The sequence below is a fragment of the Struthio camelus genome, chromosome 29, assembly GCF_040807025.1.
Source record: "Struthio camelus isolate bStrCam1 chromosome 29, bStrCam1.hap1, whole genome shotgun sequence".
NCBI lineage: Eukaryota > Metazoa > Chordata > Aves > Struthioniformes > Struthionidae > Struthio > Struthio camelus.
This window is the reverse complement of record NC_090970.1, coordinates 448,372-580,804: the sequence shown is the minus strand read 5'-3', so window position 1 is coordinate 580,804 and position 132,433 is coordinate 448,372. Positions and strand designations below refer to the sequence as shown.

Here is a 132,433-nt window from a genome sequence, read left to right as displayed (position 1 = left end):
GGGCACTTGGGGGCTGGGGGGGAGATGGGGGGCGTTGGGGCCGTGGGGGCAGCGCTCATGGGGCCGGGGGGAGGTCAGGCTGTGGGTCGCGCCGTGGGGCTGGGGGGATGGTGTGGGTCGCGCCGTGGGTCACACCGGGGGGGCCGGGAGTGACAGCATGGGTCATGCTGTGGGGCCGGGGGCCGCGCTGTGGGGCACGCCATGGGGCTGGGGGCCAGGATGTGGGGCTGGGGGTCATGCCGTGGGTCACGCCATGGGGCTCGGGGTCTGGCGGGCACGCCGTGGGTCAGGCCGTGGGGCTGGGGCCGTGCTGTGGGGCTGGGGGTCGCGCCGTGGGTCAGGCTGTGGGGCTGTGGGCCGCGCCGTGGGCCGGGGGCCGTGCCGTGGGTCAGGCTGTGGGGCTGGGGGCCGCGCCATGGGGCTGGGGGCCGCGCCGTGGGTCAGGCTGTGGGGCCGGGGGCCGCGCTGTGGGGCCGTGGGTCACGGGGCCGTGCCGTGGGTCAGGCTGTGGGGCTGGGGGCCGCGCCGTGGGGCTGGGGGCTGCGGGTCACACTGTGGGTCATGCCATGGGGCTGGGAGTGGTGCCGTGGGCTGCGCCGTGGGGCTGGGGGCCATGCTGTGGGGCTGGGGGCCGCGGGTCACGCTGTGGGGCCGGGGCCGTGCCGTGGGTCAGGCTGTGGGGCTGGGGGCCGCGCTGTGGGGCCGCGGGTCGCGCCGTGGGGCCGAGGTTTGTGCGTGGGTCGCGCCGTGGGGCTGGGGGCCGCGCCGTGGGGCCGAGGGTCGCGCCGTGGGTCACGCCGTGGGGCTGGGGGCTGCGCCGTGGGGCTGGGGGTCGCGCCGTGGGGCCGGGAGCTGGGCCGTGGGTTGCGCCGTGGGGCTGGGGGCTGCGCCGTGGGGCTGGGGGCTGCGCCGTGGGGCCGAGGGTCGCGCCGTGGGGCCGGGGGTCGCGCCGTGGGTCGCGCCGTGGGGCCGAGGGCCGCGCCGTGGGGCTGGGGGCTGCGCCGTGGGGCCGAGGGCCGCGCCGTGGGGCCGAGGGCCGCGCCGTGGGGCCGGGGGCCGCGCCGTGGGTCGCGCCGTGGGGCCGAGGGCCGCGCCGTGGGGCCGGGGGCCGCGCCGTGGGTCGCGCCGTGGGGCCGAGGGTCGCGCCGTGGGGCCGGGGGCCGCGCCGTGGGGCTGTGGGTCGCGCCGTGGGGCTGGGGGTCGCGCCGTGGGGCTGGGGGCTGCGCCGTGGGGCCGGGGTCGCGCTGTGGGTCGCGCCGTGGGGCCGAGGGCCGCGCCGTGGGGCCGGGAGCTGGGCCGTGGGGCCGAGGGTCGCGCCGTGGGTCGCGCCGTGGGGCCGAGGGCCGCGCCGTGGGGCTGGGGGCTGGGGGCCGCGCCGTGGGGCCGAGGGTCGCGCCGTGGGTCGCGCCGTGTGGGGGCTGCGCCGTGGGGCCGAGGGTCGCGCCGTGGGGCCGGGGGCCGGGCTGTGGGGCTGTGGGTCACGCCGTGGGCCGTGGGTCGCGCCGTGGGGTCGCACTCACCGCCGGGGGGGGGCTGAGGTCGAGGCGGGGGGGGGGGCCGGGCCCGGTGCAGCCGCCCCAGCGTCTGGGCCGCTTCCTCTGGGCCCCAAAGCGGCCTCTTTTCACCCCAAAACACCCGCCCCCCCGCGCCCCGAACCGGCCTCTTCTCACCCCAAAACACCCGCCCCCCCCCGCGCCCCCAAACCGGCCTCTTTTCACCCCAAAACACCCGCCCCCCCGCGCCCCAAACCGGCCTCTTTTCACCCCAAAACACCCGCCCCCCCGCGCCCCCAAACCGGTCTCTTTTCACCCCAAAACACCCGCCCCCCCGCGCCCCCAAACCGGCCTCTTCTCACCCCAAAACACCCGCCCCCCCGCGCCCCCGAACCGGCCTCTTTTCACCCCAAAACACCCGCCCCCCCGCGCCCCCAAACCGGTCTCTTTTCACCCCAAAACACCCGCCCCCCCGCGCCCCCGAACCGGCCTCTTCTCACCCCAAAACACCCGCCCCCCCGCGCCCCCGAACCGGCCTCTTCTCACCCCAAAACACCCGCCCCCCCCGCGCCCCGAACCGGCCTCTTCTCACCCCAAAACACCCGCCCCCCCGCGCCCCGAACCGGCCTCTTCTCACCCCAAAACACCCGCCCCCCCGCGCCCCGAACCGGCCTCTTCTCACCCCAAAACACCCGCCCCCCCGCGCCCCGAACCGGCCTCTTCTCACCCCAAAACACCCGCCCCCCCGCGCCCCGAACCGGCCTCTTCTCACCCCAAAACACCCGCCCCCCCCGCGCCCCGAACCGGCCTCTTCTCACCCCAAAACACCCGCCCCCCCCGCGCCCCGAACCGGCCTCTTTTCACCCCAAAACACCCGCCCCCCCGCGCCCCGAACCGGCCTCTTCTCACCCCAAAACACCCGCCCCCCCCGCGCCCCGAACCGGCCTCTTCTCACCCCAAAACACCCGCCCCCCCCGCGCCCCCAAACCGGCCTCTTTTCACCCCAAAACACCCGCCCCCCCCCGCGCCCCAAACCGGCCTCTTCTCACCCCAAAACACCCGCCCCCCCGCGCCCCCGAACCGGCCTCTTTTCACCCCAAAACACCCGCCCCCCCCGCGCCCGAACCGGCCTCTTTTCACCCCAAAACACCCGCCCCCCCGCGCCCCCGAACCGGCCTCTTCTCAACCCCAAAACACCCGCCCCCCCCGCCCCAAACCGGCCTCTTTTCACCCCAAAACACCCGCCCCCCCGCGCCCCAAACCGGCCTCTTCTCACCCCAAAACACCCGCCCCCCCGCGCCCCAAACCGGCCTCTTCTCACCCCAAAACACCCGCCCCCCCCGCGCCCCGAACCGGCCTCTTTTCACCCCAAAATTACCCCCTGCCCCCAAACATCCCCAGTGAGCCAAAACCCCCCCGTTTTACCCCAAATATCCCCCCCCAGCAATCCCAGTGCTCCCAGTACCCACCAGGCCCCCCCCCAGCGCTCCCAGCACCCACCAGGCCCCCCCAGTGCTCCCAGTACCCACCAGGTCCCCCCCCAGCGCTCCCAGCACCCACCAGGCCCCCCCAGTGCTCCCAGTACCCACCAGGCCCCCCCCCAGCGCTCCCAGCACCCACCAGGCCCCCCCAGCGCTCCCAGTACCCACCAGGCCCCCCCCCAGCACTCCCAGTACCCACCATGCCGCCCCCCCAGTGCTCCCAGTACCCACCAGGTCCCCCCCCAGCGCTCCCAGCACCCACCAGGCCCCCCCAGCGCTCCCAGCACCCACCAGGCCCCCCCCCAGCGCTCCCAGCACCCACCAGGCCCCCCCAGCGCTCCCAGCACCCACCAGGCCCCCCCCCAGCGCTCCCAGCACCCACCAGGCCCCCCCCAGCGCTCCCAGCACCCACCAGGCCCCCCCCCAGCGCTCCCAGCACCCACCAGGCCCCCCCCAGCGCTCCCAGCACCCACCAGGCCCCCCCCCAGCACTCCCAGCACCCACCAGGCCCCCCCCCAGCGCTCCCAGTACCCACCAGGCCCCCCCCAGCGCTCCCAGTACCCACCAGGCCCCCCCCCAGCACTCCCAGCACCCACCAGGCCCCCCCCAGCGCTCCCAGCACCCACCAGCCCCCCCCAGCACTCCCAGCACCCACCAGGCCCCCCCCCAGCGCTCCCCAGCACCCACCAGCCCCCCCCCAGCACTCCCAGCACCCACCAGGCCCCCCCCAGCGCTCCCAGTACCCACCAGGCCCCCCCCAGCGCTCCCAGTACCCACCAGGCCCCCCCCAGCGCTCCCAGTACCCACCAGGCCGCCCCAGCGCTCCCAGTACCCACCAGGCCCCCCCCAGCGCTCCCAGTACCCACCAGGCCCCCCCCAGCGCTCCCAGCACCCACCAGGCCCCCCCCCAGCGCTCCCAGCACCCACCAGGTCCCCCCAGCGCTCCCAGTACCCACCAGGCCCCCCCCAGCGCTCCCAGTACCCACCAGGCCCCCCCCCAGCACTCCCAGTACCCACCAGGCCCCCCCCCAGCGCTCCCAGCACCCACCAGGCCGCCCCCAGCGCTCCCAGTACCCACCAGGCCCCCCCCCAGCGCTCCCCAGTACCCACCAGGCCCCCCCCAGCGCTCCCAGTACCCACCAGGCCCCCCCAGCGCTCCCAGTACCCACCAGGCCCCCCCCCAGCACTCCCAGTACCCACCATGCCGCCCCCCCAGCGCTCCCAGTACCCACCAGGCCCCCCCCAGCGCTCCCAGCACCCACCAGGCCCCCCCCCAGCGCTCCCAGCACCCACCAGGCCCCCCCCAGCGCTCCCAGCACCCACCAGGCCCCCCCCCAGCGCTCCCAGTACCCACCAGGCCCCCCCCAGCGCTCCCAGTACCCACCAGGCCCCCCCCAGCGCTCCCAGCACCCACCAGGCCCCCCCCCAGCGCTCCCAGCACCCACCAGCCCCCCCCCAGCGCTCCCAGCACCCACCAGGCCCCCCCAGCGCTCCCAGCACCCACCAGGCCCCCCCCAGCGCTCCCAGTACCCACCAGGCCCCCCCCAGCGCTCCCAGTACCCACCAGGCCCCCCCCCAGCGCTCCCAGCACCCACCAGGCCCCCCCCCAGCGCTCCCAGTACCCACCAGGCCCCCCCCCCAGCGCTCCCAGCACCCACCAGGCCCCCCCCCCAGCGCTCCCAGCACCCACCAGGCCCCCCCCCAGCGCTCCCAGCACCCACCAGGCCCCCCCCAGCGCTCCCAGCACCCACCAGGCCCCCCCCCAGCGCTCCCAGCACCCACCAGGCCCCCCCCAGCGCTCCCAGTACCCACCAGGCCGCCCCCAGTGCTCCCAGTACCCACCCCCCTGCCCCCCCAGCAATCCCAGTGCTCCCAGTACCCACCAGGCCCCCCCCCCAGCACTCCCAGCACCCACTAGGCCCCCCCCCAGCACTCCCAGTACCCACCAGGTCCCCCCCAGCACTCCCAGTACCCACCAGGCCCCCCCAGCGCTCCCAGTACCCACCAGGCCGCCCCCAGTGCTCCCAGTACCCACCCCCCTGCCCCCCCAGCAATCCCAGTGCTCCCAGTACCCACCAGGCCCCCCCCCCAGCGCTCCCAGCACCCACCCAGGCCCCCCCCCAGCACTCCCAGTACCCACCAGGCCCCCCCCCAGCGCTCCCAGCACCCACCAGGCCGCCCCCCAGCGCTCCCAGCACCCACCAGGCCCCCCCAGCGCTCCCAGCACCCACCAGGCCCCCCCCAGTGCTCCCAGTACCGACGAGGCAGCGGCACTGGCGGCTGTAGACGCGGACCAGCCCCACCTGCAGCTGGGCGGCCAGGTAGAGGGAGAGCCAGCTGGGCGGCCAGGTAGAGGGAGAGCCGGGGCCGGGGGCTCCGGCGCCGGGGGGGGGCCCCCGCGCCCCACATAGCCCAGCAGCGCCTCGCTGGGGGGGGGGCACGGCCCTATAGCGCCCCCGGGACCCCCCAAACCCCCCCACAGCCCCCCCCAGACCCACAGACCTCCCACGGCCCTAGAGCGCCCCCGGGACCCCCCCGGCCCCTACAGCCCCCCCCCACAGCCCCCCCCAGACCCACAGACCTCCCACGGCCCTAGAGCGCCCCCGGGACCCCCCCGGCCCCCAAAACCCCCCCTACAGCCCCCCCAGACCCACAGACCTCCCACGGCCCTATAGCGCCCTCGGGACCCCCCGGCCCCCAACCCCCCCCACAGCCCCCCCAGACCCACAGACCCTCCCACGGCCCTAGAGCGCCCCCGGGACCCCCCCGGCCCCTACAGCCCCCCACAGCCCCCCCAGACCCACAGACCTCCCACGGCCCTATAGCGCCCTCGGGACCCCCCCGGCCCCCAAAACCCCCCCCACAGCCCCCCCCAGACCCACAGACCTCCCACGGCCCTAGAGCGCCCTCGGGACCCCCCCGGCCCCCAAAACCCCCCCCACAGCCCCCCCCAGACCCACAGACCTCCCACGGCCCTAGAGCGCCCCGGACCCCCCCGGCCCCAAAACCCCCCCCACAGCCCCTCCCCAGACCCACAGACCTCCCACGGCCCTAGAGCGCCCCCGGGACCCCCCCGGCCCCTACAGCCCCCCACAGCCCCCCAGACCACAGACCTCCCACGGCCTAGAGCGCCCCCGGGACCCCCCCGGCCCCCAAAACCCCCCCCACAGCCCCCCCAGACCCACAGACCTCCCACGGCCCTATAGCGCCCCCGGGACCCCCCCGGCCCCCAAACCCCCCCCCACAGCCCCCCCCAGACCCACAGACCTCCCACGGCCCTAGAGCGCCCTCGGGACCCCCCCGGCCCCAAAACCCCCCCCACAGCCCCCCCAGACCCACAGACCTCCCACGGCCCTAGAGCGCCCCCGGGACCCCCCCGGCCCCTACAGCCCCCCCACAGCCCCCCCAGACCCACAGACCTCCCACGGCCCTAGAGCGCCCCCGGGACCCCCCGGCCCCTACAGCCCCCCCACAGCCCCCCCAGACCCACAGACCTCCCACGGCCCTAGAGCACCCTTGGACCCCCCCGGCCCCTACAGCCCCCTACAGCCCCCCCAGACCCACAGACCTCCACGGCCCTATAGCGCCCCCGGGACCCCCCCGGCCCCTACAGCCCCCCACAGCCCCCCCAGACCCACAGACCTCCCACGCCCTAGAGCGCCCCCGGGACCCCCCGGCCCCTACAGCCCCCCCCCACAGCCCCCCCAGACCCACAGACCTCCCACGGCCCTAGAGCGCCCTCGGGACCCCCCCGGCCCCTACAGCCCCCTACAGCCCCCCCAGACCCACAGACCTCCCACGGCCCTAGAGCACCCTTGGGACCCCCCCCGGCCCCTACAGCCCCCCCAGACCCACAGACCTCCCACGGCCCTAGAGCGCCCCCGGGACCCCCCCGGCCCCTACAGCCCCCCCACAGCCCCCCCAGACCCACAGACCTCCCACGGCCCTAGAGCGCCCTCGGGACCCCCCCGGCCCCTACAGCCCCCCCCAGCCCCCCCCAGACCCACAGACCTCCCACGGCCCTAGAGCGCCCCCGGGACCCCCCCGGCCCCTACAGCCCCCCACAGCCCCCCCAGACCCACAGACCTCCCACGGCCCTATAGCGCCCTCGGGACCCCCCGGCCCCAACCCCCCCCACAGCCCCCCCAGACCCACAGACCTCCCACGGCCCTAGAGCGCCCCCGGGACCCCCCCGGCCCCTACAGCCCCCCACAGCCCCCCCAGACCCACAGACCTCCCACGGCCCTATAGCGCCCTCGGGACCCCCCCGGCCCCCAAAACCCCCCCCACAGCCCCCCCAGACCCACAGACCTCCCACGGCCCTAGAGCGCCCTCGGGACCCCCCCGGCCCCCAAAACCCCCCCCACAGCCCCCCCAGACCCACAGACCTCCACGGCCCTAGAGCGCCCCCGGGACCCCCCGGCCCCCAAAACCCCCCCCACAGCCCCCCCAGACCCACAGACCTCCCACGGCCCTAGAGCGCCCCCGGGACCCCCCCGGCCCCTACAGCCCCCCACAGCCCCCCCAGACCCACAGACCTCCCACGGCCCTAGAGCGCCCCCGGGACCCCCCGGCCCCCAAAACCCCCCCCACAGCCCCCCCCAGACCCACAGACCTCCCACGGCCCTATAGCGCCCCCGGGACCCCCCCGGCCCCCCAAACCCCCCCCACAGCCCCCCCCAGACCCACAGACCTCCCACGGCCCTAGAGCGCCCTCGGGACCCCCCCGGCCCCCAAAACCCCCCCCACAGCCCCCCCAGACCCACAGACCTCCCACGGCCCTAGAGCGCCCTCGGGACCCCCGTGACCCCCCCGACCCCTACAGCCCCCTACAGACCCCCCTATTGCCCCCCCTGCAGGGCCCTATAGCCCCCCCCCAGCCCCTATAGCCCACCCCATTGCCCTCCAAGGGCCTTATAGCCCCCAGGCCCTTATAGCCCACCCCACTGCCCCCCCCTGCAGGGCCCTATAGCCCCATAGCCCTATAGCCCACCCAGCACCCTATAGCTCCCCTATAGGGCCCCCACAGCCCTTCCTATTGCCCCTGTGCAGGGCCCTACAGCTCCCCTATAGGGCCCTATAGCTCCCCAGGGCCGTATGGGCCCCTATAGCCCCTCCCAGCCCCCATAGCCCCTCCCAGCCCCTATAGCCCCCCTATAGCCCCCATACCAGGTGCGGGGCACGTCGACGGCCAGGTAGTCGCGGCGCAGGAGCCGGGAGCTGCAGGTGGCCGCCAGCCTGCGGGCGGCACCCAAAACCGCCCGATCTCACCCCAAAACGTGGCCTCGCCCCCGCACCTCCCCCCCCTCCGACCTCTCCCCAAAATGGCTCAGCTTCACCCCAACACCACTCCCCAAACCCCCCCAATTCTCCCCAAAACCTCCCGCCTTCACCCCCCAACACCACTCCCCAAACCCCCCCAATTCTCCCCAAAACCTCCCGCCTTCACCCCCCAACACCACTCCCAAAACCCCCCCAATTCTCCCCAAAACCTCCCGCCTTCACCCCCCACACCACTCCCCAAACCCCCCCAATTCTCCCCAAAACCTCCCGCCTTCACCCCCAACACCACTCCCCAAACCCCCCAATTCTCCCCAAAACCTCCCGCCTTCACCCCCCAACACCACTCCCCAAACCCCCCAATTCTCCCCAAAACCTCCCGCCTTCACCCCCCAACACCACTCCCCAAACCCCCCAATTCTCCCCAAAACCTCCCGCCTTCACCCCCCAACACCACTCCCCAAACCCCCCCAATTCTCCCCAAAACCTCCCGCCTTCACCCCCCAACACCACTCCCAAACCCCCCAATTCTCCCCAAAACCTCCCGCCTTCACCCCCCACACCACTCCCCAAACCCCCCCAATTCTCCCCAAAACCTCCCGCCTTCACCCCCCAACACCACTCCCCAAACCCCCCAATTCTCCCCAAAACCTCCCGCCTTCACCCCCCAACACCACTCCCCAAACCCCCCAATTCTCCCCAAAACCTCCCGCCTTCACCCCCCAACACCACTCCCCAAACCCCCCAATTCTCCCAAAACCTCCCGCCTTCACCCCCCAACACCACTCCCCAAACCCCCCAATTCTCCCCAAAACCTCCCGCCTTCACCCCCCAACACCACTCCCCAAACCCCCCCAATTCTCCCCAAAACCTCCCGCCTTCACCCCCCAACACCACTCCCCAAACCCCCCCAATTCTCCCCAAAACCTCCCGCCTTCACCCCCCAACACCACTCCCCAAACCCCCCCAATTCTCCCCAAAACCTCCCGCCTTCACCCCCCAACACCACTCCCCAAACCCCCCAATTCTCCCCAAAACCTCCCGCCTTCACCCCCCAACACCACTCCCCAAACCCCCCAATTCTCCCCAAAACCTCCCGCCTTCACCCCCCAACACCACTCCCCAAACCCCCCCAATTCTCCCCAAAACCTCCCGCCTTCACCCCCAACACCACTCCCCAAACCCCCCCAATTCTCCCCAAAACCTCCCGCCTTCACCCCCCAACACCACTCCCCAAACCCCCCCAATTCTCCCCAAAACCTCCCACCTTCACCCCCAACACCACTCCCCAAACCCCCCCAATTCTCCCCAAAACCTCCCGCCTTCACCCCCCAACACCACTCCCCAAACCCCCCCAATTCTCCCCAAAACCTCCCGCCTTCACCCCCCAACACCACTCCCAAAACCCCCCCAATTCTCCCCAAAACCTCCCGCCTTCACCCCCCAAAACCCCCCCAAACCGGAGCCTCCAAACACCCCCAAATCCCCCCAAAACAAACCCTACAAAACACCCCCGATTTCCCCCAAACCACCCCAAAACGGTCCCTATAAAACACCCCCAAAACGGACACTAAGAAAAAAAAAAACACCCCAAATCCCCCAAACACCCCCCCGAATCCCCCCGCCCCCCCCAAACTCCCCAAACCGCCCCAAACCGCCCCAAAAGCGCCTACCAGATGGTGCTGAAGCAGCCCGTGTGCCACTGCAGCACCTCGGGGTAGTAAAACATGGTGCGGCTGGCCCGAAACGCCGCTAATTCACCCCAAAACTGAGGGGGGCCCCAAAAAAGACGCCGAAACGGAGCCCTCGAATTGGGCGGAACCGGCCAAACAGCCCTAAAATCCTCCCAAATTTGGGACCCTGGAATTGGGGGAGTTCAAAAATGGAGACCCAAAACCGGGGGGGCTGCAAAGAAAGCCCTAAACCGCCCCAAATTTGGGACTGCAAAAAAAAAAGGAGCGATTCCACAAAGAGCCCCAAAACGCCCCAAATTTCGGGCTGCAAAATAAGGAGCAACTCCGAAAAGTCCCAAAACGCCCCAAATTTGGGACTGCAAAATAAGGAGCGATTCCAAAAACAGCCCCAAAACGCCCCAAATTTGGGAGCCTCAAAAAAGGAGCGATTCCAAAAACAGCCCTAAAACGCCCCAAATTCGGGACTTCAAAAAACCAGAAATTCCTAAAACAGCCCCAAAACGCCCCAAATTTGGGACGCCCGAAAAAAGGAGCGATTCCAAAAACAGCCCCAAAAGACCCCAAATTCGGGACTTCAAAAAAACAGAAATTCCTAAAACAGCCCCAAAACACCCCAAATTCGGGACTTCAAAAAACCAGAAATTCCTAAAACAGCCCCAAAACGCCCCAAATTTGGGACGCCCGAAAAAAGGAGCAATTCCACAAACAGCCCCAAAACACCCCAAATTCGGGCCCCCAAAATACAGGGACCCTCAAAACTCCTAAAATCGCCCCAAAATCGGGATTCCCCCAAATTCAAGGGCCTCAAATCCGCCCCCAAAGCTGGGAGGGGCCCCTCAAACCCCCTATTTTGCCCTAATTAAGCCCCTTATTAATTAGCTAATGGGAAAAACCTACCTGACATAAATACTAACCCGCTCCCTTAAATATATTAAATTAGATAAATACATAAATTAGCTCAAATTACCAATTAAATATATTAATCTACGCTATCAGCTACCAAAAATAACTTGGTATCCGCAATAAAAACAATTAATTAATTAAAACCCTCGACAATTAAACCTGGTGGCCCGTTAACCAGGTAAGTCTCCGGGATGCTAATTATATCTGCACTAATTAATAAATAAATAAATAAATAAATACATGAGACTAATTAAACCGTTTCCGCTGCGAACTAACTACACTCCCTACTAATTAAGCAGAAACACTCTAATTATTAGGCAGAATAAATTAATTTCCTGAACAAACCAACGAGCTCTGCACTAAAACTATTTCAAGTGCTGAAATGCTCATTAACTAAATATATTAAAACTCCTATTAACGAAAACAATTAGCTTTCTTACAAAAATCACAGGGTATAATTAATTAATTTGGCTGCTACTCAACTAAAATATTTAATTACTAACTACAGTATTTAACATTAAGTACATTAACCATAAAACTAATTACAATACATCGACTAAAAGCTTGCAACTACTAAAACTATTCTAATTAATGTAATTAAACTAATTAAAGCTACAATCAGCTAATTAAGACGGGTAAATTAAACGCATCTGTTTAAGAAACGATTAGCTCACACCCTTATTTAATATTTTTGAGAAAAATAATCTATTTATAGGCTAAACCGGCCCAAACTGCCTCGGTTAATAAGAGCTCGCGCTAATTATCCCGCCACCGCGCTAATTAGAAAGGAGCTAACTAAAGCTGGAGCAATTAGCGCCGCCCCCGCCTCTAATTAGTTCACCCCGCCTACGAGTTCAGAGAAAGGGTCCTGAACAGCTTAAGGAAAGGAACGATAATGAGCCAGGGGCGCTAATTAGGGCTAATTAGCGCCGCTAACGAGCCGTGCCGCTAACGAGCCACGCCACCGCCCGCCGCCGCCCTCGCGAAAAGCAGGCGCCTTCCGCGCTCCGCCTTTTATAACCTCGCCCCGTCCCGCCCCCCGCGCCCGCGCCGACCAATAGGAAGCTTTCCCACCTCAGGCGCGCTGGCCAATCAGCGGCTTTGTTTCCCTGCCGCCACGCGGGAGGGCGCGCGCTCGTGCGCGGGGCGGGAAAGCTGCTGCCCGCCCCGGTGACGAGAGAGGAGGGCGGCGGCCAATCACAGCGCGGTCCCCATTCCCGCTGGGAGACCGCTCCCCAATCAGAACGCCGGTACAGCCCACGTGGGGCCACACACCCCCTTCTCCTGCAGCCAATCGGGTGGAGACGACTCTCTTTCCCCCCCCCCACCGCCTCCTCGAGGAGGGTGGGTGGGTGCTCCCGTCACGTGCCCTGGAGACCGCCGCCGGGAGCCAATGGGAGGCCCTCCCGCCTCGCGCCGCGGGCCAATCGGGAGGCGGCGCGGCTTTCCCGCCAATTCTCCTCAGGGGAGGAGGCTCGTGCCGGGCGCAGCGTGAGGGCGAGGCGACACCGCGGCGGGGGGGGGGACATGGGGGGAAATGGGGGGACACAGAGGGGACAAGGGGGTGACAGGGGGGTCAGGGGCACCGAGGGGGTGACAGGGGGGTTAGGGGACATGAGGGGACACAGAGGGGACAAGGGGTGACAGGGGGGTCAGGGGCACCGAGGGGGTGACAGGGGGGTTAGGGGACATGAGGGGACACAGAGGGGACAAGGGGGTGACAGGGGGGTCAGGGGCACCGAGGGGGTGACAGGGGGGTTAGGGGACATGAGGGGACACAGAGGGGACAAGGGTTGACAGGGGGGTCAGGGGCACCGAGGGGGACGGGGGGGTGACAGGGGGGTTAGGGGACATGAAGGGACACAGAGGGGACAGGGGGGTGACAGGGGGGTCAGGGGCACCGAGGGGGTGACAGGGGGGTCGGGGGGGGTGACAGGGGGATTAGGGGGACCGGGGGGGACGGGGGGCTGATGGGGGAGTGGGGCTGACAGGGGGGATCAGGGGACATGAGGGGACACAGAGGGGACAGGGGGTGACAGGGGGGTCAGGGGCACCGAGAGGGATGGGGGGGGACCGGGGGGGACGGGGGGCTGATGGGGGAGTGGGGCTGACAGGGGGGTTAGGGGACATGGGGGGACACAGAGGGGACAGGGGGTCACAGGGGGGGTTGGGGGTGATGGAGATAGGGGGATATGGATGCAGAGGGGGTGGGAGGGTGATGGGTTAGCAGGATGGGGGGGTGATGGGGGAGTGGGGCTGATGGGAGCGGGGGACACGGGGGGACAGAGGGAACGGGGGGAACATGGGAGAAAGGGGGGGGACAGAAGAGAGATGAGAGGAAAAGGGGGTCGGGGGCAACAGGGGAGACATGAGGGGACACGGGGGAGAGGGGGGTGACAGAGGGGCCACGGGGACACAGGGCGACGAGGGACGTGGGGTGACAGGATGGGGGGCCAATAGGGGAGCGGGAGTCCCGCACACGCCCGTTCCCACCCCGGCCCCACACGGGCGCCGTGGCTGCCGGTGGGTCACAGCTTTATTCTCGCGAGGGAGGGGGGCACGGCCCCACACACGCGTCGGCAGCGCCTCTGCCCCACGGCGGCCCGGCCCCCCGCCCGCCGCGAACGGAGGTGAGCAGCTTCGTGGGCCCCAGAGGCTCTCGGCGCGTGCTGCGGGGCTGGGGGGCGCGGCGGGCTGGGGTCACGGTGAGGCTGCAGGACGCCGTGGGGCTGGGATTGCCGTGGGGCTGGGGGGCGCCGGGGGGCGGAGGTCGCTGTAGTGCTGGGGGCCGAGCAGGAGGTCCCTGCCCCACTCAGGCGCGGGGGGGCGGCGCCGTGGGGCTGTCGAGGAGCTGCTGGGCGAAGGCCTGCTCCAGCTGAGAGGGGCTGGGGTCAGTGGGGCTGCCCCATAGCTGCCCCCCGGTTGCTCCCACTGCCCCCAGCTGCCCCATAGCCGCCCTACCTCTGCTCCTCCTGCCCCATAGCTGCCCCCCAGCTGCTCCATGTCTGCTCCTGCTGCCCCAGAGCTGCTCCCACCACCCTTCGCTGCCCCATAGCTGCCCCCCGGCTGCTCCCACCGCCCCCAGCTGCCCCTGCTGTCCCCCAGCTGACCCATAGCTGGTCTGCAGCCACCCCAGCTCCCCCATAGCTGCTCCCGTCACCCTCAGCTGCCCCACGGCTGCCCTTGCTGCCCCACGGCTGCCCCATAACTCATCTAGCTGCTCTATATCTATGCTTTTTCTGCCCCATAGCTATCTCGTAGGTGCTCTTCTCCCCCCCGCCTGCCCCTTGCTGCCCCGCAGCCCACCCATTTGCCCCCCAGCTGCCCCATAGCTGCCCCCCAGCCCAACTCTCTGCCCCACAACTGCTCCCCAGCCTGCCAATCCGCCCCTCAGCCCACTCCTCTGCCCCCCATCTGCTTCCTTCTGCCCCACTGCGCCCCCCCGAGCCGCAGCGCACTCCTGTTCCCTCCCTTTGCTCTCTTGCTGCCCCATAGCACCCTTGCTTGCCCCCCAGCCCACTTTTCCGCCCTACAGACCTCCCGCCGCACCTTCTTTCAGCCCCCCAAGTGCCGCCCGCTGCCCCATAGCCGCCCCACCTGCAGGACGAGGGCGCCGCGCTCGGGGCCGTCGCCGGGGCCGGGCTCCTCGCCCACGGCCAGGGTGACGCGGTGCGGGGGGCAAGGCCCCAGCCCGGCGCGGTGCTGCTCCAGCTCTGTTTGCGGGGGGGGGGGGGGGGGGGGGGGGGACACCCACCGTGAGCCGCGCGTGTGGGGCAGCGCCCGCCGTGGGGCAGCGCCCGCCGTGATTCGGGCAGGAGGGGGGCGGGCGCGCCGCACTCACCCCACCGGAAGCGCCGGGCGTCGAAGACCTGCACCACGGCGCCGCGCTCCAGCAGCGAGGCGCCGTGGGGCCGGGCGCCGTGGGGCGGGGCGCAGTAGAGGGCCGCCTCCCCCCGGCGCCGCACGAACAGCCCCTGGGCGCTGCTGGCCAGCAGCAGCCCCGGGCGCAGGCCGGCCAGCAGCGGCCCCACGGCGGCGGCGGCGCCGCTGCTCCCCGGCTGCCCCCCGGCGCCCCCCGACAGCCCCTCGGGGGCGGGCAGCAGCAGGCGGGGCAGCAGGCCGCCCCCCGCCGCCGGGGGGCCCCGGGGCGTCACCAGGTAGTCGCCGGGGGGCAGCCAGCCCCGCCAGGCCAGCGCCCCCCCCAGCCACAGCCGCAGCCCCAGCGCCGCCCCTCCTGCCGCCGGGGAGCGAGGGGGCGGAGTCAGTGCGGGGGGGCGGGGCAGGGGGTGGGGCTGGGGCTGAGCTGGGGGTGTGGCCAGGACCGGGGGGCGGGGATGGGGGTGTGGCCAGGACTGCTGGGGGGCGGGGTCAGGCCTCAGCTGGGGGTGTGGTCAGGGCCAGGCTGGGGGTGTGGCCAGGACTGCTGGGGGGCGGGATCAGGCCTCAGCGGGGGGTGTGGTCAGGACTGCTGGGGGTGTGGTCAGGGCTGGGCTTGGGGGTGTGGCCAGGACTGCTGGGGGCGGGGCAAGGCCTCAGTTGGGGTGTGGCCAGGACTGCTGGGGGTGGGGTCAGGCCTCGGGGTGTGGCCAGGACTGCTGGGGGGCGGGGTCAGGCCTCAGCTGGGGGTGTGGTCAGGACTGCTGGGGGTGGGGTCAGAGCTGGGCTGGGGGTGTGGCCAAGACTGCTGGGGGTGTGGCCAGGGCTGGGCTTGGGGGTGTGGCCAGGACTGCTGGGGGCGGGGCAAGGCCTCAGTTGGGGTGTGGCCAAGACTGCTGGGGGCGGGGTCAGGCCTCGAGGTGTGGCCAGGACTGCTGGGGGCGGGGTCAGGCTTCAGCTGGGGGTGTGGTCAGGACTGCTGGGGGCGGGGTCAGAGCTGGGCTGGGGGTGTGGCCAAGACTGCTGGGGGTGTGGTCAGGGCTGGGCTTGGGGGTGTGGCCAGGACTGCTGGGGGCGGGGCAAGGCCTCAGTTGGGGTGTGGCCAGGACTGCTGGGGGCGGGGTCAGGGCTGGGCTCGGGGGTGTGGCCAGGACTGGGGGGTGTGGCCAGGCCTGCTGGGGGTGGGGCCAGGCTGCAGCTGGGGGCGGGGCCAGGGCTTTTCCTGGGGTGGGGCCAGGCTGGGCTGGGGGTGTCCGGGGGAAGGGGGGTGGGGCCAGAGCGGTGCTAGGGGCGGGGCCACCACTAGGGGCGGGGCCAGGGCTGGGGCTGCAGTGAGGGGGTGGGTCAACCTATGGGGCGGGGCGGGGCTTGGTCAGCGGCTGGGGGGTGGGGCCGATCGCGGGGGCGGGGCTCACCCTGGGCAGGGGGGAGGGGCTCCAAGCTCTCCATGACGATGTCCAGGCTGGGCGGGGCCAGGGGCGGGGCCGGGGCTGAGGAGGGCGGGGTCAGGCCTGCAGCACCCCGCCCCCCTGCCCCAACCGCCTCCCCAGCCCCATAGCTGCCCCCCCAACCGCCCCCCCCAGCCCCCCAATAGCCCCTCAACTGCCCCCAGTTCCCCTCTGTGACCCATAATTGCCCCCCACGGCCCCCCAACTGCCCCCCCTCCCCGTAGCTCACCCCCAGTCTCCCCCCACCAGCCCCATAACTACCCCAACCGGCCCCTCCCAGCCCCACAACCCCCCCCCCCCGGCTGCTTCCCCGCCCCGGCTCTCACGAGGGACCCAGGTGTCCGGGCAGAGCTGGGCGTCATCGGGGCTGGGAGACGGCGCCTGCGGGCGGAGAGCGGTCGTTCTGGGGGGGGGGGGCTGCCCCACAACTGCCCCCCTGCCCCATAACTACCCCCCCGCCCAACTGACCCCACCCCACAACTGCCCCTTACACCCCCAACAGCCCTCCCCTCCCAGAACCACCCCCCCGCCCCCCAACAGCCCCCCGCAACGTACCGCCTCGCTGGGGGGCTGGGGCTCTGCAGCCTCCTCCGGGGGGGGCGTCACCGAGGGGCTGGCGGCGGCTTCCGGCTGCGGACGGGGCCCGGCGCGCCGCGGGGGCTGCTTGCCTGCGGGGCACCCGGACGCCTGGGTCCCTCCCCGGACGCCTGGGCCCTTCTCCCGGACACCTGGGCCCCTCCCCGGATGCCTGGGCCCCTCTCCTGGACGCCTGGGCCCCTCTCCCGGACGCCTGGGCCCCTCTCACGGACGCCTGGGCCCCTCCCCGGACGCCTGGGCCCCTTCCCCGGACGCCTGGGCCCCTCCCCGGACACCTGGGCCCCTCCCCGGACGCCTGGGCCCCTCCCCGGACGCCTGGGCCCCTTCCCGGACACCTGGGCCCCTTCCCCGGACACCTGGGCCCCTGCCCCGGACGTCTGGGCCCCTGCCCCGGACGTCTGGGCCCTTCTCCCGGACACCTGGGTCCCTCCCCGGACACCTGGGTCCCTCCCCGGACGCCTGGGCCCCTCCCCGGATGCCTGGGCCCCTGCCCCGGACGTCTGGGCCCTTCTCCCGGACACCTGGGCCCCTTTCCCAGGCACCTGTGCCCTTCTCCCGGACACCTGGGCCCCTCCCCGGACGCCTGGGCCCCTTCCCGGACACCTGGGCCCCTCCCTGGACACCTGGGCCCCTCCCCAGACACCTGGGCCCCCTTCCCCGGACGCCTGGGCCCCTTCCCCGGACACCTGGGCCCATCCCTGGACACCTGGGCCCCTCCCCGGACACCTGGGCCCCCTTCCCCGGACGCCTGGGCCCCTCCCCGGACACCTGGGCCCCCTTCCCCGGACGCCTGGGCCCCTTCCCGGACACCTGGGCCCATCCCTGGACACCTGGGCCCCTTTCCCAGATGCCTGGGCCCCTTCCCCGGACGCCTGGGCCCCTTCCCGGACACCTGGGTCCCTCCCCGGACGCCTGGGCCCCGGGGGGCGGGGCTCACCGCGGGGGGCGGGGCTGGGCAGCAGCCGGTAGACCTTGTAGGGCCGGGGCCCGTCGAGGCGGGAGCGTTCGGGCACCTCCTCGAACTCGGCGCTCTTGTTGAGGGCGCAGCGGAGCCGCGTCTTGCAGCCCGCCGGGTCCGGCGGCGCCCCGGGCCGCAGCTTGCCCTTGAACTCGGCCCACGCCTGCGCACGGCACACGCAACACGCTAATGACACGCCAGCGACACGCCGCGGGGCACGCGTGACGCCTCGACGCGGGTAACGGGGTCTGGGGGAGCTGCAGGCCGCAGCTCGGCCTCGGACTCGGCACGTGCCACACGCAACACGCTAAGGACACGCCAGCGACACGCCGCGGGGCACACGTGACGCCTCGACGCAGGTAACGGGGTCTGGGGGAGCTGCAGGCCGCAGCTCGGCCTCGGACTCGGCACGTGCCACACGCAACACGCTAAGGACACGCCAGCGACACGCCGCGGGGCACGCGTGACGCCTCGACGCGGGTAACGGGGTCTGGGGGAGCCGCAGGCTCCAGCTCACCCTCGGACTCGGCACGTGGCACACGCAACACGCTAACGACACGCCAGCGACACGCCGCGGGGCACGCGTGACGCCTCGACGCGGGTAACGGGGTCTGGGGGAGCTGCAGGCCGCAGCTGGCCCTCGGACTCGGCACGTGGCACACGCAACACGCTAACGACACGCCAGCGACACGCCGCGGGGCACGCGTGACGCCTCGACGCGGGTAACGGGGTCTGGGGGCGCCCCAGGCCGCAGCTGGCCCTCGGACTCGGCACGTGGCACACGCAACACGCTAACGACACGCCAGCGACACGCCGCGGGGCACGCGTGACGCCTCGATGCGGGTAACGGGGTCTGGGGGAGCTGCAGGCCGCAGCTCGCCCTCGGACTCGGCACGTGGCACACGCTACACGCTAACGACACGCCAGCGACACGCCGCGGGGCACGCGTGACACCTCGACGCGGGTAACGGGGTCTGGGGGCGCCCCAGACCGCAGCTCGCCCTCGGACTCGGCACGTGCCACACGCAACACGCTAACGACACGCCAGCGACACGCCGCGGGGCACGCGTGACGCCTCGACACAGGTAACGGGGTCTGGGGGTGCCCCAGGCCGCAGCTGGCCCTTGGACTCGGCACGTGGCACACGCAACACGCTAAGGACACGCCAGCGACACGCCGCGGGGCACGCTCGCCACCTCAATGCGGGTAACGCGGTCTGGGGGGGGGGCGCTCCAGGGCGGGGGTCACCCGTGAGCTCAGTCTAGACCCGCACAGGTGATGCTGTCGTGGAACACGCCAAGGACACGCCAGCGACACGCAACACGCCGCTGGAGGCATTGCATCGCGGCAGAACGGCCCGCGGGCTCCGCGTCGCCATCACGCCGTCAGCGTCGCAGGCGTCGGCCGGGTGCGCTTGAGCGTGTCGCTAGTAGGTGGCGGCGGCGCGTTAGCGTGTGCGGGCGGTTAGCGTGTGCGGGCGGTTAGCGTGTGCGGGCGGGCACCTGGAAGAAGGCGGCGTCGCGGGGGCCGTGGTCGTGCTTGCCGGCGTGCTTCCAGGGGATGCGCACGGCGCTGCGCGCCCCGTCGTCCCACTCCAGCCCGGCGAAGCGCCCGCTCTCCACCTGCGCCACCAGCCAGGGCCGCAGGCGCCGGCGGCCCGCCATGGCCCCGCCGCCGCCCCCCGCGCCGCGCCGCGCCAGGGGGGGGACGCCGAGCTGGGGACGCGGGGGCGCGGGTCAGGGGACGCGGGGGCGGGGGTCAGGGGGCGCGGGGGCACGGGGACGGGGGGACGCGGGGAGACAGGGACGGGGGAGACGGGGACACGGGTCAGGGGGGACAGGGACGGGGGTCGGGGGGGGACACGGGGACGGGGACACAGGTCGGGGGGGACGCGGGGACGGGGGAGACGGGTCCAGAAGTGGGGACGCGGGGACGCGGGTCAGTGGGGGACGTGGGGACACGGGGACACGGGTCAGCGGGGACGTGGGGACGTGGGTCAGTGGGGGACGTGGGACATGGGGACATGGGTCAGTGGGGACGCGGGGACGTGGGTCAGTGGGGACGTGGGGACATGGGGACATGGGTCAGTGGGGGACATGGGACATGGGGACACGGGTCAGTGGGGACGTGGGGACGTGGGGGACATGGGACATGGGGGACATGGGACATAGGGACGCGGGTCAGTGGGGACGTGGGGACGTGGGTCAGTGGGGGACGTGGGGACACGGGTCAGGGGATGTGGGGACGCGGGGACGTGGGTCGGTGGGGGACGTGGGACATGGGGACGCGGGTCAGTGGGGACGCGGGGACACGGGGACGTGGGGGACATGGGACATGGGGACACGGGTCGGGGGGACGTGGGGACATGGGGACATGGGTCAGTGGGGACGTGGGACATGGGGACACGGGTCAGGGGACGTGGGGACGCGGGAGACGTGGGTCAGTGGGGGACGTGGCACGTGGGGACACGGGTCAGTGGACGTGGGGACGCGACACGGGGACGTGGGTCGGCGGGGGACGTGGCGACGCGGGGACGAGGCAGTGGGGAACACGGCGACACGGGAGACGGGTCAGTGGACGTGGGGACACGGGGACGTGGGTCGGGGGGGGACGCGGGGACACGCGGGGGGACGCGCCCGACCCGTGGCGAGCCGGCGGGGGGACCCGGGGGGCGCCGCCGTGACGTCACACCCCCCCCCCCCCGGGCCCCGCGGTTCTCCCCTCACCTCCTTCCGCGCTGCCTGCGGCGGCGGCCGCTTCCTCGAAATCACGTGACGCCCCGCCGCGGCCCCGCCCCCCCCTCCGCCGGCCCCGCCCCCGCGACGGGCGGGGCGGCGAGAAACCACAGACACGGGGGTTGTTGGTGGCGGTGGGGAGGGGGGGGGAAGCAGCTTTTATTGAGCGATGCGGCGCAGGCCGGGCCGAGCCGAAAAAGCCTCCAACGTCCCCAAAACGGGCGGAGCCGAAAAAGCCTCCAACGTCCCCAAAACGGTCGGGGGGCTGGTGGGGGGGGGGGGCCGCGGGGTAAAAGGAGGGCGGCGGCGTCACTGCGGGCGGCGCGGCGGGGCGGCGGCGGGACCCAGCGGCGCCTCCTGGGCCAGGCACTGCGGGGCGGGGCGGGTGAGGGGGCGTGGCTAAGCGCGGCCCCGCCCCCTCGGCCCGCCCCCAGGCCCCGCCCACCTGGAGGAGGCGGCGGCGGTAGGCGGCGTCGGGCTCGGCGGCGGCGCGGGGCGGCGGCCCGGCCGGCAGGTGGCGCTCGGCGGCTGCGCGCAGCTCCGGCAGCGAGTAGAGGCGGGCGGGGTCCAGGCGGCGCTCGTTCACCAGCCGCACCAGGTACTCCTTGTAGTGCCCCCTGGCGGGGGGCGGCCGCCGCGGTCACCCCCCCGGGACTCCCCCCGGGACCCCCCAAACCTCCCCCCGGCACCCCCCCCAAATCCCCCCCCCAAACCAGGTACTCCTTGTAGTGCCCCCTGGCGGGGGGCGGCCGCCGCGGTCACCCCCCCGGGACCCCCCAAACCTCCCCCCGGGACCCCCCCCAAATCCCCCCCCCCAAACCAGGTACTCCTTGTAGTGCCCCCTGGCGGGGGGCGGCCGCCGCGGTCACCCCCCCGGGACTCCCCCCGGGACCCCCCCGGGACCCCCCGGACCTCCCCCCGGGACCTCCCCCCAAACCCCCCCGGCACCCCCCGGACCTCCCCCCAGGACCCCCCCCAAATCCCCCCCCCCCAAACCAGGTACTCCTTGTAGTGCCCCCTGGCGGGGGGCGGCCGCCGCGGTCACCCCCACGGGACCCCCCCCCAAACCCCCCCGGGACCCCCCAAACCTCCCCCGGCACCCCCCCCAAATCCCCCCCCAAACCAGGTACTCCTTGTAGTGCCCCCTGGCGGGGGGCGGCCGCCGCGGTCACCCCCCCGGCACCCCCCCCCCGGGACCCCCCCCGGCACCCCCCAAACCTCCCCCCGGGACCCCCCCCAAATCCCCCCCCCCAAACCAGGTACTCCTTGTAGTGCCCCCTGGCGGGGGGCGGCCGCCGCGGTCACCCCCCCGGCACCCCCCCCAAACCCCCCCGGCACCCCCCGGACCTCCCCCCGGGACCCCCCCCCAAATCCCCCCCCAAACCAGGTACTCCTTGTAGTGCCCCCTGGCGGGGGCGGCCGCCGCGGTCACCCCCCGGGACCGCCCCCCAAACCCCCCCCAAACCCCCCCGGCACCCCCCGGACCTCCCCCCAGGACCCCCCCCAAATCCCCCCCCCAAACCAGGTACTCCTTGTAGTGCCCCCTGGCGGGGGGCGGCCGCCGCGGTCACCCCCCCGGGACTCCCCCCGGGACCACCCAAACCTCCCCCCGGCACCCCCCAAACCTCCCCCCGGACCTCCCCCCAGGACCCCCCCCAAATCCCCCCCCCCAAACCAGGTACTCCTTGTAGTGCCCCCTGGCGGGGGGCGGCCGCCGCGGTCACCCCCCCGGCACCCCCCCCAAACCCCCCCGGGACCCCCCCGGCACCCCCCCCCCAAACCAGGTACTCCTTGTAGTGCCCCCTGGCGGGGGGCGGCCGCCGCGGTCACCCCCCCGGGACTCCCCCCGGGACCCCCCAAACCTCCCCCGGGACCCCCCAAACCTCCCCCCAAACCTCCCCCCGGGACCCCCCCCCCAAATCCCCCCCCCCAAACCAGGTACTCCTTGTAGTGCCCCCTGGCGGGGGGCGGCCGCCGCGGTCACCCCCCCGGCACCCCCCCGGGACCCCCCGGACCTCCCCCCGGCACCCCCCCCAAACCCCCCCGGACCTCCCCCCGGCACCCCCCCCAAATCCCCCCCCCCAAACCAGGTACTCCTTGTAGTGCCCCCTGGCGGGGGGCGGCCGCTGCGGTCACCCCCCCGGGACCCCCCCCGGCACCCCCCAAACCTCCCCCCGGAATCCCCCCCCCAAACCAGGTACTCCTTGTAGTGCCCCCTGGCGGGGGGCGGCCGCCGCGGTCACCCCCCCGGCAGCCCCCCAAACCTCCCCCCGGGACCCCTCCAAACCTCCCCCAACCTTCCTCCGATATCCCAAGTCCCCCCCCGGACCCCCCCCCAAATATCACTCAGGAGCCCCCAATAGTTCTTTAATGACCCCCCCAGTACCCCCTAGGACCCCCAAATACCCCCCAGGACCCCTAACCCCCCCCCCCAAACACCTAAATACCCCCTAGGAGCCCAAGACACCTCCCAGGGACCCCCAAGTACCCCCAATACCCCCCAAGTACCCCCAATACCCCGCCACAGACCCCCCCAATACCCCCCAGGACCCCCCACAGACCCCTAATACCCCCCAGGACCCCCCAATACCCCCCACAGACCCCCCTAATACCCCCCAGGACCCCCCAATACCCCCCACAGACCCCCCCAATACCCCCCAGGACCCCCCACAGACCCCCAATACCCCCCAAGTACCCCCAATACTCCCCCACAGACCCCCCCAATACCCCCCAGGACCCCCACAGACCCCTAATACCCCCCAGGACCCCCCCAATAGCCCCCACAGACCCCCAATACCCCCCACAGACCCCCCAATACCCCCCAGGACCCCCCAATACCCCCCGGGACCCCCCCCCAGGGCCGCTTACACGCAGAGGCCGGCGTGTCCCGGCGGCGCCTCCTTGCCGCAGGGCTCGTCCCGCAGCCCCCCCGGCGTCTCCTTCTGCTCCAGCACCCCGCAGCCCCTGCGCGGCCCCCACACGCTAAGCACACGCTAAGCACACGCCGAGCACACGCCGAGCACGCGTGTCCCCCCTCGCGCACGCCCTGACGCCCTCCCTGCCCCCCCCGGCGTCTCCTTCTGCTCCAGCACCCCGCAGCCCCCTGCGTGGCCCCCACACGCCAAGCACACGCTAAGCACACGCTAAGCACACGCCAAGCACGCGCCGAGCACGCACCGAGCACGCGTGTCCCCCCTCGCGCACGCCCTGACGCCCTCCCTGCCCCCCCCCCGGCCTCTCCTTCTGCTCCAGCACCCCGCAGCCCCCTGCGCGGCCCCCACACGCTAAGCACACGCTAAGCACACGCCAAACACACGCCAAGCACACGCCGAGCACACGCCAAGCACGCGTGTCCCCCCTCGCGCACGCCCCGACGCCCTCCCTGCCCCCCCCCCGGCGTCTCCTTCTGCTCCAGCCCCCCGCAGCCCCCTGCGCGGCCCCCACACGCTAAGCACACGCTAAGCACACGCTGAGCACACGCTAAGCACACGCCAAGCACACGCCGAGCACACGCCAAGCACACGCCAAGCACACGCTAAGCACACGCCGAGCGCACGCCGAGCACGCGTGTCCCCCCTCGCGCACGCCCCGACGCCCTCCCTGCCCCCCCCGGCCTCTCCTTCTGCTCCAGCACCCCGCAGCCCCCTGCGCGGCCCCCACACGCTAAGCACACGCTAAGCACACGCCGAGCACACGCCGAGCACGCGTGTCCCCCCTCGCGCACGCCCTGACGCCCTCCCTGCCCCCCCCGGCGTCTCCTTCTGCTCCAGCACCCCGCAGCCCCCTGCGTGGCCCCCACACGCCAAGCACACGCTAAGCACACGCTAAGCACACGCCAAGCACGCGCCGAGCACGCACCGAGCACGCGTGTCCCCCCTCGCGCACGCCCTGACGCCCTCCCTGCCCCCCCCCCGGCCTCTCCTTCTGCTCCAGCACCCCGCAGCCCCCTGCGCGGCCCCCACACGCTAAGCACACGCTAAGCACACGCCAAACACACGCCAAGCACACGCCGAGCACACGCCAAGCACGCGTGTCCCCCCTCGCGCACGCCCCGACGCCCTCCCTGCCCCCCCCCCGGCCTCTCCTTCTGCTCCAGCCCCCCGCAGCCCCCTGCGCGGCCCCCACACGCTAAGCACACGCTAAGCACACGCTGAGCACACGCTAAGCACACGCCAAGCACGCGTGTCCCCCCTCGCGCACGCCCCGACGCCCTCCCTGCCCCCCCCCCGGCCTCTCCTTCTGCTCCAGCCCCCCGCAGCCCCCTGCGCGGCCCCCACACGCTAAGCACACGCTAAGCACACGCTGAGCACACGCTAAGCACACGCCAAGCACACGCCGAGCACACGCCAAGCACACGCCAAGCACACGCTAAGCACACGCCGAGCGCACGCCGAGCACGCGTGTCCCCCCTCGCGCACGCCCCGACGCCCTCCCTGCCCCCCCCGGCCTCTCCTTCTGCTCCAGCCCCCCGCAGCCCCCTGCGCGGCCCCCACACGCTAAGCACACGCTAAGCACACGCCGAGCGCACGCCGAGCACGCGTGTCCCCCCTCGCGCACGCCCTGACGCCCTCCCTGCCCCCCCCGGCCTCTCCTTCTGCTCCAGCCCCCCGCAGCCCCCTGCGCGGCCCCCACACGCCGAGCACACGCCGAGCACACACCGAGCACACGCTAAGCACACGCTAAGCACACGCCGAGCACACGCTAAGCACACGCCAAGCACACGCCGAGCACACGCTAAGCACACACGCCTCGCCCACGCGCCCCGGGGGGGCACCGGGCACACGCAGCGCTGGGGGGGGGGGAGGCCGCGGACACGCTGGGGGGGGGCGCGCGGGGGGGACACGCGTGGCACACGCGTGACGCGGGGCCCCACCTCCGGGGGGGGGGCGGGCGCCGGCCGGCGGCTCCGTGTCGAAGGCGACGCCGCTCTCCTGCGGGGGGGGGGGGGGCGTGGTGAGCCCGGCCCCGCCCCCTGCCCCATGGCCTGCCCCATAGCTGCCCCACGGCACTCCGTAACCCCCCCCAGCTGCCCCACGGCACCCCGTAACCCCCCCCAGCTGCCCCACAGCACCCCCCAGCTGCCCCACGGCACCCCGTAACCCCCCCCAGCTGCCCCACAGCACCCCCCAGCTGCCCCACGGCACCCCGTAACCCCCCCCAGCTGCCCCACAGCACCCCCCAGCTGCCCCACGGCACCCCGTAACCCCCCCCAGCTGCCCCTCAGCACCCCCCAGCTGCCCCACGGCACCCCGTAACCCCCCCAGCTGCCCCCCGGCACCCCCCAGATGCCCCACAACACCCCGTAACCCCCCCAGCTGCCCCACACACCCCATAGCTGCCTCACAGCACCCCGTAACCCCCCCAGCTGCCCCCCCGCACCCCCCCGCTGCCCCACGGCACCCCGTAACCCCCCCAGCTGCCCCACAACACCCCCCAGCTGCCCCACGGCACCCCATAACACTCCCCAGCTGCCCCACAGCACCCCCCAGCTGCCCCACAGCACCCCGTAACCCCCCCAGCTGCCCCTCAACACCCCCCAGCTGCCCCACAGCACCCCGTAACCCCCCCCAGCTGCCCCACAACACCCCCCAGCTGCCCCACGGCACCCCGTAACCCCCCCCAGCTGCCCCACAACACCCCCCAGCTGCCCCACGGCACCCCGTAACCCCCCCCAGCTGCCCCACAACACCCCATAGCTGCCCCACGGCACCCCGTAACCCCCCCCAGATGCCCCTCAGCACCCCCCAGCTGCCCCACGGCACCCCGTAACCCCCCCCAGCTGCCCCACAACACCCCATAGCTGCCCCACGGCACCCCGTAACCCCCCCCAGATGCCCCACACACCCCATAGCTGTCTCACAGCACCCCGTAACCCCCCCAGCTGCCCCACACACCCCATAGCTGCCTCACAGCACCCCGTAACCCCCCCAGCTGCCCCCCCGCACACCCCAGCTGCCCCCCGGCACCCCGTAACCCCCCCAGCTGCCCCCCCGCACCCCCCGGCTGCCCCACGGCACCCCGTAACCCCCCCCAGCTGCCCCACAACACCCCCCGGCTGCCCCACGGCACCCCGTAACCCCCCCGCGCCCCCCGCAGCCCCCCCGGGCACCTGGAGGAGGCGCTGCAGCCGGGGGGGGTCCCAGTCGCGCAGGTAGAAGAGGCAGTCGCGGGGGTGGTGGCCGTGCAGGGACCCCCGCAGCGGGCAGCTCGCCTCCGGGCAGCTCTGCCCCACGGCGCCGGCCGCCGTCAGCCCCACGGCGCCGGCCCCCCGGCGGGCCCCCGCCCCGCAGGCGCCCCCCGCCCCATAGCGCCCCCCCTCGTCCCGCAGCGACCCCACAGCGCTCCTCCAGGGCTCCTCCCGCCCCATAGGGACCCCACAGCGCCCCCCCCCAAGGCTCCTCCTGCCCCATAGGGACCCCCCTGCCCCATAGCGCCCCCCCTTGTCCCGCAGTGGCCCCACAGCGCTCCTCCAGGGCTCCTCCCGCCCCATAGGGACCCCACAGCGCCCCCCCCCACGGCTCCTCCTGCCCCATAGGGACCCCCCCGCCCCATAGCGCCCCCCCTCGTCCCGCAGCGGCCCCACAGCGCTTCTCCAGGGCTCCTCCTGCCCCATAGGGACCCCACAGCGCCCCCCCCCACGGCTCCTCCTGCCCCATAGGGACCCCCCCGCCCCATAGTGCCCCCCCTCATCCCACAGGGACCCCACAGCGCTCCTCCAGGGGTCCTCCTGCCCCACAGGGACCCCACAGGGACCCCACAGTGCCCCCCCCCACGGGTCCTCCTGCCCCATAGGGACCCTAGAGCATCACCCCCACGGGTCCTCCTGCCCCATAGGGACCCCCCTGCCCCATAGCGCCCCCCCTCATCCCACAGGGACCCCACAGCGCTCCTCCAGGGGTCCTCCTGCCCCATAGGGACCCCACAGTGCCCCCCCCACGGGTCCTCCTGCCCCATAGACACCCCACAGCGCCCCCCCCAGGGGTCCTCCTGCCCCATAGAGACCCCAGAGCCCCCCCATAGCAGCTCCCACTACCCCATAGGGACCCCAGAGACCCCTATATGGATCCCTCTGCCCCATAGAGACCCCTGAGCTCCCCATAGGAGCCCACCCCACCCCACAGGGACCCCCAGAGCCCCCCATAGCAGCTCCCACCACCCCACAGGGACCCCAGAGACCCCCATATGGATCCCCCTGCCCCATAGAGACCCGCAAGCCCCCCATAGTGACCCCCCCCACCGCATAGGGACCCAAGAGCCCCCCATACAGACCCCCCCCACCCTATAGAGACCCCAGAGCCCCCCATAGCAGCTCCCCCCACCCCACAGGGACCCTAGAGCCCCCCATAGCAGCTCCCAGCACCCCATAGAGACCCCAGAGCCCCCCCATAGCGACCCCCCCACCCCACAGGGCCCAAAGAGCCCCCCATACAGACCCCCCCCACCCCATAGAGACCCCAGAGCCCCCCATAGCGACCCCCCCACCCCACAAGGACCAAAGAGCCCCCCATACAGACCCCCCCCACCCCATAGAGACCCCAGAGCCCCCCCATAGCGACCCCCCCCACCCCATAGAGACCCCAGAGCCCCCCATAAGGCCCCCCCCGCCCCGAGCCGGCGGCCGGCCGCACGTACGTTTTTGGCGTAGAAGGGCCGGGAGCAGCCGCTGCAGAAGTGGTGGCGGCACTGGGAGCACTGGAAGTGCATGCAGCCGCCCCGGGCCAGGGCGTACCAGAGCCCGCAGCGCGGGCACGCTGCCCCGGGGGTCAGCCCCACGGCGCCCGCCCCACGGCTGCCAGCCCCACGGCGCCCCACGGCCGCCCCACGGCGCCCCACGGCACCCCACGGCGCCCGCCCCGCAGCGCCCAGCCGCAGCCGCCCCGGGCCAGGGCGTACCAGAGCCCGCAGCGCGGGCACGCTGCCCCGGGGGTCAGCCCCACGGCGCCCGCCCCACGGCTGCCAGCCCCACGGCCGCCCCACGGCGCCCCACGGCCGCCCCACGGCGCCCGCCCCGCAGCGCCCAGCCGCAGCCGCCCCGGGCCAGGGCGTACCAGAGCCCGCAGCGCGGGCACGCTGCCCCGGGGGTCAGCCCCACGGCGCCCGCCCCACGGCTGCCAGCCCCACGGCGCCCCACGGCCGCCCCACGGCGCCCCACGGCACCCCACGGCGCCCGCCCCGCAGCGCCCAGCCGCAGCCGCCCCGGGCCAGGGCGTACCAGAGCCCGCAGCGCGGGCACGCTGCCCCGGGGGTCAGCCCCACGGCGCCCGCCCCACGGCTGCCAGCCCCACGGCCGCCCCACGGCGCCCCACGGCCGCCCCACGGCGCCCGCCCCGCAGCGCCCAGCCGCAGCCGCCCCGGGCCAGGGCGTACCAGAGCCCGCAGCGCGGGCACGCTGCCCCGGGGGTCAGCCCCACGGCGCCCGCCCCACGGCTGCCCCACGGCTGCCCCACGGCGCCCCACGGCCGCCCCACAGCCGCCCCACGGCCGCCCCACGGCGCCCCACGGCGCCCGCCCCACAGCGCCCAGCCGCAGCCGCCCCGGGCCAGGGCGTACCAGAGCCCGCAGCGCGGGCACGCTGCCCCGGGGGTCAGCCCCACGGCGCCCGCCCCACGGCGCCCGCCCCACGGCGCCCCACGGCCGCCCCACGGCGCCCGCCCCGCAGCGCCCAGCCGCAGCCGCCCCGGGCCAGGGCGTACCAGAGCCCGCAGCGCGGGCACGCTGCCCCGGGGGTCAGCCCCACGGCGCCCGCCCCACGGCTGCCAGCCCCACGGCCGCCCCACGGCGCCCCACGGCGCCCGCCCCGCAGCGCCCAGCCGCAGCCGCCCCGGGCCAGGGCGTACCAGAGCCCGCAGCGCGGGCACGCTGCCCCGGGGGTCAGCCCCACGGCGCCCGCCCCACGGCTGCCAGCCCCACGGCGCCCCACGGCCGCCCCACGGCGCCCCACGGCGCCCGCCCCGCAGCGCCCAGCCGCAGCCGCCCCGGGCCAGGGCGTACCAGAGCCCGCAGCGCGGGCACGCTGCCCCGGGGGTCAGCCCCACGGCGCCCGCCCCACGGCTGCCAGCCCCACGCCGCCCCACGGCCGCCCCACGGCGCCCAGCCGCAGCCGCCCCGGGCCAGGGCGTACCAGAGCCCGCAGCGCGGGCACGCTGCCCCGGGGGTCAGCCCCACGGCGCCCGCCCCACGGCTGCCAGCCCCACGGCCGCCCCACGGCGCCCCACGGCGCCCGCCCCGCAGCGCCCAGCCGCAGCCGCCCCGGGCCAGGGCGTACCAGAGCCCGCAGCGCGGGCACGCTGCCCCGGGGGTCAGCCCCACGGCGCCCGCCCCACGGCTGCCAGCCCCACGGCGCCCCACGGCGCCCCACGGCGCCCCACGGCGCCCGCCCCGCAGCGCCCAGCCGCAGCCGCCCCGGGCCAGGGCGTACCAGAGCCCGCAGCGCGGGCACGCTGCCCCGGGGGTCAGCCCCACGGCGCCCGCCCCACAGCGCCCGCCCCACGGCACCCGCCCCACGGCGCCCCACGGCCGCCCCACGGCGCCCGCCCCGCAGCGCCCAGCCGCAGCCGCCCCGGGCCAGGGCGTACCAGAGCCCGCAGCGCGGGCACGCTGCCCCGGGGGTCAGCCCCACGGCGCCCGCCCCACGGCTGCCAGCCCCACGGCGCCCCACGGCCGCCCCACGGCGCCCGCCCCGCAGCGCCCAGCCGCAGCCGCCCCGGGCCAGGGCGTACCAGAGCCCGCAGCGCGGGCACGCTGCCCCGGGGGTCAGCCCCACGGCGCCCGCCCCACGGCACCCGCCCCACGCCGCCCCACGGCCGCCCCACGGCGCCCGCCCCGCAGTGCCCACCCGCAGCCGCCCCGGGCCAGGGCGTACCAGAGCCCGCAGCGCGGGCACGCTGCCCCGGGGGTCAGCCCCACGGCGCCCGCCCCACGGCTGCCAGCCCCACGGCGCCCCACGGCCGCCCCACGGCGCCCCACGGCGCCCGCCCCGCAGCGCCCAGCCGCAGCCGCCCCGGGCCAGGGCGTACCAGAGCCCGCAGCGCGGGCACGCTGCCCCGGGGGTCAGCCCCACGGCGCCCGCCCCACGGCGCCCGCCCCACGGCGCCCCACGGCCGCCCCACGGCCGCCCCACGGCGCCCGCCCCGCAGCGCCCAGCCGCAGCCGCCCCGGGCCAGGGCGTACCAGAGCCCGCAGCGCGGGCACGCTGCCCCGGGGGTCAGCCCCACGGCGCCCGCCCCACGGCTGCCAGCCCCACGGCACCCCACGGCCGCCCCACGGCGCCCCACGGCGCCCGCCCCGCAGCGCCCAGCCGCAGCCGCCCCGGGCCAGGGCGTACCAGAGCCCGCAGCGCGGGCACGCTGCCCCGGGGGTCAGCCCCACGGCGCCCGCCCCACGGCTGCCAGCCCCACGGCGCCCCACGGCCGCCCCACGGCGCCCGCCCCGCAGCGCCCAGCCGCAGCCGCCCCGGGCCAGGGCGTACCAGAGCCCGCAGCGCGGGCACGCTGCCCCGGGGGTCAGCCCCACGGCGCCCGCCCCACGGCTGCCAGCCCCACGGCGCCCCACGGCGCCCCACGGCCGCCCCACGGCGCCCGCCCCGCAGCGCCCAGCCGCAGCCGCCCCGGGCCAGGGCGTACCAGAGCCCGCAGCGCGGGCACGCTGCCCCGGGGGTCAGCCCCACGGCGCCCGCCCCACGGCTGCCAGCCCCACGGCGCCCCACGGCCGCCCCACGGCGCCCCACGGCACCCGCCCCGCAGCGCCCAGCCGCAGCCGCCCCGGGCCAGGGCGTACCAGAGCCCGCAGCGCGGGCACGCTGCCCCGGGGGTCAGCCCCACGGCGCCCGCCCCACGGCTGCCAGCCCCACGGCGCCCCACGGCCGCCCCACGGCGCCCGCCCCGCAGCGCCCAGCCGCAGCCGCCCCAGGCCAGGGCGTACCAGAGCCCGCAGCGCGGGCACGCTGCCCCGGGGGTCAGCCCCACGGCGCCCGCCCCACGGCTGCCCCACGGCGCCCCACGGCCGCCCCACGGCGCCCCACGGCGCCCGCCCCGCAGCGCCCAGCCGCAGCCGCCCCGGGCCAGGGCGTACCAGAGCCCGCAGCGCGGGCACGCTGCCCCGGGGGTCAGCCCCACGGCGCCCGCCCCACGGCTGCCCCACGGCGCCCCACGGCCGCCCCACGGCGCCCCACGGCGCCCGCCCCGCAGCGCCCAGCCGCAGCCGCCCCGGGCCAGGGCGTACCAGAGCCCGCAGCGCGGGCACGCTGCCCCGGGGGTCAGCCCCACGGCGCCCGCCCCACGGCTGCCAGCCCCACGGCGCCCCACGGCGCCCCACGGCACCCCACGGCGCCCGCCCCGCAGCGCCCAGCCGCAGCCGCCCCGGGCCAGGGCGTACCAGAGCCCGCAGCGCGGGCACGCTGCCCCGGGGGTCAGCCCCACGGCGCCCGCCCCACGGCTGCCAGCCCCACGGCGCCCCACGGCCGCCCCACGGCACCCCACGGCGCCCGCCCCGCAGCGCCCAGCCGCAGCCGCCCCGGGCCAGGGCGTACCAGAGCCCGCAGCGCGGGCACGCTGCCCCGGGGGTCAGCCCCACGGCGCCCGCCCCACGGCTGCCAGCCCCACGGCGCCCCACGGCGCCCGCCCCGCAGTGCCCCCCAACCCGTAGCCTGACCCACAGCCAGAGCCCCAGCCCCAGGGGCAGAGCCAGAGCCCGGCCCCACACCGCCGTGGGGCAGCCCCACATTCTGCCCCACTGCACGCCGTGGGGCAGCCCCCTCGCCCATCCTCCCTATCCCCCCACAGCGCCGTGGGGTGGCCCCACACGCACCCATGCCGTGCTCGCGCAGGAAGGCCCCCAGCCCCGGCCCCACGGCGCCGTGGGGCGGCCCCACACGCACCCATGCCGTGCTCGCGCAGGAAGGCCCCCAGCCCCACACCGCCGTGGGGCGGCCCCACACGCACCGATGCCGTGCTCGCGCAGGAAGGCCCCCAGCCCCGGCCCCACGGCGCCGTGGGGCGGCCCCACACGCACCCATGCCGTGCTCGCGCAGGAAGGCCCCCCGCCCCGGCCCCACACCGCCGTGGGGCAGCCCCACACGCACCGATGCCGTGCTCGCGCAGGAAGGCCCCCCGCCCCGGCCCCACACCGCCGTGGGGCGGCCCCACACGCACCGATGCCGTGCTCGCGCAGGAAGGCCCCCAGCCCCGGCCCCACGGCGCCCTGGGGGTCGCTGCGGCGCTTCCAGGCGGCGAAGTCGGCGCAGGAGAGCGAGGCGTGCGCCGCCTCCCACTGCCCCACGGCCGCGACCCACGGCGCCGACCCACGGCACACGCGGAGCCACACGTCAGTCAGCCCCCCCCCGGCCCCCCCCAACCCGGCCCCGCGCCGCCTCCCACTGCCCCACGGCAGCAGCGACCCACATAGCCCCACGGCGCCCTCGCCCAGCCCCGTAGCGCCGCCCCCCAACCCCATAGCTGCCCCGTAGCCACCCCCCAGCCCCATAGTGCCTCCCCATAGCAGCCCCCCAGCCCCATAGCCGTCCCCCAGCCCCATGGCACCCCCCCCAGCCCCATAGCCACCCCTAGCAGCCCCCCAGCCCCATAGCTGCCCCCAGCCCCACGGCACCCCCCCCAGCCCCATAGCAGCCCCCCCAGCCCCATAGCCATCCCCCAGCCCCATGGCACCCCCCCAGCCCCATAGCTGCCCCCCAGCAGCCTCCCCAGCCCCATAGCCATCCCCCAGCCCCATAGCAGCCCCCCAGCAGCCCCCCAGCCCCATAGCCAATCCTCCAGCCCCACGGCACCCCCCCAGCCCCATAGCAGCCCCCCAGCCCCATAGCCACCCCCCAGCCCCATAGCAGCCCCCCAGCCCCATAGCCATCCCCCAGCCCCCTAGCAGCCCCCCAGCCCCATAGCCATCCCCTAGCCCCCTAGCAGCCCCCCCAGCCCCATAGCAGCCCCCCAGCAGCCCCCCAGCGCCATAGCCTCCCCCCAGCCCCACGGCACCCCCCCGGCGCCATAGCCGCCCCCCCCAGCCCCACGGCACCCCCCCAGCCCCATAGCCGCCCCCCCCAGCCCCACGGCCCCCCCCCGGCAGCCCCACAGCGGCGCCCCACGGGACGCACGGGGCGCTGGCAGCGGGGGCAGCAGCGCTGCTGGCACTGGGGACACTGGGCCGGGCCCTGCTCCCCCTCGAAGATGAAGCCGAAGGAGCACTGGGGGGGGGACGGGGGGGGCTCGGGGGGCTGCCCCACGGCCCTGCCCCACGGCCGCGGCCCCCCGCCCCGGAGCCACCCCCACATCCCAACCCCCAGCCCCATAGCAACTCCCCCGCCCCATAGCGACCCCCACATCTCATCCCCGCAGCCCCATAGCGACCCCCCCGTCCCAGACCACCCCCACATCCCCTCCCCCCAGCCCCATAGAGACCCCCACATCCCAGCCCCCAGCCCCATAGAGACCCCCACATCCCCTCCCCCCAGCCCCACAGTGAACTCCCCAGCCCCATAGAGACCCCCACATCCCCTCCCCCCAGCCCCATAGTGACCCCCCAGCCCCATAGAGACCCCCACATCTCAGCCCCCCGCCCTGAAGCCACCCCCCCGCCCCATAGTGACCCCCACATCCCCTCCCCCCAGCCCCATAGTGACCCCCCTGCCCCAGAGCGACCCCCCAGCCCCATAGAGACCCCCACATCCCAGCCCCCCCGCCCCAGAGCCACCCCCACATCCCAGGCCCCAGACCCCAGAGCGTCCCCCCAGCCCCATAGCGACCCCCCAGCCCCATAGAGAGCCCTGTACCCCAATGTCCAGCCCCCTAGGGACCCCTGTACCCCAGCCCCACAGCGACCCCCCTGCAGCCCCCTAGGGACCCGCATACCCCAACCCCCAGCCCTCTAGGGCCCCCCCCCAGCCCCATAGGGACACCCAAGGACCCCCTCCAGGCCCATAGGGACCCCCCCAGCCCCCTAGGGACCCCCATACTCCAACCCCAGCCCCACAGTGAACTCCCCAGCCCCATAGGGACTCCCCTAGGCCCCCCCCAGCCCCCTAGGGACACCCAAGGACCCCCCCCAAGCCCCCTAGGGACCCCCTAGGCCCCCCCAGCCCCCTAGGAACACCCAAAGACGCCCTCCAGGCCCATAGGGAACCCCTGCAGCCCCCAAGGGACCCCCTAGGGGACCCCCTAGGCCCCCCCTGCCCCCTAGGGACCTCCTAGCCCCCCCCCAACCCCCTAGGGACACCCAAGGACCCCCCCCAGCCCCACAGTGAACCCCCCAGCCCCCTAGGGACCCCCTAGGCCCCCCCCAGCCCCCTAGGGACACCCAAGGACCCCCTCCAGGCCCATAGGGACCCCCTGCAGCCCCCAAAGGACCCCCTAGGGGACCCCCTAGGCCCCCCCCAGCCCCCTAGGGACACCCAATGACCCCCCACGAGCCCCCTAGGGACCCCCATACTCCAACCGCAGCCCCACAGTGAACCCCCCAGCCCCCTAGGGACCCCCTAGGCCCCCCCCAGCCCCCTAGGGACCCCCAAGGACCCCCCGCAGCCCCCTAGGGCCCCCCACGGGCCCCCCGCAGCCCCCCGCGGGCCGGCCCGCACCCGGATGCACCAGAGGAACTTGGGGTCGCGCATGAGCTCGCGCTCCGTCAGCTTCTGGCAGAAGAGGCCGTAGGTCTGGGCGTCCAGGCACTCGCGCAGCTGCGGGGCACGGCCGCCTCGCACGGGGGGCTCGGGGGGCACGGCCGCCTCGCACGGGGGGCTCGGGGGGCTCGGGGGGCACGGCCGCCTCGCACGGGGGGCTCGGGGGGCAACGCCGCCTCGCACGGGGGGCTCGGGGGGCTCGGGGGGCACCGCCGCCTCGCACGGGGGGCTCGGGGGGCACGGCCGCCTCCCACGGGGGGCTCGGGGGGCAACGCCGCCTCGCACGGGGGGCTCGGGGGGCTCGGGGGGCAACGCCGCCTCGCACGGGGGGCTCGGGGGGCAACGCCGCCTCGCACGGGGGGCTCGGGGGGCTCGGGGGGCACCGCCGCCTCGCACGGGGGGCTCGGGGGGCACGGCCGCCTCCCACGGGGGGCTCGGGGGGCAACGCCGCCTCGCACGGGGGGCTCGGGGGGCTCGGGGGGCAACGCCGCCTCGCACGGGGGGCTCGGGGGGCTCGGGGGGCACGGCCGCCTCCCTCGGGGGGCTCGGGGGGCTCGGGGGGCACTGCCGCCTCGCACGGGGGGCACCACCACCTCACACGGGGCACCGCCGTCTCGCACGGGGCACCGCCACCTCGCACGGGGGGCTCAGGCGAGCAACATGGGGGGGGTAGAGGGTCCTCATGTGAGCGGCACGGTAGGGGTTCAGGGTCCTCGTGCGAGGAGCACAGGGGAGCGCGGGGTCCTCGTGTGAAGGGCATGAGGGGCTTCAGGGTCCTCGTGCGAGGGGCCCAGGGGGGTTGAGGGTCCTCGTGCAAGCAGCACAAGAGGGGTTCAGGGTCCTCGTGCGAGGGGCCCGGGGGGGGTTCGGGATCCTCGTGCGAGGGGCCCGGGGGGCTTCGGGGTCCTTGTGCAAGCGGCACAAGGGGGTTCGGGGTCCTCGTGCGAGTGGTGCAGGAGGGATTGGGGTCCTCGTGCGAGGGGCCCGGGGGGGTTCGGGATTCTCGTGCGAGGGGCCCGGAGCAGTTCAGGGTCCTTGTGCAAGGGGCACAAGGGGGTTTGGGGTCCTCGTGCGAGTGGTGCAGGAGGGATCGGGGTCCTTGTGCGAGGGGCCCGGGGGGGTTCAGGGTCCTCGTGCGAGGGGCCCGGGGGGGTTCGGGGTCCTCGTGCGAGGGGCCCGGGGGGGGTTCGGGAGCCTCGTGCGAGGGGCCCGGAGCAGTTCAGGGTCCTCGTGCGAGGGGCACAAAGGGGTTCAGGGTCCTCGTGCGAGGGGCACAAGGGCATTCGGGATCCTCATGCGACTGGTGCAGGAGTGTTCGGGGTCCTCGTGCGAGCGGCACAAGGGGGTTCGGGGTCCTCGTGCGAGGGGCCCGGAGCAGTTCAGGGTCCTTGTGCAAGGGGCACAAGGGGGTTCAGGGTCCTCGTGCGAGGGGCCCGGGGGGTTCGGGGTCCTCGTGCGAGGGGCCCAGGGGGGTCGGGGTTCTCATGCGAGCAGCACAAGGCGGTTCGGGGTCCTCGTGCGAGGGGCCCGGGGCGATTCAGGGTCCTCGTGCGAGGGGCCCAGGGCGATTCAGGGTCCTCGTGCGAGGGGCCCGGAGCAGTTCAGGGTCCTTGTGCAAGGGGCACAAAGGGGTTCGGGATCCTCGTGCGAGGGGCACGGTAGGGGTTCGGGGTCCTCGTGCGAGTGGTGCAGGAGGGTTCGGGGTCCTCGTGCGAGGGGCCCGGGGGGGTTCGGGGTCCTCGTGCGAGGGGCACAAGGGGGTTCGGGATCCTCATACGAGGGGCCCGAGGCAATTCAGGGTCCTCGTGCGAGGGGCACAAGGGGGTTCGGGGTCCTCGTGCGAGCAGCACAAGGGGGTTCGGGGTCCTTGTGCGAGGGGCACAAGGGGGTTCAGGGTCCTCGTGTGAGGGTCTTGGGGGCGGTTCAGGGTCCTCGTGCAAGGGGCACAAGGGGGTTCGGGGTCCTCGTGCGAGTGGTGCAGGAGGGATCGGGGTCCTCGTGCGAGGGGCCTGGGGGGGTTCAGGGTCCTCGTGCGAGGGGCCCGGGGGGTTCGGGGTCCTCGTGCGAGGGGCCCGGGGGGTTCGGGGTCCTCGTGCGAGGGGCCCAGGGGGTTCGGGGTTCTCATGCGAGCAGCACAAGGCGGTTCGGGGTCCTCGTGCGAGGGGCCCGGGGCGATTCAGGGTCCTCGTGCGAGCAGTACAAGGGGGTTCGGGATCCTCGTGCGAGGGGCCCGGGGCGATTCAGGGTCCTCGTGCGAGCAGTACAAGGGGGTTCGGGATCCTCGTGCGAGGGGCACAAGGGGGTTCGGGGTCCTCATACGAGGGGCCCGGGGCAGTTCAGGGTCCTCGTGCGAGGGGCCCGGGGGGTTCGGGGTCCTCGTGCGAGGGGCCCGGGGGGGTTCGGGGTCCTCGTGCGAGGGGCACAAGGGGATTCGGGGTCCTCGTGCGAGCAGCACAAGGGGGTTCAGGGTCCTCGTGTGAGGGGCCCAGGGGGCGGTTCAGGGTCCTCGTGGAAGCGGCACAATGGGGTTCGGGATCCTCATACGAGGGGCCCGGGGCAGTTCAGGGTCCTCGTGCGAGGGGCCCGGGGGGGTTCGGGGTCCTCGTGCGAGGGGCCCGGGGGGTTCGGGGTCCTCGTGCGAGGGGCCCGCGGGGGGGGGGGGCGGCGCACCTGGATGTCGAGGGTGGAGAAGTAGCCGAGCATGTCGGCCTCGGCGCTGAGGTCGGGGCCGTCGCAGGCCGGGCACACGAGCCCCGTGATGGGCTTCTCCTTCACGGCGATGGTGAAGTGCTGCCGGAAGCACTCGGGGCAGATGGTGCACTCGCACGACGTCAGCGACTGCATCTGCGGGGCGGCCCCCCCCCACCCCGGCGCGTCGCACGAGGGCCGCCTCTCGCACGGGGGGGGCGACGCACCGGCCTGTGGGGCTCCCCCTCCCACCCCGAGCGTCCACAGGGACCCTGGCTCTCGCCCAAGACTGTCGCACGAGGGTCCCCGTGCGTCGCACGAGGGCCTGCTCTCACGTGAGAGCGTCCTGGCACCCTCCTCTCCCCCGAAAGCACCCCGCAGGCTCCCCCAACCCGCAGCGGGCATCCCCCGAGGCCCCCCGAGGCCCTCGCACGAGGGTCCCCGTGCGTCGCACGAGGACGAGCTCTCGCACGAGGGCGTCTTAGCACCCCGCTCTCGCCCGAAAGCACCCCGCGGGCTCCCCCAACCCGCAGCGGGCATCCCCCAAGGCCCTTGCATGAGAGTCCCCATGCGTCGCACGAGGACGAGCTCTCACACGAGAGCATCCTAGCACCCCGCTCTCGCCCGAAAGCACCCCGCGGGCTCGCCCAACCCGCAGCAGGCACCCCCCGAGACCCCCCGAGGCCCTCGCACGAGGGTCCCCGTGCGTCGCACGAGCATGAACTCTCGCACGAGAGCGTCCTGGCACCCCGCTCTCACCCGAAAGCACCCCGCGGGCTCCCCCAACCCGCAGCGGGCACCCCCGGGGCCCCCTGAGGCCCTCGCACGAGGGTCCCCGTGCGTCGCACGAGGGCCTGCTCTCACGTGAGAGCATCCTGGCACCCTCCTCTCACCCGAAAGCACCCCGCAGGCTCCCCCAACCCGCAGCGGGCGCCCCCCGAGGCCCTTGCACGAGGGTCCCCGTGCATCGCACGAGGACGAGCTCTCGCACGAGAGCGTCCTAGCACCCCGCTCTTGCCCGAAAGCACCCCGCGGGCTCCCCCAACCCGCAGCGGGCATCCCCCAAGGCCCTTGCACGAGGGTCCCCGTGCGTCGCACGAGGACGAGCTCTCGCACGAGAGCGTCCTGGCACCCCGCTCTCGCCCAAAAGCACCCCATGGGCTCCCCCAACCCGCAGCGGGCATCCCCCGAGGCCCCCCGAGGCCCTCGCACGAGGGTCCCCGTGCGTTGCACGAGGACGAGCTCTCGCACGAGAGCATCCTAGCACCCCGCTCTCGCCCAAAAGCACCCCATGGGCTCCCCCAACCCGCAGCGGGCATCCCCCAAGGCCCTTGCACGAGGGTCCCCGTGCGTCGCACGAGGACGAGCTCTCGCACGAGAGCGTCCTGGCACCCCGCTCTCGCCCGAAAGCACCCCGCGGGCTCCCCCAACCCGCAGCGGGCATCCCCCGAGGCCCCCCGAGGCCCTCGCACGAGGGTCCCCGTGCGTCGCACGAGGACGAGCTCCCGCACGAGCGCGTCCTGGCACCCCGCTCTCGCCCGAAAGCACCCCACAGGCTCCCCCAACCCGCACCGGGCATCCCCCGAGGCCCCCCGAGGCCCTCGCACGAGGGTCCCCGTGTGTCGCACGAGGACGAGCTCTCGCACGAGAGTGGCCTAGCACCCCGCTCTCACCCGAAAGCACCCCGCAGGCTCCCCCAACCTGCAGCGGGCGCCCCCCGAGGCCCTCGCACGAGGGTCCCCGTGCGTCGCACGAGGGCCCGCTCTCGCACGACAGCATCCTAGCACCCCGCTCTCGCCCGAAAGCATCCCATGGGCTCCCCCAACCCGCACCGGGCATCCCCCAAGGCCCTCGCACGAGGGTCCCCGTGCGTCGCACGAGGACGAGCTCCCGCACGAGAGCATCCTAGCACCCCGCTCTCGCCCAAAAGCACCCCATGGGCTCCCCCAACCCGCAGCGGGCATCCCCCAAGGCCCTCGCACGAGGGTCCCCGTGCGTCGCACGAGGACGAGCTCTCGCACGAGAGCGTCCTGGCACCCCGCTCTCGCCCGAAAGCACCCCGCGGGCTCCCCCAGCCCGCAGCGGGCGCCCCCCGAGGCCCCCCGAGGCCCTCGCACGAGGGTCCCCGTGCGTCGCACGAGGATGAGCTCCCGCACGAGAGCGTCCTGGCACCCCGCTCTCGCCCAAAAGCACCCCGCGGGCTCCCCCAACCCGCAGCGGGCGCCCCCCGAGGCCCCTCGAGGCCCTTGCACGAGGGTCCCTGTGCGTCGCACGAGGGCCCGCTCTCGCACAAGAGCATCCTAGCACCCCGCTCTCGCCCGAAAGCACCCTGCAGGCTCCCCCAACCCGCACCGGGCATCCCCCAAGGCCCTCGCACGAGGGTCCCCGTGCGTCGCACGAGGACGAGCTCCCGCACGAGAGCATCCTAGCACCCCGCTCTCGCCCGAAAGCACCCCGCGGGCTCCCCCAACCCGCAGCGGGCACCCCTTGAGACCCCCCGAGGCCCTCGCACGAGGGTCCCCGTGCGTCGCACGAGGGCCGCCGGCCGCACCTGGTGGCGGGGCAGGGCCCAGCCGCAGACGGCGCACTCCCAGCTGAGCAGGCGGCGGATGAAGGCGCGGTCGGGCGAGGCGCGCACCGCCTCCACCAGGTCGCCCAGCGCCGGCCCCCGGCCCCGCGCCAGCCCCAGCTCCCGGCCCAGCGCCACCACCAGCTCCGCTCGGCCCCAGCTGGGCAGCCCCAGCCCGGCCAGCGCCCGCCGCACCAGCGCCTGCTGGGGCACGGACAGGGGGGGCGTCAGCGGCTCCCAGTGCTCCCAGTAAGCCCCGCTGCCCTCCCACTAGCACCTTGTGCCCTCCCAGTAAGCCCCGCTGCCCTCCCAGTAAGCCCCACTGCCCTCCCAGTACCACCTCGTGCCCTCCCAGTAAGCCCCACTGCTCTCCCAGTAACACCTAGTGCCCTCCCAGTACCCCCCCCCAGCCCCAGCCCGGCCAGCGCCCGCCGCACCAGCGCCTGCTGGGGCACGGACAGGGGGGGTGTCAGCGGCTCCCAGTGCTCCCAGTAAGCCCCGCTGCCCTCCCACTAGCACCTCGTGCCCTCCCAGTAAGCCCCACTGCCCTCCCAGTAAGCCCCACTGCTCTCCCAGTAACACCTAGTGCCCTCCCACTACCCCCCCCCAGCCCCAGCCCGGCCAGTGCCCGCCGCACCAGCGCCTGCTGGGGCACGGACAGGGGGGGTGTCAGCGGCTCCCAGTGCTCCCAGTAAGCCCCACTGCCCTCCCAGTACCCCCCCCTCCCCAGCCCCAGCCCGGCCAGCACCTGCTGGGGCACAGACAGGGGGGCGTCAGCGTCTCCCAGTGCTCCCAGTAAGCCCCACTGCCCTCCCACTAGCACCTCGTGCCCTCCCAGTAAGCCCCACTGCCCTCCCAGTAAGCCCCACTGCCCTCCCAGTACCCCCCCCCCCAGCCCCAGCCCGGCCAGCGCCCGCCGCACCAGCGCCTGCTGGGGCACAGGGGGCCGTCAGCGGCTCCCAGTGCTCCCAGTAAGCCCCACTGCCCTCCCACTAGCACCTTGTGCCCTCCCAGTAAGCCCCACTGCCCTCCCACTAGCACCTTGTGCCCTCCCAGTAAGCCCCACTGCTCTCCCAGTAAGCCCCACTGCTCTCCCAGTAACACCTAGTGCCCTCCCACTACCCCCCCCCAGCCCCAGCCCGGCCAGCGCCCGCCGCACCAGCGCCTGCTGGGGCACGGACAGGGGGGGTGTCAGCGGCTCCCAGTGCTCCCAGTAAGCCCCACTGCCCTCCCAGTACCCCCCCCTCCCCAGCCCCAGCCCGGCCAGCGCCTGCTGGGGCACAGACAGGGGGGTGTCAGCGGCTCCCAGTGCTCCCAGTAAGCCCCACTGCCCTCCCAGCAGCACCTCGTGCTCTCCCAGTAGCACCTCGTGCTCTCCCAGTAAGCCCCAGTGCCCTCCCAGTACCCCCCCCCAGCTAGGCAGCTCCAGCCTGGCCAGCATCAGCGGGGAGCAGGGATGTCAGCTCCTCCCAGTGCTCCCAGTAAGCCCCAGTACCCCCCCAACACCCTCCCAGTGCCCCCCCAGCCCCCTCCCAGTGCTCCCAGTGCCCTCCCAGCACTCCTAGTACCCCCAGCCCCCTCCCAGTGCCCCCTCCCAGTGCCCCCAGCCCCCTCCCACTGCTCCCAGTGCTCCCTCCCAGCACTCCCAGTGCCCCCAGCCCCCTCCCAGTGCCCCCAGTGCCCCCTCCCAGTGCCCTCCCAGTGCTCCCAGTCCCCCCTCAGTGCCCTCCCAGCACTCCCAGTGCCCTCCCAGTGCCCTCCCAGCCCCCTCCCAGTGCTTCCAGTGCCCTCCCAGCACTCCCAGCCCCCTCCCAGCACTCCCAGTGCCCCCCCAGCCCCCTCCCAGCACTCCCAGTGCCCTCCCAGCACTCCCAGCCCCCTCCCAGCACTCCCAGTGCCCCCCCAGCCCCCTCCCAGCGCTCCCAGTGCCCTCCCAGCACTCCCAGCCCCCTCCCAGCCCCCTCCCAGCGCTCCCAGTGCCCCCCCAGTCCCCCCCAGCCCCCTCCCAGCACTCCCAGCCCCCTCCCAGTGCTCCCAGTACCCCCTCCCAGCGCTCCCAATGCCCCCCCAGTCCCCCCCAGCCCCCTCCCAGCGCTCCCAGTCCCCCCCCAGCCCCCTCCCAGCGCTCCCAGTCCCCCCCCAGTGCCCTCCCAGCACTCCCAGACCCCCCCCAGCCCCCTCCCAGCACTCCCAGCCCCCTCCCAGCGCTCCCAGTACCCCCTCCCAGCGCTCCCAGTCCCCCCCCAGCCCCCTCCCAGCGCTCCCAGTCCCCCCCCAGTGCCCTCCCAGCACTCCCAGACCCCCCCCAGCCCCCTCCCAGCACTCCCAGCCCCCTCCCAGCGCTCCCAGTACCCCCTCCCAGCGCTCCCAGTCCCCCCCCAGCCCCCTCCCAGCGCTCCCAGTGCCCCCCCAGTCCCCCCCCAGTGCCCTCCCAGCACTCCCAGACCCCCCCCAGCCCCCTCCCAGCACTCCCAGCCCCCTCCCAGCGCTCCCAGTACCCCCTCCCAGCGCTCCCAGTCCCCCCCCAGTGCCCTCCCAGCACTCCCAGTCCCCCCCAGACCCCCCCCAGCCCCCTCCCAGCACTCCCAGCCCCCTCCCAGCGCTCCCAGTCCCCCCCCAGTCCCCCCCCCCGCGGGCGGGCGGGCTGACCTGGCGGTCGGGGCCGTCGAAGTCGAGGGGGGGCTCGCGGGGGGCCCAGAGGCGCCGGCCGAAGGGGCCGAGGCGCCGGCGCTGCAGCTGGGCCAGGGCGGCCGCCACGTCGCCCCCCGCCCGGGCCAGGGCCGCCGCCGCCGGCCCCCGCTGCCCCCAGCCCAGCGCCGCCAGCGCCCGCAGCTGCCCCAGTGCGCACCAGTCACCGCCCGCGCGCGCCCCGCCGCCTCCCAGCCCGCCCCGCCCCCTCCCAGTACGGCCCGGTGCCTCCCAGTACGGCCCAGTGCCTCCCAGTATGGCCCGGGGTCCCCCTATGTGGTCTGGCCAGTCCCCACTCCTGCCTGGAGCCCGGCCCGCCGCCTCCCAGTACGGCCCAGTGCCTCCCAGTACGGCCCGGGGTCCCCCTATGTGGTCTGGCCAGTCCCCACTCCTGCCTGGAGCCCGGCCCGCCGCCTCCCAGTACGGCCCAGTGCCTCCCAGTACGGCCCGGGACCCCTCTATGTGGCCTGGCCAGTCCCCACTCCTGCCTGGAGCCCGGCCCGCTGCCTCCCAGTACAGCCCAGTGCCTCCCAGTACGGCCCGGGACCCCTCTATGTGGTCTGGCCAGTCCCCACTCCTGCCTGGAGCCCGGCCCGCTGCCTCCCAGTATGGCCCGGTGCCTCCCAGTACGGCCCAGTGCCTCCCAGTATGGCCCGGGGTCCCCCTATGTGGTCTGGCCAGTCCCCACTACTGCCTGGAGCCCGGCCCGCTGCCTCCCAGTACGGCCCAGTGCCTCCCAGTACGGCCCAGTGCCTCCCAGTATGGCCCGGGGTCCCCCTATGTGGTCTGGCCAGTCCCCACTCCTGCCTGGAGCCCGGCCCGCTGCCTCCCAGTACGCCCCAGTGCCTCCCAGTACGGCCCGGGGTCCCCCTATGTGGTCTGGCCAGTCCCCACTACTGCCTGGAGCCCGGCCCGCTGCCTCCCAGTACGCCCCAGTGCCTCCCAGTACGGCCCGGTGCCTCCCAGTACGGCCCGGGGTCCCCCTATGTGGTCTGGCCAGTCCCCACTCCTGCCTGGAGCCCGGCCCGCTGCCTCCCAGTACGCCCCAGTGCCTCCCAGTACGGCCCAGTAACAACAGCAGGGGCTGCGGACCCCCCGGGGACCACCCTCGCCACCCCCTGCAGCCCCCCGCTACGGCCCAGTGCCTCCCAGTACGGCCCAGTGCCTCCCAGTACGGCCCAGGAGCCCTCTACGTGGCCAGTCCCCAGTGCTGCCTAGAACCCCAACCCAGTGCCTCCCAGTATGGCCCAGTGCATCCCAGTATGGCCCAGTGTCTCCCAGCACAGCCCAGTGCCTCCCAGTACAGCCCAGTGTCTCCCAGTACAGCCCAGTAACACCAGCAGGGGCTGCAGACCCCCCGGGGACCACCCTCGCCACCCCATGCAGCCCCCCGCTACGGCCCAGTGCCTCCCAGTACAGCCCAGTGTCTCCCAGTACGGCCCAGTAACACCAGCAGGGGCTGCGGACCCCCCGGGGACCACCCTCGCCACCCCCTGCAGCCCCCCGCTACGGCCCAGTGCCTCCCAGTACGGCCCAGTTACACCAATAAAGGCTGGGCCCCCCCCACTGTCCCCCCAGTACAGCCCCTGCCCTTTAGCCCCGCCCTCCCCACAGACCCCGCCCCTGCCTGCTAGGCCACGCCCCCCACAGCCCCACCCCCCTCACCCACTCCAGGGTGGCCTACAGGGCACTCCCCAAACCCCGCCCCCTTAGCCCCACCCCCGGCACCTAGCCACGCCCCCTGCCAGCAGGCCACGCCCCCCAGCATCGCCCCGCCCCCTCCCATCACCCAGCCCGGGCTCCAGGGCAGCCTACAGGGCACTCCCCCCACCCCCGCCCCGCCCCCAACACTTTAGCCCCGCCCCCACCACCTTAGCCCCGCCCCCACCTCCTAGCCACGCCCCCTGCCAGATGGCCACGCCCCCTCCCATCACCCACCCTGGGCTCCAGGGCAGCCTGCAGGGGGCTCCCCCCACCCCACCGCCCCAGCCCCGCCCCTGTCACCTTAACCCCGCCCCCACTACCTTAGCCCCACCCCGGCACCTAGCCCCGCCCCCTGCCAGCAGGCCACGCCCCCCAGCATCACCCCGCCCCCTCCCATCACCCACCCCGGGCTCCAGGGCAGCCTGCAGGGGGCTCCCCCCACCCCACTGCCCCAGCCCTGCCCCCACCCCCTTAGCCCCACCCCCACCTCCTAACCACGCCCCCCGCCAGCAGGCCACGCCCCCCAGCATCGCCCCGCCCCCTCCCATCACCCACCCCGGGCTCCAGGGCAGCCTGCAGGGGGCTCCCCCCACCCCACCGCCTCAGCCCCGCCCCCAACACTTTAGCCCCACCCCAACACTTTAGCCCCGCCCCCACCTCCTAACCCCGCCCCCTGCCAGCAGGCCACGCCCCCCAGCACCGCCCCACCCCCTCCCATCACCCACCCCGGGCTCCAGGGCAGCCTGCAGGGGGCTCCCCCCACCCCACCGCCCCCAACACTTTAGCCCCACCCCCACCTCCTAACCACGCCCCCCGCCAGCAGGCCACGCCCCCCAGCATCGCTCCACCCCCCTCCCATCACCCAGCCCGGGCTCCAGGGCAGCCTGCAGGGGGCTCCCCCCACCCCCCCGCCCCAGCCCCGCCCCCACCCCCTTAGCCCCACCCCCACCCCCTTAGCCCCGCCCACCTGCTGGCGGCGGGCGCCCAGGCAGGCCTGGAGAGCGCGCTGGGGGCAGGCGCGGGCCCGGGCCCAGGCGCGGGCGGCTTCGCGGGCGGAGAAGGGGCCGAGGGCGCCGGCGGGTTCGGCCGCCCCCCGCCGCTCGGCCGCCTCGGCCAAGGCCGCCAGGGCGCCGGGCAGGGCCGTCCGGGCCGCCGCCACCGCCGCCGCCGCCGCCTCCTCCTCCTCCTCCTGCCGCCGCCGCCGCCCGCCCGGCGGCCAACGCAGCGGCGGCAGCGCGGCCAGCGCCGTCGGCACCACCGCCTCCGCGGGCAGCCCCGCCGCCTCCGCCGCCTGCGGGGGCACACGGGGGGGGGGCGCGCCATGGCACCGCGGCACCCTGGGGACGCCCCGGGCCGCCCTGGGGACACCCTGGGGACACCCGCAGCACCCTGGGGACACCCTGGGGACACCCGGGGCACTCTGGGGACACCCTGGGGCACACTGGGGACACCCGGGGCGCCCTGCGGACACCCTGGGGACACCCGGGACACCCTGGGGACAGGCAGGACACCGGGGGACGCCCCGCCGACACCCTGGGGACACCCGCGGCACCCTGGGGACACCCGGGGCGCCCTGGGGACACCCTGGGGACACCTTGGGGCACCCTGGGGACACTCAGGGCGCCCTGCGGACACCCTGGGGACACCCGGGGCACTCTGGGGACACCCTGGGGACACCCGGGGCACTCTGGGGACACCTTGGGGCACCCTGGGGACACCCAGGGCGCCCTGCGGACACCTTGGGGACACCCGCGGCACCCTGGGGACACCCTGGGGACACCCGGGGCACTCTGGGGACACCTTGGGGCACCCTGGGGACACCCGGGGCGCCCTGCGGACACCCTGGGGACACCCGCAGCACCCTGGGGACACCCTGGGGACACCCGCGGCGCCCTGGGGACAGGCGGGACACCCTGGGGACAGCCGGGACGCCGGGGGACGCCCCGCCGACACCCTGGGGACACCCGCGGCACCCTGGGGACACCCGGGGCGCCCCGCCGACACCCTGGGGACACCCGCGGCACCCTGGGGACACCCTGGACACCGGGGGACGCCCCGCCAACACCCTGGGGACACCCGGGGCACCCTGGGGACAGGCAGGACACCGGGGGACGCCCTGCCGACACCCTGGGGACAGCCAGGACACCCTGGGGACACCCTGGGGACACCTGGGGCACCCTGGGGGCAGCCAAGACGCCGGGGGACGCCCCGCCGACACCCTGGGGACACCCGCGGCACCCTGGGGACAGCCGGGACACCCTGGGGACACCTGGGGCACCCTGGGGACACCCGGGACACCCTGGAGACAGCCAAGACGCCAGGGGATGCCCCGCCGACACCCTGGGGACACCCGGGGCGCCCTGGGGACAGCCAGGACACCCGGGGCGCCCTGCGGACACCCTGGGGACACCCGGGGCACCCTGGGGACACCTGGGGCACCCTGGGGACAGCCAGGACGCCGGGGGACGCCCTGCCGACACCCTGGGGACACCCGGGGCGCCCTGCGGACAGGCAGGACACCGGGGGACGCCCCGCCGACACCCTGGGGACACCCGAGGAACACCCTGCAGACACCCTGCGGACACCCAGGACCCCAGGGGACGCCCTGCGGACACCCTAGGGACACCCGGGACACCTTAGCGGCACCCAGGGACACCTTGGGGACACCCAGGACCCCTGGGGGCACCCTGGGGACACCCAGAACCCCGAGGAACACCCTGCGGACAGCCAGGACCCCGGGGGACGCCCTGCCGACACCCTGGGGACACCCGGGACACCCTGCGGACACCCAGGACCCCGAGGAACACCCTGCCGACACCCTGGGGACACCCAGGACCCCGAGGAACACCCTGGGGACAGCCAGGACGCCGGGGGACACCCTGCGGACACCCTGCGGACACCCAAGACACCTTAGGGGCACCCAGGGACACCTTGGGGACACCCAAGACCCCTGGGGGCACCCTGGGGACACCCAGGACCCCGAGGAACACCCTGGGGACACCCAGGACGCCTCAGAGCACCCGAGCACCCCCTGGGGACAGCCAGGACACCTTGGGGACACCCGAAAACACCCTGGGGACACTTGACATGACTCAGGAGCACCCAAGAACACCCTAGGGGCACCCAGGGACACCTTGGGGACACCCAGGACCCCGAGGAACACCGTGCGGACGCCCGGGACGCCCAGGGGACAAGGACGTCACCGCTCAGCGACGATGTCACCGCGGGGGGGGGGGGGGCGGAGCCTCACCCGGACGAGGGCGACGACGCGGCGACCGTCCTCACGCAGGCGCTCCTGCCGGCGCCGCTCGGCCTCCTGGGAGGTGGCGGGGCGGGGCGGGGCCTCGCCCGGACGCCTGGGCCCCGGGGCGGCGGGGGCGGGGTCGCCGGTGCGGTGACACACCTCGCACACGCGCCCGGGCCCCTCGTTCCAGTAGGTGCAGTGGGAGCACTGCCAGCCCTGGCGGGAGGGGACGGCTCAGCGGCGCCCCCCCGGACGCCTGGGCCCCCTGCCCGAGGCCTGGGCCCTTCCCAGACGCCTGGGCCCCTTCCCCGGACACCTGGGTCCCTTCCCCGGACGCCTGGGCCCTTCCCTGGATGCCTGGGCCCCTCCCCCGGACACCTGGGCCCCTCCCCATACGCCTGGGTCCCCCTCCCCGGACGCCTGGGTCCCTCCCCGGACACCTGGGTCCCTTCCCCGGACACCTGGGCCCCTCCCGGACACCTGGGCCCCCTTCCCGGACACCTGGGCCCCTCCCCCTGGCCGCCTGGGCCCCTCCCGGCCGCCTGGGCCCCTCCCCCGGCCGCCTGGGTTCCTGCCCCGGACACCTGGGCCCCTCTCCCGGCCGCCTGGGCCCCCTCCCTGGCCGCCTGGGCCCCTCCCCGGACACCTGGGCCCCCTTCCCCGGACACCTGGGCCCCTCCCCGGACACCTGGGCCCCCTTCCCCGGACGCCTGGGCCCCCTTCCCGGACACCTGGGCCCCTTCCCCGGACACCTGGGCCCCTCCCCGGCCGCCTGGGCCCCTTCCCCGGACGCCTGGGCCCCTCACCCGGACACCTGGGCCCCTCCCCGGCCGCCTGGGCCCCCTCCCCGGCCGCCTGGGCCCCTTCCCCGGCCGCCTGGGCCCCTCACCCGGACACCTGGGCCCCTCCCCCGGACACCTGGGCCCCCTCCCCCGGACACCTGGGCCCCCTCCCCCGGACACCTGGGCCCCTCCCCGGACACCTGGGCCCCCTCCCCGGACACCTGGGCCCCCTCCCCGGACACCTGGGCCCCTCCCCGGCCGCCTGGGCCCCTCTCCCGGCCGCCTGGGTTCCTGCCCTGGACACCTGGGCCCCTCCCAGCCGCCTGGGCCCTTCCCAGCCGCCTGGGCCCCTTCCCCGGACGCCTGGGCCCCTCCCTGGCCGCCTGGGCCCCTCCCCGGCTGCCTGGGCCCCTCCCCGGCCGCCTGGGCCCCTCCCCGGCCGCCTGGGCCCCTCCCGGCCGCCTGGGCCCCTCCCCCGGACACCTGGGCCCCTTCCCCGGACACCTGGGTCCCTCCCCGGCCGCCTGGGCCCCTCCCCCGGCCACCTGGGTCCCTTCCCCGGACACCTGGGCCCCTCCCCGGCCGCCTGGGCCCCTCCCCGGACACCTGGGCTCACCCGGGGGGGCGCGGGGGGCCGCCCGGCCAGGCGAGGCCGCTCGCAGACGCCGCAGAGGACGGTGGCGGCGGCGTTGAGGAAGGTGCAGGAGGCGCAGGCCCAGGCGCCCCGGGGGGCCGCCGGCGGCGGGGGGGGGTCGGCGCCGGGGGCGGGGGGGGGCCCGGGGCAGCCGCGGGGGCGCTCGCAGGCCCCGCACAGCACCGCCAGGCCCCCGTTGGCCCCCCCGCAGCCCCCGCACACCCAGGGCGGGCGGCGGGCGGGCGGCGGGGGCGAGCTGCGGGGGGCGGGGGGGGGGGCGCAGGGGTCAGAGACCCCCCCCCGTTGCACCCCCATCGCCCCCCCCATAGCACCCCCACCCCCCTCTAGAGCACCCACGCCGCCCCCATAGCACCCACGCCGCCCCCCTTGCACCCACATCGCTCCCTATAGCACCCACAGCACCCGCTATAGCACCCACAGCAGCCCCATAGCACCCACGCTACCCCATTGCACCCACATTGCTCCCTAAAGCACCCACATTGTTCCCTATAGCACCCACGCTGCCCCCATTGCACCCACATTGCTCCCCATAGCACCCACATCACTCCCTATAGCACCCATGCTGCCACCACAGCACCCACACTGCCCTCATTGCACCCACATTGCTCCCTATAGCACCCACACCATCCCTTATAGCACCCACGCCGCTCCCATAGCACCCACGCTGCCCCCATAGCACCCACATCACTCCCTATAGCACCCATGCTGCCACCACAGCACCCACACTGCCCTCATTGCACCCACATTGCTCCCTATAGCACCCACACCATCCCTTATAGCACCCACGCCGCTCCCATAGCACCCACGCTGCCCCCATAGCACCCACATCACCCCCTATAGCACCCACATCACCCCCTATAGCACCCACGCCGCCCCCATTGCACCCACATTGCTCCCCATAGCACCCACATCACTCCCTATAGCACCCATGCTGCCACCACAGCACCCACACTGCCCTCATTGCACCCACATTGTTCCCTATAGCACCCACACCACGCTCTATAGCACCCACGCTGCCCCCATGGCACCCACATTGCTCCCTATAGCACCCACATTGCTCCCTATAGCACCCACATCACCCCTTATAGCACCCACACCACCTTCTATAGCACCCACGCTGCCCCCATGGCACCCACATTGCTCCCTAAAGCACCCACATTGCTCCCTATAGCACCCACGCCGCCCCCATTGCACCCATGCTGCCCCCATTGTACCCACATTGCTCCCCATACCATCCACATCACCCCCTATAGCACCCACACGGCCCCCATAGCACCCACATTGTTCCCTAAACCACCCATGCTGCCCCCATAGCACCCACACCGCCCTCTATAGCACCCACGCTGCCCCCATAGCACCCACATTGCTCCCTAAAGCACCCACGCCACCCCCATTGCACCCACACTGCCCCCATTGCACCCACATTGCTCCCTAAAGCACCCACATCACTCCCTATAGCACCCACGCTGCCCCCATAGCACCCACAGCCCCCTATAGCACCCATAACCCCCCCAAGCGCCTATAACACCCCATAGCACCCACATCCCCCCTTTAGCACCCACAACCCCCCCCCAGGGCACCCACAAGGCCCCCTATAGCACCCACAACCCCCCCCAGGGACCCCAAAGTAGGACAAAGACAACCTACACCCGCTATAGGCTCCCAGCAGGGCCATAAGGGCCCCCAGCGGAGATATAGGGTGCCCGGGGGAGGGGCCTATAGGGGCTCCCCAGGCTGCTATAGGGTCCCAGCAAAGCTACGGGGCTCCCGTAGGCCTATAGCAGTCACCCAGCACCTATAGGAGCTCCTAAAGCTGCCGCAAGGGAGCACAAACGGAGGCTCTATAGGCTCTTAGAGCACCTATAGGATCCCAAACGGACTACAGAAACCCCTAACACGGTGCAGCACCTCCTACAGTAAACGTATACGTTAGAGCTCTATAGGTGCCTAAAAAGCTATAGGCTCCCGGAGAACTACGGGGCTGGCCACACCGAACCGTATAGGCTCCCTACAGCCCCATAGGCTCCCAAGAAAGGACCTATACAACTCACCGCGCGCCCTACAGGAGCTCTTACGCACCGTAAGGGCCCCAACGTACCGTGAGGTCGTACGGGCGCCATACGGTCCCGGCAACCGCCACGGGCTCCCAGAAAGCCCATAGGGGCTCCCAGCTAAAGTATGGCCTTCCACAAAGCTATACGGCCCCAGGAAAGGAAGCTATAGGGTCCCGGGGTGGGGGGGGGGGGGGAGCGTACCTGGGAGCGAGGAGGCGGCAGGCAGGACACGGCGCCCGGGCCGGCTCTCCGGGGACCCCGCACAGCCCGCAGCCCCCGGCGGCACCTATGGACGCAGGCGCCTATAGAGCCGGCCCTATAGACCTGCCCGCACCTCCGCCCCGCCCCATATAGGTGCCTCCTCCACCCGGCACCTATAGGCTCCCCCATCCCTGCTGCGTTCCGGGCCTTACAACCGCTGAAAGCCCCATCTATACGGCCCACCCCCTATAGACTCCCTCATCGCTCTTCCCTGCCCCTATAGCTCCCCCCAGCCCCTACAGCTCTGCCGTGACCCTATAGCTCTCCCCAGCCCCTATAGCTCCCCCCAGCCCCTATAGCTCTACTGTGACCCTACAGCTCCCCCCAGCCCCTATAGCTCCCCCCAGCCCCTATAGCTCTACTGTGACCCTATAGCTGTCCCCAGCCCCTATAGCTCTACCGTGACCCTACAGCTCCCCCCAGCCCCTATAGCTCCCCCCAGCCCCTACAGCTCTGCCTTGGCCCTACCCCTCCTCCCCGGCCCTATAGAGCTCCCCCCCACTCCTATAGCCCCCCCCCAGCCCCTATAGAGCTCCCCATAGCCCCTATACAGCTGCCTACGGCCCCTACAGACCCCCTGCGGCCCCTATAGCGCCCCGGGCGGTACCTGGGGGGGCCCCCGGGGCGGCTCCTTCCGGGGCCGAGTCGGGCGCCAGCGGCCCCTGCGGAGAGCCAAGAGCACGTCACCACCAGTACGGACCAGTACGGACCAGTACGGGCCCCGCCTCGCACCCCCCACTATAGCCCAGCCGCTCCCAGAGCCCCCCAGTAGAACCCAATGCGCCTCTAGTCCCGCCCAGTGGCCCCCAGTACAGGCCGGTGCCCCCCCCCAGGCCCTCCCAGTGCCCCCCAGGATAGCCCACTGCCTCCCCAGCTCCTCCCAGTACAGACCAGCATCCCCCCAGGCCCTCCCAGTGCCCCCCAGGATAGCCCACTGCCTCCCCAGCTCCTCCCAGTACAGGCCGGTGCCCCCCCCAGGCCCTCCCAGTGCCCCCCAGGATAGCCCACTGCCTCCCCAGCTCCTCCCAGTACAGACCAGCACCCCCCAGGCCTTCCCAGTGCCCCCCAGGATAGCCCACTGCCTCCCCAGCTCCTCCCAGTACAGACCAGCATCCCCCAACGTCCTCCCAGTGCCCCCCAGGATAGCCCACTGCCTCCCCAGCTCCTCCCAGTACAGACCAGCACCCCCCAACGTCCTCCCAGTGCCCCCCAGGATAGCCCACTGCCTCCCCAGCTCCTCCCAGTACAGACCAGCATCCCCCCAGGCCCTCCCAGTGCCCCCCAGGATAGCCCACTGCCTCCCCAGCTCCTCCCAGTACAGGCCGGTGCCCCCCCCAGGCCCTCCCAGTGCCCCCCAGGATAGCCCACTGCCTCCCCAGCTCCTCCCAGTACAGACCAGCACCCCCCAGGCCTTCCCAGTGCCCCCCAGGATAGCCCACTGCCTCCCCAGCTCCTCCCAGTACAGACCAGCATCCCCCAACGTCCTCCCAGTGCCCCCCAGGATAGCCCACTGCCTCCCCAGCTCCTCCCAGTACAGACCAGCATCCCCCAGGCCCTCCCAGTGCCCCCCAGGATAGCCCACTGCCTCCCCAGCTCCTCCCAGTACAGACCAGCACCCCCCAGGCCTTCCCAGTGCCCCCCAGGATAGCCCACTGCCTCCCCAGCTCCTCCCAGTACAACCCCATGCCCCCCCAAGTCCCTCCCAGTGCCCCCCAGTATAACCCAGTCCTCCCCCAAAGCCCTCCCAGCTCCTCCCAGCACAACCCAGTGCCCCTCCAGGCCTTCCCAGTGCCTCCCAGTGCCTCCCAGTGCCACTCACCTCTGGACGCCCCTCGAGGAAGGGGGTGAAGAACTGGGGGTTCGGGTGCTTGTTCTGGGAGGGGATGGGGGGGGTCAGGGCCTCCCAGTGCCTCCCAGTTCATCCCAGTGCCCCTTTCACTGCCCCCAGTACATCCCAGTACTTCCCAGTCCCTCCCAGTACCCCCAACTGAGATCCCAGTACCTCCTAGTGCCTCCTATGTGCCTCCCAGTGGCACCCAGTCCCCCTCCCAGTTCCTCCAGGCCCTCCCAGCCCCGTCCAGTGTCCCCTCCAGCCCACCCCAACGCCCCCCAGCACCTCCCCAGTCCCCCCCAGGCCCCCCCAGGCCCCCCCAGTGCCCTCCAGTCCCCCTCCCAGTCCCTTCCAGCCCTCCCCAGCCCACCCCAACGCCCCCCAGCACCTCCCCCGAGCCCCCCAGTAAGCCCCAGTGCCCCTCCCAGGCCCTCCCAGTGCTCTCCAGTCCCCCTCCCAGTCCCTTCCAGCCCACCCCAACACCCCCCAGCACCTCCCCCGAGCCCCCCAGTCCCTCCCAGTGCCTTCCAGTCCCCCTCCCAGTTCCTTCCAGCCCACCCCAATGCCCCCCAGCAAGCCCCAGTGCCCCTCCCAATCCCTCCCAGTGCTCTCCAGTCCCCCTCCCAGTCCCTTCCAGCCCACCCCAACGCCCCCCAGCACCTCCCCAGTCCCCCCCAGTCCCTCCCAGTGCCCTCCAGTCCCCCTCCCAGCTCCTTCCAGCCCACCCCAACGCCCCCCAGCACCTCCCCCGAGCCCCCCAGCAAGCCCCAGTGCCCCTCCCAGTCCCTCCCAGTGCTCCCAGCGCCCCCGGGGGCTCACGGCCAGCAGCAGGTCGAGCTCGGCGCGCAGCAGCAGCACGTCGGCGGTGACGGCGGCCACGCGGGGGCCGTGGGGGGCGGCGGCGCCGGCGGCGAAGCTCAGCCCGTCGCCCGTCTCCTCCGTGTAGCCGTAGAGGCGCAGCACCGCCCGGCCCCCCTGCGCGCCCCCCCGCGCCCCCGTCACCCCCCAACGGTGGCGGGGGGTGGGGGGGAGCGGAGCACCCGGGGGTGGGTGCCCCCCGGAAGGGGTAGCGGGGGCCACGGGGGGGGTGGCGGGTGACCCCAGGGGGGTATCGGGGGGACTTGGGGGGTTGGGAGTGCCGTGGGGGGGATATTGGGGGGCTTAGGGGGCAGGGGGTGCGCTAGGGGGGTACTGGGGGGTCCTGGGGGGGATATTGGGGGGCCTTAGGGGGTTGGGGGTGTCCCAGGGGGTGCTGGGGGGGTCCTAGGGGGATATTGGGGGGCTTAGGGGGTTGGGGGTGTCCCAGGGGGGTACTGGGGGGGTCCTGGGGGGATACTGGGGGGCCTTAGGGGGTTGGGGGTGTCCCAGGGGGGTACTGGGGGGGTCCTGGGGGGATACTGGGGGGCCTTAGGGGGTTGGGGGTGTCCCAGGGGGGTACTGGGGGGGTCCTGGGGGGATACTGGGGGGTCCTGGGGGGGTTGGGGGTGCCCCAGGGGGGTACTGGGGGGTCCTGGGAGGGGGGAAATGGGTGCCCCAGGTGGGTATCGGGGGGCCCTAGGGGGTTGGGGGTGCCCCAGGTGGATACTGGGGGGTCCTGGGGGGGGATATGGGTGCCCCAGGGGGGTACCGGGGGGTCCTGGGGGGTTGGGGGTGCCCCGGGGGGGGTATTGGGGGGACTTACAGGGTTGGGGGTGCCCGGGGGGGGGGGTCGGGGTGCCCCCCACCCAGACGACACCCACGGTGCTGCAGACGATGAGGCAAAGGGGGGGATCGGGGAGGGCTGGGACGCCCCGGGGGAGGTCAGGGTGCCCCGGGGGAGGTCGGGGTGCCCCGGGGGGGGGTCGGGGTGCCCCGGGGGGGGGTGCCCCCCACCTGGATGGCGCCCACGGTGCTGCGGAAGACGGGGTTGTTGAACTTGACGGCCCGCCAGTAGCGGGGGGGCCGGGGCTGCAGCAGGTTGCGGCCGTATTTCTCCAGGATGTTGAGGGCCGTGCACAGCGCCCGCGCCCCCCCCGGCGCCCCCCCGGGGCTGCCCGGCGCCTGCGCGGGGAGGGGGGGGAAGCGGGGCTCAGCCGACCCCCCCCCCCAGCCCCCTAAACCCCTTCCCGCTTCCCCCACCCCCCGGACAACCCCCGTAACCCTCCAGACCCCCCTCGGCCCCCAAATCCTGATTCAGACCCCCCACTGCCCCCCCCAGGCTCCCCACTGCCCCCTCAGACGCTCCTCATAACCCCCCAGGCCCCCCCCAGCCCCCCAAATACCCCCCCAGATCCCCCATTGCCACCCCAGCCCCCCAAATACCCCCCCCCGGTCCCCCATTGCCACCCCAGGCCCCTCCCAGTTCCCCCATTGCCCCCCCGGACACCCCCCACAACCCTCCAGCCCCCCCATAGGCCCCCAAACCCTCTCCCAGATACCCGATTGCCCCACCATCGACCCTCAAACACCCCCTCAACCCCCCCCACTGCCCCTCTAGACACCATCCGCTACTCTCCGGGCCCCCCATCACCCCCTAAATCCCCTCCCAGCACCCCCATAACCCTCTAGGCCCCCCCAAATACCCCCACAGTTCCCCCACTGCCCCCCAAACACCCCCTAATGCCCCCCCAGGCACCCCCCAGAACCCTCCAAGCCTCCCTATAGCCCAAATACCCTCCCGAGCCCCCCCCCAATCACTTCCCCAGGAGCCCCGTAACCCCCCCAACCCCCCCTCCATGACCCCTAAACACCCCCCAGCCACCCCACGGCCCCCCCAGCGGCCTCCGGTCACCCCCAAACCGCCCCCCCCCATCCACAAAGTACCTGGCCCAGGTTGTCACGCAGCAGCCGGGCCCCGTCGAGGTGGCGGCACTTGGCCGGGGGGGGCAAGGGGGCGGCCAGCGCCGGGCCCAGGGCCCCCGGCACCGGCTCGCCGGGGTTACGGATCAGCGCCGCCTCCAGCGCCGCCCGCAGCGCCTCGAAACCCGCTTCGGGGGCTCCGGCGGGGGCTGCCGGCGGCGGGTCGGGCCCCCCCGGGGGGGTCGGCGGCAGGTCGGGCCCCCCCGGAGGTGTCGGCGGCGGGTCGGGCTCCTCCGGCGGCGGGTCGGGTCCTTCCGGGGCCGGCGGCGTTCGGCGGCCGGGTTCGGCCTCGGGTGGCTCCGCCATGGCCTGCTGGGGGGGGGGGGGTGAAGGAGGAAAAACGAGGCGTTAACGAGGCCGGCAGGGCTTAACGAAGCAAAACGCCGTCACCCTGGCTCCCCTCCCTGCCCAAAACGCGCTGCCCCGGCTTGGCGCGACTGCAGTTGCCCCCCCTCTAAAAAGCTGCTCGTCCCCGTGTCCCCCCCACCTCGGACCCCCCTGGGTTTCCCGTCCCCGGCGTCCCTGTCCCCGAGGGCACCTTGTGGCCGAGGGGGGGGGGGTTCCTGTGCCCCCCCCCACCCCCACCCAGGAGCGCGTGTCGCACCCCCCCCCACCCCCGGTTCGGCCGACGGGGAGCTCGGCGCGGGGAATCCCCGGCGGCGACGTCACAGCCGCGCGGCGGCACCTGATGTCACCGCGCGGCGTCCCGAAAGGGGCCTGGGGGGCTGCCGGGGGGGGGTCTCAGCCCCAATTCGGGGGCCCCAAAAGGGTCTAGGGGAGCTCAGGGGTTTTTGGGGAGCCCCAGTCACTGTCGGGGGGGGGCTCAGAAGGATTTGGGGGGCCCCAAAGGGGTCTAAGGGAGCCCGGGGGGGTGTTTGGGGAGCCCCAGTCACTGTTGGGGGGGGCTCAGGAGGATTTGGGAGGGCCCCAAAGGGGTCTAGGGGAGTCCAGGGGGGTGTTTGGAGAGCCCCAGTTGCTGTCGGGGGGGGCTCAGGAGGATTTGGGGGGCCCCAAAGGGGTCTAGGGGAGCCCGGGGGGGTGTTTGGAGAGCCCCAGTCACTGTTGGGGGGGCTCAGGGGGGTGTTTGGGGCCCCAAACGGGTCCAGGGAGCCCAGGGGGGTGTTTGGGGAGCCCCAGTTGCTGTCTGAGGGGGCTCGGGGGGGTTGGGGGATCCCAGTCCCAATTTGGGGGGCCCCAAAGGGGTCTGGGGGAGCCTGGGGAGTGTTTGGGGAGCCCCAGTCACTGTCTGGGGGGGGCTCAGGGGGGTTTAAGGGGTCCCAGCCCCAATTTGGGGGGCCCCAAAGGGGTCTAGGGGAGCCCAGGGGGTGTCTGGGGAGCCCCAGCCCCTGTCTGGGGGAGGCTCAGGTAGCTTTGGGTGATCCCAGCACTACTTTGAGGGCCCCAGATGGGGTTCGGGGAGCCCAGGGGGTGTTTGGGGAGCCCTAGCCCCTGTCTGGGGGAGGCTCAGATGGTTTTCGGGGGGCCCCAGAGGGTCTGAAGAAACCCAGGGGGTGTTTAGGGAGCCCCAGCCCCGCCTGGGGTGGCCTCAAGTGGGTTTTGGGGGGGCCTAGCCCCAACTTAGGGGTCCTGGGAAGGGTTTGGGGGCCCCAGGGGGGATTTGGGGGGCCCAGAAGGGGTCTGGGGAACCTTAGCCTGGATTTGGGGAGGTTTCAGCCCCTGCTCAGGTGTGCTCGAGACACACTGGGGAGCCCTGGGAGAATTTGGGGAGCCCCAGCTCCAATTTGGGGATGCCATGAAGGACCTGCGAGATCACAGGAGGGATTTGGGGGGCCAGGAGGAGCCTGGGGGGGGGGTCTCATGGTGAATTTGGGGGGCCCCAGCTCCAATTTGGGGATCCCATGAAGGGCCTGGGAGATCGCGGGGGGGGGGGTTGGGGGGGCCAGGAAGACCCTGGGGAGTCCCAGAGCAGATTTGGGAGGTCTCAGGAGGTGCCTGGGGGTCCCGGAGTGAATTTGGGGATCCTGTGAGAGCCCTGAGAGATGACGGGGGGATTTGGGGGGCCCAGAAGGTCTCTGGGGAGTCCCAAAGCAGATCTGGGGAGGGTCTAGAGTGAATTTGGGGGTCCTGCGAGATCACAGGGGGGATTTGGGGGGACCAGAAGGACCCTGGGGAGTCCCAGAGCGGATTTGGGAGGTCTCAGGAGGAGCCTGGGCATCCCAGGGGGAATTTGGGGGTCCCGCGAGAGACCTGGGAGATCACAGGGGGGATTTGGGGGACCCAGGAGGACCCTGGGGAGTGCCAGAGCGGATTTGGGAGGCCTCAGGAGAAACCTGGGCATCCCAGGGGGAATTTGGGGGTCCCGCGAGAGACCTGGGAGATCACAGGGGGGATTTGGGGGACCCAGGAGGACCCTGGGGAGTGCCAGAGCGGATTTGGGAGGCCTCAGGAGAAACCTGGGCATCCCAGGGGGAATTTGGGGGTCCTGCGAGAGACCTGGGAGATGACAGGGGGGATTTGGGGGACCCAGGAGGACCCTGGGGAGTGCCAGAGCGGATTTGGGAGGCCTCAGGTGAAACCTGGGCATCCCAGGGGGAATTTGGGGGTCCCGCGAGAGACCTGAGAGATCACAGGGCGGATTTGGGGGAGGATCCTGGGGGGGGGGTCCCAGGGTGAATTGAGGGGGGACCCTAGCCCCCCAATCAGAGGGGAAGCCCCCCCAAATCAGGGTCTATAGAGCCTCAGCGTGAATTTGGGGGGGGAAGGTGTCCCGGGGTGATTTGGGGGGAGGAGGGGGACCGTGGGGGCTCCCAACTTCCACCTCGGGGGTGAGGCCAGGCCCCCTCACAGCCAGTCACCTCAGCGACCTGCGCGGTAACGGCCGCGGTGGGGGGGGGGGGGGGGCGGTGGAGGGGGGGGGGTCTACCTCCGAGGCCGGTGCTTAACAGGAGGAGGTAGTAGGAAGCCGAAGAAACCCCCCCCCACCCCCTTCGCCCACCCCAGTCCCGGTCCCCCCCCCCCCCAGCGGGTAACAGGGACGGAGCGACCCACCGCGCCCTCCGCCACCTTCGAGCGACGCCTCAAAATGGCGCCGGCGGCGATCGCCTCAGCCCGGCCTTCCCGCCCGGCGTGACGTCACCCGCCGCGCGCCGGCCCCGCCCCTGCGCGGGCAGCGCCCACACCCGCCATGGCGGCCGCGGCTTCGGGGCGGCGCCGCGCCTGCGCGCGGGAGTCCTTCCCCCCGCCCCCCCCCCCCCGCCTCGCCCACGTGGTCCGCAGCGATGATGGCGGCGGCGGCGGCACCGCGGCTCCGGCCGCTGCTCCGGGCCCTGCGGCTACAGGTGCGTCCGGCGTGACGTCACGGCGCGGCGGTGACGTCACACCCGGGGGGGCGCGGAGTCGGGGGGAGAGAGACCCCCCACCACCACCACCCCCTTCCCCCCCCTCCCTTTTATACCCCCAACTTGGCCTTTCTGCTATTTCTGCCCTTGTAATGACGTCATGGGGAGCCGTGACGTCACGCCGAGACATTTCCCCCCCCCCCGAGGGAGGCCGAGTGGGCTGCGCGGTTTCCGCCCCTTTCTTGTTCCTTTTCGGGCCGTCGCGCTTGATTTTCCGCGCTGTTACGTCACCGTGCTGAGCAGTGACGTCAGAGCTTGCCCCCCCCGGTCTGTTTGGTGAGGGGTGAGGCCGCTGATGATGTCACGGAGGGGGGTCACGACCTTGCTGGTCACCCCCCCCCCCACACACACACACCACGGCGGCAGGGGAGGCCGCGGAGGGGGGTGATGACGTCATGGGCGGAGCTGTGACGTCACGCGCGGCCTGTTCCCCCCCCCCATTCTCTGCTACAGACGCCGCGGGGGCCCCTCCTGCCCCACCGGCCCCTCCTGGGGCTGGGCCCCGCGCCCCGGGCCCTGAGCACCGCCGGCCCCCAGGTGAGGGGCGCTGGGGGGGCAGCTTGGGGGGCAGGTTAGGGGGATAGGGGGCGGGATGGGGGTCCTGGGGGGCAGGTTGGGGGGGTCTAGGGGGGCAGCTTGGGGGTCCTGGGGGGCAGCTTGGGGGGCTGGGGAGCAGGTTGGGGGTCCTGGGGGGCAGGTTGGGGGTCCTGGGGGGCAGCTTGGGGGATGGGGAGCAGGTTGGGAGTCCTGGGGGGCAGGTTGGGGGGCTGGAGGCGGGTTGAGGGGGCTGGGGGGCAGGTTGGGGGTGCTGGGGTGCAGCTTGGGGAGCCGGGGGGCAGGTTGGGGGTCCTGGGGGGCAGCTTGGGGGTCCTGGGGGGCAGCTTGGGGGGCTGGAGGCGGGTTGAGGGGGCTGGGGGGCAGGCTGAGGGGCTGGGGGGCAGGTTGGGGGTCCTGGGGGGCAGGTTGGGGGTGCTGGGGTGCAGCTTGGGGGTCCTGGGGGGCAGGTTGGGGGTCCTGGGGGGCAGGTTGGGGGGCTGGGGAGCAGGTTGGGGGTCCTGGGGGGCAGGTTGGGGGGCTGGGGACGAGAATAGGGCTGTGGGGGGGCAGTTTAGGGCTGTGGGGGGGCAGCTTGGGGGTCTGGGGACCAGCTTGGGGGTCTGGGTACCAGATTAGTGCTGTGGGGGGCAGCTTGGGGGTCTGGGGGTGAGCTTAGGGCTGTGGGGGGGCAGCTTGGGGGTCTGGGGGGGCAGCTTGGGGGTCTGAGGGTGAGCTTAGGGCTGTGGGGGGGCAGCTTGGGGGTCTGGGGGGGCAGCTTGGGGGTCTGGGGGTGAGCTTAGGGCTGTGGGGGGGCAGCTTGGGGGTCTGGGGGGGCAGCTTGGGGGTCTGGGGACGAGAATAGGGCTGTGGGGGGCAGTTTAGGGCTGTGGGGGGGCAGCTTGGGGGTCTGGGGGACCAGTTTGGGGGTCTGAGGGTGAGATTAGGGCTGTGGGGGGGCAGCTTGGGGGTCTGAGGGACCAGTTTGGGGGTCAGGGGGTCAGCTTAGGGCTGGGTGGGGGGCAGCTTGGGGGTCTGGGGGACCAGTTTGGGGGTCTGGGGGTCAGCTTAGGGCTGGGTGGGGGGCAGCTTGGGGGTCTGGGGGTGAGATTAGTGCTATGGGGGGCAACTTGGGGGTCTGGGCGCCAGCTTGGGGGTCTGGGGGACCACATCAGGACCATGGCGGGGGGGGCAGCTTGGGGGTCAGAGGCGCCGGTCCGGCTGCTCTATGGGGCAGATGGAGGAGGGAGGGGGGGAGCGGGCAGGCGGGCAGCCCCCTTGCCCAGCGCCCGCCGTCTGTCGCCGCCCCCCCCCCCCCGCAGGCCGTGGGGCAGGCCGCCGTGGGGCCGGACGCCGTGGGGCCGGCCGCCGTGGGGCAGGAGGTGCGGCTGGAGGAGCTGGGCCTGGGCGCCTGCAGCCCCGTGGGGCTGGTGCAGAACCTGCTGCAGTTCCTGCACCTCGACCTGGGCCTGCCCTGGTGGGGGGCCATCGCCCTCGGTGAGCGGCCGGGGGGGGTCTCTGTGGGGCTGGGGGGTCCCTATGGGGCTGGGGGGGCCCTATGGGGCAGGTGGGGGGGTGTTATGGGGCTGGAGGATCTTTCTGTGGTGCAAGGAGTGGGGATGGTATGGGGGTGGAGGATGCCGCTATGGGGCTGGGGGGGGTCCCTGTGGGGCTGGGGGGTCCCTATGGGGCTGGGGGAGCCCTATGGGGCAGGTGGGGGGGTGTTATGGGTCTGGAGGGTTTGCCTATGGAGCTGGGGAGTGGGAATGCTATGGGGCTGGGGGGGTGTCTGTGGGATGGGAGGGGGTCCCTGTGGGGCTGGGGGGGTCCCTGTGGGGCTGGGGGGGGCCCTATGGGGCTGGGGGGGGCCCTATGGGGCAGGTGGGGGGGTGTTATGGGGCTGGAGGGTTTGCCTATGGAGCTGGGGAGTGGGAATGCTATGGGGCTGGGGGGGTCTCTGTGGGATGGGAGGGGGTCTCTGTGGGGCTGGGGGGGGTCTCTGTGGGGCTGCGGGGTCCCTATGGGGCTGGGGGGGCCCTATGGGGCAGGTGGGGGGGTGTTATGGGTCTGGAGGGTTTGCCTATGGAGCTGGGGAGTGGGAATGCTATGGGGCTGGGGGGGTCTCTATGGGGCAAGGGTGGTGCTATGGGGCAGGCAGGGCTGTCTATGGGGCAGGGAGGAGTGACTAGGGGGCAGGGGGGAGCTCCCAGGAGGTCTCTATGGGGGAGGAGAGGGTCTCTATGGGGCAAGAGGGGGTCCCGGGAGGTCTCTGTGGGGCAGGAGAGGGTCTCTATGGGGCAGGAAGGGCTCTCTATGGGGCAGGAGGGGCTCCTAGGGGTGGCTATGGGGCAGGGAGGGCTCTCTATGGGGCAGGAGGGGCTCCTAGGGGGTCTCTATGGGGCAGGAGGGGGTCTCTATGAGGCAGGGAGGGGTGGCTATGGGGCAGGAGGGGGTCCCAGGGGCTCTCTATGGGGCAGTAGGGGGTCTCTATGGGACAGGAAGGGCTCTCTATGGGGCAAGAGGGGCTCCTAGGGGTGGCTATGGGGCAGGAGGGGGTCCCAGGAGGTCTCTATGGGGCAGCAGGGGCTCCCAGGAGCTTTCTATGGGGCAGGGAGGGCTCTCTATGGGGCAGGAGGGGGTCCCAGGGGCTCTCTATGGGGCGGGAGGGGCTCTCTATGGGGCAGGAGGGGGTCTCTATGGGGCAGGGAGGGCTCTCTATGGGGCAGGAGGGGCTCCCAGGGGCTCTCTATGGGGCAGGAGGGGGTGGCTATGGGGCAGGAGGGGCTCCCAGGGGCTCTCTATGGGGCAGGAGGGGGTCTCTATGGGGCAGCAGGGGCTCCCAGGGGCTCTCTATGGGGCGGGAGGGGGTCCCTATGGGGCAGGAGGGGGTGGCTATGGGGCAGGAGGGGCTCCCAGGGGCTCTCTATGGGGCAGGAGGGGGTCTCTATGGGGCAGCAGGGGCTCCCAGGGGCTCTCTATGGGGCGGGAGGGGGTCCCTATGGGGCAGGAGGGGGTGGCTATGGGGCAGGAGGGGCTCCCAGGGGCTCTCTGTGGGGCAGGAAGGGGCTCTCTATGGGGCAGGAGGGGGTCTCTATGGGGCAGGGAGGGCTCTCTATGGGGCAGGAGGGGCTCCCAGGGGCTCTCTATGGGGCAGGAGGGGGTCTCTATGGGGCAGGAGGGGGTCCCAGGGGCTCTCTATGGGGCGGGAGGGGGTCCCTATGGGGCAGGAGGGGGTCTCTATGGGGCAGGAGGGGCTCCCAGGGGCTCTCTATGGGGCAGGAGGGGGTGGCTATGGGGCAGGAGGAGCTCCCAGGGGCTCTCTATGGGGCAGGAGGGGGTCTCTATGGGGCAGGAGGGGCTCCCAGGGGCTCTCTGTGGGGCAGGGGCGGCCGGCCGGCCGTGGGGCAGGGGCTGACGGCCGGGGCCGGCCGTGGGGCAGGCACGGTGGGGGCGCGGGCGGCCCTGCTGCCGCTGCTGCTGGGGGCCCAGCGCCAGGCCGCCCGCCTGGCCCCCCACCTGCCCCACCTCCAGCGCCTGGCCCACCGCCTCCAGCACGCCCGTCGCCACGGCGACCCCCGCGCAGGTGGGCGGGGCCGCGGGGGGGCGGGGCCGCGCCGGGGGGCGGGGCCTCCGGGGTGTGGCTGGGGTGGGGGGCGGGAGGGCTGCGGGTTCTATGAGCCGGGGGGGCGGGGCCACGGCGGGGGGCGGGGCCTCGGGGGGGGCGGGAGGGCTGCGGGTTCTATGAGCCGGGGGGGCGGGGCCACGGCGGGGGGCGGGGCCTCGGGGGGGGCGGGAGGGCTGCGGGTTCTATGAGCCGGGGGGCGGGGCTACGCCGGGGGCGGGGCCTCGGCGGGGGCGGGGCCTCCAGGGTGTGGCTGAGGGGGCGGGGTGGGCTCTGGGGTTCTATGAGCCGGGGGGGCGGGGCCTCGCCGGGGGGCGGGGCCTCTGCAGGGGGGGTGGTTGGAGGGGAGGGAGGGCTCTGGGTTCTGTGGGGGGGCGGGGCCAATGCGGGGGGCGGGGCCTCGGTGGGGGCGGGGCCTCTGGGGTGTGGCTGGGGGCAGGGGGGCTCTGGGTTCTATGAGCTGGGGGGCGGGGCCTCGGTGGGGGCGGGGCCTCAGCAGCACGCAGTTCTATTGGTCCTGGGGGCGGGGCCTCGGGGAGGGGGCGGGGCCTCGGGGAGGGGGCGGGGCCTCGGGGGCGGGAGGGCTCCGGATTCCACTGGGTGGGGGTGGGGCTGGTGGCGCAGGGCGTGGTCTGGCGGTGGGAGGGGGTGGGGCCGGGCCTGGCCCCGCCCCCCGCAGCCCTCGGCCCCGCCCCCCGGCAGTGACGCTGGCCTACACGGAGCTGGCGGCCTATCAGAAGGCGCATGACGTCAACCCGCTGCGGGGCTTCCTGGTGCCCCTGGTGCAGGTCAGGGGCCCCGGCGTCCGGGGAGGGGCCCAGGCGTCCGGGGAGGGGGCCCAGGTGTCCGGGGAGGGACCCAGGCGTCCGGGGAGGGGGCCCAGGCGTCCGGGGAGGGGGCCCAGGTGTCCGGGGAGGGGGCCCAGGTGTCCGGGGAGGGACCCAGGCGTCCGGGGGAGGGGCCCAGGTGTCCGGGGAGGGGCCCAGGCGTCCGGGAAGGGGGCCCAGGCGTCCGGGGAAGGGCCCAGGTGTCCGGGGAGGGGGCCCAGGTGTCCGGGGAAGGGGCCCAGGTGTCCGGGGAGGGGCCCAGGCGTCCGGGGAGGGGCCCAGGCATCCGGGGAGGGACCCAGGTGTCCGGGGCGGGGGCCCAGGTGTCCAGGAAAGGGGCCCAGGCGTCCGGGGAAGGGACCCAGGCGTCCGGGGAAGGGGCCCAGGCGTCCGAGAGGAGGGGCCCAGGTGTCCGGGTCGGGGCCCAGGCGTCCGGGGAAGGGCCCAGGTGTCCGGGGAGGGGGCCCAGGTGTCCGGGGAAGGGGCCCAGGTGTCCGGGGAGGGGCCCAGGCGTCCGGGGAGGGGCCCAGGCATCCGGGGAGGGACCCAGGTGTCCGGGGCGGGGGCCCAGGTGTCCAGGAAAGGGGCCCAGGCGTCCAGGTCGGGACCCAGGCGTCCGGGGAAGGGGCCCAGGCGTCCGAGAGGAGGGGCCCAGGTGTCCGGGTCGGGGCCCAGGCGTCCGGGGAAGGGGCCCAGGCGTCCGAGAGGAGGGGCCCAGCTGTCCGGGGAAGGGGCCCAGGTGTCCGGGAAGGGGCCCAGGTGTCCAGGGAGGGGCCCAGGCGTCCGGGGAGGGGCCCAGGCATCCGGGGAGGGGCCCAGGTGTCCGGGGCGGGGGCCCAGGTGTCCAGGAAAGGGGCCCAGGCGTCCGGGGAAGGGGCCCAGGCGTCCGGGGAAGGGGCCCAGGCGTCCGAGAGGAGGGGCCCAGGTGTCCGGGTCGGGGCCCAGGCGTCCGGGTCGGGGCCCAGGCGTCCGAGAGGAGGGGCCCAGGCGTCCGGGGAAGGGGCCCAGGTGTCCGGGAAGGGGCCCAGGTGTCCGAGAAGGGGCCCAGGCGTCCGGGGAGGGGGCCCAGGTGTCTGGGAAGGGGCCCCTGTGTCCGGGGGAGGGGGCCCAGGCGTCCGGGGCAGGGGCCCAGGCGTCCGGGGAGGGGCCCAGGCGTCCGGGGAGGGGCCCAGGTGTCCGGGGAGGGGCCCAGGCGTCCGGGTCGGGGCCCAGGTGTCTGGGGTGGGGGCCCAGGTGTCCAGGAAAGGGGCCCAGGCGTCCGGGGAGGGGGCCCAGGCGTCCAGGTCGGGGCCCAGGCGTCCGGGAGGGGGGCCCAGGCGTCCGGGGAGGGACCCAGGCGTCCGGGGGAGGGCCCAGGTGTCCGGGGAGGGGGCCCAGGTGTCCGGGGAGGGGCCCAGGCATCCGGGGGAGGGGCCCAGGTGTCCGGGGAGGGGCCCAGGCGTCCGGGAAGGGGGCCCAGGCGTCCGGGGAAGGGCCCAGGTGTCCGGGGAGGGGGCCCAGGTGTCCGGGGAAGGGGCCCAGGTGTCCGGGGAGGGGCCCAGGCGTCCGGGGAGGGGCCCAGGCATCCGGGGAGGGACCCAGGTGTCCGGGGCGGGGGCCCAGGTGTCCAGGAAAGGGGCCCAGGCGTCCGGGGAAGGGACCCAGGCGTCCGGGGAAGGGGCCCAGGCGTCCGAGAGGAGGGGCCCAGGTGTCCGGGTCGGGGCCCAGGCGTCCGGGGAAGGGGCCCAGGCGTCCGAGAGGAGGGGCCCAGCTGTCCGGGGAAGGGGCCCAGGTGTCCGGGAAGGGGCCCAGGTGTCCAGGGAGGGGCCCAGGCGTCCGGGGAGGGGCCCAGGCATCCGGGGAGGGGCCCAGGTGTCCGGGGCGGGGGCCCAGGTGTCCAGGAAAGGGGCCCAGGCGTCCGGGGAAGGGGCCCAGGCGTCCGGGGAAGGGGCCCAGGCGTCCGAGAGGAGGGGCCCAGGTGTCCGGGTCGGGGCCCAGGCGTCCGGGTCGGGGCCCAGGCGTCCGAGAGGAGGGGCCCAGGCGTCCGGGGAAGGGGCCCAGGTGTCCGGGAAGGGGCCCAGGTGTCCGAGAAGGGGCCCAGGCGTCCGGGGAGGGGGCCCAGGTGTCTGGGAAGGGGCCCCTGTGTCCGGGGGAGGGGGCCCAGGCGTCCGGGGAGGGGCCCAGGCGTCCGGGGCAGGGGCCCAGGCGTCCGGGGAGGGGCCCAGGTGTCCGGGGAGGGGCCCAGGCGTCCGGGTCGGGGCCCAGGTGTCTGGGGTGGGGGCCCAGGTGTCCAGGAAAGGGGCCCAGGCGTCCGGGGAGGGGGCCCAGGCGTCCAGGTCGGGGCCCAGGCGTCCGGGAGGGGGGCCCAGGCGTCCGGGGAGGGACCCAGGCGTCCGGGGGAGGGGCCCAGGCGTCCGGGGAGGGACTCAGGTGCCTGGGAAAGGGGCCCAGGCGTCCGGCAAAGGGGGCCCAGGCGTCCAGGTCGGGACCCAGGCGTCCGGGGCAGGGGGCCCAGGCGTCCGGGGGCCGGGGCGGTGACGCGGGGGGCCGGGGGGCAGACCCCGCTCTTCCTCTCCTTCTTCGTGGCGCTGCGGCAGATGGCGGCGGCCCCCGTGCCGGGGCTGCGGGCCGGGGGTCTCGCCTGGTTCCCGGACCTGGCCGCCCCCGACCCCTTCTACGTCCTGCCCCTGCTCGTCACCGCCTCCACCTGGCTCGTCCTCGAGGTGCCTCCCCCCCGCGGGAACGGGGCGGGGGCGGTGTAGGTCCTACGTAAACACGGGGGGGTCCCGTAGACCCTACACAAACACGGGGGGGGCCCGTAGATCCTACGTAACCGGGGTGGTTGGGGTAGATCCTGGGTAAACGTGGGGGTTTCTGTAGGTCCTACGCAAACATGGGGGTTTCTGTAGGTCCTACGTAAACATGGGGGTTCCTGTAGGTCCTACGTAAACATGGGGGTTCCTGTAGGTCCTACGTAAACATGGGGGGTCCCGTAGGCCCTACACAAACACGGGGGGGTCCCGTAGACCCTACGTAACCGGGGCGGTGGGGGTAGATCCTGGGTAAACGTTGGGGTTCCTGTAGGTCCTACGTAAACATGGGCGTTCATGTAGACCCTACACAAATATGGCGGTTGGGATAGTTTATACGTAAACATGGGGGTTCCTGTAGGTCTTATGTAAACATGGGGGGGTCCCATGAATCGTGCACAAGTACGGGGGTTGGGATAGACCCTACGTAAACATAGCAGTTTGGGTAGGTCCTATGTAAACATGGGGCTTCCTGTAGGTCCTACGCGAACACGGGGGGGTCCCGTAGAGCGTGAGTCAACGTGGGGCATCCTGTAGGTCCTACGTAAACAGGGGGGCTGCCGTAGACCCCACGTAAGCGGGGGGGCTGCCGTAGACCCTACGTAAACATGGGGGTCCGGGCGCAGGTGGGGGCCGAGGCCGGGCTGTCGGGGGCCGGGGCCGGGGCCGCGCGGCGCCTCCTCCGCCTCCTGCCGCTCCTCGTCCTGCCCTTCATCCTCCACTTCCCCACGGTGAGCGGGGCCGGGGGGCGGGGCTTCGGGGCGGGGGCGGGGCTTGCACGAGGGCGCTTCCTCGCACGGCGACTGCCGCTTGCACGAGGGCTGCTCCTCGCACGAGGATTGCCGCTTGCACGAGGATTGCTGCTTGCACGAGGGCCGCTCCTTGCACGAGGATTGCCGCTTGCACGGGAGCGATTCCTCGCACGAGGATTGCTGCTTGCACGAGGGCTGCTCCTCGCACGAGGATTGCCGCTTGCACGAGGATTGCTGCTTGCACGAGGGCTGCTCCTCGCACGAGGATTGCCGCTTGCACAGGAGCGATTCCTCGCACGAGGATTGCTCCTCGCACGAGGATTGCTCCTCGCACGAGGATTGCTGCTTGCACGAGGATTGCCCCTCGCACGAGGATTGCTGCTTGCACGGGAGCGATTCCTCGCACGAGGATTGCCGCTTGCACGAGGATTGCCGCTTGCACGAGGATTGCTCCTCGCACGACGATTGCCGCTTGCACGAGGGCCGTTGCACAAGGATTGCCCCTTGCACGAGGATTGCTCCTCGCACGAGGATTGCCCCTTGCACGGGAGCGATTCCTTGCACAAGGGCCGTTCCTTGCACAGCAATTGCTTGTTGCACGAGGGTGGATCCTTGCATGAGGGACCGTTTCTTGCACGGGGTTTGCCACTTGCACAAGGGCTGTGCTTTGCATAGGGACTTGCTCCTCGCACAAGGATTGCCCCTTGCACGAGAGCGATTCCTTGCATGAGGATTGCTCCTTGCACGGGAGCGATTCTTTGCACGGGGGTTTGCTCGTTGCACAAGAGCGGTCCATTGCACGAGGGCCGTTCCTTGCATGGGAACCACTCCTTGCACGGGATGAGTTCCTTGCACGAGGATTGCACCTTGCACGGGAGCGGTTCTTTGCACAGGGATTGCACCTTACACAAGAGTGGCTCCTTGCACGAGAAACGTTCCTTGCACAAGGCCATGCTGCTCGCACGAGGGCTGTTCCTTGCACAGAGGTTGCTTGTTGCACGGGGCTGAATCCTTGCACGAGGGTGCTGCTTTGCGGGGGAACGGCTCCTCGCACAGGGGCAGTTCCTCGCACGAGGATTGCACGTTGCACAAGAGTGGCTCCTTGCAAGAGAACTGTTCCTTGCATGAGGGCTGTTTCTTGCACGGGGACTTGCTCCTCGCACGAGGGCCGTTCCTTGCACGAGAACCGTTCCTTGCACGAGGGCCGTTCCTTGCGCAGAGGTTACTTGTTGCACGAGGGTGAATCCTTGCACGAGGGCCGTTCCTTGCGCGGCGATTGCTTGTTGCACGGGGCTGAATCCTCGCACGAGGGTGCTGCTTTGCAGGGGAGCGGCTCCTCACACGAGGGCAGTTCCTCGCACGAGGATCGCACCTTGCACAAGGGTGGTTCTTTGCACGAGAACCGTTCCTTGCACGGGGGCTTGCTCCTTGCACGAGGGCCGTTCCTCACACGAGGGCCATTCCTTGCGCGGCGATTGCTTGTCGCACGGGGCTGAATCCTCGCACGAGGGTGCTGCTTTGCAGGGGAACGGCTCCTCGCACAAGGGCAGTTCCTCGCACGAGGATCACACCTTGCACAGGAGTAGCTCCTTGCACGAGGGCCGTTCCTTGCACGGGGACTTGCTCCTTGCACGAGGACCGTTCCTTGCACGAGGGCCGTTCCTCGCACAGAGGTTACTTGTTGCACGAGGGTGAATCCTTGCACGAGGGCCGTTGCTCGCACGAGGGCCGTTCCTTGCGCGGCGATTGCTTGTCGCACGGGGCTGAATCCTCGCACGAGGGTGCTGCTTTGCAGGGGAACGGCTCCTCGCACGAGGACTTGCTGCTCGCACGGGGGGGAGGCGGGGCCGCGGCTGAGCCCCGCCCCCCCCCCCCAGGCCATCTTCACCTACTGGCTGACGTCGAACGCCTTCAGCCTGGTGCACACGGGGCTGCTGCGGGTGCCGGCCGTGCGAGCCTGGCTGCGCGTGCCCCCCCCGCCCCCCCCCGCCCCCCCGCAGCCCTCCCCCGGCCTCCTGCAGAGCCTGCGCAAAGGTCCGTCCCGGCGCGGGGGGGGGCTTGCACGAGGGGGGGGGTCTTGCACGAGGGGGGTTTGCACGAGGGGGGGTTTTGCACGGGGGGGCACAAGGCGTTTTGCAGGGGGGTGTCGGTCTTGCACGAGGGGTCTCGCACGAGGGGGTTTGCACGAGGGGGGTTTGCACGGGGGGGTTGCACAAGGGGTGTTGCAGGGGGGTGTCGGTCTTGCACGAGGGGTCTCGCACGAGGGCGTTTGCACGGGGGGGTTTGCACGGGAGTTGCACGAGGGGGGTTTGCACGGGGGGGTTTGCACGGGGGGGTTGCACAAGGCGTGTTGCAGGGGGGTGTCGGTCTTGCACGAGGGGTCTCGCACGAGGGCGTTTGCAAGGGGGGGGTTGCACAGGGGGTTGCACAAGGGGGGGTTGCACAACGGGGGTTGCACGGGGGGGTTGCACAAGGGGGGTTTGCACGGGGGGCACAAGGGGTGTTGCAGGGGGGTGTCGGGGGTCTTGCACGAGGGGGTTGCACAAGGGGCTTTTGAACGAAGGGAGTTTGCACGGGAGGTTGCACAGGGGTCTTGCACAAAGGGGTTTGCACGAGGGGGGTTTGCACAAGGGGGGGTTGCACGAGGATTTTTGCACCGGGGGGGTTGCACGGGGGGTGGCACAAGGGATGTTGCAGGGGGGGTATCGGGGATCTTGCACGGGGCGTTTGCACGAGGGGGTTTGCACGAGGAGGGGTGCGAAGGAGGGGTTTGCACGGGGCTTTGCACGAGGGCGCTTGCACGAGGAGGATTTGCACGGGGGGTGGCACAAGGGACGTTGCAGGGGGCGGGTAGCGGGGATGCCTTGCACAAGCGCTCTTGCGCGGGGCGGGTTGCACGAGGGGGGCTCGCCCGGGGTTGCACGAGGCTTTGCACGAGGCGGTCTCACCCCGGGGGGGGCGGGTCTTGCACGAGGGGCTCGTGCTCAAGGCGATCTTGCGCGGGGGAGCTTTGCACGAGGGGAACCCCCGGCGTGAGGCGGCCCTGGCACGAGGGCGGCCCTCGCACGAGGGCGGCGCTGACGGCGGGGGCCCGGCGCAGGCTGGCGGGAGGCGCAGGCGGCGCAGCGGCGGGACGAGCGCGAGTGGCGCGTGCGCAACCACCTGGCCCTGGCCGCCAAGGGTGAGCGGGCGCCTCGCACGCCTCTTGCACGACGGCCCTTTTTGCACCGGGGTTCGGGGAGGGGGAGCGCGCGAGGGCGGCTCTTGCACGGGGAGGTTGGTTCGTGCGCGGGGGCGGCCCTTGCACGAGGGTGGTTATTGCACGAGGGTGGCTCTCGTGCAAGGGTGGTTCTTGCACGAGGGTGGTTCTTGCACGGGGGGTGCTCCTTGCACGAGGACGGCCCTTGCACGAGGGTGGTTCTTGCACGGGGGGTGTGCTCCTTGCACGAGGGTGGTTCTTGCACAAGGGTGGTTCTTGCACGAGAGCGGCTCTTGTGCAAGGGTGGTTCTTGCACGAGGGTGGTTCTTGCATGAGGGTGGTTCTTGCACGGGGGGGTGCTCCTTGCATGAGGGTGGCCTTTGCACGAGGGTGGTTCATGGACAAGAGTGGCACTTGCACGAGGGTGGTCCTTTCACAAGGGCGGCCCTTGCACGAGGGCATCTCTTGCACAAGGGTTGCTTTTGCACGAGGGTGGGTCTTGCACGGGGCGGGGGGGGTTCCTGCACAAGGGAGGTCCTTGCACAAGAGCAGCTCTTGCACAAGGGTGGTCTTTGCGCGAGGGTGGTCCTTGCACGAAAGCAACGCTTGCACAAGCGTGGCTGTTGCACGAGGGCGGTTCTTGCACGAGAGCAGCTCTTGCGTGAGGGTTATTCTTGCACGAGGGTGGTTTTTGCACAGGGGGGTGGTTCATGCACGAGGGCACTTCTTGCACGAGAGTGGTCTTTGCACAAGGGCGGCTCTCGCACCAGGGTTACTCTTGCACGAGGCTGCTCCTTGCACGAGGGCGGCTCTCGCACGAGGCTGCTCCTTGCACGAGGGCGGCTCTCGCACCAGGGTTACTCTTGCACGAGAGCAGTCCTTGTATGGGGGCAGCTGTCGCACCAGGGTTACTCTCGCACGAGGGTGGCTCTTGCACGATTGCAGCTCTTGCACGAGGGAGGCTCTCGCACGAGGCTGCTGCTTGCACGAGACTGCTGCTTGCACGAGGGCAGCTCTTGCACGAGGGCAGCTCTTGCACGAGGGCGGCTCTCGCACGAGGCCCCTCGCACGCTCACCCCCCCCCCGTCCCCAGGGCCGCTGCGCCAGACCTTCGCCCACAACCCGCTGGAGCAGCCGGGGGGCCGGGCGCCCGCCCCCCCGCCGCCCCCCAAGCGCCCCTGGAAGGACACGCTGGGCTGAAGCCGCCCCAATAAACCCCGAATTCGCCCCAAAATTCGCCTCCTTTGTCCGCTCCATACGGGAATGGGCCGGGGGGGGGGGGAAGCGCTTCGCGGTTTGGCGCCGCGGGGCCGCCGTAGCGCCGCCAGCTCCCCCGAGCCGCGGCAAGATGGCGGCGCCCACGCTGGGCCGCCGTACGGCAATGGCGGCGCGCAGGGTGCCGGCTGCCACGTGACGCGGCGGCGCGCCGGCTGCCGCTTCCGGCCGGGGCGGCGACTTCCGGTGACGTCGCCGCGACTTCCGGCCGCGGCCATGGCGGCGCGCAGGATGCTGCGGCTCGGTAGCGCCGGGGCCACCGGGGGGGGCGGGGCCTGGGAGGAGGGGGCGGGGCCTATTTGAGGGGGCGGGGCCTGTGAGGGCACTAGGGAGGGGTACGGGGGGGGCGCAGGGCCAAAAAGTGGGGGCGGGGGGGAAGGGAGGGGGGAATGCGGAGTGGGGGAGGGGAGCTGTGAGGGGGCGGGGGCGGGGAGGGCGGGGCTCTGTCTGACCCCGCCCCCTTTGGCTCCGCCCTGCCCACAGCGGAGATCCAGGCCCGGACGCAGAGCGCCCCGCCCCGCCCCCACCTGCGCATGGGGCAATGGAGAGTGGAGTGAGCCCGGACACCTGGGCCCCTGCCCGGACACCTGGGCCCCTCCCCGGACACCTGGGCCCTTGCCCGGACGCCTGGGCCCCTGCCCGGACACCTGGGCCCCCCCCGGACACCTGGGCCCCTCCCCGGACACCTGGGCCCCTCCCCCCGGACGCCTGGGCCCTTCCCCGGACACCTGAGCCCCTCCCCGGACACCTGGGCCCCTCCCCGGACACCTGGGCCCCTTCCCCCGGACGCCTGGGCCCCTTCCCCGGACGCCTGGGCCCCTCCCCGGACGCCTGGGCCCCTTCCCCGGACACCTGGGCCCCTTCCCTGGACGCCTGGGTCCCCACCCCGGACGCCTGGGCCCTATTCTCGGATGCCTGGACCCCCTCCCCGGACGCCTGGGCCCCTCCCCGGACGCTTGGGCCCCTCTCCTGGACACCTGGGCCCTTCCCCGGACGCCTGGGCCCCTTCCCGGACGCCTGGGCCCTTCCCCGGACGCCTGGGCCCCTCCCCCCGGACGCCTGGGCCCCTTCCCCCGGACACCTGGGCCCCTCCCCGGACACCTGGGCCCCTCCCCCCGGACGCCTGGGCCCCTCCCCGGACGCCTGGGCCCCTCTCCCGGACACCTGGGCCCCTTCCCCGGACGCCTGGGCCCCTTCCCGACACCTGGGTTCCCTCCCCGGACGCCTGGGCCCCCTGCCCCGGACACCTGGGCCCTTCCCTGGACGCCTGGGTCCCCGCCCCGGATGCCTTTGTCCCTGCCCCGGACGCCTGGGCCCTATTCTCGGATGCCTGGACCCCCTCCCCGGACGCCTGGGCCCCTTCCCCGGACACCTGGGCCCCTCCCCGGACGCTTGGGCCCCTCTCCTGGACACCTGGGCCCTTCCCCGGACGCCTGGGCCCCTCCCCGGACACCTGGGCCCCCTGCCCGGACACCTGGGCCCTTCCCCGGACACCTGGGCCCCTTCGGGGTGGGGCAGGGATTGGGGGGGGAGGGCCGGGGCTGCCCGGACGCCGGGGTCCCCGGTGCTCAGCGCGGCCCCTCCCCCAGGCAGGGCTTGGCCCCCAGCACCGGCGGTTACGGACCCCTGCGCGACCTGCCCGACTGGTCCTTCGTGGGTGAGAGCCGGCCCGGACGCCGGGGCCCCTCGCGGGGCGGGGAGGGGCGGGGGGGGGGACACCTGGGTCCCGCCAAGGGGCAGCCCCACCCTGCCGTGGAGATGGGACAAGGGGGCGCCCGGACGCCTGGGTCCCTCGGGAGAGCGGCAGGGCGGGGCCGCCCGGACGCCTGGGTCCCTGACGCCTGTCCTTCACCGCTCCAAGATGGCCGCCCGGCCCCGCTGTGGAAGGGACAGATTCGGCGGCGGCAGGAGAACGAGGCCTTCGCGGTGAGTAGTGGGGAGGGGGTGTCCCGGACACCTGGGCCCCCTCCCCGGACGCCTGGGCCCTTCCCCGGACGCCTGGGTCCCCGCCCCGGACACCTGGGCCTCTGTCCGGACACCTGGGCCCTTTCCCCGGACACCTGGGTCCCTTCCCCGGACGCCTGGGCCCCTCCCCGGACACCTGGGCCCCTTCCCCGGATGCCTGGGCCCCTCCCCGGACACCTGGGCCCCTCCCCCAGACGCCTGGGCCCCCTCCCCGGACACCTGGGCCCCTCTCCCGGACGCCTGGGCCCCTCCCTGGATGCCTGGGCCCCTCCCTGACACCTGGGCCCCTCCCCCGGACACCTGGGCCCCTTCCCCGGACACCTGGGCCCCCTTCCCCGAATGCTGGGGCCCTTTCCTCAGACACCTGGGCCTCTTCCCCGTATGCCTGGGCCCCTCCCCGGACGCCTGGGCCCCTCCCCGGACACCTGGGCCCCTCAACCCGGACACCTGGGCCCCTCCCCAGACGCCTGGGCCCCTCTCCCGGACGCCTGGGCCCCTCCCCCAGACACCTGGGCCCCTCCCCCGGACACCTGGGCCCCTCCCCAGACGCCTGGGCCCCTCCCCAGACACCTGGACCTCCTCCCCAGACACCTGGGCCCCTCTCCCGGACACCTGGGCCCCTCTCCCGGACGCCTGGGCCCCTGGCTGACCCTCTCCCCCCCGCCCCGGCAGCGGCGGGCGGTGCAGCTGAGCCGGGCCCTGGAGGCGGCAGCGCGGCCGGACCCCCCGCCGCCCCCCGCCGCCCCCCGCCTGCGCCCCAAGGGCTCCCCAGCGCCGCCCAGTCAGGACCAGTAAAGGAGCCCGGACACCTGGGTCCCGCGCGGCGCCGAGAAGAATCACGACCCGGACGCCTGGGCCCCTTCCCCGGACGCCTGGGCCCCTTTCCCCCCGTTCCCCCCTCCACCCTCCGCAATAAAGAAGCCGTGTTTGACTCCCCCACCGCCGCCGGCTGTTGCGTGTGCCCGGACGCCTGGGCCCCTTCCTTGGCGGGGTGCTCGGGGGCCTCCCGGACGCCTGGGCCCGCCCGTCACGCGCCTGCCCCCCCCCCCTCCTCCCCGGCGCCAGATGTGGCGGCCAGATGTGGCGGCCACGGCGGCGCTGAGCTCATCGCTCGGGCGGGCGGCCCAGGCACGCGCCCGCCGCCCCCGCTCCCCCCCGCGGGCCTCCCAGTAAGCACCAGTCCCCCTCCGAGGGCCTCCCAGTAAGCCCCAGTAGCCCCCTGCGTTGCCTCGTACCTCCCAGTGGCCCCCAGTGCCTCCCAGTAGCCCCCAGTGCCCCCCAGCGTCTCCCAGTAGCCCCCAGTGCCTCCCAGTAGCCTTAGTTACCTCCCAGTAGCCCCCCCAGTGTCACCCAGTGCCTCCCAGTAGCCCCCAGTGGCCCCCAGTAGTCCCCAGTGCCTTCCAGTAGTCCCCAGTGCCCCCCAGCGTCTCCTAGTAGCCCCCAGTGCCTCCCAGTAGCCTTAGTTACCTGCCCGTAGCCCCCCAGTGGCCCCCAGTGCCTCCCAGTAGCCCCCAATCTCCCCCCAGTAGCCCCCAGTGGCCCCCAGTAGTCCCCAGTGCCTTCCACTAGCCCCCAGTGCCCCCCAGCGTCACCCAGTAGCCCCCAGTGCCTCCCAGTAGCCTTAGTTACCTCCCAGTAGCCCCCCAGTGTCACCCAGTGCCTCCCAGTAGCCCCCAGTCTCCCCCCAGTAGCCCTCAGTAGCCCCCAGTAGTCCCCAGTGCCTCCCAGTAGCCTTAGTTACCTCTCAGTAGCCCCCCAGTGCCTCCCAGTAGCTCCCAGTGCCTCCCAGTAGCCCCCAGTCTCCCCCCAGTAGCCCCCAGTGGCCCCCAGTAGTCCCCAGTGCCTTCCAGTAGCCTTAGTTACCTCTCAGTAGCCCCCCAGTGCCTCCCAGTAGCTCCCAGTGCCTCCCAGTAGCTCCCAGTGGCCCCTACTGCTGCCCAGTAGCTCCCAATCTCCCCCCAGTAGCCCCCAGTGCCTCCCAGTGCCTCCCAGTAGCCCCTGGTGTCTCCCAGTAGCCCCCAGTGCCCCCCAGTGTCACCCAGTAGCTCCCAGTGCCTCCCAGTAGCCCCTACTGCTGCCCAGTAGCTCCCAGTCTCCTCCCAGTAACCCTCAGAGCCCCCCCAGTGCTCCCCAGTAGCCCCCAGTGTCACCCAGTAGCCTTAGTTCCCTCCCAGTAGCTCCCAGTGCCTCCCAGTATCCCCCAATCCCCTCCCAGTAGCTCCCAGTGCCTCCCAGTGTCCCCCAGTCTCCTCCCAGTAGCTCCCAGTACCTCCCAGTGTCCCCTAACCCCCTCCCAGTAGCTTCCAGTGCCTCCCAGTATCCCCCAGTCTCCTCCCAGTAGCTCCCAGTGCCTCCCAGTATCCCCCAATCCCCTCCCAGTAGCCCCCAGTGCCTCCCAGTAACCCCCAGTGCCTCCCAGTATTCCCCCAATCCCCTCCCAGTAGCCCCCAGTGCCTCCCAGTAACCCCCAGTGCCTCCCAGTGTCCCCCCAATCCCCTCCCAGTAGCCCCCAGTGCCTCCCAGTAACCCCCAGTGCCTCCCAGTGTCCCCCCAATCCCCTCCCAGTAGCCCCCAATGCCTCCCAGTAACCCCCAGTGCCTCCCAGTGTCCCCCCAATCCCCTCCCAGTATCCCCCCAATCCCCTCCCAGTAGCCCCCAGTGCCTCCCAGTATCCCCCAGTGCCTCCCAGTATTCCCCAATCCCCTCCCAGTAGCCCCCAGTGCCTCCCAGTATCCCCCAGTGCCTCCCAGTATTCCCCAATCCCCTCCCAGTAGCCCCCAGCAGGGCGGCAGCCTCATTTCCGGGCCGTTCTTTATTAATTATTATTAATTAATTATTAATTATTAACTCGGTCGTGTCCTGGGCTCTCTCCCCTCCCCCCCCCGGGGGCGCGGAGGGGCCCAGGCGTCCGGGGTGGCCCCTCCCCCCCCCCCGAGTCCCGCCCAGCAGGAAGTGCGTGTGATGGGGGAGGGGAGGGGGGGTCGCCCCCCCCCCCCGGGCCCCTCCGAAACCCCCCGAAAAAAAACCCCGAAACGGTAAAAAAAAAAAAAACAAAAAAACCCCAAAAATAATAAAAAAGCCCCCAAAACCCTCGAATTTCCCCTAAAAAAAACCCTGAACTCCCCCCCCCAACCCGCTATGTACAACCGGGCCCCGCCCCCTCCCTCATTTGCATAGCCCCGCCCCCTCTCGCCGGGTTACCTCCCCTCCCCAGCCCCGCCGGCCAATCAGGGGACGGGGAGGGGCCTCCGCTCTACGGACGGCCCCGCCCCCTTGGGGAGGGGGGGTCACGTGACCCCCTCCCCCCCCCCGCCCACCCCGGTCCAGCCCCCGGGCGCGCTCAGCGCGGCTCCCGGGGGGAAGGGGGCGGGGCCAGGAGCGGGAGGGGGCGGGGCCAGGAGCGGGGAGGGGGCGGGGCCAAGAGGACCGAGGGGGGCGGGGACCAGGAGCGAGGGAGGCGGGAGAGGACAAAGGGGGCGGGGTCCAGATAAGCTCCACCCACCCCGCATTTCCCCCCTCCCTCGTGGAGGAGGAGAAGGGGGCGTGGCCTCGCTGGGGGGCGTGGCCTCGCGGGGAAGGGGGCGTGGCCACCGGAATCCCAGGCAGTGACAGCTGGAAAAGGAAGGGGGGGGGGGCTGGTGCGCCACAAAGGGGGGGGCGTGGCCTGGATGCGGGGAGGTTGGGGGCGTGGCCTCGGCGGGGAGGAGGGGGCGTGGCCTCGTATGGGGGGGCGTGGCCTGCCCGGGCAGCACAGAGCTGCAGGTGGAAAGGGGAAAGAGAGGCTGCACCCAAGGGGGGGCGTGTCTTTTGGGGGCGTGGCCTCTGTGGGCGTGGCCTCCATCCAGGTGGGCGTGGCCTGTTGGAGAGGGGGCGTGGCCTCTTCCCCCCTCCAAGCCCCAGCGGAGCAGCTGCTCCCTCCTCCTCCGGCCTCGCTGCAAAAGGGGGAGGGGGCGTGGCCTCCAGGTGGGCGTGGCCTCCAGGTGGGCGTGGCCTGTTGGGGGCGTGGCCTCCCCCCAAGCCCCAGCGGAGCAGCAGCTCCCTCCTCCTCCGGCCTCGCTGCAAAAAAGGGAAGGGGGGCGTGGCCTCGGGGAAGGGGGCGTGGCCTCTTTGGGGGGGAAGAGGGGGGCGTGGCTAGACGCGGGGCAGCAGGGAGCGCTGGCAGTGCAGCAGGCGCTTGGGGGGGCCGCGGCGGCGGCAGAGCAGCCCCCCGGCCGCCAGCCCGGCGGCGGCGGCCAGGGCCAGGGCCAGGGGCAGGGCCACGGCGCCCGCGCCCGCCCCCACCTCGATGACGATGACCTCGGTGTCGCCGCCCCCGCCCTCCTCGGGCGGCAGGGTGACGCCGTCCCCGGCGGTGCCGTCGCCGTCGCCCCCCCCTCCCCGGCGGCCCCCGCAGCCCAGCCAGTCCCGCAGCACCGATTTGGGGTAGCCCGGGGCCACCCGGAGCTGCTGGTTGTCGAACTTCCAGTAGCGGCCGCCCTTGTAGAAGTAGGTGAAGGCTGGAGGAGGGGGCGTGCGGCGGCGGGGGGATGTGGGGGACGTGGACATGGCGGATATGGAGGGATATGGACATGGGGAGGGCGTGGAGGGACACGGAGATGGAGGAACATGGACAGGGACATGGAGGAACATGGACATGGATATGGAGGGACATGGACATGGCGGATATGGAGGGATATGGACATGGGGAGGGCGTGGAGGGACACGGAGATGGAGGAACATGGACAGGGACATGGAGGAACATGGACATGGATATGGAGGGACATGGACATGGCGGATATGGAGGGACATGGACATGGGGAGGGCGTGGAGGGACACGGAGATGGAGGAACATGGACAGGGACATGGAGGAACATGGACATGGATATGGCGGGACATGGACATGGCGGATATGGAGGGATATGGACATGGGGAGGGCGTGGAGGGACACGGAGATGGAGGAACATGGACAGGGACATGGAGGAACATGGACATGGATATGGAGGGACATGGACATGGCGGATATGGAGGGATATGGACATGGGGAGGGCGTGGAGGGACACGGAGATGGAGGAACATGGACAGGGACATGGAGGAACATGGACATGGATATGGAGGGACATGGACATGGCGGATATGGAGGGACATGGACATGGGGAGGGCGTGGAGGGACATGGAGATGGAGGAACATGGACAGGGACATGGAGGAACATGGACATGGATATGGAGGGACATGGACATGGCGGATATGGAGGGATATGGACATGGGGAGGGCGTGGAGGGACACGGAGATGGAGGAACATGGACAGGGACATGGAGGAACATGGACATGGATATGGAGGGACATGGACATGGCGGATATGGAGGGACATGGACAGGGACATGGAGGAACATGGACATGGATATGGAGGGACATGGACATGGCGGATATGGAAGGATATGGACATGGGGAGGGCGTGGAGGGACATGGAGATGGAGGAACATGGACAGGGACATGGAGGAACATGGACATGGAGGGATATGGACATGGCGGATATGGAGGAACATGGACATGGGGGATATGGAGGGACATGGACATTGCAGATATGGGGCATGGAGGGACATGGAGATGGAGGAACATGGACAGGGACATGGAGGGACATGGACATGGGGGATATGGAGGGACATGGACAGGGACATGGACATGGATGGACATGGAGATGGAGGGTCATGGACATGGGGGACAGGGACATGGACATGGAGGGACATGGAGATGGAGGAACATGGACATGGGGGTTATGGAGGAACATGGACATGGAGGGACATGAACATGGATATGGTGGGACATGGAAATGGATATGGAGGGACATGGACATGGCAGATATGGGGCATGGAGGGACATGGAGATGGAGGAACATGGACATGGACATGGAGGGACATGGACATGGGGGATATGGAGGGACATGGACATGGATGGACATGGACATGGAGGGTCATGGACATGGGGGACAGGGACATGGACATGGAGGGACATGGAGATGGAGGGACATGGTCACGGAGGAAGATTGAGGGACGTGGACACGGACATGGAGGAACATGAACATGGAGGGTCGTGGACATGGGGAAACGGGACATGGACATGGATATGGAGGGACATGGTCATGGAGGAACATGGTGGGACAGGGACATGGACATGGAGGCCCATTGGGGGACATGGAGGGACATGGACATGGGGGATAGGGAGGGACATGGACATGGAGGGACATGGTGGGACAGGGATATGGACATGAAGGGACATGAGGGACATGGACATGCAGGAATATGGAGGGACATGGTCAGGGAGGGTCATAGATATGAGGGACATGGACATGGAGGAACATTGAGGGACATGGACATAGGGTACATGGACATGGTCATGGAGGGGCATGGACATGGAGGGACATGGATGGGGACATGAAGGTTCATGGTCACGGAGGGACATGGATATGGGGGGACATGGATGGGGACATGAAGGTTCATGGTCACAGAGGGACATGGACGTCGGTGACATGGATATGGGGGGACATGAACATGAGGGACATGGATGTTAGGGACATGGACATAGACATGGGGTCATGGAGGGACATGGAGGGACATGGGAGGAGATGAAGGGACATGGGGTGGACACAGGATGGAGGACACGGGGCAGAGAGAGAAGAGAGATGCCAGTGAGGACCCAGCGTTGTCCCCCTACATCCACCCCATCTACCACATCCTGTCCCCCATGTCCACCCCATCCACCCCATCCCCCCATGTCCACCATGACCCTCCTGTCCCCCATGTCCACCCCATCCACCACGTCCCTGATGTCCCCAATGTCCCCCATGTCCACCACGTACCCACACATCCACCCCATCCACCATGTCCACCCCATCCACCACGTCCACCCCATCCGCCACGTCCACCGTGACCCTGTGATGTCCCCCGTGTCCCGCCCCCGCGTCCCTCACCGTCATCGGAGCCCATGAAGGCGCCGCGGGGGGACTCAGGGACGCCGCCCCACACCTCGATGCCCTTGGGGTAGTCGGGGTCCACGGAGCGGCTGTCCTCATTGAAGCGGTAGTACCTGCCGTGAAGTCACCAGGGGGGGGACGGGACATGATGTCACCCAGGGCATGTGGATGGGGACATCACCCGGGGCGTGGGGGCAGGGACATCACCAATAGCACAGGGACGGGGATGTCCCTGTGGGGACAGGACTGGGCACAGCAGACGGGACCCCAGGAGGTGGCTGGTGATGCAGAGAGGTGATAGAAGGTGACTGGGAGGTGATGGGTGCCCCAAGGAGGTGACAGGGGGTGACAGGAGGGTGGCAGTGGGCTCTGGTTGACCCATGGGGGTGACCAGGAGGTTCTGGTTGACCCAGAGAGATGGCAGCAGGCTCTGGTTGACCCAGGGAGATGGCCAGGAGGTTCTGGTTGACCCAGAGAGGTGGCAGTGGGCTCTGGTTGACCCATGGAGGTGACTAGGAGGTTCTGGTTGACTCAGAGAGGTGGCAGTGGGCTCTGGTTGACCCAGGGAGATGGCCAGGAGGTTCTGGTTGACCCAGAGAGGTGGCAGCAGGCTCTGGTTGACCCATGGGGGTGACCAGGAGGTTCTGGTTGACCCAGAGAGGTGGCAGCAGGCTCTGGTTGACCCATGGGGGTGACTAGGAGGTTCTGGTTGACCCAGAGAGGTGGCAGCAGGCTCTGGTTGACCCAGGGAGGTGACCAGGAGGTTCTGGTTGACCCAGAGAGGTGGCCAGGAGGTTCTGGTTGACCCAGAGAGGTGGCAGTGGGCTCTGGTTGACCCATGGGGGTGACCAGGAGGTTCTGGTTGACCCAGAGAGGTGGCAGCAAGCTCTGGTTGACCCAGGGAGATGGCCAGGAGGTTCTGGTTGACCCAGAGAGGTGGCAGTGGGCTCTGGTTGACCCATGGGGGTGACTAGGAGGTTCTGGTTGACCCAGAGAGGTGGCAGTGGGCTCTGGTTGACCCATGGAGGTGGCCAGGAGGTTCTGGTTGACCCATGGAGGTGGCAGTGGGCTCTGGTTGACCCATGGAGGTGACTAGGAGGTTCTGGTTGACTCAGAGAGGTGGCAGTGGGCTCTGGTTGACCCAGGGAGATGGCCAGGAGGTTCTGGTTGACCCAGAGAGGTGGCAGCAGGCTCTGGTTGACCCATGGGGGTGACCAGGAGGTTCTGGTTGACCCAGAGAGGTGGCAGCAGGCTCTGGTTGACCCATGGGGGTGACCAGGAGGTTCTGGTTGACCCAGAGAGGTGGCAGCAAGCTCTGGTTGACCCAGGGAGATGGCCAGGAGGTTCTGGTTGACCCAGAGAGGTGGCAGCGGGCTCTGGTTGACCCATGGGGGTGACCAGGAGGTTCTGGTTGACCCAGAGAGGTGGCAGTGGGCTCTGGTTGACCCATGGAGGTGGCCAGGAGGTTCTGGTTGACCCAGAGAGGTGGCAGCAGGCTCTGGTTGACCCATGGGGGTGACCAGGAGGTTCTGGTTGACCCAGAGAGGTGGCAGTGGGCTCTGGTTGACCCATGGAGGTGGCCAGGAGGTTCTGGTTGACCCAGAGAGGTGGCAGTGGGCTCTGGTTGACCCATGGGGGTGACCAGGAGGTTCTGGTTGACCCAGAGAGGTGGCAGCAGGCTCTGGTTGACCCATGGGGGTGACCAGGAGGTTCTGGTTGACCCAGAGAGGTGGCAGTGGGCTCTGGTTGACCCATGGGGGTGACTAGGAGGTTCTGGTTGACCCAGAGAGGTGGCAGTGGGCTCTGGTTGACCCATGGAGGTGGCCAGGAGGTTCTGGTTGACCCATGGAGGTGGCCAGGAGGTGCCAGGGGTACCAGAGAGGGGACGGGGGGTGGCAGGCGGTGGCAGGGGACCACGCACTTGTTGCCGCGGAAGAAGTAAGTCTTGCCGCTGGGCAGCCAGAGCAGGGCGGCGTCGATGCGGTCGGTGGGGACGCCCCGGCCCAGTTCACGCAGCGGCCGCGGGTAGCCGGGCTCCAGCGCCGCCTCGTCGAACACCCAGTGCTTGTCCCCTGCGTCCCCCCACGCATCACCGGGGAGGGTGACGGGCTGCCCCACCACCCAGCGCCGTCCCCACATCCCCCCTCCCCCACCCTGCCTGTGTCCTCAACCCCGTCCCCATGTCCTCGTCCCCATCTCCATCTGAATGTCCCCATCCCTTTGGTCCCCTCCCCGTGTCCTCAACCCCACGTCCCCATCCCCATCCCCACGTCCCCGTCCCCATCCCCACATCTCCATCGCCATCCCCACAACCCCATCACCATGTCCTTGGTCCCCTCCCCATGTCCCCATCCCCACGTCCCCATCCCCATGTCCTCGTCCCCACGTCCACATCACCAAGTCACCGTCCCCAAATCTCCATCCCCATCCCCACGTCCCCATCACCATGTCCTTGGTCTCCTCCCTGTGTCTCCATCCCCACGTCTCCATCGCCATCCCCATGTCCCCCTCCCCATGTCCCCATCCCCACGTCCCTGTCTCCATTCCCCAATCCCTGTCACTGTCCCCACGTCCCTGTCCCCCTTCCCATGTCTCCATCTCCATGCCCCCGTCTCCGTCCCCATCCCCAGGTCTCCATCCCCACGACCCCATGTCCCCATCCCCATCCCCATGTCCTCGGTTCCCTTCCCATGTCCCCATCCACACGTCCCCATCACCATGTCCTCGGTCTCCATCCCCAAGTCTCCATCCCCACCTCCCTGTCCCCTCCCCATGTCGCCATCCCCACGTCCCCACCTCCATGGCCCCGTCCCTACGTGCCCGTCCCCCTCCCGCCCCCCGCCGTCCCCGTGGTACCTTTGAAGAAGACGAACTTGCCGTCCTTCCTCTCGTAGGCGGTGTTGATGCTGCCGGGCAGCCCGACCCAGAAGTGCCCGATGGGCAGCGGGTACCCGTCCATCACTCGCCGGTCCCGCACGCGCCAGAACCACCGCTCCTGCCCGCGGGGACGTCACCGTCACCGGCGCCGCTCCGGGGACATGCCCGTCCCCATCTCCATCCCCATGCCCACCTCCATCCCCACGTCCTTGTCCCTGTGTCCCCATCCCCATGTCCCCATGCCCATCCCCATCCCCACGTCCTCGTCCCCATGTCCCCATGCCCACCTCCATCCCCACATCCTCATCCCTGTGTCCCCATCCCCATGTCTCCATGCCCATCCCCATCCCAACGTCGTTGTCCCTGTGTCCCCATCCCCATGTCCCCATGCCCACCTCCATCTCCACATCCTCATCCCTGTGTCCCTATCCCCATCCCTGTGTCCCCGTGTCCCCATGCCCACCTCCATCCCCACATCCTCGTCCCCGTGTCCCCCTCCCTGTCTCCCCATCCCCATGTCCCCATGCCCACCTTCATCCTCACGTCATCATCCCTGTGTCCCTATCCCCATGTCCCCATCCCCATGTCCCCATGCCCACCTCCATCTCCACATCCTCATCCCTGTGTCCCTATCCCCATCCCTGTGTCCCCGTGTCCCCATGCCCACCTCCATCCCCATGTCCTCGTCCCCGTGTCCCCATCCCTGTCTCCCCATCCCCATGTCCCCATGCCCACCTCCATCCCCACATTCTGTCCTCGTCCTCGTGTCCCCATCCCTGTCTCCCCATCCCCATGTCCCCATGCCCACCTCCATCCCCATGTCCTCGTCCCCGTGTCCCCATCCCTGTCTCCCCATCCCCATGTCCCCATGCCCACCTCCATCCCCACATTCTGTCCTCGTCCTCGTGTCCCCATCCCTGTCTCCCCATCCCCATGTCCCCATGCCCACCTCCATCCCCATGTCCTCGTCCCTGTGTCCCCAGCCCCATCTCCATCCCCACGTCCTCATTCTCACCCCGTTACCCCTGTCCCCTCCCCCCATGTCTCCATCTCCATGCCCTTCTCCCATCCCCACGGCCCTGTCCCCATCCCCATGTCCCCATTCCCATGTCCCCATCCCCGTCCCCATCTCTACATCCCCATGTCCCCGTCCCCACCTCCTTCCCCACGTCCCCACGCCCCCACCTTGAAGACGAACATCTCCCCACGGAGCATGGCGATGGTGTCGAAGTTGCCATCGCAGATGCGGGGGCCGTAGGGGGGTCCGGGCGGCCGGTCAGGGCCGTGGGGCCGGGCCGTGGTGCGGGGTCCCGGAGGTGCCCGGCTGGGCCCTGTCCCCGTCTTGCTGCCTGCGGGGACACTGTCAGCACCCCCCCCGGGGGACCGGGGTGTCACCAGATCATGGTGACAGAGATCGGGGAGGGGGAAGCGGGGGCAAGGACACCCTTAGGGATGTGGGACAGGGATGGGGACGAGGACACTGGGATGGGGACAAGAATATGGGGATGAGGACAAGGATACTGGGACAGGGACAAGGATACTGGGATGGGGACAAGAATATGGGGATGAGGACAAGGATACTGGGATGAGGACAAGGATACTGGGATGGGGACAAGGACACTGGGATGGGGACAAGGATACCGGGATAGGGACAAGGATACTGGGACGGGGACAAGGACATTGGGATGGGGACAAGAATATGGGGATGAGGACAAGGATACTGGGACAGGGACAAGGATACTGGGATGGGGACAAGGATACGGGGATGGGGACGAGGACACTGGGATGGGGACAAGGACACTGGGACGGGGACACGTCTACAGGGACAAGGTTGGGGACCGGACTAGGGGGACAAGGTTGGGGACGTGGGGGCCGGACCGTAGAGCTGCTGGATGCCGCGGCGGTCATCGTCGGGGAGGACGAAGGCCTCGGTGTCCATCCACTGGTAGAAGGGGGCCATGATGGCCGAGGGGTCGCTGGAGTGCTCCAGCCCCAGCGCGTGGCCCAGCTCGTGCACCGCCACCAGGAAGAGGTCGTTCCCTGCGGGAGAGGCGGGGGACACATGGGGGTCACCAGAGCAGGGCTGGGGGGGACACGAGGGGCAGGTTGTGGGGGCAGGAGGGTCCTGAGGAGCCAACCGGGACGAGGATGGAGCGGGATTGGGACGAGGATGGCCTGGATTGGGTCGAGGACACCTCTGGGTCCCCCATTGGGCCAAGGACACCTCTACATCCCCCATTGGGATGAGGATGGCCCAGTTTGGGCCGAGGACACCTCTGCGTCCCCCATTGGGACGAGGATGGCCCAGGTTGGGATGAGGACACCTTTGCATCTCCAATTGGGATGAGGATGGCCCAGGTTGGGCCGAGGACACCTCTACATCCCCCATTGGGTGGAGGATGGCCCAGATTGGGTCAAGGACATCTCTGTGCCCCCATTGGGATGAGGATGGCCCAGGTTGGGTCAAGGACATCTCAGTGCCCCCATTGGGACGAGGATGGCCCAGGTTGGGATGAGGACACCTCTGTGTCCCCCATTGGGATGAGGATGGCCCAGGTTGGGCCGAGGACACCTCTACATCCCCCATTGGGTGGAGGATGGCCCAGGTTGGGATGAGGACACCTCTGTGTCCCCCATTGGGTGGAGGATGGCCCAGGTTGGGTCAAGGACATCTCTGTGCCCCCATTGGGACGAGGATGGCCCAGGTTGGGTCAAGGACATCTCTGTGCCCCCATTGGGACGAGGATGGCCCAGATTGGGTCGAGGACACCTCTGTGTCCCCCATTGGGACGAGGATGGCCCAGGTTGGGTCGAGGACACCTCTACGTCCCCCATTGGGCCAAGGACAGTCCAGATTGGGCCGAGGACACCTCTGTGACCCCCATTGGTATGAGGACACATCTACGTCCCCAGTTGGGATGAGGATGGCCCAGACTGGGCCAAGGACACCTCTACGTCCGCCATTGAGCCAAGGACAGCCCAGATTGGGCCGAGGACACCTCCACGCCCCTTGATTGGGCCGAGGACGGCCCAGGATCGGGCCGAGGACACCAGCCCACCACCCCGCCGAGCTCACCGCTGAGGTCATCGTTGCGGGCGGTCCAGGGCTCGGCGCCGTCGAAGTGGGTGTCGCCGCCGATGTGGGGCCCGGGGAAGTAGGCGTGGGCCAGGAAGCCGCCCTCGCCGTCGAAGGGGGTGCTGTCGCCGTGGAAGCCCTCGGCGAAGAAGATCATGATGTCCGCCTGGGGGGCCCGGCCCTGCCGCACCTCCCCGTAGGGCACCTCCCGGAAGCGCAGCGGGGTGGCCGCGGCCCACACGGCGAAGGCCCGCCGGATGGCCCCGAAGGTGCCGGCCTCCCCCACCTTCGGCGTGTAGTTCTGGATGCTGCCGGTGGAGGAGACAACCACACCCCCCACCGCCGCCAAGCGTCAGTACCACGTTTCCCCCATCCCGGTGCCCCACATCGTGTCCACCCCACCCCGGCCAAAACCCACCGGCAACCCCCACCCCCACCCCGCCACCACCACGTCCTCACCAGAAGGTGATCTCCTGGTGCTCCCACTTCATGCCCTGGATGGCGTAGCGCCGGCGCCGCACGTTGGCCTTGATCTCCGCCCCAAACTTGTCCGGGACGCCGCAGCGGGGACGTCGCATGGCCCTGGTTGGGGTGGGGAGGGTCAGAGCAGGGTATGGAGGGGATTGGAGGAACCATTGGGAATCATTGGGGGACCCAGAACCCTGATTGGAGGACCTAGAACTGCCGGTTGGAGGACCTAGAGCCCAGCTGTCCTTGGTCATGGGGGAACCTAGACCCCAAAGAGCCTCGTGGAGGACCTACAACCCTGCTTCCACTGGTGGTGGTGGGAGGACTCATGACCTCCCCCCCACACTACCCCTGGGGGTGGTGGAGGACCTACAACCCCACTACTATTGGGGATGGTAGGAGGACCTCCATCTCCACTTCCATCAGTGGTACTTGTAGGACCTCCAGCCCCACATCCATCGGTGCCACCCGGAGGCCTTCCAGCTCCACCACCCCTATCATTTGCAAGAGGACCTCCAGCCCCACATCCATCGGTGCCACCCAGAGGCCCTCCAACCTCACTACCCTTATGGATGGTAGCAGGAGGACCTCCAGCCCCACATCCATTGGTGCTGATTGGCGGCCCTCCAGCCACACCACCCCTATCAGTGGCAGGAGGACCTCCAGCCCCACATCCACTGGCGCCACCTGGAGGCCCTCCGGCCCCACCAACCCTATCGGTGGCAGGAGGACCTCCAGCCCCACATCCACTGGTGCCACCTGGAGGCCTTCCAGCCCCACCACCCCTATCAGTGGCAGGAGGACCTCCAGCCCTATGTCCATTGGTGCCACCCAGAGGCCCTCCAACCTCACTGCCCTTATGGATGGTGGCAGGAGGACCTCCAGCCCCACATCAATCAGTGCCACCCGGAGGCCTTACAGCCCCACTACCCTTATGGATGGCAGGAGGCCCTCCAGCCCCACATCCACTGGTGCCACCTGGAGGCCCTCCAGCCCCATCATCCCTATCAGTGGCAGGAGGCCCTCCAGCCCCACGTCCACTGGTGCCACCCAGAGGCCCTCCGGCCCCACCACCCCTATCGATGGCAGGAGGACCTCCAGCCCCACATCCACTGGTGCCACCTGGAGGCCCTCCAGCCCCACCAACCCTATCAGTGGCAGGAGGACCTCCAGCCCCACATCCATCGGTGCCACCCAGAGGCCCTCCAACCTCACTGCCCTTATGGATGGTGGAGGACCTCCAGCCCCACATCCACTGGCGCCACCTGGAGGCCCTCCAGCCCCACCATCCCTATCAGTGGCAGGAGGACCTCCAGCCCCACGTCCACTGGTGCCACCTGGAGGCCCTCCAACCTCACTGCCCTTATGGATGGTGGTGGACCTCCAGCCCCACATCCACTGGTGCCACCTGGAGGCCCTCCAGCCACACCACCCCTATCAGTGGCAGGAGGACCTCCAGCCCCACGTCCACTGGCGCCGCCTGGAGGCCCTCCAACCTCACTGCCCTTATGGATGGTGGTGGACCTCCAGCCCCACATCCACTGGCGCCACCTGGAGGCCCTCCAGCCCCACCATCCCTATCAGTGGCAGGAGGACCTCCAGCCCCACATCCACTGGTGCCACCTGGAGGCCCTCCAGCTCCAGCACCCCTATCAGTGGCAGGAGGACCTCCAGCCCCATGTCCACTGGTGCCACCTGGAGGCCCTCCAGCCCCACCTCCGCTGAGGACTCACTTGAGGGTGTCGGGGTCGGCGGTGCCGGTGACGGCCAACCCGTAGAAGCGCTGCATGGCGGCGAGGGCGGCCGAGAGCGACTGGGGCGAGCGCTGCGTGTGGGTGCGCAGGTCGCCGGGGGGCAGGTAGCCATATTGCTGCAGCCAGGCCTACGCCGCGGAGGGGAGGTGGGACAAATCCCCCCCCCCCAAAACCATCGTCAGTCAGACGCACACATACAGTCGGCCGCCAAAAAAAAAAAAAAAAAAAAACAGAAAAAAACCCAAAAAACCGCCTTTTCCCCTCCCGGGATAGCAACCGGCAATTTGCCGCCCCCGCGCGCCCGTCCCGTGACCGCTCTCCCCCACCTCCACCCCGTGGCTGGCCATCTCCCTCCTCTTCCTCCTCCTCCTCCCCGCCGCTCCCGGGGACGCCTGGGCCCCCCCCGCCTCCTCGGGGCTCGGCCCGGACGCCTGGGCCCCCCTCCTCCCTCACCCCCTAACCAACCCCGGCCGACCCCCAAATCCCTCCCTCTGTCCCGGAGACGGCGGCGGTGGTGGGGAGAGGGGGAGGGAGGCGTCTTGGCAGCGGGAGGGATGGAAAGTTGGATGGAGGGAGGAGGGAGCGGGGGAGGGGCGGGGGGAGGGGTGGGGGGGAGGGAGGGACGGACGGACGGACGGATGGAGAGAAGGATGGACGGGGAGATGGATGGAGGCATGGATGGAGAGATGGATGGAGAGATGGACCCAGGGATGGACAGATGGACCCAGGGCTGGAGAGATGGATGGAGAGATGGACCCAGGGATGGACAGATGGACACAGGGATGGACAGATGGATGGACAGATGGACCCAGGGATGGACAGATGGACACAGGGATGGACAGATGGAGCCAGGGCTGGAGAGATGGATGGAGAGATGGACCCAGGGATGGACAGATGGACACAGGGATGGACAGATGGATGGACAGATGGACCCAGGGATGGACAGATGGACACAGGGATGGACAGATGGACACAGGAATGGAGAGATGGATGGAGAGATGGACCCAGGGATGGACAGATGGACACAGGGATGGAGAGATGGATGGAGAGATGGACAGATGGATGGAGAGATGGACCCAGGGATGGACAGATGGACACAGGGATGGACAGATGGACACAGGAATGGAGAGATGGATGGAGAGATGGACAGACGGACCCAGGGCTGGAGAGATGGATGGAGAGATGGACCCAGGGATGGACAGATGGACACAGGGATGGAGAGATGGACAGAGGAATGGAGAGATGGATGGAGAGATGGACAGACGGACCCAGGGATGGAGAGATGGATGGAGAGATGGACACAGGGATGGACAGATGGACACAGGAATGGAGGGATGGATGGAGAGATGGACCCAGGGATGGACAGATGGACACAGGACTGGAGGGATGGATGGAGAGATGGACCCAGAGATGGACAGATGGACACAGGAATGGAGAGATGGATGGAGAGATGGACAGACGGACCCAAGGATGGAGAGATGGATGGAGAGATGGACACAGGGATGGACAGATGGACACAGGAATGGAGGGATGGATGGAGAGATGGACCCAGGGATGGACAGATGGACACAGGACTGGAGGGATGGATGGAGAGATGGACACAGGGATGGAGAGATGGATGGAATGATGGACCCAGGGCTGGACAGATGGACACAGGGATGGAGAGATGGAGAGATGGATGGACCCAGGGATGGACAATCAGCTGGGGGGATGGACAGAGAGATGGAGAGAAGGATGGAGGGATGGTGGGAAGGACAGCGATGGATGGAGAGATGGATGGAGGGGTAGTTGGATAGATGGACACAGGGATGGACTATTGGATGGATGGACAGAGAGGTGGAAGAATGGACAGAGGGATGGATGGAGAGATGGACAGTGAGATGGATTGGAGGGATGGAGAGAGAGATGGACAGGAGGATGGAGGGATGGATGGATGGAGAGATGGATGGAGGGAGAGATGGAGGGAGAGATGGACGGAGGGATGGATGGAGAGATGGACGGAGGGATGGATGGAGAGATGGATGGAGGGAGAGATGGATGGAGGGAGAGATGGAGGGAGAGATGGATGGAGAGATGGACGGAGGGATGGATGGAGAGATGGATGGATGGAGGAGTGGACGGAGAGATGGCCGGAGGGAGGGATGGAGAAGGTGGACACAGAGATGGACATAGGAACAGACAGATGGACAGAAAGATGGAGGGCTGGACGGAGAGATGGAAAAATGGACGGAGGGACGGACGGACGGGATGGAGGGAACGGGTGGCCGGAGTAGGAGGACGAAGGGATGGAGGGACGGAGCCGCGGCGGGACGAAGAACCACCCCCCCCCCCAACCTTCCTCCTCCTCCTCCGGCATCCGGAAGACGGGAAAACCGGAGGAGCGCGGGGGCCGGGCATGGAAAAAGCCCGGGCGGAGGAAGAGGAAGGAGGGAAGGGGGAAACGTGGCCGGCGGAGGAGTGCGGGGGGGGGCGGGAACAAAGGACTGGCAGAGTTGGCGGCTGGAGGTGGGGGCGGCCCGGACGCCTGGGCCCCTTTGAGGACACAAGAGCGTCCCGTGTCCCGGACGCCTGGGTCCCGTTGAGGTTTTGAAGTTGGTTGGTGGGGGGGGGGGGGGGTTGGTTAGGGCCACCAGGACGCCTGGGTCCGCTCGGAGATCGGGGCCGCCCGGACGCCTGGGTCCGCTCGGGGATTGGGGCCGCCCGGACGCCTGGGCCCCCTCCCGCTTCGATGTCTCAAAAGTTCTCCCCCCCCCTCCCCCGGACGCCTGGGTCCCCATGAGGGGTGATGTGCCCGGACGCCTGGGCCCGCCCCCCCCCCCCCCAACCTTGGACACCCAGGTCCCACAGAAGGCAGCGGGAGCATCCCGGACGCCTGGGCCCCCATGGAGGGAGTCAAGTGCCCGGACGCCTGGGCCCCCTCGAGGAGGGGGGTCAAAACCCCCGGACACCTGGGCCCCCCAGAGGGGTCAAAACCCCCGGACGCCTGGGCCCCCTCCCGGAGGGGTCCAAGCCCCCGGACGCCTGGGCCCCCCAGAGGGGTCAAAACCCCTGGACGCCTGGGCCCCCTCCCGGAGGGGTCCAAGCCCCCGGACGCCTGGGCCCCCCAGAGGGGTCAAAACCCCCGGACGCCTGGGCCCCCTCCTGGAGGGGTTCAAGCCCTGGGATGCCTGGGCCCTCTTGAGGGGGGTCCAAGCACTCGGACACCTGGGCACCCTGAGAGGGTTGCAAGCCCCGGACGCCTGGGCCCCCCCCGAGAGGGGTGCAAGCCCTGGGACGCCTGGGCCCCTTCGAAGGGGTCGAAGCCCCGGACGCCTGGGCCCCTCCCAGAGGGGTTCAAGCACCCGGACGCCTGGGCCCCCCCAGAGGGGTGCAAGCCCCAGATGCCTGGGCCCCCTCGAAGGGGTCGAAGCCCCGGACGCCTGGGCCCCCCCAGAGGGGTGCAAGCCCCGGACGCCTGGGCCCCCCCCAGAGGGGTGCAAGCCCTGGGACGCCTGGGCCCCCTCGAAGGGGTCGAAGCCCCGGACGCCTGGGCCCCCCCCAGAGGGGTGCAAGCCCTGGGACGCCTGGGCCCCCTCGAAGGGGTCGAAGCCCCGGACGCCTGGGCCCCCCCAGAGGGGTGCAAGCCCCGGACGCCTGGGCCCCCCCCGAGAGGGGTGCAAGCCCTGGGACGCCTGGGCCCCTTCGAAGGGGTCGAAGCCCCGGACGCCTGGGCCCCTCCCAGAGGGGTTCAAGCACCCGGACGCCTGGGCCCCCCCAGAGGGGTGCAAGCCCCAGATGCCTGGGCCCCCTCGAAGGGGTCGAAGCCCCGGACGCCTGGGCCCCCCCAGAGGGGTGCAAGCCCCGGACGCCTGGGCCCCCCCCAGAGGGGTGCAAGCCCTGGGACGCCTGGGCCCCCTCGAAGGGGTCGAAGCCCCGGACGCCTGGGCCCCCCCCAGAGGGGTGCAAGCCCTGGGACGCCTGGGCCCCCTCGAAGGGGTCGAAGCCCCGGACGCCTGGGCCCCCCCAGAGGGGTGCAAGCCCCGGACGCCTGGGCCCCCCCCCCCCCCAGAGGGGTGCAAGCCCCGGACGCCTGGGCCCCCTCCCGGCCCGGGGTGGTTGGGGGGGGGGGGTCTCACCTCGGGGCTGAAGCGGGGCTGGGGGGCGGCGGGCGGCGGCAGAGCCCCGAGCAGCAGCGGCAGCAGCAGCGGCGCCGTCGGGGACATGGCGGTGGCGGGGCCGCGGCCGCTGCTCTGGGCCGCGGCGGGCGGCGCCGGGCGAAGGCACCGGGGGGGCGGCGCCGCCGTCGGGGGGGGGGGGGGGGGGGACCGGGTGGGGGGGGCGCCCCTGCCGGCCGCCGGCAGCGCTGCACCGGACGCCTGGGCCCCTCCGGCAAAAGGGGTGTCCCGGACGCCTGGGCCCCTCTGAGGGGGGATCAACCCGGACGCCTGGGCCCCTCAGACGGGGGATCGGCCCGGACGCCTGGGCCCCTCTGGCAAAGGGGGTGTCCCGGACGCCTGGGCCCCCTCCCGACAGAGATCGGCTCGGACGCCTGGGCCCCTCCGGCAAATGGGGGGTCCCGGACGCCTGGGCCCCTCTGGCAAAGGGGGTGTCCCGGACGCCTGGGCCCCCTCCCGACAGAGGTCGGCCCGGACGCCTGGGCCCCTCTGGCAAAAGGGGTGTCCCAGACGCCTGGGCCCCTCTGAGGGGGGAATCGACCCGGACGCCTGGGCCCCTCAGACGGGGGATCGGCCCGGACGCCTGGGCCCCTCTGGCAAAGGGGGTGTCCTGGATGCCTCGGCCCCCTCCCGACAGAGATAGGCCCGGGCGCTTGGGTCCCTCTGGCAAAGGAGTGTCCTGGACGCCTGGGCCCCTCCGGCAAAAGGGGTGTCCCGGACGCCTGGCCCCCCCCCCCCGCCCCTGACTGAGATCGGCCCGGACGCCTGGGTCCCTCTGACAGGGGATCGGCCCGGACGCCTGGGTCCCTCTGGCAAAGGAGGTGTCCCGGACGCCTGGGCCCCCTCCTGACAGAGGTCGGCCCGGACGCCTGGGCCCCTCTGGCAAAGGGGGTGTCCCGGACGCCTGGGCCCCCTCCCGACAGAGATCAGCCCGGATGCCTGGGCCCCTCCGGCAAATGGGGTGTCCCGGACGCCTGGGCCCCTCTGAGGGGGGATCAACCCGGACGCCTGGGTCCTAATGGGAGTGGGGGGGGTGTGTCTCAGATGCCTGGGCCCCTCCAACAGGGATCAGCCCGGACGCCTGGGTCCTTCCAACGGAGGGGGGGGGGTATCCCGGACTCCTGGGCCCTTCTGGCAAAGGGGTGTCCCGGACGCCTGGGCCCCTCTGACGGGGGATCAGCCCGGACGCCTGGGTCCTGATGGGATTGAGGGGGGGTGACCTGGACACCTGGGCCCCCTGAAAAGGATCAGCCTGGATGCCTGGATCCCTTTGGCAAAGGGGTGTCCCGGACGCCTGGGCCCCTCTGACGGGGGATCAGCCCGGACACCTGGGCCCCTCCAGCAAAGGGGTGTCCCGGACACCTGGGTCCCGATGGGATTGGGGGGGTGTCCCGGACGCCTGGGCCCCCCCCTCAGTGATGGGGTTGAGGTGTCCCGAACGCCTGGGTCCCGTCAACAAAGGGGTGTCCTGGGTGCCTGGGCCCCCCCCCCCTCCCAGCAGAGACTAGCCCGGACGCCTGGGCCCCTCCAGCAAAGGGGTGTCCCGGACGCCTGGGCCCCTCGGCTGGGGTGGGGGAGGGGTGGCCAGACGGGTGGGGGAGGGGCGGCAGGATGTGGCTCCGTCGGCCCCGCTCAGCACTTTTTGCCGCCTGTCCCCTCCCGCTGACTCAGCGCCGGGCCCCGCCGCAGGCGAGCCCAGGCGTCCGGGGGACCCGACGTCACCCCCCCCCCCCTCCCCCGGCGGCTCCGACCCACCGGCTGCGCTGTCCTCAAGGGACCCAGGCGTCCGGGAAGGACCCAGGCGTCCGGGAGCTTCTGCCTCATAGGTCCCACTGCCCCCCTCCAAGGGACCCAGGCATCCAGGGGGCCCAGGCGTCCGGGGGGCCCAGGCGTCCGGGGGGCCCAGGCGTCTGGGAAGGACCCAGGCATCCAGAGGGGGGTCCAAGCATCCACGGGGCCCAGGCGTCCGGGAAGGACCCAGGCGTCCGGGGGGCCCAGGCGTCTGGGTGCTCCCCACTCTGCCTCCCCCCAAAAAGGGACCCAGGCGTCCGGGGGGCCCAGGCGTCCGGGAAGAACCCAGGCATCCGGGGGGGGGGGGTCCAAGCATCCAGAGGGCCCAGGTGTCTGGGAGCCTCTGCCCCATAGCTCCCATTGCCCCCCCCAAAAGGGACCCAGGCATCCGGGGGGCCCAGGCGTCCGGGGGGGGCCCAGGTGTCCAGGGGGCCCAGGCGTCTGGGTGCTCCCCGCTCTGCCTCCCCCCCCAAAAGGGACCCAGGCGTCCAGGGGGCCCAGGCGTCCGGGAAGGACCCAGGCATCCGGGAGCCTCTGCCCCATAGCTCCCACTGCCCCCCTCCAAGGGACCCAGGTGTCCGGGGAGGGGGGGGTCCAAGCATCCAGGGGGCCCAGGCATCCGGGTGCTCCCCACTCTGCCCCCCCCACAAAAGGACCCAGGCGTCCGGGGGGCCCAGGCGTCCGGGGGGGGCCCAGGCGTCCAGGGGGCCCAGGTGTCCGGGTGCTCCCCACTCTGCCCCCCCCCCCAAAAGGGACCCAGGCATCCGGGGGGCCCAGGTGTCCGGGGGGCCCAGGCGTCCGGGTGCCCCCACTCCACCCCTTGGGGAGGGGGGCACCGCTCGGGGGCGGGGCCAGGCGGCGGGGGCGGGGCTACGAGCACCTCCCCTAGGGAGGTCCCGGGGGGAGGGGTAGTGTGTGCGGGGGGGGGGGGGGGTCGGATGGCCCCGCCCCCAGGCGGTGACGTAGGAGGAGGGGTGGGGGCGGGGCCTGGCAGCACCGGAACCGCCCATAGGTGGCACTGGGGGAACTGGGAGAACTGGGGGGGAACTGGAGGGAACTGGGGGAACTGGGGGGACTGGGGGGAACTGGAGGAACTGGGAGGGACTGGAGGGACTGGGGGGAACTGGGAGGACTGGGGGGAACTGGGGGGACTGGGAGAACTGGGGGGGAACTGGAGGGAACTGGGGGGACTGGGGGGAACTGGGGGGACTGGGAGAACTGGGGGGACTGGGGGGAACTGGAGGAACTGGGAGGGACTGGGAGGGACTGGGGGGACTGGGAGGGACTGGGAGAACTGGGGGGCCTGGGGGGAACTGGAGGAACTGGGAGGGACTGGAGGGAACTGGGAGGACTGGGGGGAACTGGGGGGACTGGGAGAACTGGGGGGGACTGGGGGGACTGGGGGGAACTGGAGGAACTGGGAGGGACTGGAGGGACTGGGGGGAACTGGGAGGACTGGGGGGAACTGGGGGGACTGGGAGAACTGGGGGGGAACTGGAGGGAACTGGGGGGACTGGGAGAACTGGGGGGACTGGGAGGACTGGGGGGAACTGGAGGGAACTGGGGGGACTGGGAGAACTGGGGGGACTGGGAGAACTGGGGGGAACTGGAGGAACTGGGAGGGACTGGGAGGGACTGGGGGGAACTGGGAGGACTGGGGGGGACTGGGAGGGACTGGGGACTGGGAGAACTGGGAGGAACTGGGGGGAAACTGGGAAGGACTGGGGAGCACTGGGGAGCCTCCCCCCCCCCACCGTGGGGCCCAGGCGTCCCAGCGCCCCCCCCGGGACCCCCCCATCCCCCTCCCCCCCCCTTAAGGGCCCCCCACCCCTTTAAGACCAGCTGGCACCTCCCCTTTAAGGGTTCTGCCCCTTTAAGAGCCACGTGGCACCACCCCTTTAAGAGCCACCCTGCCCCTTTAAGAACCTGCCCCTTTAAGAACCTGCCCCTTTAAGGGCCACGCTGCCCCTTTAAGGCGGCGCTTCCCCTTTAAGAGCCCTTTAAAGGCGCCAGGGGGAGGGTGTTTTTTTGTCTGCCGCACTCGCGCACCCTTTCACCTTTAAAGGGTCCCCCCCACCCCAACCCCACCCCGGCCGCTTTTCTGTCCTCCGCACTTTCGCACGCGCGGTTTAAAGGCGTTGGCAGCTCGGGGGAAACGGCATTTTTTTTGTCCTCCGCGCAGTCGCCGCTTGCCCGCCGGGACCGCCTTAAAGCCTCCCCTTTAAGAGCGCCCACCCCTTTAAGGCCGCAGCCATATTGCCCCCCTGCCCCGCCCACATCCCGCTGCTAGGGTGTTATTTGTCCTCCTGACACTAAACAGGAACTTCTTAAAGTCCCCCCGGGCGGGGGGGGGGGGGAGTTGCCTCCTCCCCTTTAAGAGCGCTTCCCCTTTAAGACGGCCCCACCTCCCCTTTAAGGATGACCCCTCCCCTTTAAGGATGACCCCTCCCCTTTAAGAGGCCCTTAAAGGGGAAGGCGCAGAACCGCCCCCCCCCCCCCCCCGGGCCGGTTTCACGCGTTTTTCGCCTTTTTTTTTTTTTATTATTATTCGATTCCGATAAAGAAAAAAAAAAACCCAAAAAAACGTAAAATAAAGAGAAAACCCAGAAAAAAAAAAAAAAAAACCCGGGAGCCGGGGGGCGGGGCCAGCGGTGGCCCCGCCCCCTCGCCCCCTCCCCTCCCCCACGCCGGGGTGGGGGCTGCCCCGCCCTCCGCCCCTCCCCCTCGCCAACGGGGTGGTGGTGGTGGGGGGGGGGAGGGGCTCTGCCCCGCCAGGGGGCGGAGCCGGCGCGGCTCGAGAGGGGGGGCGGGGCCGGAGGAGGGGCGGGGCCGGAGGAGGAGGAGGGGGCGGAGCTTCCTCCCCTCGGGGTGAGGGCGGGGCCGCGTTACCTGGAAGGGGAGGGGGGAGAGAGGGAGGAGGGGGGGGTCAGCGCCATGGCCAAGCCCCGCCCCCCGCCACATAGCCCCGCCCACCGCCACATAGCCCCGCCCCCTCCCTTTCCCAGCCACCCTCCCTGGGGCCAAGCCCCGCCCCCAGAGCCAAGCCCCGCCCCCACCAGGTCTGCACAGCTGGGGGGGGAGAGGGCCCGCAGGCCCCGCCCCCTCGCACAAGCCCCGCCCCCAGAGCCCCGCCCCCTCATAAGCCCCACCCCCTCCAGCCAAGCCAGCCTGGCCCCAGGGGCTGCCTGCAGGACTCGCCCCCCCCCAAGGCGCTAGGCCACGCCCCCAGGTCTAAGCCCCGCCCCCTCAACCAAACCCCGCCCCCCAAGCCAAGCCCCGCCCCCCAAGCCAAGCCCCGCCCGCCCCCAGCAGCCGAGCGCAGGACGTCCTGCTCCTTGGGCTCCCCCAGGCCCCGCCCCCCAGTCCAGGCCCCGCCCCCAGCCCAAGCCCCGCCCCCCAGCCCAAGCCCCGCCCCCCCACCCAGCCGGCCCAGCCCCTCGCGCTGACTGCAGCACCCAGCCCAGCGGGGCTGTGGGTCCCGCCGCGCCCCGCCCCCCCGAGGAAGCCCCGCCCCCCAGGAAGCCCCGCCCCCCGAGGAAGCCCCGCCCCCCGAGGAAGCCCCGCCCCCTCACATGGTCTGGGGGGTGAAGAGCCCCGAGAGCTGGAGGCACTGGGACGCCAGGGTCTGCGAGGCCAGGTTCAGCGCCGGGCTCAGGGCTGGGGGGGGGGGGCGTCAGTGGGGCGGCCTGCCCCACAGCGAGCCCCCCACCGCCCCCTCCTGCCCCACAGCGAGCCCCCACCGCCCCCCTCAGCCCCACAGCCACCTCCAGCAACCCCCACCGCCCCACAGCGAGCCCCCCACGGACCCCTCCTGCCCCACAGCCACCCCCACCGGACCCCTCCGCCCCACAGCGAGCCCCCCACCGCCCCCTCCGCCCCACAGCGAGCCCCCCACGGACCCCCTCCTGCCCCACAGCCACCCCCACCGGACCCCTCCGCCCCACAGCGAGCCCCCACCGCCCCCCTCAGCCCCACAGCCACCACCACCGACCCCCTCCGCCCCACAGCGAGCCCCCACCAACCCCCTCCACCCCACAGCGAACCCCCCACAGCCCCCTCCGCCCCACAGCAAACCCCCACCAACCCCCTCCACCCCACAGCGAACCCCACAGACACCCTCTGCCCCACAGCCACCTCATAGGGACCCCCCCCAGCCCCATAGAGAGCCCCTCCAGACCCCACCCAGCCCCATACGGCCCCTCACCAGCCCCATAGACCCCCCCCAGCCCCACAGGGAGCCCCCCCAGACCCCACCCAGCCCCATAGGGCACCTCATCGGCCCCCCAGACCCCCTCGCCGGCCCCATAGGGACCCCCCCAGCCCCATAGGGACCCCCCCAGCCCCACAGAGAGCCCCTCCAGACCCCACCCAGCCCCATAGGGCACCTCATCAGCCCCACAGACCCCCCCAGCCCCATAGGGAGCCCCCCAGCCCCACAGGGAGCCCCCCAGACCTCACCCAGCCCCATAGGGCACCTCATCAGCCCCCCAGACCCCCTCGCCGGCCCCATAGGGACCCCCCCAGCCCCACAGAGAGCCCCTCCAGACCCCACCCAGCCCCATAGGGACCCCCCCAGCCCCACAGGGAGCCCCTCCAGACTGCACCGAACCCCATAGGGTGCATCATTGGCCCCCCAGACCCCCTCACCGGCCCCATAGGGACCCCCCCAGCCCCACAGAGAGCCCCTCCACACCCCACCCAGCCCCATTGGCCCCTCACCAGCCCCAGAGACCCCCCCAGCCCCACAGGGAGCCCCCCAGCCCCACAGGGAGCCCCCCAGACCTCACCCAGCCCCATAGGGCACCTCATCAGCCCCCCAGACCCCCTCGCCGGCCCCATAGGGACGCCCCCAGCCCCACAGAGAGCCCCTCCACACCCCACCCAGCCCCACAGGGACCCCCCCAGCCCCATAGGGACCCCCCCAGCCCCACAGGGAGCCCCTCCAGACCCCACCCAGCCCCATAGGGACCCCCCCAGCCCCACAGGGAGCCCCTCCAGACCGCACCGAACACCATAGGGTGCATCATCGGCCCCCCAGACCCCCTCGCCGGCCCCATAGGGACCCCCCCCAGCCCCACAGAGAGCCCCTCCAGACCCCACCCAGCCCCATAGGGACCCCCCCAGCCCCACAGGGAGCCCCTCCAGACCGCACCGAACACCATAGGGTGCATCATCGGCCCCCCAGACCCCCTCGCCGGCCCCATAGGGACCCCCCCCACCCCCACAGAGAGCCCCTCCACACCCCACCCAGCCCCATAGGGACCCCCCCAGCCCCACAGGGAGCCCCTCCAGACCTCACCCAGCCCCATAGGGCACCTCATCAGCCCCCCAGACCCCCTCGCCGGCCCCATAGGGACCCCCCCAGCCCCACAGAGAGCCCCTCCACACCCCACCCAGCCCCATAGGGACCCCCCCAGCCCCATAGGGACCCCCCCAGCCCCACAGGGAGCCCCTCCAGACCTCACCCAGCCCCATAGGGCACCTCATCAGCCCCCCAGACCCCCTCGCCGGCCCCATAGGGACCCCCCCAGCCCCACAGAGAGCCCCTCCAGACCCCACCCAGCCCCATAGGGACCCCCCCAGCCCCACAGGGAGCCCCTCCAGACCGCACCGAACCCCATAGGGCGCATCATCGGCCCCCCAGACCCCCTCGCCGGCCCCATAGGGACCCCCCCAGCCCCACAGGGAGCCCCCCCAGCCCCACAGGGACCCCCAGCAGCCTACCGGTGAGGGCGGCGGGGTTGAGGGCGCCCAGCGGCAGGGCGCCGTTGAGCTGCAGGGCGGCCTGGGCCGTGCCGGGCAGCTGCAGCCCCGAACCTGGGGGGCAGAGCGGGGTTTGGGGGGGGGGGGGGACACACACACACACGCCGTGGGGCAGGGCTGCCTCAGCCCCGCGCGTCTCCTCTAGCCCCAGAGATTTCCCCCCCCCTCCCCATCTGCTCCAGCCCCATAGATGGGCCCTGCATGCGCTCCGGCCCCATAGATACCCCCTCAGAGCTTCCCCCCGGCCCCATAGCTGCCCCATAAGGCCCACCCCAGGCCTAGAGATACCCCCTAACCTCCTTCCCAGCCCCACATACACCCCCTAACCCCCCTCCTAGCCCCATAGATAGCCCCTAACACCCCTCCCAGCCCCATAGATAGCCCCTAAAAAATAGCCAGCCCCACAGATAACCCCTAGGAGCCCTCCCAGCTTCATAGATAGCCCCTAATCTCCCTCCCAGCCCCATAGATACCCCTAGGAGACCCCCAAACCCATAAACACCCACTCGGTCACCCCCTTAGAGCCCCCCCTAGGCCCACAGCTGCCCCATAAGGCCCACCCCAGCCCCACAGATACCCCATAACCTCCCTCCCAGCCCCATAAATACCCCCCTAGGAGCCCTCTCAGCCCCATAGGTACCCCCTAACCCCCCTCCTGGCCCCATAAATACCCCCTAGGAGCCCTCCCAGCCCCATAGGTACCCCCTAGAAGACCGCCGGCCCCATAGACCGCTGCCCCCCCTCCCCGGGCCACTCCCTCACAGCCACCCCAGCCCCACGGCTGCCCCATAGGGCCCCATGCACCCCAAAGATACCACCTAGGAGCCTTCTCAGCCCCACAGACAGCCCCTAGGAGACCCCCAAACCCATAAACACCCCCTGTGTCACCCCCTCAGAGCCCTCCCAGCCCCACAGCTGCCCCATAGGGCCCATCCCAGCCCCACAGATACCGCCAGGAGCCCTCCCAGCCCCATAGTACCCCCAACCCCCCTCCCAGCCCCAAAAATACCACCTAGGAGACCCCCAGCCCCATAGATAACCTTTGGGCCACCCCCTCACAGCCCCCCAGGGCCCCATCCAGACCCACAGATACCTCCTAGGAGACCCCCCCCAGCCCCACAGATAACCCCTAGCGCACCCCATTCAGCCTCCTAGAGACCCCCAGGTCCCACAAAACCCTTCTCCCACCCACCCCAGCCCCACAGGGCCCCATCCAGACCCACAGATACCTCCTAGAAGACCCCCCAGCCCCACAGATAACCCCTAGCGCACCCCATTCAGCCTCCTAGAGACCCCCAGGTCCCACAAAACCCTTCTCCCACCCACCCCAGGCCCACAGGGCCCCATCCAGACCCACAGATACCTCCTAGGAGACCCCCCCCAGCCCCACAGATAACCCCCAGCGCACCCCATTCAGCCTCCTAGAGACCCCCAGGTCCCACAAAACCCTTCTCCCACCCAGCCCAGCCCCACGGCTGCCCCACAGGGCCCCCTCCCCAACCTTCGGCCAACTTGGCCATGAGCTGGAGACGCCCGGTGGCCCCGGCCAGCTCGGCTTCCTCGTTGCCCTCGGGGAAGGTGATGTCGGTGGTGCCGTCGAGGCGCTCCGTCACCTGCCCCACGCGCATGGGGCGGCCGGCCAGCTCGAAGCCGTTGAGCTGCTCCAGGGCCCGGCGGGCGCACTCGGCCTCGGCGAACTGCGGGCGACGGTGGTGGGTCGGGGTGGTGGGGGGGGGACGTCAAGGAGGGGGACGCAGCGAGGGGACGGGGAGGCCGCTCACCGTGATGAAGCCGTAGCCCTTGGACTGGCCCGTGTCGGGGTCTCGCATCAGCACGATGCTGTCGATCTGGCGGCGGGAGACGGGAGAGGGGTCGGCGGCGCGGCCCGGCTTCCTGCGGCCACCCGGAGGTGGCCACCGGGAAGGTGGGAGGTCCCCGTAGGGTTTCGGGGTGCTCAGTTGCGTCCCCAGGAGCCAACCGTGGCCCTACGGCCTCCTCAGACCACGTCCACACCACCCAAACGCGACCTTAGATCCCTCAACCATCTCCCCATTGCCCAATCTTGTGCCTGCGGCCCCCAAACCACGTCCCCACCACCCAAACGTGGCCCTAGGTCCCTCAACCACCTCCCCATCACCCAATCTTGTGCCTGTGGCCCCCAAACCGCGTCCCCACCACTCAAACGCGGCCTTAAGTTCTTCAAACATCTCCCCATTGCCCAATCTTGTGCCTGCGGCTCCCAAACCATGTCCCCACCACTCAAACGCAGCCTTAGGTCCCTCAACTGCGTCCCCACCACCCAAACGCGGCCTTAAGTCCTTCAACCATCTCCCCATTGCCCAACCTTGTCCCTGTGGCCCCCAAACCGCGTCCACACCACCCAAACACGGCCTTAAGTCCTTCAAACATCTCCCCACCGCCCAACCTTGTCCCTGTGGCCTCCAAACCACGTCCCCACCACCCAAACACAGCCTTAGGTCCCTCAACTGCGTCCCCACCACCCAAACGCAGCCTTAGATCCTTCAACCATCTCCCCATCGCCCAATCGTGTGCCTGTGGCCCCCAAACTACGTCCCCACCACCCAAACGCGGCCCCAGGTCCCTCAACTGCGTCCCCACCACCCAAACGCGGCCCCAGGTCCCTCAACTGCGTCCCCACCACCCAAACGCGGCCCCAGGTCCCTCAACCATCTGCCCATCACCCAACCTTGTCCCTGTGGCCCCCAAACTACGTCCCCGGGAGCCAACCGTGGCCCTATGGCCCCCAAATCGCGTCCCCACCACCCAAGCACGGCCTTAGGACCCTCAATCACCTCCCCATCACCCAATCTTGTGCCTGCGGCCCCCAAACCACGTCCCCACCACCCAAACGTGGCCTTAAGTCCTTCAACCATCTCCCCACCGCCCAACCTTGTCCCTGTGGCCTCCAAACCACGTCCCCACCACCCAAACGCAGCCTTAGGTCCCTCAACCGCGTCCCCACCACCCAAACGCGGCTTTAGATCCTTCAACCATCTCCCCATCGCCCAATCGTGTGCCTGCAGCCCCCAAACTACGTCCCCACCACCCAAACGCGGCCCCAGGTCCCTCAACTGCGTCCCCACCACCCAAACGCAGCCCCAGGTCCCTCAACTGCGTCCCCACCACCCAAACGCGGCCCCAGGTCCCTCAACTGCGTCCCCACCACCCAAACGCGGCCCCAGGTCCTTCAACCATCTGCCCATCACCCAACCTTGTCCCTGTGGCCCCCAAACTACGTCCCCGGGAACCAACAGTGGCCCTATAGCCCCCAAATCGCGTCCCCACCACCCAAGCACGGCCTTAGGACCCTCAATCACCTCCCCATCACCCAATCTTGTGCCTGCGGCCCCCAAACCACGTCCCCACCACCCAAACGCAGACTTAGATCCTTCAACCATCTCCCCACCGCCCAATCTTGTGCCTGCGGCCCCCAAACCACGTCCCCACCACCCAAACGTGGCCCTAGGTCCCTCAACCACCTCCCCATCACCCAATCTTGTGCCTGTGGCCCCCAAACCGCGTCCCCACCACTCAAACGCGGCCTTAAGTTCTTGAAACATCTCCCCATTGCCCAATCTTGTGCCTGCGGCTCCCAAACCATGTCCCCACCACCCAAACGCAGACTTAGGTCCCTCAGCTGCGTCCCCACCACCCAAATGCGGCCTTAGATCCTTCAACCATCTCCCCATCGCCCAATCGTGTGCCTGTGGCCCCCAAACCGCGTCCCCACCACCCAAACGCGGCCTTAGATCCTTCAACCATCTCCCCATTGACCAATCTTGTGCCTGTGGCCCCCAAACTGCGTCCCCACCACCCAAACGCAGCCCCAGGTCCCTCAACTGCGTCCCCACCACCCAAACGCGGCCCCAGGTCCCTCAACCATCTGCCCATCACCCAACCTTGTCCCTGTGGCCCCCAAACTACGTCCCCGGGAGCCAACCGTGGCCCTACGGCCCCCAAACCGTGTCCCCACCACCCAAACACCGCCTTAGGACCCTCAATCACCTCCCCATCACCCAATCTTGTGCCTGCGGCCCCCAAACTATGTCCCCACCACCCAAACGCAGCCTTAGATCCTTCAACCATCTCCCCATCACCCAATCGTGTGCCTGCGGCCCCCAAACCACGTCCCCACCACCCAAACGCGGCCTTAGATCCTTCAACCATCTCCCCATTGACCAATCTTGTGCCTGCAGCCCCCAAACCACGTCCCCACCACCCAAACGCGGCCTTAGATCCTTCAACCATCTCCCCATTGACCAATCTTGTGCCTGCGGCCCCCAAACCACGTCCCCACCACCCAAACACAGCCTTAGATCCTTCAACCATCTCCCCACCGCCCAATCTTGTTCCTGTCTCTCCTAAACCGTGTCTCTGTGACCCAACTGCATCTCCGAGACCTCATCTCTGTGACACAACCATGTTTCTACACTCTCCGTTCCCCCCAAACGTGTCCCCCGTGCCCCAAACGTGTCCCTACACCCCCAAACCGGGTCCTTTCAACCCATCCTAATCTTTGCATCTCCCAAACTGCATCTCCACAATCTAACCACGTCCCCGTGTCCCACAACCACGTCCTCCTGCGCGACCCCGTCCCCGTCGTCTCCCCCCAACCGCGTCCCCGCGACCCAACCGTGGCCTCGCTCCCCCCCCAAACCGCCTCCCCGCAACCCTGCTCCGTCCCTACTTCCCCCCCGAACACGTCCTCCGCGATGCCGCCATCTCCTTACGTTCCCCCCCCCCAACCACGTCCCCGTGCCCCCCGAGCGCGTCCCCCCGGCCCCACCGGGGCACCTTGCCGAAGGGCTCGAAGATGCCGCGCAGCATCTCCTTGGTGATGTTGCAGTGGAGGGAGCCCACGTAGAGGCGCATGGGGCCGCCGCTGCCCTTCTGCAGGTTGTTGGCCATGGCCGCCAGCCGGTTCTTCTCCGCCTGGGGGTGGGGGGCAGGTGGTCAGAGTGGGGTCCCCGGCCCCACGGCTGCCCCACGGCCGCCCCGGGCTTGTGGTGGACTCCCCAGCCCCACGGCGCTCTCCAAACCCATAGGACTCTCTCGACGCCGCGGGAGTTCCTCAGCCCCACGGCACCCCGCTGAGCCCCATGGGGGGGCCCCCCAAACCCTATAGGGTCCCCCCAGCCCCACAGCACCCCACTGAGCCCCATGGAACACCCCGAAACCCCATAGAGTCCCCCCAACCCCACAGCACCCCATTGAGCCCCATGGGGGCCCACCAAACCCCATAGGGTCCCCCCATGGCACCCCACTGAGCCCCATGGGGGGCCCCCCAAACCCCATAAGAGTCCCCCCAGCCCCACAGCATCCCATTGAGCCCCATGGAACACCCCCAAACCCCATAGGGTCCCCCCAGCCCCACAGCACCCCATTGAGCCCCATGGGGGCCCACCAAACCCCATAGGGTCCCCCCAGCCCCACAGCACCCAACTGAGCCCCATGGGGGGCTCCCAAACCCCATAGAGTCCCCCCAGCCCCACAGCACCCAACTGAGCCCCATGGGGGGCTCCCAAACCCCATAGGGTTCCCCCAGCCCCACAGCACCCAACTGAGCCCCATGGGGGGCTCCCAAACCCCATAGGGTCCCCCCAGACCCACAGCACCCTGCTGGGACCCATGGAGCCCCCCCAAACCCCATAAGAGTCCCCCCAGCCCCACGGCAGCCCACCTGGGAGACCGGGACGACGACGGGCACCCCGAGGAGATGCTGCCCCATCGCGACCGCCTCCCCCCTATCGCCCCGGGGCGCCCCAGCCCCACGGCGGCTTCCCCCCAGCCCCATGGCGGCCCACCTGGGAGGCCTGGACGATGATGGGCACGCCGAGGAGGCGCTGGCCCGTGAGGCCGATGGCCAGGGGCACCGACTGGATCTCGCAGAACTCCACGTAGGCGATGCCCTTGGAGCGCCGCGAGTTGCGGTCCGAGATGATCCGCACGTCCCGCACCTGCGCCGGGGACACGGGGACCCTCGTCGTTCCCCCCACCCCCCAAAACACGAGCCCGCGGCCCGAGCCGGGGATGCCGCGCGGCGGGAGGGACCGCGAGGGTGACAAAAGTCCCCAAAAAAAGCATCCAGAAGGACGTGAGGCGGTTGGTGGCCACGTGGAGGTGGCCAAACGTCTCAGGGAAGGGACAGGAGACACTGGAGGGGATGCAAAGTGGCCAGGAGAGGACAGTGGCTCCTAAGAGGTGACGGTGGCCCTGACAAGCGGACTAGGGGGACCAGGACGGGGCCACGAGCTGCCTGGGCGTCCCCAAAACGCCCCGAGAGGGACACGAAGCACTTGGAGATGCCAAGCGGCGAGCAAGAAGACCCTGAGAAGGGACACCAAGCGCTTGGTGGCCACGTGGAGGTGACCAGATGCTCCACGGAGGTGACAAGGTGGTGGCCGCTGGCCCCAGAAGCAAGATGGGGGTCCCAAGGAGGTGACGGTGGCCCTGACGAGTGGACTAGGGGGACCAGGACGGGGCCACGAGCTGCCTGGGCGTCCCCAAAACGCCCCGAGAGGGACACAAAGCACTTGGAGATGCCAAGCGGTGAGCAAGAAGACCCTGAGAAGGGACACCAAGCGCTTGGTGGCCACGTGGAGGTGACCAGATGCTCCACGGAGGTGACAAGGCGGTGGCCGCTGGCCCCAGAAGCAAGATGGGGGCCCCAAGGAGGTGACGGTGGCCCTGACGAGTGGACTAGGGGGACCAGGACGGGGCCACGAGCTGCCTGGGCGTCCCCAAAACGCCCCGAGAGGGACACGAAGCACTTGGAGATGCCAAGCGGCGAGCAAGAAGACCCTGAGAAGGGACACCAAGCGCTTGGTGGCCACGTGGAGGTGACCAGATGCTCCACGGAGGTGACAAGGTGGTGGCCGCTGGCCCCAGAAGCAAGATGGGGGCCCCAAGGAGGTGACGGTGGCCCTGACGAGTGGACTAGGGGGACCAGGACGGGGCCACGAGCTGCCTGGGCGTCCCCAAAACGCCCCGAGAGGGACACCAAGCACTTGGAGATGCCAAGCGGCCAGTAAGAAGACCCTGAGAAGGGACACCAAGCGCTTGGTGGCCACGTGGAGGTGACCAGATGCTCCACGGAGGTGACAAGGCGGTGGCCGCTGGCCCCAGAAGCAAGATGGGGGCCCCAAGGAGGTGACGGTGGCCCTGACGAGTGGACTAGGGGGACCAGGACGGGGCCACGAGCTGCCTGGGCGTCCCCAAAACGCCCCGAGAGGGACACGAAGCACTTGGAGATGCCAAGCGGCCAGTAAGAAGACCCTGAGAAGGGACACCAAGCGCTTGGTGGCCACGTGGAGGTGACCAGACGTCCCACGGAGGCGACAGGCGGCCGCGAGGGCGACGCGAGGTGGCCGCCGGTCCCAAAAAACGGGACAGGGGTCCCAAGACCACGAGGTGGCCCCGGCTCAAGTCGGTGAGCCCTCACCTTGCCCACGGCGGAGAAGAAGTCCTCGAGGTCGCGGGGACGGATGCGGGCGGCCAGCTGCATGCAGAAGACGGTGCGGGCGTCGCGCTCCTCGGGGCTGAGGCTGCCCAGCGGCTCCCTGCGGCGGCGACGCGGGGTGGGGGGGGGCACGCGTCACCACCCCACCTCGCCGTCCCCGGACCGGGGAGGGACGCGGGCGTCACCCCCTTCCCGCCCCGGCGTCCCCACTCACCGCACGGGGCTCTTCTCCCGGTAGAGCGGGCTCTTGCTGTGGCCGAAGCGGCGCCTGGAGGAGGGCGGGGGGTCAAACGACGGAGGAGCGGGTGAGGGCGGGCGCGAGGGGACAGGCGGGGACAAAAAGCCACCGCGGCGCCCACGGGCGCCGAGGGGAGGGGAGGCGGCGCGGGGGCCGAAGCGGCGCCGAAAAAACAGCGGTGCGGCGGACGAAGAGGAGGGAAAAAGGGAGAAAGCGGGCGCGGACACGGGAAGGACACGGGAAGGACACGGGAAGGACACGGGAAGGACACGGGAAGGACACGGTACCGGGCTCTCTCCTCCCGCCGGCGCTCCCGGCTGCGGGAACGGCTGCCCCGCCGGCGCTCCCGGCTCCGGCTGCGGTGGCGGCTCCGGCGGTCCCGGCTGCGGCTCCGGCGACGCCGGTCCCTGTCCCGGTCCCGGCTCCGGCTGGAAACGGCGTCACCGTGAGACCCCCCCCCCCGCCTCGGGGGCGTCACCGCGAGACCCCCCCCACCCTCGGCGGCGTCACCCTACCTGTGTCTGTGGTCACGGCTCCGGCTCCGGCTCCGGCTCCTCTTCTTCCTGCTGCTGCCGCCGGAAACGGGGCTCAGCGACCTCCCGATTCGCCCCAAAATCTCCCCTTACGCCACCCGCTTCGAGCGCCCCCTAAACCCCACGGGCCCCCCCTTAAATAGCCTTAAACCCCCCCCAAATCCTCCCAATTCCTCCTTTGGCAACATCCCAAATAGCCCCACGAGCCCCGCTGCCCCATTTCCCCGATATCCCCCCCAAATTCCCTTCGTTGTTTTCCCCAAACCTCTCTCCGCGTCCCGCTTTGCTCCCAAAAACCTTCAGTTCCCCCAAAACCTTTAATTCTTTTTAAAAACCTTATTGCTTCCTGAGTCTTCTTACTAAGTTTTCAACCTGTGCTGTTGTTTTTACGGAAATCCTGCCCCCACCCCCAAATTTTGCCCAGAAAACCCTCGTTGTTCCCCCGTCGCCTCCTCCGTTGCCCCAATCGCCCCCCAAATCGTGTGAACTGCCCCCAAATCCCACGACCCGCCCCCCAAATCGCGTGAATCTCCCCCAAATCGCGCGCGCCGCCCCCCAAATCCCGTGAATCGCCCCCTAAATCTCATGAATTGTCCCCCCCCCGAATCACATCGCTGCCTCTCAAAATCCTGCAGTTTCCTTAATCCTGTGAATCATCCCCCAAATCCTATGAATCGTCCCCAAATCGGGCGAATCCCTCCCAAAATCCCGTGAATCGGGCCCAAACGGTATGAATCCCCTCCCCCAAATCCCGTGAATCACCCCCATGTCGTGTGAGCTGCCCCCAAATCCTACGAATCGTCCTCTAAATCTCATGAATTACCCCCAAATCACATCAATCCCTCCCAAACTCCTGTAATTTCCTAAATCCCGGGAATCGTCCCCAAAATCCTACAAATCCCCCCCAAACTGCGTGACTCGTCCCCCAAAACCCCATGAATCACCCCCAAATCCTATGAATCATCCCCAAATCAGGCAAATTCCCCCCCCAAAATCTCACGAATCACCCCCCAATGATGGGAATCCCCCCAAACTCCTGGGAATCGCCCCCAAATCGGGCAAATCCCTCCCAAAATCCTGTGACTTGTCCCCAAACCGTATGAATCCCCCCAAAATCCCGTGAATCGTCCCCAAATCGGGCAAATCCCCCCCAAAACCCCATGAATCACCCCCCCAAATCATGGGAATCCCCTTCCAAGTCCCGTGAATCATCCCCAAATCAGGCGAATCCCCCCCAAAATCCCGTGAACCGTCCCCAAATCGTATGAATTCCCCCCCCGCCCCCCAAAATCACGTGAAGCGCTCCAAATCCCCCAAACCATCCCCAAAATGCCGTGCATCGCCCCCGGAGCTGACCTGCTCCCGCTGCTGCTCCCGCTCTCCTTCTTGGCCTCCTTGTTCTGCTCCTCCGCCGGCTGCTGCGGGAAGGGGGGGGACGGCGATGAGACCCCCCCGGCACCCCAAAATTGCCCCCCGGCACCCCAAAATTACCCCCCTCGACCTCACCTGCGCCGCGGGGGCCTCGGTCGGCACCTTGGAGGGGCCGGGCTGCGCCTGGGGGGGGAGCGGAGACGTCAGAGCCGCGCGGAGGGGCCCCAAAATCCCCGTTTTAACGCTCGAAACCCCCCCGGGGGGGATCCTGGAGACCCCGAACGCGACTTCAGACAGCGCCCCCCCCCCCCGGCAACCCCAAAACCCTAAAACCGGCCCCAAAACGTCTTCAGGTGAGCGCCAGCTCTTGGGAAAACCCCCGAAACGCCTTCGGGTGACCCCAAACTGGTCTCTTAAGGGTGACAGCGTCAAGGGTAACCCGAAATTGTCCCCTCCCCCCTCCCCACGGGTGACCCCAGACCCATAAGGACCCCAATCTCGCCCACATTGAGCCCAAAACCCTAAGGGTGCCCTCCCCCCCCAAGTGACCCCAAAGCCCTACGAGTGACCCCCAAACCGCCTTCAAACTACCCCAAGTCCCCCAAAGTGTCGGCCAAGGCCCTTTCCAGCGCTTCAGGTGACCCCAAAACTCCTCAAATCCAGCCCAAATCCGTAAGGGTGCCCCCGAGCGGGCTTTAAGGGGCCCCAAACTCATCAAGTTGGCCCAAAATCCCTCCAAGTGGCCCCAAGTTCATAAGAACGGCCCCAAAACTCCTACATGTATCTCAACCTCTTCCTAAGGGAGCCCAGTTCTCCTGAAATGACCCCAAAAACCCTCCCAGTGGCCCCAAACCCCTAAGAACGGCCCCCAAATGCCTAAGAACGACCCAAGGCTCCTCTAAAGGACCCCAATCCTTCTGGAATGACCCCAAAAACCCTCCCAGTGGCCCCAAGCCCCTAAGAACGGCCCCCAAGTGCCTAAGAACGACCCAAGGCTCCTCTAAAGGACCCCAATCCTTCTGGAATGACCCCAAAAACCCTCCCAGTGGCCCCAAACCCCTAAGAATATCCCCTAAATGCCTAAAAACGAGCCAAGCTCCTGCTAAGAAACCCCAATTCTCCTGAAATGACCCCCAAAACCCTTAAAGCGGCCCCAAATCCCTACGAACGGCCCAAGCGCTTTCTAAGGGACCCCAATCCTCCCGAAACGACCCCAAAAAACCCCTGAAGCGGCCCCAAACCCCTACGAGCGGCCTCCAAATACCTAGAAATGACCCAAGCGCTTTCTAAGGGACCCCAATTCTCCCGAAACGACCCCCAAACTCCCCAAGTGGCCCCAAATGCCTAATGGGCTGGCCCCCAAAAGCCTAAAAATGACCCAAGTGCCCTCTAAAAAGCTCCAATCCTGCTGAAATTACCCCCAAAATCCTTAAGGTCCTCCAGCTCCCTAAAAATTACTCAGGCTCCCTCCCAGGGACTCCAAACCTGCCGAAATAACCCCCCAAAACTCATCCAGTGGCCTCAAATCCTTAAAAACGAGCCCAAATGCTCAAAAGTGACCCCAGCACTGTCTAGGAGACCCCAATTCTCCTGAGCTGTCCCCAAAAAGCCTTGAAGTGGCCCCAAACCCCTACGGGCGGCCCCCCAAGGCCTAAAAACAAGCCGAGCCCCCTCTGAGGGACCCCAAGCGCCCCAAAGGGGCCCCCAAAGGACCCCAACCCCCCCCCCTTCACCTCCTCCTTCTTGTAGGGCGCCTCCAGCATGGCCTCGATGACGATATCGAAGTCGTCCGACGTCATGGCGTCCGCCTGGGCCTGGCGGGGGGGGGGGGGGGTGGAAAGTGTGGGTGGGTGGTGGGGGGACATCACGGCCCCCGTTGTCGCCCCCCACCCCGTCCCAAAACCCCCTGACCCCCTCCTCCTCCTCCTCCTCCTCCTCACCCCCTCCCCAGCTCACCGGGTCCTGCAGCGGGTTCGAGCCGCCCGGCTCCATTTCGGGGCGGGTTGGGCTGGGGGGGCGCCCCCCCTCGACGGCTGGCCCGGGCGCTTCCTGGTCGGTAAAGGACGGTCACTGGCAGAGCCAAAAACGCCACGATTCGCCCCAAAACGGACAGCCCCCCCCCCCCCCAAAAAACCTCCTTTCCCCCTGCTTGGCCTCCACCTGCTCCAGAAACAACCACCTCCCCCCAACAAGCGCCCCCAAGCCCCGCCCCCTCCCCTATAGCCACGCCCCTCCCCTATAGCCACGCCCCCTCCTCTATAGCCCCCCCCCACTCTCCATAGCCCCACCCCTTCTCTATCACCCCCCCCCCGAGCCCCCTTCCCCACCTTAGGGAGCACCCCCAAGCCCCGCCCCCCACCCCAAGCCCCGAAGCCCCGCCCCCCGGCGGCCTAAGCCCCGCCCACTCACCCCCCCCCCCACCCCGCTCGAAGACCCCCCCCCCCAAAGGCGCGCGCGCGCACCCCGACCCGGTTGCGGCCCGGCCCCGCCCCCTTCGCGGCCCCGCCCCCAGGCGGCGCGCGGGGGAGGGGGAGGGGAGCGCAGCCCCGCGCAGGCGCACTTAGCCTCCCTCCCCCCCCCCACCCCCGGCACCTTCCCCGCTTCAGCTGGCGGCGCTGCTTCTCCCCCCCCCCCCAAAAAAAAAAAAACACCCGGTCCCTCCCTCCCCCTCCTCCTCCGCCGGCGCTGACGTCATCACCGGGCCCCGTGACGTCCCCTTCGCGGCCCGGCGCTCACCCGGCCCCACTCGGCTGGCGGCGGCGGCGGCGGCGGCAGCGGCGGCGGCCGGACGCGGCGCTAAGATGGCGGCGGCCTCCAGAACCTTCCCCCCCCTCCCACCCCGCACTGCCCCCCCGCCGCCGCCGCCGCCGCGCAGGCGCGCGCCGCGCCCCGCCCCCGCCGCCCGCCCATTGGGCCGCGCCGCCGCCGCCCCATTGGCCGGAGCCCGCGAGGCGGTGGAAGGGAGGAAGGGGTGGGGGGGGGAAGGGAGGGGCGGGCGTGTTGTCGGCGGCGCCGCCGCTCATTGGCTGAGGAGCCGCCGAGGGCGGGGCGGCTGGCGCTGATTGGCCCGGCTGCCGGGAAGCAGGCGGGACTCGCCGGGCCCTTCCGCGCGGCGGCGGAGGAGGGGAGCGGGGTGGGCGGGGGAGGCAGCGCCGAGGGGAGAGCCCTGATTGGCCGCCCGAACGGGAGGCGGGCCGCGAGCGGCCGAGGGCCCGCTTGATTGGCTCGGGCGAGCCCGCCGCTGATTGGCTCGGAGCGCCGCGGCTCCTAGCGCTGATTGGCTGCAGCCGGCAGGGAGGGCGGGCGACGAGCGTGACCTCTACCCCCGGGAAGGGGGGGGTGTTGTTGCCACGGCAACGCGGCCTAGTCGCCGGCCGGGCCCAGCGCAGCCTGCGCTAAGATGGCCGCCCTCCTCCTCCCCCCTTACCCCCAACCCCGGCCTTCCCCAGCCGAGATGGCTCCCGCCGGCCCGAGGGGGTGCAGACATGTTGTGTGTGTGGGGGGGGGGGGAGACGGCCTCCCTCGCGCCAACGCCCCCCCGCCCACTCCCCCCCACCCCAAGTCCCCAAGATGGCCGCGGCGACGCCAAGGGTGGGTGCGAGAGCTTTATTGAGGGCGGGGAAGGGGCGAGAGTCAGAGGCCGATGGTGTAGGAGCGGCCGGTGGGGTTGTGCAGGGCCGAGCAGACGGGCGCCGTCACGGCCCACTCGTACCACACCTTCTTGGCGTTGGTGCAGCGCCAGAAGGCCACCGCCACCTCCTCGCCGGCCCGCACCGCCAGCGGCTGCTGCGGGGAGGGGGGAAACGGGCCGTGTCGGGCGGGCGACGGCCGCCCGACCGGCCGCCGAGGCCCCAAGATGGCCCCCCTCCCACCAAGCCCAAGATGGCCGCCTTCCCGTCAAGCCCAACATGGCCACCCTACTGCTAAGCCCAACATGGCCACCCTATCGCCAAGCCCAACATGGCCACTCTCCCGCCTGCTGAGGTCCCAAGATGGCCACCCTACCACCAAGCCCAACATGCCCACGCTCCTATCAAGCCCAACATGGCCACCCTACTGCTAGGCCCAACATGGCCACCCTACTGCTAAGCCCAACATGGCCACCCTATCGCCAAGCCCAACATGGCCACCCTCCCGCCTGCTGAGGCCCCAACATGGCCACCCTACCACCAAGCCCAACATGGCCACCCTCCCGCCTGCCAAGGTCCCAAGATGGCCACCCTACCACCAAGCCCAACATGCCCACGCTCCTATCAAGCCCAACATGGCCACCCTACTGCTAGGCCCAACATGGCCACCCTCCCGTCAAGCCCAACATGGCCACCGTACTGCTAAGCCGAACATGGCCACCCTCCCGTCAAGCCCAACATGCCCACCCTCCTGTCAAGCCCAACATGACCGCCCTACTGCCAAGCCCAACATGGCCACCCTACTGCTAAGACTAACATGGCCGCCCTCCCATCAAGCCCAATATGGCCACCCTACTGCTAAGCCCAACATGCCCACCCTCCAGCCAAGCCCAACACGGCCATCGTACTGCTAAGCCCAAGATGGCCACCCTCCCGTCAAACCCAAGATGGCCACCCTACCATCAAGCCCAACATGCCCACGCTCCTATCAAGCCCAACATGGCCACCCTACTGCCAAGCCCAACATGCCCACCCTACTGCCAAGCCCAACATGGCCACCCTACTGCTAAGCCCAACATGGCCGCCCTACTGCTAAGCCCAACATGCCCACCCTCCCTCTAAGGCCCGAAGATGGCCACTCTCCCTCCAAGGCCCCAAGATGGCCACCCTCCCGTCAAACCCAACATGGCCACCCTCCTGCCAAGCCCAAGATGGCTAACCTTCCTCCCAGGCCCCAAGATGGCCACCCCCGCCCCGAGCCCCCAAGATGGCCGCCCCCGGCGTCCGGGCGGTACCTTGATGGGGAAGAAGATGGGGAACCAGGAGAACATCCCCGGCGAGTGGGTCTCCGGGCGGATACCTGGGGGGGGGACATGACCTCTGACCCCGCTGCCCCCCATGACCCCTCCCCCTGACCCGCCCCCACCACCTCCCATTGGCTGCCTTCACCCCCCCCACCCCACCCATTAGCTCCTATTGACTCCCCCAGCCCCACCCCCCATGCCCCACCCACTGACCCCCCTAGTCCCAACCAATGGGCCTGCTGCCCCCCAAAGCCCCGCCCCTTCTGACCCCCACACCCAAGCCCCGCCCACTCAGGACCCCTCCACCACCCTCTGGCCCCACCCCCATCGGCTAGGCCCCACCCACATACCCCCACCCATTGGCCCACCCGGCTGACCCATAACCCCGCCCCATAGGCACAAGCCCCGCCCACTCAGTCCCCCCCACAAGCCCCGCCCCCTTCCCAACACCACAGATCCCCCCCCCCCGCCAGCTCCACCCCATGGTTTCCCCTGGGCCCGCGGCCCTGCCCCATGCTGGCCCTGCCCCCCATGCTGGCCCCGCCCCCCATGCTGGCCCCGCCCCCCGCTTGTCCCCGCCCCCACTGAGGGTGATGTCGCCGTAGAGGGTGGTCTCGAAGTAGCCGGCGAAGCCGTGCAACACCGTGTTCGTCTCCACGCGGAACGACAACCGCCGGTACCGGCTGTTGTCCTGGGCCGGGTCTGGGCGGGGCCACGTGGGGAGAAGGGCGGGAGGGGGGGCGTGGTCAGCTACGGCCCCGCCCATTCACCCCACCCGGTGACATCATCGCCAACACCCCCACCCCGAGCTCCCGGCCCGGCCTCTGCCTGGCGTTAAGGGCTGGCTGCTGGGGGGGCGGGGCCTGAGTGAAGCCACGCCCCCCATTCATAGAGCAGTGACATCACAAAGGGGCTCAGGGCACTGTCTCTAGCTGGGGGCGGGGCCTGGATGAAGCCACACCCCCATTCATAAAACAGTGATGTCACAAAGGGGCTCAGGGCACTGCTGTCTCTAGCTGGGGGTGGGGCCTGGGTGAAGCCACGCCCCCCATTCATAGAGCAGTGATGTCACAAAGGGGCTCAGGGCCCTGCTGTCCCCCAGCTGGGGCGGGGCCTGAGCAAAGCCACGCCCCCCCATAGAACAGTGATGTCACAAAGGGGCTCAGGGCACTGCTGTCTCTAGCTGGGGGCGGGGTCTGGGTGAAGCCACACCCCCATTCATAGAACAGTGATGTCACAAAGGGGCTCAGGGCCCTGCTGTCCCCCAGCTGGGGTGGGGCCTGAGCAAAGCCACGCCCCCCCATAGAACAGTGATGTCACAAAGGGGCTCAAGGCACTGCTGTCTATAGCTGGGGGCGGGGCCTGGGTGAAGCCACACCCCCATTCATAGAACAGTGATGTCACAAAGGAGGTGTGGCCACACAAGCCCCGCCCCCACAGCACGCAGCTGGGACCAGACAGGGAGGTACAGGCTGGTGTGGGAGGGAGGCCCCGCCCCCCCGTGGGCGTGTCCCCCGCAGCCCCACCTCTCCCCCCACAGTGGGCGTGGCAGCGGGAGGCCCCGCCCCCTCACCTGGGTTGGGGTGGCTGAAGGCGAAGCAGGGCTGGGGCGGGGCCAGCTGGTGGAAGTTGTGCAGCCGCACCACGTAGGGCATCTCGAACTGCGCCTGCCCCCCGGCCGCCCCACGCGTCAGGGCGGGGGGCGAGGGGGCCGCCCCGCGCCCCTCCGGCCTGCCCCACGCCCGCCCCCCCCCCCATAACCGCCCCACGGCCTCCCACCTGCCCCATAACCATCTCGTGGTCTCCAGCTTGGCCCATCACCACCTCATGGTCTCCTACCTGCCCCATAACCATCTCGTGGCCTTCCAGCCTGCCCCATCACCACCTCATGGTCTCCTACCTGCCCCATAACCATCTCGTGGTCTCCAGCCTGCCCCATAACCACCTCATGGTCTCCTACCTGCCCCATAACCACCTCGTGGCCTCCAGCTTGCTACATCACCACCTCATAGTCTCCTACCTGCCCCATAACCACCTCCTGGCCTTCCAGCCTGCCCCATAACCACCTCCTGGCCTTCCAGCCTGCCCCATAACCACCTCGTGGCCTTCCAGCCTGCCCCATCACCACCTCGTGGCCTTCCAGCCTGCCCCATCACCACCTCATGGCCTCCCACCTGCCCCATAACCACCTCGTGGCCTTCCAGCCTGCCCCATAACCACCTCGTGGTCTCCAGCTTGCTCCATCACCACCTCGTGGCCTCCTACCTGCCCCATAACCACCTCGTGGTCTCCAGCTTGCTCCATCACTACCTCATGGTCTCCTACCTGCCCCATAACCACCTCATGGCCTTCCAGCGTGGCCCATAACCACCCTACAGCCCCCAACCTGCCCCATAACCATCTCGTGGTCTCCAGCCTGCCCCATAACCACCTCATGGTCTCCTACCTGCCCCATAACCACCTCGTGGCCTCCAGCTTGCTCCATCACCACCTCATGGTCTCCTACCTGCCCCATAACCATCTCGTGGCCTTCCAGCCTGCCCCATAACCACCTCATGGTCTCCTACCTGCCCCTTAACCATCTCGTGGCCTTCCAGCCTGCCCCATCACCACCTCATGGTCTCCTACCTGCCCCATAACCATCTCGTGGTCTCCAGCCTGCCCCATAACCACCTCGTGGTCTCCTACCTGCCCCATAACCACCTCGTGGCCTCCAGCTTGCTCCATCACCACCTCATAGTCTCCTACTTGCCCCATAACCACCTCCTGGCCTTCCAGCCTGCCCCATAACCACCTCGTGGCCTCCTACCTGCCCCATAACCACCTCGTGGCCTCCTACCTGCCCCATCACCACCTCATGGCCTTCCAGCCTGCCCCATCACCACCTCATGGCCTCCCACCTGCCCTATAACCACCTCGTGGCCTTCCAGCCTGCCCCATAACCACCTCATGGCCTTCCAGCTTGCTCCATCACCACCTCGTGGCCTCCTACCTGCCCCATAACCACCTCATGGCCTTCCAGCCTGCCCCATAACCATCTCATGGCCTTCCAGCGTGGCCCATAACCACCTCATGGCCTTCCAGGCTGCCCCATAACCATCTCATGGTCTTCTACCTGCCCCATAACCACCTCATGGCCTTCCAGCGTGGCCCATAACCACCTCATGGCCTCCTACCTGCCCCATAACCATCTCATGGCCTTCCAGCGTGGCCCATAACCACCCTACAGCCCCCAACCTGCCCCATAACCATCTCGTGGTCTTCCCCCTACCCCATAACCACCTCGTGGTCTCCACCCTGCTCTGTAACTGCCCCACTGTCTCCAACCTGCCCCATAACCATCTCATGGCCTTCTAGCCTGCCCCATAACCACCCTACAGCCTCCAACTTGCCCTGTAACCATCTCATGGTCTCCAGGCTACCCCGTAACTACCCCATGGCCTCCCACCTGCCCCATAACCATCTCATGGTCTCCAGCCTGCCCCATAACTACCTCATGGTCTCCAACCTAACCCATAACTGCCCCACAGCCTCTGATCTGCCCCGTAACTGTCTCAAGGTCTCTAGCTTGCCCCATCACCAGCTCATGGCCTTCCACCTGCCCCATAACCATCTCATGGCCTCCAGCCTGCCCCACAACTGCCCCTCGATCTCCAGCCTGCCCCATAACCATCTCATGGTCTCCAGCCTGCCCATAACCAGCTCATGGTCTCCAGCCTGCCCCATGGTCTCCACCCTGCTCCATCACCACCCCACGGTCTCCAGCCTGCCCCACGGTCTGCGACCCGCCCCACCGCCGCCCCACGCTCCGCCCCGTGCCCCATTGCCCCCGGCCGGCCCCCCACGCACCTCGGGGTCGCGGTCGCGCTCCCGGCAGGCCCGCACCTCGTTGTAGAGCTTGGAGGAGGAGATGGGCGCCAGGAAGGACGTGTAGGTGCAGGGGATGCTCACGCCCCCGGCTGTGGGGCGGCGGCGTCAACCCCAGCCCCACGGCGCTGCCCCACGGCACCCTCAGCCTCTCCATCCCAGCCCCACGGACCCCTCCCAGCTCCTCCGGCCCAGCCCCACGGCCCCCAGCCTGGCCCCACAGCTCCCAGCTCCCCCAGCCTGGCCCCACGGCCCCATCCCAGCCCCACGGCCCCCAGCCTAGCCCCATAGCCCCCAATCCAGCCCCACGGCCCCCAACCCCAGCCCCATAACCCAGACCCCAGTCCCACGACCCCCATCCCAGCCCCATAGCCCCCAATCCAGCCCCACGGCCCCCAACCCCAGCCCCATAACCCAGACCCCAGTCCCACAACCCCCATCCCAGCCCCATAGCCCCCAATTCAGCCCCACAGCCCCCATCCCAGCCCCACGGCCCCCAACCCCAGCCCCATAACCCAGACCCCAGTCCCACGACCCCCATCCCAGCCCCATAGCCCCCACCCCAGCCCCATAGCCCCCAATCCAGCCCCATGACCCCCATCCCAACCCCATAGCCCTCAATCCAGCCCCGCAACCCCCAGCCCCAGCCCCACGACCCCCATCCCAGCCCCATAGCTCCCAATCCAGCCCCACGGCCCCCACCCCAGCCCCGCGACCCCCAACCCCAGCCCCACGACCCCCATCCCAGTCCCACGACCCCCATCCCGGCCCCACAGCCCCCAACCTGGCCCCACAGCCCCCAACCCAGCCCCGCAACCCCTACCCCCAGTCCCCCGGCCCCCAACTCCAGCCCCACAACCCCATCCCAGCTCCATAGCCCCCAACTCCAGCCCCACGGCCCCTAACCCGGCCCCACGGCCCCCAACCTCAGCCCCACGGCCCCCATCCCAGTCCCACGACTCCCATCCCGGCCCCACAGCCCCCAACCTGGCCCCCCAGCCCCCACCCCGGCCCCATGACCCCCAACCCAGCCCCGCGACCCCATCCCAGCTCCATAGCCCCCAACCCCAGCCCCACGGCCCCTAACCCGGCCCCACGGCCCCCAACCTCAGCCCCACGGCCCCCAGCCCCAGCCCCACAACCCCATCCCAGCTCCATAGCCCCCAACCCCAGCCCCGCGACCCCCAACCCCAGCCCCACAGGCCCCAACCCCAGCCCCATAGCCCCCAATCCAGCCCCCCGGCCCCTAACCCGGCCCCACAACCCCCACCCCCAGCCCCACAACCCCATCCCAGCTCCATAGCCCCCAACCCCAGCCCCGTAGCCCCCAACCTCAGCCCCACGGCCCCTAACCCGACCCCACAGCCCCCAACCTCAGCCCCCCGGCCCCCCACCCCAGCCCCCCGGCGCCACCTTTGAGGCAGGGCTGGGCGCCGTCCAGGCACTCGGGCGACAGCTCGTTGTCGCCGAAGGAGCCCAGCAGCTCGGAGACGAGCAGGTCGGCGCCCTCGGGCGCCCGCCACTCGCGCATGTCGCGCGGCACCACCGTCACCTGCCCGCCCCACTCCTCGTACTGCCAGCTCTCCAGCCTGGGGGGGGGACGGGGACAGGCGCACGGGGCGCTGGGTGCCACCGCCGCACCACCCGCCCGCCCGCCCGCCCGTCCCGCGGTCCCGGGGCTGCGGCGCGGTGCTGGCGGGTGTTGCAAGCTCCTATGGGGTGCTATGGGGTGCTGCAGGCTTCTATAGGGCGCTATGGGGTGCTGTAGCATGCTACGGGGTACTACGGGGTGCTGCAGGCTCCTACAGGGTGCTATGGGGTACTGCAGCATGCTTTGGGGTGCTACGGGGTGCTGCAGGCTCCTACAGGGTGCTATGGGGTACTGCAGCATGCTTTGGGGTGCTACGGGGTGCTGCAGGCTCCTACAGGGTGCTATGGGGTACTGCAGCATGCTATGGGGTGCTACGGGGTACTGCAGGCTCCTACAGGGTGCTATGGGGTGCTGCAGCATGCTATGGGGTGCTATTGGGGTGCTGCAGGATCCTACAGGGTGCTATGGGGTACTGCAGCATGCTATGGGGTGCTATTGGGGTGCTGCAGGGTCCTTACAGGGTGCTATGGGGTACTGCAGCATGCTATGGGGTGCTATTGGGGTGCTGCAGGATCCTTACAGGGTGCTATGGGGTACTGCAGCATGCTATGGGGTGCTATTGGGGTGCTGCAGGGTCCTTACAGGGTGCTATGGGGTACTGCAGCATGCTATGGGGTGCTATTGGGGTGCTGCAGGGTCCTACAGGGTGCTATGGGGTACTGCAGCATGCTATGGGGTGCTACGGGGTGCTGCAGGCTCCTACAGGGTGCTATGGGGTGCTGCAGCATGCTATGGGGTGCTACGGGGTGCTGCAGGCTCCTACAGGGTGCTATGGGGTGCTGCAGCATGCTATGGGGTGCTACGGGGTGCTGCAGGCTCCTACAGGGTGCTATGGGGTGCTGCAGCATGCTATGGGGTGCTACGGGGTGCTGCAGGCTCCTACAGGGTGCTATGGGGTACTGCAGCATGCTTTGGGGTGCTATTGGGGTGCTGCAGGGTCCTTACAGGGTGCTACGGGCTGTTATGGGGTGCTACTGGGGGCTGCAGGCTACTACGGGGTGCTATGGGGTGCTTCAGGCTTCTATAGGGTGCTATGGGGTGCTATGGGGTGCTGCAAGCTCCTACAGGGTGCTACGGGGTGCTGCAAGATGCTATGGGGTGCTATGGGGTGCTACAGGGTGCTGCAGGCTCCTACAGGGTGCTATGGGGCTGCTGTAGGCTGCTATGGGGTCCTACGGGGTGCTGCAGGATGCTACGGGGTGCTGCAGGGTCCTTACAGGGTGCTATGGGCTGCTATGGGGTGCTACTGGGTGTTGCAGGCTGCTATGGGGTGCTACTGGGTGCTGCAGGCTCCTACAGGATGCTATTGGGTGCTGCAGCATGCTATGGGGTGCTATGGGGTGCTGCAAACTCCTATGGAGTGCTATGGGGCACTAAGAGGTGCTGCACGCTGCTATGGGGCGCAATGCGGTGCTATGGGGTGCTACAGAGTGCTATGGGGCATGGTAGGATGCTACAGAGTGCTGCACGATGCTATAGAGTGCTACAGGGTGCTACAGGGTGCTACAGGGTGCTGCACACTGCTATGGGGCGCAATGGGGTGCTATGGGGCGCAATGGGGTGCTATGGGGCACGGCAGGATGCTGCAGGGTGCTATAGAGCGGTACGGGGTGCTACAGGGCGCTATGGGGCACTACGAGGTGCTACAGGGTGCTGAACGGTGCCACGGGGTGCTATGGGGTGCTACAGGGCGCTATGGGGCACAGCATGCCCACTGGCGTCCCGACGGCGCTGGGGCTCAGGGAGCCGCCGCGGGGCACGGGGAAGGGGGCGCTACGGGGTGCAGCAGGGCCACTGGCGTCACGACGGCGCGGGGGCTCAGCGGGGCGATCTGCGGGGCAGGTGGGGGGGGGGGAAAGGGGTCAGGGGGGAGGTTATGGGGCGCCGTGGGGCAACTCACGTGACGACGGCGTTGGGGTTCTTCTCCACGGCGTAGACGCGGACCCGCCGGGCCGCCTGCCGGGCCGCCCGCAGCGCCGCGTTCACCAGCGGCCCCCGCCCGGCCCCCAGCACCATCACCACCCTGGGGGGGCCGGGGGGGGGGGAAGTTAGGGGGCTGCCCCACGGCGGCGGCTGGGGCGGGGGGAATCCGGAGAGGGGAGGAGGGTTGTGGGGCGGCCCGGAAAGGTGGGGAGTTCCAGGTGGGGGTCGTAGAAGGGGGATTTGGGGCGTCCCGTAGGAAGCTGGGGGTTCTGGGGTGCCCCATAGCGCTCCGTGGGGCACCCCATAGGGCTCCAGGGGCCCCAGGGTGCCCCATAGGGCTCTGTGGGGCACCCCATAGCAGGCAAAGACCCCCCAGGGTGCCCCATAGCAGACAGGGACCCCAGGGTGCCCCACAGGGCTCCGTGGGGCACCCCATAGAAGACAGGGACCCCAGGGTGCCCCATAGCGCTCCGTGGGGCCCCCCATAGAAGACAAGGACCCCAGGGTGCCCCACAGAGCTGCAGGGACCCCCCCAGGGTGCCCCACAGGGCTCCGTGGGGCACCCCATAGAAGACAGGGACCCCAGGGTGCCCCATAGGTCTCCAGGGACCTCAGGGTGCCCCATAGCAGACAGGGACCCCAGGGTGCCCCATAGGGCTCCGTGGGGCACCCCATAGAAGACAGGGACCCCGAGGTGCCCCATAGGGCTCCGTGGGGCACCCCATAGAAAACAAGGACCTCAGGGTGCCCCATAGAGCTCTGGGGACCCCACATGCCCCACAGCAGACAAGAACCCTAGGGTGCCCCATAGGGCTCCAGGGACCCCGAGGTGCCCCATAGGGCTCCATGGGGCACCCTATAGAAGATGGGGATCCCAGGGTGCCCCATAGGGCTCCAGGGACCCCAGGGTGCCCCATAGAAGACAACAACCCTAGGGTGCCCTATAGGGCTCCGTGGGGCACCCCATAGGAGACAAGGACCCCAAGGTGCCCCATAGATCTACGTGGAACACCCCATAGAAGACAGGAACCCTGGGGTACCCTATAGGAACCCGGCTGCCGTGGGGCACCCCACAGGATACAGAGAGCCTAGGGTACCCCATAGGAACCTGGGTGCTGTGGGGCCCCCTATATGAAACAGGAACCCCGGGGTGCCCCATAGGGCTCCGTGGGGCGCCCCACAGCAGACAGGACCCCCGCGGTGCCCCACAGGGCTCCGGGCGCCGTGGGGCGCCCCACGGCAGCACCCGCGGGCGCTGGGGACACTCACTGCACGTTGGTGTCCTTCTCCTCCTCGGGGACGCGGTCCAGCAGGCACCTATAGATCGCCTGGGGGGGGGGGTGGATATGGGGGTCAGGGGGGTGGGGCCATGCCCAGGCCCCACCCCCCAGCTCCAGGCCCCGCCCCCAGCTCCAGGCCCCACCCACCTGCTGGTACTGGGAGTATTTGATTGGGTCTTTCTCGAACACCTCGTAGGTCTGCGACTCCAGGTTGTCCATCAGGGGCTGGGCAAGGGGGGGCGGGGTCAGAGAAGGCCACGCCCCTCTAGCCCCGCCCCACTCGGGTGGCCACGCCCCTCGGCATAGCCACGCCCCCCTCCTGACCCTTCCCTTTAGCTGTAACCTCCTGTAATGCTCTCTTTGGAGCCCGCCCCCCTCAATGAGGCCACGCCCCCTCGACCCTGGCCACGCCCATCGACCCTGGCCACGCCCCCAGGTCTCGGCCACGCCCCTTTCTCTTAGCTCCACCACCCATCATTGTACCTCTGCCCCAACCCACACCTGCACCCCATAATTACCCCGCCATACGCCACCTCACAGCCTGGCTCCGCCCCCCTCAGCCTCGACCACGCCCCCGGACCTTAGCCACGCCTCCGGGCGTTGGCCACGCCCCCTATTCATAGCTCCACCCCCATCCTTGCCGCAGTTCTATCCTACTGGACACCCCAAACCTGTAACTGGTCCTACAGCCTGGCTCCGCCCCCCAGGTCTTGGCCCCGCCCCTATGCTTTAGCCACGCCCACACGCTTTAGCCACGCCCCCTCTTCATAGCTCTTCCCCCATCCTTGCTGCAGCTCTGACCTAATGGACACCCGTACCCTATAGCTACCCCCCAGGCAGCGCTGCCCCTGCAGCCTGGCTCCACCCCCCCAGGGCTTAGCCACACCCCCAGGGATTGGCCACGCCCCCAGGCATTGGCCACGCCCCCTCTTCACAGCTCCACCCCCCATCCTTGCCGCAGTTCTGCCCTAACAGCCAGCCCCCTCCTAGCACTGCTGCCCCCTGCAGCCTGGCTCCGCCCCCTGGGGCTTAGCCACGCCCCTAGGCCTTAGTCACGCCCCCAGGCATTGGCCACGCCCCCTCTTCACAGCTCCACCCCCCCATCCTTGCCCCAGCTCTGCCCTAACAGCCAGCCCCCTCCTAGCACTGCTGCCCCCTGCAGCCTGGCTCCGCCCCCCGGGGCTTAGCCACGCCCCCAGGCCTTAGCCACGCCGCCAGGCCTTAGCCACGCCCCCAGGCCTTAGCCACGCCCCCTCTTCACAGCTCCAACCCCCCCGTCCTCGCCCCAGCTCTGCCCTAACAGCCAGCCCCCTCCTAGCACTGCTGCCCCCTGCAGCCCGGCCCCGCCCACCCCGCCTTGGCCCCGCCCCCGGGGCCCGGCCCCGCCCACCTGGAGGGGGGACTGCAGGTAGTCCTCGTAGCCGCGGGCGAAGAGCTCGTAGGCGGAGGGCGGGGGCCGGTTCTGGCTCAGGTACTCCAGGTACTGCAGGTAGGCGCCCAGGGGCTTGCCGCCGTGGTGGGGGGCGCCCCACACCACCACCTGCACCTCCAGCTGCGGGGGGGGGGGGGGGGGGAGAGCGGCCGGGGGTCAGGGGCTGCCCCACGGCGCCGGCGGGGACGGCCTGCGCGTGGGGTAGGGCACGGGGGATGGCCCATGGAGACCCCTGCCCCACGGCAGCGGGGCTACGGACGGCCTGCGTGTGGGGCAGGGCATGGGGGATGGCCCATGGAGACCCCTGCCCCACGGCAGTAGGGCTGGGGACAGCCTGGATGTGGGGCAGAGGGTGGGGGCTGCCCCATGGAGACCCCTGCCCCACGGCCGTCCCCCTGCCCTACAGCTGTGGCCAGGATGGTCTGGATGTGGAGCAGGGGCTGCCCCATGGAGACCCCTGCCCCATGGCACTGGGGCTGGGCATGGCCTGGATGTGGAGCAGGGCATGGGGGCTGCCCCATGCAGACCCCTGCCCCATGGCAGTGGGGCTGGGGACACCCTGGATGTGGGGCAGGGCATGGGGGCTGCCCCATGCAGACCCCTGCCCCATGGCAGTGGGGCTGGGGACAGCCTGGATGTGGGGCAGAGGGTGGTGGCTGCCCCATGGAGACCTCTGCCCCATGGCAGTGGGGCTGGGCATGGCCTGGATGTGGAGCAGGGCATGGCGACTGCCCCATGGAGACCTCTGCCCCATGGCAGTGGGGCTGGGGACAGCTTGGATGTGGGGCAGAGGGTAGGGGCTGCCCCATGGAGACCCCTGCCCCATGGCAGTGGGGCTGGGGACAGCCTGGATGTGGGGCAGGGCATGGGGGCTGCCCCATGCAGACCCCTGCCCCATGGCAGTAGAGCTGGGGACGACCTGCGTGTGGGGCAAGGCATGGGGGATAACCCATGGAGACCCCTGCCCCATGGCAGTGGGGCTGGGGACACCCTGGATGTGCAGCAGAGCGTGGGGGCTGCCCCATGCAGACCCCTGCCCCACGGCCGCCCCCCTGCCCCACAGCTGTGGCCGGGACGCCCTGGATGTGGGGCAGGGCATGGGGGCTGCCCCATGCAGACCCCTGCCCCATGGCAGTGGGGCTGGGGACAGCCTAGATGTGGGGCAGGGGGTGGGGGCTGCCCCATGGAGACCCCTGCCCCACGGCCGTCCCCCTGCCCCACAGCTGTGGCCGGGACGGTCTGGATGTGGGGCAGGGCAGGGTGGGGGCTGCCCCATGGAGACCCCTGCCCCACGGCCGCCCCCCTGCCCCACAGCTGTGGCCGGGACGCCCTGGATGTGGGGCAGGGGCTGCCCCATGGAGACCCCTGCCCCATGGCAGCGGGGCTGGGGACGGCCTGGATGTGGGGCAGGGCATGGGGGATGGCCCATGGAGACCCCTGCCCCCGGCGATCCTCTGCCCCATGGCAGTGGGGCTGGGGATGCCCTGGATGTGGGGCAGGGCATGGGGGATGCCCCATGGAGACCCCTGCCCCTGGCAATCCTCTGCCCCATGGCAGTGGGGCTGGGGACGGCCTGTGTGTAGGGCAGGGCATGGGGGATGCCCCATGGAGACCCCTGCCCCATGGCAGTAGGTCTGGGGACAGCCTGGATGTGGAGCAGGGCATGGGGGCTGCCCCATGGAGACCTCTGCCCCATGGCAGTGGGGCTGGGGACAGCCTGGATGTGGGGCAGAGGGTGGGGGCTGCCCCATGCAGACCCCTGCCCCATGGCAGTGGGGCTGGGGACACCCTGGATGTGGGGCAGAGGGTGGGGGCTGCCCCAGGGAGACCCCTGCCCCATGGCAGTGGGGCTGGGGACACCCTGGATGTGGGGTAGGGCATGGGGGCTGCCCCATGCAGACCCCTGCCCCATGGCAGTGGGGCTGGGGACACCCTGGATGTGGGGCAGAGGGTGGGGGCTGCCCCAGGGAGACCCCTACCCCATGGCAGTGGGGCTGGGGACGGCCTGGATGTGGGGCAGAGGGTGGGGGCTGCCCCAGGGAGACCCCTACCCCATGGCAGTGGGGCTGGGGACACCCTGGATGTGGGGCAGGGCATGGGGGCTGCCCCATGCAGACCCCTGTCCCATGGCAGTAGGTCTAGGGACAGCCTGGATGTGGGGCAGAGGGTGGGGGCTGCCCCATGCAGAGCTCTGCCCCATGGCAGTGGGGCTGGGGACACCCTGGATGTGGGGCAGAGGGTGGGGGCTGCCCCATGCAGAGCTCTGCCCCATGGCAGTGGGGCTGGGGACACCCTGGATGTGCGGCAGAGGGTGGGGGCTGCCCCAGGGAGACCCCTACCCCATGGCAGTGGGGCTGAGGACAGCCTGGATGTGGGGCAGGGGGTTCAGGGCTGCCCCACGGCGCCCCCACGGCGGACCCCCGCCCCCCCAGCCCCACGGCGGCCCCCCCCCACCTTGAGGAGGCGGAAGACGAGGCGCTGGTGCAGGCGGGACAGCACGGGGAAACCCTTCTTGTTGGTGAGGAAGATGGCGGTGGGCAAGATGGCCGCCTTCACCGGCTCCCCCAGCCACCGGTCGATGGCCGCCGCCGACGGCAGGTCCGCCCCCACCTCCAGGGCTGGGCCGGGACCGGGGGGCGGGGTCAGGGCTCTAGGCCCCGCCCACTGTGTCCTGTCCCCGCCCACTGCGTCCTGGCCCCGCCCACTGCATCCTGGCCCCGCCCCCAAGGGGCTTCCCCACCACCACCTTTCCCTCACAGCAGGTTCCCCCACCTCTGTGGCCATAAGCCCCGCCCCCAGGCCCTTGGCCACACCCCCAGGCCCTTGGCCACGCCCCCAGGCCCCGCCCCCTTGTTTCTACCACTTTCTCTCTCCTTCCTGGCACTGGCTCCGCCCCCCAGGCCTCTAGGCCCCGCCTCTGAGCACCCTTGGCCCTGCCCTGGCCCCGCCCACTGCACCCTGGCCCCGCCCCCAAGGGGCTTCCCCCCTACCTTTCCCTCACAGCAGGTTCCCCCACCTCTGTGGCCATAAGCCCCGCCCCCAGGCCCTTGGCCCCGCCCCCACTGTCACAGCCCCACCCCCTTGCTACACTGCCCCGCCCCCAGCATTCTGCTACTTCTCCCTCCTCCCTAGCACTGGCCCCACCCCCAGGCCTCTTGGCCACGCCCCCGATCCCCATGGCCCCGCCCACCAAGGGGCTCCCCCTTGCCTGCAGCCTTTCCCACCCCCCCCCGGCACAGGCCCCGCCCCCAGGTCCTTAGCCCCGCCCCCACTGCCCACAACCCCCTCCAGGGTTCTGCCACCCCCCAGGCCATTGGCCCCGCCCCCTGGGCCTCTTGGCCACGCCCACCTCACCCTGGCCCCACCCACTGAGGACACACCCACCCCCCCATCACTGCCAACTTCCCCTCCCTGCAGTCACATGGCCGCAGGCAGGGCCCTGGCCCCGCCCCCTGGCCCCTTAGCCCCACCCCCAGCCCCTTAGCCCCGCCCCCTGGCTGCCCTGGCTCCAGGGTTCTGCCACCACCCCCCTCCACCCCGGCACTGGCCCCGCCCCCCTTGGCTCCACCCTCTAGGTGCTGGCCCCGCCCCCAGCCCCTTGGCCCCGCCCCCTTGGCCCCGCCCCCCGCTCACCCACGCCCACGCGCTTGTTGTAGTCGCAGAGGGTGCGGAAGTTGTGCCACCTGCGGGGGGGGGGGACAGGTTCGGGGGGGCGCTGCTGCCCCACGGCCGCCCCCCCGAGGGCCCCAAACGCCCCCCCCCGGCCCCACAACCGCCCCCGACGCCCCCCCGAGGGCCCCAAACGCCCCCCCCCGGCCCCCCAACCGCCCCCGACGCCCCCCCCGAGGGCCCCAAACGCCCCCCCCGGCCCCACAACCGCCCCCGACGCCCCCCCGAGGGCCTCAAACGCCCCCCCAAGACCCTCTCAGACCCCCAATGACCCCCCCAGGGCCACCCCCCGCCCCCCAAGTGCCCCAAACACCCCCCCAAGACCCTCTCAGACCCCCAATGACCCCCCCAGGGCCACCCCCCGCCCCCCAAGTGCCCCAAACACCCCCCCAAGACCCTCTCAGACCCCCAGTGACCCCCCCCAGCACCACCCCCAGCCCCCCAAATACCGCCCAAGACCATCTCAGACCCCCAGTGACCCCCCCCAGGGCCACCCCCCGCCCCCCAAATACCCCCCCAAGACCATCTCAGACCCCCAGTGACCCCCCCAGGGCCACCCCCCGCCCCCCAAATACCCCAAGACCCTCTCAGACCCCCAATGACCCCCCCAGGGCCACCCCCAGCCCCCCAAATACCCCCCCAAGACCCTCTCAGACCCCCAATGACCCCCTGCACCACCCCCAGCCCCCCAAACACCCCCCCAATACCAGCCCCAGCCCCCCAATGACCCCCCCAGGGCCACCCCCAGCCCCCCAAGTGCCCCAAACACCCCCCAGGACCATCTCAGACCCCCAATGACCCCCCCAGCACCACCCCCTGCCCCCCAAATACTCCCCCAAGACCATCTCAGACCCCCAATGACCCCCCCAGCACCACCCCCAGCCCCCCAAGTGCCCCAAACACCCCCCCAGGACCATCTCAGCCCCCCAATGACCCCCCGCAGGCCCCCAAGCGCCCCGTAGCCCCCCCCCCGCGCCCCTCACCAGAGCCAGGTCCGCTCCTCGGCGGCCCCCTCGGGCCCCCCCTCGAGCGCCTCGTTGCCGATCACGTCGTCCCGCGCGTCCTCGGGCGCCAGCAGCGGCACCCGCACCCAGAACTGGGCGCCCCGCCGTCACCGCCCGCCCCCAAACCGCCCCCGAGCCCCTTCCCAGCGGCTCCTAGGGTGCCCCAGGCCCCTCCCAGCACTACCAAGCACCCCCCCAGCGGCTCCCAGTGCCCCCAAGCACCCTCCCAGTGCCCCCCCAGTGGCTCCCAGTGCCCCCAAGCCCCTTCCCAATAGCTCCTGGGGTGCCCCAGTCCCCTCCCAGTATTCCCAAGCACCCTCCCAGTGCCCCCCCAGTGGCTCCCAGTGCCCCCAAGCCCCTTCCCAATAGCTCCTGGGGTGCCCCAGGCCCCTCCCAGTGCCCCCAAGCACCCTCCCAGTGCCCCCCCCAGTGGCTCCCAGTACCCCCAAGCCTCTTCCCAGCGGCTCCTAGGGTGCCCCAGGCCCCTCCCAGCACTCCCAAGCACCCTCCCAGTGGTTCCCAGTGCCCCCAAGCCCCTTCCCAGTGGCTCCTAGGGTGCCCCAGGCCCCTCCCAGCACTCCCAAGCACCCTCCCAATGGCTCCCAGTGCCCCCGAGCACCCTCCCAGTGCCCCCCCAGTGGCTCCCAGTACCCCCAAGCCCCTTCCCAATAGCTCCTGGGGTGCCCCAGTCCCCTCCCAGTATTCCCAAGCACCCTCCCAGTGCCCCCCCAGTGGCTCCCAGTACCCCCAAGCCCCTTCCCAATAGCTCCTGGGGTGCCCCAGGCCCCTCCCAGTGCCCCCGAGCACCCTCCCAGTGCCCCCCCAGTGGCTCCCAGTACCCCCAAGCCTCTTCCCAGCGGCTCCTAGGGTGCCCCAGGCCCCTCCCAGCACTCCCAAGCACCCTCCCAGTGGTTCCCAGTGCCCCCAAGCCCCTTCCCAGTGGCTCCTAGGGTGCCCCAGGCCCCTCCCAGTACTCCCAAGCACACTCCCAGCGGCTCCCAGTGCCCCCGAGCACCCTCCCAGTGCCCCCCCAGTGGCTCCCAGTACCCCCAAGCCCCTTCCCAGCGGCTCCTAGGGTGCCCCAGGCCCCTCCCAGCGCTCCCAAGCACCCTCCCAGCGGCTCCCAGTGCCCCCAAGCACCCTCCCAATGGCTCCCAGTACCCCCAAGCCCCCTCCCAGCACCCCCTAAGTGCCCTCCCAGCAGCTTCCAGCACCCCCAAGTGCCCTCCCAGTGGCCCCAAGCATCCTCCCAGTAGCTCCCAGCGCCCCCAAGCACCCTCCCAGCGCCCCCAAGCACCCTCCCAGTGGCTCCCAGTGCCCCCAAGCACCCTCCCAGCGCCCCCAAGCACCCTCCCAGTGGCTCCCAGCGCCCCCAAGCACCCTCCCAGCGGCTCCCAGCGCCCCCAAGCACCCTCCCAGCGGCTCCCAGCGCCCTCCCAGCTCACCATGGCGCTGTGGTGGCCGGTGTGGAGGTGGGCGCAGAGCACCCGGGCCAGGTTGG

At 70.8% G+C, this 132,433-nt stretch overlaps 7 protein-coding genes across 26 annotated transcripts in view; 2 read left to right on the top strand and 5 right to left on the bottom strand.

Moving 5' to 3' along the window:
• Window positions 1–13,369: 13,369 nt before the first annotated feature.
• On the bottom strand, window positions 13,370–20,525 carry IRF9 (interferon regulatory factor 9). 3 transcript variants are annotated; one of them, XM_068921866.1, is made up of 9 exons: window positions 20,457–20,525; window positions 19,004–19,232; window positions 17,710–17,893; window positions 16,731–16,843; window positions 16,502–16,556; window positions 16,143–16,217; window positions 14,693–15,085; window positions 14,449–14,564; window positions 13,370–13,726 (listed from the first exon to the last, which is right to left on the bottom strand). In XM_068921866.1, exons 2-9 carry the CDS (start codon window positions 19,106–19,108, stop codon window positions 13,664–13,666), a joined length of 1,104 nt encoding a protein of 367 aa, XP_068777967.1. In that variant the 5' UTR covers window positions 19,109–19,232; window positions 20,457–20,525; the 3' UTR covers window positions 13,370–13,663. The 3 variants fall into 3 exon arrangements, with proteins under 3 accessions (XP_068777967.1, XP_068777965.1, XP_068777966.1); XM_068921864.1 differs by lacking the exon at window positions 20,457–20,525 and adding an exon at window positions 19,233–19,453 and having other exon boundaries at window positions 19,004–19,156; XM_068921865.1 differs by lacking the exons at window positions 19,004–19,232; window positions 20,457–20,525 and adding an exon at window positions 19,233–19,448.
• A 182-nt stretch (window positions 20,526–20,707) lies between these two features.
• On the bottom strand, window positions 20,708–56,705 carry RNF31 (ring finger protein 31). Of its 6 annotated transcripts, XM_068921858.1 has the most exons (19): window positions 56,364–56,705; window positions 55,434–55,601; window positions 54,381–54,536; window positions 53,550–53,603; window positions 52,338–52,392; window positions 51,671–51,755; window positions 49,377–49,650; window positions 48,138–48,194; window positions 40,325–40,367; window positions 37,756–37,929; window positions 35,054–35,142; window positions 33,568–33,657; window positions 32,615–32,732; window positions 28,098–28,216; window positions 26,575–26,688; window positions 25,339–25,396; window positions 23,334–23,430; window positions 20,911–21,082; window positions 20,708–20,834 (listed from the first exon to the last, which is right to left on the bottom strand). In XM_068921858.1, the coding sequence occupies exons 1-19, from the start codon at window positions 56,703–56,705 to the stop codon at window positions 20,775–20,777; spliced, it is 2,325 nt and encodes a 774-aa protein (XP_068777959.1). In that variant the 3' UTR covers window positions 20,708–20,774. The 6 variants fall into 6 exon arrangements, with proteins under 6 accessions (XP_068777959.1, XP_068777961.1, XP_068777960.1 ...); XM_068921859.1 differs by lacking the exon at window positions 32,615–32,732 and having other exon boundaries at window positions 20,709–20,834; window positions 35,044–35,142; XM_068921860.1 differs by lacking the exons at window positions 32,615–32,732; window positions 33,568–33,657 and having other exon boundaries at window positions 35,044–35,142.
• Window positions 56,706–59,625: 2,920 nt separating this feature from the next.
• On the top strand, window positions 59,626–72,712 carry OXA1L (OXA1L mitochondrial inner membrane protein). 4 transcript variants are annotated; one of them, XM_068921875.1, is made up of 10 exons: window positions 59,626–59,698; window positions 60,212–60,295; window positions 61,615–61,789; window positions 63,732–63,875; window positions 64,617–64,702; window positions 67,318–67,443; window positions 68,157–68,261; window positions 70,160–70,316; window positions 71,383–71,463; window positions 72,575–72,712. In XM_068921875.1, the coding sequence occupies exons 1-10, from the start codon at window positions 59,639–59,641 to the stop codon at window positions 72,679–72,681; spliced, it is 1,125 nt and encodes a 374-aa protein (XP_068777976.1). In that variant the 5' UTR covers window positions 59,626–59,638; the 3' UTR covers window positions 72,682–72,712. The 4 variants fall into 4 exon arrangements, with proteins under 4 accessions (XP_068777976.1, XP_068777975.1, XP_068777978.1 ...); XM_068921874.1 differs by having other exon boundaries at window positions 67,279–67,443; XM_068921877.1 differs by lacking the exon at window positions 63,732–63,875 and having other exon boundaries at window positions 67,279–67,443.
• Window positions 72,713–72,922: 210 nt separating this feature from the next.
• Window positions 72,923–75,652, top strand: MRPL52 (mitochondrial ribosomal protein L52). Its single transcript, XM_068921809.1, has 5 exons — window positions 72,923–73,000; window positions 73,240–73,309; window positions 74,346–74,413; window positions 74,618–74,682; window positions 75,394–75,652. Exons 1-5 carry the CDS (start codon window positions 72,973–72,975, stop codon window positions 75,514–75,516), a joined length of 354 nt encoding a protein of 117 aa, XP_068777910.1. The 5' UTR covers window positions 72,923–72,972; the 3' UTR covers window positions 75,517–75,652.
• A 3,194-nt stretch (window positions 75,653–78,846) lies between these two features.
• Window positions 78,847–94,081, bottom strand: MMP14 (matrix metallopeptidase 14). Its single transcript, XM_068921868.1, has 10 exons — window positions 93,959–94,081; window positions 89,823–89,971; window positions 88,081–88,203; window positions 87,622–87,929; window positions 86,424–86,585; window positions 85,731–85,894; window positions 84,525–84,663; window positions 83,590–83,740; window positions 81,666–81,781; window positions 78,847–79,217 (listed from the first exon to the last, which is right to left on the bottom strand). Exons 1-10 carry the CDS (start codon window positions 94,043–94,045, stop codon window positions 78,853–78,855), a joined length of 1,764 nt encoding a protein of 587 aa, XP_068777969.1. The 5' UTR covers window positions 94,046–94,081; the 3' UTR covers window positions 78,847–78,852.
• Window positions 94,082–98,337: 4,256 nt separating this feature from the next.
• On the bottom strand, window positions 98,338–114,030 carry RBM23 (RNA binding motif protein 23). Of its 8 annotated transcripts, none has more exons than XM_068921851.1 (16): window positions 113,910–114,030; window positions 113,130–113,222; window positions 112,907–112,987; window positions 111,309–111,356; window positions 111,159–111,220; window positions 109,785–109,835; window positions 109,557–109,697; window positions 109,246–109,299; window positions 109,014–109,131; window positions 107,377–107,529; window positions 106,367–106,504; window positions 103,333–103,398; window positions 103,053–103,248; window positions 101,513–101,605; window positions 99,361–99,445; window positions 98,338–98,677 (listed from the first exon to the last, which is right to left on the bottom strand). In XM_068921851.1, the coding sequence occupies exons 2-16, from the start codon at window positions 113,163–113,165 to the stop codon at window positions 98,674–98,676; spliced, it is 1,326 nt and encodes a 441-aa protein (XP_068777952.1). In that variant the 5' UTR covers window positions 113,166–113,222; window positions 113,910–114,030; the 3' UTR covers window positions 98,338–98,673. The 8 variants fall into 8 exon arrangements, with proteins under 8 accessions (XP_068777952.1, XP_068777950.1, XP_068777953.1 ...); XM_068921849.1 differs by having other exon boundaries at window positions 109,785–109,838; window positions 113,910–114,007; XM_068921852.1 differs by having other exon boundaries at window positions 109,785–109,838; window positions 111,159–111,217; window positions 113,910–114,007.
• Window positions 114,031–114,764: 734 nt separating this feature from the next.
• PRMT5 (protein arginine methyltransferase 5) overlaps window positions 114,765–132,433 on the bottom strand; it is a 20,043-nt gene continuing 2,374 nt past the window's right edge. For 2 of the 3 annotated variants that reach the window (XM_068921842.1, XM_068921844.1), the window contains exons 4-17: window positions 132,378–132,433; window positions 130,912–131,024; window positions 129,893–129,942; window positions 128,714–128,877; window positions 126,218–126,379; window positions 124,975–125,052; window positions 124,817–124,875; window positions 123,525–123,647; window positions 121,387–121,562; window positions 119,956–120,065; window positions 117,680–117,773; window positions 116,692–116,808; window positions 116,098–116,162; window positions 114,765–114,959 (exon numbers count right to left, since the gene is read on the bottom strand). The exon at window positions 132,378–132,433 is cut by the window's right edge and continues 79 nt beyond it. In XM_068921842.1, coding sequence (XP_068777943.1) covers window positions 114,807–114,959; window positions 116,098–116,162; window positions 116,692–116,808; window positions 117,680–117,773; window positions 119,956–120,065; window positions 121,387–121,562; window positions 123,525–123,647; window positions 124,817–124,875; window positions 124,975–125,052; window positions 126,218–126,379; window positions 128,714–128,877; window positions 129,893–129,942; window positions 130,912–131,024; window positions 132,378–132,433 — 1,520 coding nt within the window. In that variant the 3' untranslated portion in view covers window positions 114,765–114,806. The remainder of the gene's footprint in view (window positions 114,960–116,097; window positions 116,163–116,691; window positions 116,809–117,679; window positions 117,774–119,955; window positions 120,066–121,386; window positions 121,563–123,524; window positions 123,648–124,816; window positions 124,876–124,974; window positions 125,053–126,217; window positions 126,380–128,713; window positions 128,878–129,892; window positions 129,943–130,911; window positions 131,025–132,377) is intronic. The other variant, XM_068921843.1, reaches the window with a different exon arrangement.

Bases quoted from the DNA above. Each gene is read 5' to 3' on its own strand.
- IRF9 (XM_068921864.1), bottom strand. From the start codon at position 19,394: ATGGCGGGCCGCCGGCGCCTGCGGCCCTGGCTGGTGGCGCAGGTGGAG. The intron at 16,218-16,501 runs GTGAGAGCCGGG...CGCCCTCCTCAG, and splicing joins CCCGGACACCTGGGTCCCTC to CCCCGGCCCCGCCCCTGGCC. The intron at 13,727-14,448 runs GTGGGGCGGCTA...AGCCCCTCTCAG, and splicing joins GCGGCGCCCTCGTCCTGCAG to CTGGAGCAGGCCTTCGCCCA.
- RNF31 (XM_068921858.1), bottom strand. From the start codon at position 56,705: ATGGCGGAGCCACCCGAGGCCGAACCCGGCCGCCGAACGCCGCCGGCC. The intron at 37,930-40,324 runs GTGCGGCCGGCG...GCCGCCCCGCAG, and splicing joins GGGCCCTGCCCCGCCACCAG to ATGCAGTCGCTGACGTCGTG. The intron at 25,397-26,574 runs GTGCCCGGGGGG...CCCCCCCCGCAG, and splicing joins GGCTGCAGCGCCTCCTCCAG to GAGAGCGGCGTCGCCTTCGA.
- OXA1L (XM_068921874.1), top strand. From the start codon at position 59,639: ATGATGGCGGCGGCGGCGGCACCGCGGCTCCGGCCGCTGCTCCGGGCC. The intron at 63,876-64,616 runs GTGGGCGGGGCC...GCCCCCCGGCAG, and splicing joins CCACGGCGACCCCCGCGCAG to TGACGCTGGCCTACACGGAG. The intron at 67,444-68,156 runs GTGCCTCCCCCC...GTCCGGGCGCAG, and splicing joins CCACCTGGCTCGTCCTCGAG to GTGGGGGCCGAGGCCGGGCT.
- MRPL52 (XM_068921809.1), top strand. From the start codon at position 72,973: ATGGCGGCGCGCAGGATGCTGCGGCTCG. The intron at 73,001-73,239 runs GTAGCGCCGGGG...CCCTGCCCACAG, and splicing joins GCGCAGGATGCTGCGGCTCG to CGGAGATCCAGGCCCGGACG. The intron at 74,414-74,617 runs GTGAGAGCCGGC...CACCGCTCCAAG, and splicing joins GCCCGACTGGTCCTTCGTGG to ATGGCCGCCCGGCCCCGCTG.
- MMP14 (XM_068921868.1), bottom strand. From the start codon at position 94,045: ATGTCCCCGACGGCGCCGCTGCTGCTGCCGCTGCTGCTCGGGGCTCTG. The intron at 89,972-93,958 runs GTGAGACCCCCC...TCCGCGGCGTAG, and splicing joins AGCCCCGCTTCAGCCCCGAG to GCCTGGCTGCAGCAATATGG. The intron at 88,204-89,822 runs GTGAGTCCTCAG...CACCCCAACCAG, and splicing joins GCCGACCCCGACACCCTCAA to GGCCATGCGACGTCCCCGCT.
- RBM23 (XM_068921849.1), bottom strand. From the start codon at position 113,165: ATGGAGCCGGGCGGCTCGAACCCGCTGCAGGACCCG. The intron at 111,357-112,906 runs GTGAAGGGGGGG...CTCCCCCCCCAG, and splicing joins CGCCCTACAAGAAGGAGGAG to GCGCAGCCCGGCCCCTCCAA. The intron at 109,300-109,556 runs GTACCGTGTCCT...GCCCTCCTCCAG, and splicing joins CGGCGGGAGGAGAGAGCCCG to GCGCCGCTTCGGCCACAGCA.